The sequence below is a fragment of the Nicotiana tabacum genome, chromosome 3 (genome assembly GCF_000715075.1).
Source record: "Nicotiana tabacum cultivar K326 chromosome 3, ASM71507v2, whole genome shotgun sequence".
NCBI lineage: Eukaryota > Viridiplantae > Streptophyta > Magnoliopsida > Solanales > Solanaceae > Nicotiana > Nicotiana tabacum.
In genome coordinates, this window is record NC_134082.1 from 133656509 (window position 1) to 133800687 (window position 144179).

The 144179-nt window shown below is 38.3% G+C and overlaps 5 protein-coding genes and 2 long non-coding RNA genes across 10 annotated transcripts; 6 read left to right on the forward strand and 1 right to left on the reverse strand.

Moving 5' to 3' along the window:
- The first annotated feature begins 12981 nt into the window (after window positions 1-12981).
- LOC107801567 (uncharacterized) lies at window positions 12982-24134 on the forward strand. Its single transcript, XM_016624911.2, has 17 exons — window positions 12982-13179; window positions 13289-13380; window positions 13692-13730; window positions 13813-13866; window positions 14613-14687; window positions 15402-15467; window positions 15957-15999; window positions 17192-17237; window positions 19912-20005; window positions 20093-20145; window positions 21445-21529; window positions 21637-21739; window positions 21858-21950; window positions 22735-22801; window positions 23033-23099; window positions 23219-23272; window positions 23601-24134. The coding sequence occupies exons 1-17, from the start codon at window positions 13113-13115 to the stop codon at window positions 23736-23738; spliced, it is 1236 nt and encodes a 411-aa protein (XP_016480397.1). The 5' UTR covers window positions 12982-13112; the 3' UTR covers window positions 23739-24134.
- On the forward strand, window positions 16417-16840 carry LOC142179507 (uncharacterized). The gene is made up of 3 exons (XR_012707851.1): window positions 16417-16495; window positions 16579-16642; window positions 16773-16840. It is a non-coding gene; the product is annotated as an uncharacterized LOC142179507 (long non-coding RNA).
- A 1638-nt stretch (window positions 24135-25772) lies between the features above and the next one.
- LOC107801566 (peroxidase 72-like) lies at window positions 25773-27762 on the forward strand. Its single transcript, XM_016624910.2, has 4 exons — window positions 25773-26292; window positions 26564-26755; window positions 26845-27010; window positions 27109-27762. Exons 1-4 carry the CDS (start codon window positions 26068-26070, stop codon window positions 27516-27518), a joined length of 993 nt encoding a protein of 330 aa, XP_016480396.1. The 5' UTR covers window positions 25773-26067; the 3' UTR covers window positions 27519-27762.
- A 48786-nt stretch (window positions 27763-76548) lies between these two features.
- LOC107781447 (uncharacterized) lies at window positions 76549-100574 on the forward strand. Of its 2 annotated transcripts, XR_012707852.1 has the most exons (4): window positions 76549-77177; window positions 79804-93609; window positions 98740-99808; window positions 99972-100574. XR_012707852.1 is itself a non-coding variant. In XM_075249954.1 (2 exons), exon 2 carries the CDS (start codon window positions 83865-83867, stop codon window positions 84579-84581), a length of 717 nt encoding a protein of 238 aa, XP_075106055.1. In that variant the 5' UTR covers window positions 76549-77177; window positions 79804-83864; the 3' UTR covers window positions 84582-93777. The 2 variants fall into 2 exon arrangements, 1 of the variants encoding a protein (XP_075106055.1); XM_075249954.1 differs by lacking the exons at window positions 98740-99808; window positions 99972-100574 and having other exon boundaries at window positions 79804-93777.
- Window positions 100575-101948: 1374 nt separating this feature from the next.
- LOC107796338 (peroxidase 72) lies at window positions 101949-104209 on the forward strand. Its single transcript, XM_016619089.2, has 4 exons — window positions 101949-102265; window positions 102833-103024; window positions 103110-103275; window positions 103582-104209. Exons 1-4 carry the CDS (start codon window positions 102041-102043, stop codon window positions 103989-103991), a joined length of 993 nt encoding a protein of 330 aa, XP_016474575.1. The 5' UTR covers window positions 101949-102040; the 3' UTR covers window positions 103992-104209.
- On the reverse strand, window positions 103962-105640 carry LOC142179508 (uncharacterized). Its single transcript, XR_012707853.1, has 2 exons — window positions 104931-105640; window positions 103962-104299 (listed from the first exon to the last, which is right to left on the reverse strand). It is a non-coding gene; the product is annotated as an uncharacterized LOC142179508 (long non-coding RNA).
- Window positions 105641-114460: 8820 nt separating this feature from the next.
- On the forward strand, window positions 114461-117612 carry LOC107796339 (uncharacterized). 3 transcript variants are annotated; one of them, XR_001650377.2, is made up of 3 exons: window positions 114461-115271; window positions 116754-116822; window positions 116926-117612. XR_001650377.2 is itself a non-coding variant. In XM_016619090.2 (2 exons), the coding sequence occupies exon 1, from the start codon at window positions 114656-114658 to the stop codon at window positions 115268-115270; it is 615 nt and encodes a 204-aa protein (XP_016474576.1). In that variant the 5' UTR covers window positions 114461-114655; the 3' UTR covers window position 115271; window positions 116926-117612. The 3 variants fall into 3 exon arrangements, 2 of the variants coding, with proteins under 2 accessions (XP_016474576.1, XP_016474578.1); XM_016619090.2 differs by lacking the exon at window positions 116754-116822; XM_016619092.2 differs by lacking the exon at window positions 116754-116822 and having other exon boundaries at window positions 117011-117612.
- Window positions 117613-144179: the final 26567 nt, after the last annotated feature.

Sequence of the window (144179 nt, forward strand, 5' to 3'; positions counted from 1 at the left end):
TTATAATATCTGTGAGAGCTCCCAAATACTTAATGACCCATTTCTGACCATCTCTTCCTAATTTATACCACCACATCTGAAGCCGAAATAGAAACTCATCTACATCTGTGAACGGTGGATTTTGGATGGTGCTCATTTTGTACCTGTGAGTGATTTTAATTTTAAAAAAAAAATCAAGACTCATTTGAAAAAATCATCAATATTTCTAAAAAAAATTCATAAAAAACACTTCGATGAAGAAGATTTAAAGGCTGTGTTTGCTAACCGGCCAATTTTTTTAAAAAACAAAAATGACCAGAGGCGACTGTTCTTGCAAAAACAGCCTTCCGGCGCCCTTTTGGGGACATTCGGCATATTTTGGACAAGAATGGCATCGCCTTACTTATGACAACGACATTTATGTACCCACATTTTTATTTATTTATTATCTCTTTCTTTTTTTTTTTAAAATAGCTGGGCCCAATGTAGGTTGCCTACGTATCTCACATCCGGCGAGAATCAAACTTAGGTAGTTCGTAATAATAAAACTATTTTTAAAAGAAACACAAAATTTCCTTCTTTTGTTTTTCAAAATTTCGAAAGAATTTCAAAATATTTTGGAAATTGTTTTTTTTTTCAAAAAACAACCAATTTTCTTTCTCAGTCCTCACCTTGATTTTCCTTTTTTAACTTTTTCCTATAAGCTGGTCAACATGCAAATCCGAAACAAATGAATGCACAAGTAAGATGCATCAGGATGGTCTTTTCATTTCAGGGTACACCTGTCCTAGACAGACCCAACCCCTGTGTTGAGTCTCCGAAGTCAAATGCACATGATGCAAACAAACGTTCCTACTAGGGATCCGGCATGAAGCTGAGTTATTCTAAGTGTAAAACCTGGGGTATACTATTCTAGACTTGGCTTACCCAAGCGGACAGCTCGAGCCGAAGTGAGGGCAACGTACTGGGAGCACAAAAGTCTACCCGGCCTAGTTACTTGGCCCAACTTCGTTCTATTTGGTATGACTTCTAACAGAAAGGTGGGTCACGCACACATGTGCACCATAAATTTAAAAGACTCAGAAAGAAGAAGGGTTTCGTAACAGTTTATATATACAATTCAGATAATATCAAAGCGGTAAAAAGCAACATTTAGCACATTAGGCCCAAAAATGTAAAAATTAGATAATAATAAAGCCAAATATAACAGTTATTATAAGCTCGAATTCTTGAACCCTGAACCAGAGATTCTGTGTTCGTTCCCCAACAGAGTCGCCAGAGCTATCACACCTCATTTTTTACCTACACCCATCATAAGGGTGTAAGGGAGGTTTTCCAATTAAAGTGACATTATTCGAAATGGCATTATCTAATTAAAATTCAGAGTCTCCACTTAGGATAATTTATGATGTCCCAAGTCACCGGTTCAAATCCCGAATCGAGGAAAAATTGACTCCGTTTAACAGTCCGTGAATTAGAAATTCGGGTAAGGAATTCTGTTAACCCGAGAGAAGGTATTAGGCATTCCCGAGTTTCGTGGTTCTAGCACGGTTGCTCAACTATTATTATTGGCCTAATTATCTGATTTTTAAAACATTTTCAAACCTGTGTGCATTTTTCAACTATTAAAAACTTTTTAAATCACTTGATTTATTCGTAAATAAAGAATTGAGTTACGCGTACGTATACTCTTTCCCTTTGGCGCGTCAAAAATTATGTCACGCGAACGTGTCTACAATTAATAACGCTTTTGTTTATTTAAGAAAATTTTAGTTGAAGCTGCGCGAACGCATCCCTCGAGTCCCTTTTTTTTAGAGTTAAATTTGCAATTATGTTACGCGAGCGTATACATAATCACAATACTAATCTAAATCGGTTCTAAAGCAAACTACGATCGTTCAAATAACAAAAGAAATTTGCGGAGGCCATGAAAAATTCAATTGATGGCACACCCCGGTTTTAAAAGAGTTAGTATTAATTATCTGAGGGTCATACATTTTGGGATTTTATTTGGCATGGCGCACCTCGATTCTAATTTTCTAAAGGAAATTCAAACTACGCTTTTGAGGGCCATAACTACATCTTGCCTAATATGGCGCACTTTCAAGAGCCCAATTAATTAATTAAGGAAAGGCTTAAAGAAATTATAATTACTTTCGTCTAAAGTTTAAACTTAATTTGCTAATCAAAGAAAACATTACACGGAATCCGTTCTATTTTATTCCAAAGGTTGGCCTGGCCTGAAGCCCAATTGCCAATGGCCTATTACTTGACAAACATGAGCACCATTGGGCTCACAATGCCGCACAAATCGAGAACCGAAAATGCATAAAGGGGGAGGGGGAGTTTGGCGCAAAGGGACTGATGCTGATAACCCAATTTGATGCGTCAACCTTAACAAATGAGGGAACACTACATCTTTCATAAAATCTTTGAACCTGAACCAAATATTGACTCCCTTAATCACATGCAAAGTACACTTGGACACCACATTCATTCTATATTGAAATATACTCCTAGTGAAGTCACGGGCCTTATGCAAATTATGCATCATTTAACAACAAGGTTCAGATACCTAAATTCATGCAAAATTCCAACTTCAGACCAGCACTCTTAACAAAACTACATGGCTCAAGACTTTCTAAAGAAAACCAAATGCAAAGAGTTAAGCCAAATTCAAAGATTCTCAAGTCTGATTTCAAACTCAAATTCCATTTAAAATCCTTTTAAAATCTAAAGGGGCTATGCATGAACAGAGGCAATACTAAGTTACAAACTTCTGAAATCAATAAACTATACTTCAAGCTATATATATAGGCGAATCTGAACACATGATTGACGGGATAAATAGACTTAGCTCAGATTCATCAGTCAAAACATGAACGATTTAAACTGGCAAGTACATAACCCATACCTATGGAAACGACACTCAAAAACCAACCAACCTCACAATCAAGCTAAAGAATCAAAGTCCTCAGTTAATACATATTACGCAAAATCTAAGAGATTTCTGAATTGACTACATTCAAAACAAGACCCATATGTAATCTTAAGATAAACATGCAGTATTGATTACATGATTAACTACACATGGGAAAGCTTGGCTAGGAGAAAACATAAAACAAAATGCAACAAACTTGAAAAGAAACTGGTAACGCAACAGAGAAGTAACAATGGTCCATTTCTTCAACTGGAATTACATATCTTCACACAATAGCCTAAACAAACTTCATTTCCATTCATGTTTCGAAAGAGATACTTGGGAATAAAGGGAAAGCAAAAAGAAGTGAGGGATCAGTAGGCAGCAGCAGAATTGATTTAGCAAGGAAAAAACAGGCAGCAGAAGCAGTAAAGCCCAGATTCAACCAATTGAACAATGAAATCGATTTGTGAAATCCAATGGAATAGTAACCAGGCAACAGAACTTAACCCAGAACTTTCAAAAATCAGTTTAAAACCATTTCTTCGATACCAAAGAGAAATCAGAAACTGTTTCGAAATGCCAAAAACCTCCAGATTCAAAGGAAGATCAATGGAACAGTAGTTCCTTTGTAGTATACTGTATTTTCCGGGAATTTTTAACTCTCTGAAAATCTCTTCAATATTTCTTTTAGTATTTTTTTCAGAAAGTGTTCTTCTTCATTTCCAGTATTTCAGAATCTTTCGTGTCCTCTCTTCTCTATCTTTTACTATATATCTCCCTTTCTCAGAATGTTCTGCTTCTCTTTTTTTTTTGTTCTCTGATTTTCAGACTTTAAATAGGCATTCAATTAGTGTCATTCCCATTATCAATTCTACTTTTTATTTCTTAACTATCCACTAATTTAGTGCTTTTAATTAATTCAGTAATACCATTTCTACCCTACCACTATTGAGAAGCTTCCTAAGCTAGGTAAACAATCTCCTTTATTAAATAATTCTCAGACTACCCCTTAAGTTCCTAATTATTCAATTAGAATCTCTGAAAGTTCTAAACATTTACAGAATTGCTAGGCAACCAGAACCAAAGGGCATCAGTTTCTGAAACCTAAATAGGTTTAGCATTGAAACAAAGTCAACAATAACCCTTCATATGAACAATCTGAACTGACATTAGCAAGAAAAGAACAATAAATAGCCTATTTGAGATTCGACCTTTGACACATTTAACATAATCATTTTAACAAGGAATCAAAACATCACGAGGATACTAATATGCTGCCTATTAGAATAATATAAACATAAATTGAAAACTGGAAACCTACTGATTCAATGGCAAACTCATGAGCTTAAACAACTAAAACAGAAGCATGGATACAAACCTAAAACTAGACAGAACGGATAAACCAAAATTAGGGCACAATCCTTTTTTTTAGGAATTAAAATAAAAGCTAAAGATGGACAGAAATAAATGAACAAACAAATTAACCTAATAGGAAGATACTATTATAATTTCAATCCAAAGTCAGACAACTAAGATACACAAAGTAGAAAAGAAGAAGAGATAGAGATGAAACAAACACTAAACGAACAGAAATAATGAAGGGAACTTACCGGCTAAACTTGAAATTACACTCGATACTCTGATTCATCCGAAACTGATGTCAATCATTTGTTCTTTGTCAAGAACAAATGAGCAGCATCGATTTTGTAGTGAATCAATCCTTCTAATGACGAAGATTAGAGGTCTGGATCGATGCATGTTATTAGGTTCATGGGAAACCGATTTTAAACTTTTAGGGCTCAATCTTAGATTTGAGATTCGAGAGGTTCTGGAAAGATTCGAGGGAAACAGATCGAGGATTTGGAAAGAGGCGGTTGTGGTGGTTCTGGGGTGTAATTTTGGAGGTGAACGGAGCCGGCGCCGCCACCGGAAGGCGGTGGGGTATGGTGGCGGCTGGTCTTTAGGGTTTGGGTGAGGAAGATGAGCGATGAGATGGAGGGGTTATGAGGGGTTTTGGTATTATTAAAATGGGTGATTTAATTTGAGCCGTTGGATGACTGAAATCCAACGGCTCCGATCAAAGCTTTTAAACAAAACGGGATCGTTTTATTTGACTGGGGCTGGACTGGTTCAGGGGCGGGTAATGGGGAAGGTTTTGGACCGTTCGATCAGGTTGATTCAATGGTCCAGATTGAAACACCTGAAACGACGTCGTTTGGTTGAGGCTGGAGACGGATCAGGTTGAAGACGGGTCTGGGCTGGTTTGGGGTGGATTTGGACGTGTTTTGTTTGGGCTTGGGGACCTTTTGGCCAAATTGGCCCAAAACCAGATTTCTCTCTTATTTTCTTTTTTCTTTTCAATTTTCTTTCTAATTTCTTTTTCAAAAATTAAAACTTAAAAATCCTAAATTAAGCTATAAAAACCCAAAGTATCTAAAAATACTAATTATTTCTAAATAATAATTATCACACATAATTAATACCAAATTAAAAGAAAATCGCAAAATTTTGACATTAAACACTAAAATGCAAAATACGTTATTTTTTTTTTCATTTTTGTAAAACAACAATTCACTTAATTAATCTAAAAAATGTAAAATTAAATCCTAAATGCAGATACTATATTTTTGTATTTTCAATGCATTAAACATGTACACAAACATATGCAAACAATTAGGGAAATAGCATAATAATTCCTAAAAATAACACATAATTAAAGAAAAGACCTAATTTTGGGAATTCTTTTGGAGTAATTCATATGAGGCAAAAACCACGTGCTCATAAGTACAGATACAATATTTAATAAGCATTAAATACTAAAAAACGTTAGAGAATCTGTATTGAATTACAATGATTATGTAACGTAGCACATAATGCCTTTAAATGTCTATAATGGCCTTATTATGACAAAGGCAAAACGTATATCTTAAAGATAGTTATAAAAGGAAGAGAATGGATCATTTGTAAGGACGGGAAATTATTATCTGAATACACTGGTTTACTTTTTTTTCTTTTGCTTATCTGATTGTTAGCAAAATTACTTTCTTTTATTCAATTTTTGATTATCAGTAACTCGAGTTCTTCTAAATTAAAGCTTTGACCGAAATTCCATTTTTTGGTTAAACAGAAGTGTCATTATTCAAATCAGATTAGTACTTCAATAATATTACCTAATACCATATTTTAAATATTTAACTATAGTAATATTCTTATTCAATAAGAATTCCTTTTCAAATAGTAAAGGTAAAAAAAAAATCACGAATGACATGTTCCCGAAAAAAACAAATGAAAATACTTTGTAAATCTCAAATAATTAAAAATCACTATATACCATAAATAAATTTAAATCAAAATGCAAAGTCATAATTGTAGTCAAGAAACCTACTTATATTCAACTAAACTTAACCTCATTTAAAAATGCCAAAATATCTCATAAATTATTTTGTTAGAAAAATTGATAATATTTCATATAAATCAGAATGTATAAAAGTTTATAAAAAGACTTTGACCATCTCCGTTATTATCCTAAACCTCATACTTCCTATTGATCTTTTTAATTATTTTATTTATTTATTTTGTTTATAATCTATATATAGCTTAATGTAAGATTTTTATAAGGTAAAATTTTAATGATTTTAAAATTCTACATATAAGGACTTTCGATATAGTTCAAACAAGGAAAAATTTAATATGTAAGATTTTAGTTGATTTTAAATTCCTAAATACTTAGATAATTAATTGAATGATTGTTCCTAAATAGTAAAAAAAAATTACTATTTTTCTTAGGCAAACTGTATTTTTAAAGGGTAAAAAATGTGAAGAATATTTCACTATGGGACTTTTTGTTTTTAATATAGTATAGAATATTGGAAAATAACTATTTAAAAATAACATGAAATAATTTTCAAAGTGTATCTATATCATAAAATAAAAACTAACATACAATTATATGCTCCTAAAAATGATAAGTACTAATCATGGATAGGGAATTGTACCCACTTTAAAGGATCAACTAACTGACAAAATACGTCTCCTTTTATTTTTCTCGCAACGAAAATGCAAATTGTTCAATTTATTTAATCAATAAGAAATAATATAGAAATTATTTTTAACAGATTAGAAAAGAAGAAATCACTACTTTTGTCGTCTTGGAGAAAACTTTCTTTTCTTTGTCCAATTATATAACCATGTGTTTATTTTGGATGCATCCAAATGTTAATTTTTTATGGAGTAAGCGTCCATAGTTAAAATTAAATTACTTGTAGTTGAAGGACTATGTTAATACTATCCTAGAAGGTGTAAAAATATAAATTTCATGTTAAAATCAGAATAACAATTTATTTTTTTTCAACCAAATCTCATGAATTTAGTTTTAGTTTTTTTGTGTCTGTATAATCAGTTCTCATCTAAAATTGGGGCTTTTTAAAAGTAAGCCTGATTTAATTAAAAGAATCTTTTGATTTTTTTATATTATATAAAAACATTTTATGAGAAATAAGTTACAAAAATAATTTGCATGTTTATTTTCTAAAAATGTTTTTATATGAATTCCTTTTATTTTATTGATATGAGTTAGAATAACTAACCAATTTTTTGTAGGGAATGGAAGATCCAAACAATCTATATTATTATAAAAGCATGAATATAATATCGGTTTACAAAAATAACCTTATAATATTAAGCATAAAAACTTATAATAAAACAACATAAGCGAAATTCTAGATATTAGCCTTATAATCATATTAGTTGTAGGACATAATACTGCACATTATGACTACTAGAAAAACATGAAAAAGTAACACTTACCGTTAAAAGTTCATAAGCATTCTACAATTTAAACTTCAAAAGAGATGATGAAAATCAGAAGGACTTTTTCGTTGCCCGGCATATAATCACTATTCACATATTTATATTAGAAATTGTGCTATACATATATGTAATATCCAGATTTTGTGTAAATATCTTACTTTCGCCACCCCCAAAAATATGCACATGCATATATCATTGATTAATTTATCTATCTATATCTATATTATTATAAAAGCATGTATACAATGTCGGTTTACAAAATAACCTTATAATATTAAGCATAATAATGCATATTAAAAGGACATAATCGAAATTCTAGATATTAGCCTTATAATTCTATTAGTTTTAGGACATATACTATACGTTAGGAATCCTGCATGATTACCTTTAGGAATCTTATCCTAATACCTATAGGAACACGTTATGTTTCCTTTTAATATATTTACTTTCGGGGTAGAGACGTGTTTTTAGTCATATTATTCTATTACTTTTAGGATATACTTCTTAAAATTTTCTCTTACTAATTTAATTTGAAAACGTATTATAGTGTCCTATTACTAATTTAATTTGAGAATGTATTATATTGTCCAAATCAATTAAGAAAAAAGAGATCATGTATTATTATAAAAGCACAAATATAATATTAATAGACCAAAATAGCCTTAAAATATTAAATGAAAGAACTCATAGGAAAATGATATAACTGCAATAACCTATTTTTTGGACTAATTTGAGAATGTATTATATTGTCCAAATCGATTTAGAAAAAGGAAGCCTATATTATTATAAAGGCACAAATACATTATTAATAGACAAAAATAGCCCTAAAATATTAATGAAAGAACTCATAGGTAAAGGACATAACTACAATAATCTATTTCTTGGACTACAATACCTTCTATGCAAATTTTTAATATTTAATATTTTTTTTAAAAAAATTATCTATTAAATTCTTATTTAAAAATATTTAGGAAGGTTTAATAAAATCAATTTTTATAATAGTCCTCCATATTGGCTATACATTACCACTCCATAATGTCCAATACCAAGAAAAATAAAAGTAATATTGATTGGGCTGCATAAAGAGTTGAAATTGAGGAAAATAATATCCCCACGATGATATATTTTTATATTATATTTGAACTGTTTTCCTACTCAAATAACCATCACAAATATATATCAAAGTAGAGCAAATGTGCTAAATTTATAAGGAAAGCAAAATTGATAATATGGGATGAAACACTTATAACTAAGTGTCAAACGATCGAAACAATTGCCCGGAGTTTTAGAGATATATTGAATGTTAATGAACCATTTGGTGAAAAATTAATGGTTTGGAAGGTGATTTCTATCAAGTACTACCAGTAGTTCCAAAATCGACAAAAGCAGAGACTGTAAAATCTAGCTCGCCAAAGTTATACTTCTGGCCTCAAAGAAAAGATTCAACTGACAAGAATTATAAAGCAAGAACAGATCCAGTATTTAGTGTCTTCTTGCTTTATGTCGGAAACGAAATAGAGCATCCAATAAAAGATGATTTGATTCTTCTCGAATACTTGGTTACAAATCCCAATGCTAATAGTAGTGCATTTAATAAGAGAAATATTTCTATCATTAGATTAAAACACAATTTGCAAATCACATGATAGAATTAAAAAGTTATCATAACTAGCAGAAATGAATATGTTGATCAACTAAATAAAAGGTTGATTGCAAAATTTTATAGTAAAAATAAAATATTTTTTAGTTTTTGACTCAGCAGAGAATGATACCAATAATTACTACCAAGAAGAATACTTAAATACATTAATATCAAATGGCCTTCTACCTTACACATTTGTTGTCAAGTTTAATATTTCTTACGTATGTTAGTGTCACTGTATATATAATAGACTAAGTTAAAATTGATCTTCCATTGTATATAGGTTGTTTTTGAAAAAAAATATGCTCGTCATGCTACTGAAAAACTTAGATATACCGAATAGCTAATGTAATAGCACACATATGGTATATAGAAGTTGTGACAGTAATGTCATACATGCAAAATTATGATACTGGTCAATGTGCTTCTAAGTATATTCTTATCTCTAAATTCAACTTTGGTCTTTCAAAACTAAGGAATATTCTTTTAAATTTGTGTCAAAATAATTTTTAGCATGTTTATGTTTTTCAAATATAATAAATAAATCACAAGGACAAACATCCTAAATATTAGATTGTGTTTACCACAATATATTTTCTTGCACAAACAACTATATGTTGTACTTTCAAGAGGGATATCAAAATCGACAACAAGAGTTCTGGTTAAGGTAGAGTAACCAATTAGGAGGAAACGTACACACACTAAAATATCGCCCACAAAGAAGTGTTCGATAAGATACCATCATATTAAATACTTTTAAATTATACTTCCTCCGAACCACTTTAAGGTTAATATGGTCAATTATATTGTTAATTAATGATAAAAGGTGAATTCCTTAATATGTGTGAAAGCAACTAAAAAATCACTTAAAGTGGACCAGAGGAAGTACTAATACATTATTATCTAACTGAAAAAATTGATCATTTGTGTAATGATGTCCTTTTATTTTAAATTCATCTATTATGCTAAGGTAATAATATTTTTAGGTATTTAGATGACTATTATATATAAAATTTCTCTCATTAATTAAATTTTGTTGTTCCTTTATATAATTAAATGCTTAAACCATCACGTGTCATTATTAACGTACAACGTACGTTCATAGATACTAGTATGTATAAAATTTGTAAATATGTCATTTTAAACTAATAATCATACATGAGATATAGTAAAAAAAATCATAACTGACATCCTTTTAATTTGCAATTGTCTATCAAACATCCACATTATTAATTTGCTTATACTTTATTTAAACATAGAAAGTATTCCTAAGATAACCTGCATATCAATGGTATATTTTTTGTAACGTCAATTATAGTATAAACATAATCATTATCAAATAAAAAAGGTAATTTCTTTCTCCCCCGGAAAAATAAAGGAGAGGAGCATTCAAAGATTGTGATTTCAAGTTCACAAATATGACGTCCTTTTGTATTTAGATAGCTAAAAGAGACAATTTTTTCTCATGCGGGAAAAAAGGACTCCTAAATCTTAACAAAACTGTAAGTGGGCGAAATGTTTACATGTAATCAGTTAAAACAAAAAAAGGAATGCGTAAACAATTTAAACTATGAGAAAAAAAAGGACTTCAAAACCTAAAAGGAAAGGAATCATAAATATTAGGGAAGTAAATAATTATCTATTCCTAACCTTATCAAAAAAATTAATTATCTATTCCTAAATATAAAAAAAATAATTAAATATTTACTCCTAAATATTAGGAATTATTAAATGACTATTTCGCCTAATATGAAACCTAACGTTAAAGGGTAAAAAGGCGAACGACATTTCGCTAAGGACCTTCGTGCTTTTAATATAGTATAGATTATTGGCCATAAAGAGCCGTCATTGATTTATTCCTACTGTTAGTCACCCATCAATTACCCTTGATAGTTCCCAGTCGAGCTCCAGACTCGACCCTGAGACCCTCGAATAGGCAAGCCCGAGACCCCAATTATTAATCATTTTGTTTGGTTATCACCGTGCTTTCAAGCTCTTATCTCGTTTCTAAGTCTTTCACATAATATCAACTGCTTAACAACTAGCATAAAAATATATCACGTATTTTTAGAACCACTAAATCAAATATAATTATCATTATTATTTTCACGGTAAACAAGGTGCATCGTTAACGAAATGATATTCCAAATCAAATCAAGAACGGGGGTCATTGAAAGTTTAGGACGAAGAATTGGTATAGAGCAATTCATCTAAATCTGTACACCGACAAGTGCTAACAACAACGGCGGAGATTTTCAGGTGGTTTCCTTATTTCCGTTCCTGCGTACTGGCATTGCTTAATTGAGAAGCTCGTCTGCCACCTATGTGAAAGAAAGTTTCTATTAGTAAGGTCCAAGGCGGCTCCATGAAATTAGTGACCTAAAGCTAAATTTTAATAAGAAGTTTTATACTTTTTTTTATTAGTACATATACACACATATACAAAAAATAAAATAAAATAATCTTGCCATTTTTTTCATACTTATTGTTTATAGTATATATTCTTAAATGACATAAAGTCTTTAACTTCACATAGTAATATTATTATTTAAATTATAAAAAGAAATTTTAAATAAATAAGATATTAGACATGTATTTGCAATATGTTACCTTTGAAATTATTGTAAAAAATATATTTACTAATATGAAGATTTAAGTAGTTTAATTTAAAATTTTAAAAATATTTTTTACTATTAAAGAGTAGACACCTTCCTTTCTTTTCTTACAAATTATTTTGTAATTTTTTTCTACAAACGTTAATATTGTCTAATTTGAAATAAAATTATAAAATTTATTATTAAAAGGTTTGGGGGACCTAAATCAAGGCTTTACTTGTCTCTTACTAGAGTCACTTGTCCATCCCTGACATTCTTAATCAAATTTATAGTCTCATTTAAGATAAAGCGACAATGACAAGAACATTAAAGGCAATGAGTATGTCATTCAATTACCAAATGTGAATGAAGCTGGTTGAATAATATGTTCATAGTAGGGCAATAGTTTGTAAATAATTATTGATCGTCAATGAGGGGTGGCTCAATAAAGCTGGTGGCCTAAAACCAAAATATATTAAAAAGACTCCGAAACTTCTTTTATAAAATCTATATTAAATAATGAGACACAAAAAAACTTATATGACTTTGATATAGCGGTGAGAGCGCAACTCATGATGTATGAGTTAGGCACACGTCATATGGTATTGAATTCTTCCCTTAAGTGAAAATGGTAAAGGGTGAGCCCATTATCCATCGTGTTTTGAACCTTGCGACATTTGTCTCGGGGATTTTTAGTTAAAAAAGACAAGACACAAAAAAACTTACTTTTTGGTGTGTGGATCAAATAAATATGACAAAAAGGAATACTTAAAAGACAATTTGAGTTGAAATTGGTAAGTAAAATCGTGAGAACCATAAAAAAGACTATATATAATGAAAGAAAAATAAAATTAATAAGAAAGTAAATATATTATTTAATTTAGCGAGAAAAATATATCCAATTAACTCACTCAATCTTAGTCTATCAAGTGTTAAATATAAATTATGCACTATATATCATATAATAATATAGCAGTGCTTTTTTATTTTAACCCTTAATTACCCCTACACCCGCCCCTGGTAAGGTCCGAACTCCGAACTATCGACATAGCAAAATTGCTAGCAATTGCAGCAATAACCAATTAGTCAATATAGAGTAGTGATAAAATAAATTCTCATTTGCTTGCTTGAACTGTATTGGCAGGACCGCGGTGTGCTCGAGGAAATGCGGAGCCCAAAAAACTACTCTAGTGATAATGTGGCGTATCATTTGCTAATCACAGTAGTAGCAGGTGATGTGTATATATTCTACGAGGAAGAATTCTCTGGAACTACTTGATGTCCTTATACTGACGAATTTGGAAAATTCTGATCTAATCTGCAAATTCATATTTTCTTCAGCTGTATTGTTACAAGCAATTGAGGTTGTTTCAGTTGTTGCACCAAATACTGGTTGCTATGCACTGGATAACTCCAGCCACATTCACGATTTTGTATCCTTTGAAATTTTTGCTAGTCGATTTAGTGAGATGCGCACAGAAATGCTGAAATTGTTCCATTTTCAGTGGCGTAAAATACAGAAATTTAACCTTTATAATGTCATGCTGCTGAACTTTGCAATCTTCTTATATTTCTTATTCTGATAAAATAAATCTCGTTGTATTAAATCACCATGACGGTGCCACAATACTTGCAAACTTCTTATATGTTATTTTTGATCCTTCGAGATCTGAAATGATTAAACCTGGCCGTATTATTAGAGGTGCATTTTGAATAAAGTTGTGTTTCTTAACCTGTGTCTCAGAGTAGCTGGATTGGACATCCATTTGAGTATGAGGGGAAGGTGATGTCTAATTTGATGCTATGTCCACAAATGGTTTCGATTATATGCAAAATGCAATGCTCATTAGTGTCTTTTAATGTAGGAAGCTGACTTGGTGGTTCGATTTTGCAAAGATGTCGAGTCTAGATCACACACGGTAATGCATTTTAGGATGTTCTCATTTATTTTGTGATTTTGTCACTCGGTATATTACTAGATGCTTCTATCCTCTTTCCTTTCTGTTAGTACTTCTTTTTCGGAAAATGTTCTCTCCAACTGTTACAAACTTTGTCTTTTCTAGTAATCTTCAGCTAGCTCCTTCCCTACTTCTCATCTTTGCATCCCTATCCTGATGTGATGCACACAAAAACATCCTTCAGGGTTTCATACCTAATTAGATTAATAGCTGTTGAGCATACCAGTTGGTGCTGATAGTGGCTCTTCATAGTTACTTTAAAGCAAAATAAAGAAAGTTACCTTATTATTGTTCACCGCATAACAATCCCTATATTATTGTCTGTTGCTAAAATCTTTGTATTAAATCCTTGTATTAGACCATAAACAAAACAACCTGTTACTGTCAGATTTTTGGTTAGTTTTCTCTGTGGTTGTGATGAGTAATTTCTTAGGGGCTGGCACCTCTGAAGTACATAGGAGTAGAAATTAGCTGCCTATCAAGAACCGATGAATAAATAAAAGCTGGATTTGCTTGTGAGTGCCTAGTGAAAGTGGGGAAAATGATTCTTACTCAACTCCATGCATCTTTCATAATTCACTGTATCTTGTAGATTGTTAAAAATACCGAGCTGTTATACTAAGAGAATGTCTACTTGATTAACTAGTCCATTCTGTGCTCTTGTAACGCTGATGCCTTATGTAATAAAGAGTGAACCTGAATTACAGGGATATGTGGACTTTGGCAGATTTGATAAACTCTACTATTTTCATACTGGGTCTGGACATGTCAGCTTCATTCAGGTAAGCTTTTCAACTGTTGGTGAAATTTAATCTTATGCTGGAGAAAATTAAAGACTCCTGCATGTCTGTGCAAGACTGTGATGCCTATTGGTGCAATTGGGAAGTGAAATGTATTCTGTTTGTTCTATTGGCTGGCTGGGGCCCCCCCCCAAACCCAAAAAAAAAAACACTTCCTTGGGATTGACATAATTGTTGTTCTCTTTGCTGGCTGCATTATATGGCCCACGGTAATTGATAGGCTCTAGGCATGTGTGGCTTGTGTTCTATTTCTGCTCCGTGGCATATAAAACCGTACAGAGCTACGAGACTTTAGTGATTCATCTAAACAATTGTTTCTTGGTTCGCTGCAGCTGTTTACTACATAAACTGGAAATGACAGTTAATAAATTAGCTGAGAAAAGAGCGATTGACTTTAGGAAAAAATTTAATGCGGGGTTATACAGTGGGCTTATTTACTGATTTGTTAGCTGTAGGTGTATTAGTAGAGTTAGCAGACATGTTTATACATACTAGTAATTGGGATAAGCAAAACACTTGGATCACTTTGAGCTTCAACTTGTGAAGTATGTGCTTCAAGTCGCATCAACCTGCTCCCCAGATGCATTGCTCCCTTGCTTCATGTTGCTCTGTCACTTGAATTAACAAAGTGCCTTCTTTTCAATTCCGATTCCCTGCAAGTCTAATTTTAATTTACATTGTTTCTATTGTCCCCAGGAATATTTCAACGGTGACCTGATGAACTGCGAGCAGAGTTATGATAAGATGGGCCGAACAGCTCAGGTTTGAATGATCTCTCTCTCTCCAGCTATGTAACCTTTTTTTATGTGTTGTACTTTCAAGAAATCATATTATAGATCTTCCCAAAATATAAAAGTGAGTGGACAATTTGGAAAGAAAGGAACCTGAGATGCTTTGAAGATACAACCAGCTCTCTACAAAAGATTAAGATGAAGTGTATTCTTCTTTTGTTTTTGGTTTAAATCAGAATATGTAGAGGATCCTGATTTAATCCTAGAGGTTTTGAGTTCCTTGTAGGAAGAACAAGGACTATATTTTTGCTTTTCCATATTGTAATTGCCTATTTTGGCTTCCAGCACAAAGTTTGTACTGATGATTTTTTGAATATATTGGACACTTTACCTTCTAAAAAAAAAAGAAGAAGATAAAAGTGAGTAGTGGGCCCTATAGGAATATCACTTTCCAATATTTGGTTTACATGTACTGAACTCCAACACAATTGGATTGACTCTCTCACTTCTGGATTGATAGGTAAATATCATATGTGGAAACTGTCCTCAGGGACAATGCAAAGGTATGCAAACCCTTCATTTGACTAGTAAGATAGTTTGTTAATGCAAGATGCATGAAATAGCCTCAATAAATTACAAACTGTACGAGTTAGTGTTTTTGATTAATCTCTGAAATACCTCTGAAACAGTCGACTGATTCTGAAAATTTAGATCTACAATGGCATCATAAACATGAAGCCTGGGGGTCAGCTAGGAGATACATAATTTTGATATCACATATTAATGCACCAAAAGTTGCCAGCCGAAATGGTGTACAAAGTATTGCAAGTGTTAAATAACTTTGAACATGCCATTTTTGGTGGCTCATATTTGCGTGACTTATCCAGTGAATGTACAGTGAATTTTACTAAAGTTGCTAGTGAAATCATTATTAGCTGTTGACCATTGTGTAAATCTTATATACCTCTATTAGGTTTCGCCATGGCTCTTCATGTTGGGGTAGAATATTATGTCCCTCTGATTGGCAGTGTATCGTGGTTCCTGGAATTGAGTCACGAGGTTGATCTATATGCAACAAGTGCTAATTAGAAAATCTACCAGAAGTTATGTCATTTATTCGTGTATCCCTTGATGTGTATCAGGTTATATAAGGACAAAGCTAATCACCCGTGTAACTGAGATATGTACATGGCTCGATGAATTGATGTAAGACAGATGTCTTATTCTTGGTGCTTTGGTCCGTGTTTAGAAAATGTGATTTGTGTGGTTTAGTTTGTCTTATGATCCTGAATTAGGCGAAGACCAGCATACTGCTAAGTTTGGTTTTCGATTCCAGGGATGTGATAAAGGCAGTAGGTCTTTGCGTTGCTTAACGGTATGCGAGTTGCTGACAGAGTGACAGGTCACGGGCCTGAATTTCATCTTTAGTTTTGAAGTGTATTATTGGTCTAAATCTGTTAGTCATGTATTCTCTTTCTCCCTGGTTTCTGTGTCATATGTACCTCACTGTTAAAATTAAAAGCTAATTTTTTAATGGAATAACTTCTGCTGGTGGTATAGATAGTGATTTTTCGCAGAAAAGAGTGAAGTAGTAGAAGACGCTAGGTTCTTTAATCTTTGTCTGATTTGACTGAGGAATCCACTACTATCTCTTTGCTTAAGAATGACGTGGGATTTGGAATTTTGAGAGTCAGTTATAGTCTTATAGAATCTGTCTTTGTCTTGCTAATTATTTGGTTAAATTCAATTCCTCAGGTGGACTTGGATGCATCTGCAATGTTGAATATGATTCTACTTGTAGGTATTTTCCCATCATTCAGCTGATATTCAATGTGTTTTCACACCCTCCCCTGTGTCCCCTTTCCAACAAAAAAAGAAAAAAGAGAGAAGCTGCATGTTGGAGTGAGGTCTAAAAGATTGGGAAAGTTCACAGTCTCCTCATTCCATTTTATAACTGTATAGTATTGGGTTTGCAGTTTAAGATATAAATGTGACTTATATATTATATTAGTTATATTGGAAGAAAATATTAATCTAATGGTTGAAAAGTTGGTTTGACAGAGAAATCATCCCATTAAAATTTACAATTTCAATAATTTAAGATTTTCTACCTCTTGAAGTTGTGGAGAGAGTGCATATAAATTCAAATAGAGGGAGTATATATTTGGAGTTGTGGGTGCATTCCCTTTCCAGACCCTTGAAAAGGAAAGACTTAAGATTAACACTATTCTCATGTCTCCTTTAGTTGAATTACTTCATTAGATGCTTGCATTCCCTGACAACTGGAAGTGGGGTGAGCATGAGGTGGGTTCACAACTCTTATGGGGTATGCTGTAATTGTAGTGTGTTTCTCACAGGATGGCATATTTTCTTGTCCAAGTTTACTTTTGGCAGTTATTAACACTTCTCATCAATAATTCAATATATAAAGTTTGTAACTTGTACTACATTTCATTTTGTTTGTTAATCGTTATGTTTTATTTTCAATACAGTACGTAATCCATATCTGATCTGATTTTGAATTTAATCAAATTGACCTTTAACTATGATATGATTTTTTTTTTTTGGATAAGGTAAATTGTATTAATCAAAAGGGAGAGAACTCCCGTATACAGGAGGTATACCAAAAAGTAGAGAATTTACATCAGAACATGATTCTCTACAAAAGACGCCCAATCTTCTATACAAGTAGGAGCTATATGAGTGCACCAAAAAGCGATCAAAGATAAATGACTATTCTTAAGATGTGAAAACTCAATCCCCTCAAAAGCTCTCCTATTTCTCTCCCCCCCAAACTATCCATATGAGAGCTAACGGGGCGAACTTCCACGCCTTTTGCTTTCTTCTTCGACGGAAACCAGCCCGGCTATATAACATTTCATTTACAGTGCTTGGCATCATCCATTAAACACCAAAAAGATTCAGGATTGCCCTCCACAAACCCGAGGACACAGGGCAATGCAACAAAAGATGATCAACATCTTCCCCTGAGCTTTTACACATGTAGCACCAACTAACAAGTGTAATTCCTCTCTTTCGCAGATTTTCAGCAGTCAAAATCACTCCCCTCGCCACTAGCCATGCAAACAAGCACACTTTCGTGGGCGTCTTAGGAATCCAGATCGAGGAGTATGGAAAAGTGACCTCCTCTCTCACCAACATACTCTGATAAAAGGACCTTATGGTGAACAAATCATCGCCACGCAAACCCCATCTCCAAGAATCACAAGATGGCTGGGGCCTGTCTTGCCCATATAGCAGTGTCAACAAATCTTGGAGCTCCGCAATCTCCCAATCTTGCATGTTCCTTCTAAATAAGAGGTCCCATACTACCCTCCCTTCATGCTCCTTACGAATCTGTTGGACCATCCATTCTTTCTGGTTTGAAACTCTGAAGACGTGGGGGAAGGAGACCCTCGGAGTATCCTCTCCACACCATCTATGATTCCAAAAGCTGATTCTCCTTCCATCTCCCGCCCTGTAAGTGATGTTGCCACTGAAAGCTTCCCAATTCTTCATTATGCTCCTCCACATGCCACACCCGAAAGGTGCTGTGATTGCCTTGGTCCTCCAACCCCCTCCCGCGGAATCGTACTTTTCTACTATGACCTCCCTCCATAGAGCATGCTCTTCTACCCCGAATCTCCACAGCCACTTCCCCAACAAAGCTCTGTTGAATACCCTAAGATCTTTTACTCCAAGTCCACCCCACTTCTTTGGGGAAGTGACTGTCTGCCAATTCACTAGATGAAACTTTCTAGTTCCATTAGCGCATCCCAAAGAAAATTCTTTGAAGCCGCTCCAGTTTTTCTGTGATGCCACAGGAACTTGCAACAGGGACAAGTAATAGGTGGGCATACTCGATAAAGTGCTTTTAATAAGCATTACCTTACCGCCTTTTGACAAGTACCTTTTCTGCCAGCCTGCTAATCTTTTTTCAATCCTTTCGATCACTGGATTCCAACCGTAGTATCCTTATGCGAAGCGCCCAATGAGAGACTCAGGTAGGTAGTGGGAAGGGAGCCCACCTTACATCTGAGAACATAAGACAAAGCATCAATGTTAGCAATTTTGTTTAATCAAGCTAAGAGAACATCTCTTGCACTGCTTTAAATAGCTGCTGCTCAACTTACCCATTTACTCATTGCCATGACAGACCTCTTTTTGGACCTAGAAATGAGGGACATTTCTCAACCTGTACGGTGCAAAGAAATTGTGGAATTGTAATGCTTCATAAAACCGATATTATGAAGTATGAATTATTCTATATTATCTCTAAACTATGTATTGGTGACAAGATATGAGGGCAAAGTTGACCAGATTAACTAAAAGTTTTGATTATTGGGAAAGAGTTACATAAAATATTGTGGATTTTGTGACTTCTTCACTAAATGTGGGGGTTTTGAAACTGCATGAATTTGTACACTTCTACTTCAAACTTGTCTAGCTGTATGTCTGATATCACTTTTGGACAGAGCTGTCGTTGAACTTGCCATTCCATGTGAGAAACCAGGTCTGCGAGTCTTCGAAGGTTTCACAGTTGGTTTTCATCCAAGGTCATGGGAAATTGTAAGGGAACCGTTTTTTCTTTCACCCGGTACCTTCAAATTGTCTTACAGGCTTATGGTGTGGAGGCCCTTGCTTGTGAATTTACAGGTTTACAATGGGATGACTCAATTGGGCTATGAAGAAGCTCACAAGGAATTCAGGTAAAGGGGTTATCTCATTACTTACAAAGTATTATCTCTTCTTAGTTTATTACAACTACTCCCTATATCGGACATGGTTGTCTTACTTTACTCTTTTGGACTACCAGATAATTTATCTACCTTCTTTAAGTAGAAGCCTTCTTACATTTACTCGTTAATTGTTGAATACTGTACTGCTGCATACATCACATTGGACCCCATTTTTATTCTAATACTACTTCATATTCATAAAGTTAGCATATCTTTGGATCTGCGTCCACTTTGCTTTAAACAACTGCATTTTACAACTATAATCTTATACTCCATGTGCATTCAAGCTAAGATAATCAAAAGAAGACCGTGGATTTTTCTTGTTGCTCTTGTTTTTTTTAATTTTTTTTTCTTTTCTACTTATTTTTATCTTCTGCTGCTTATCTGTTCGAACAAATCTTTGTATCTTCATTTTTCTAGTCTGACATCTGCGTCCACCTAGGTATCTACCATTTTTTCGAACTGTGGAGGTATTATGGCTCGTCATATTGGTTCTAGCAAAGTTCTAATGGATACTACATTTGAAATTATGAGGGCGGAGAGAATTCAAACTGAGTCTTGATTGATGAATAGCAATATTCTTATGCCTTGACATAGAATATGTATGGGTTATGTAGTTTTCTATATGGTTACTTTTGCCTTTTATGTAGGACAGTAATTGTGTTTTATAGTTGAGTTCTATTTTGTAACAGGATAGATCCTGCCAATCATAAGATGTTGAATTGGATAGAAATACTGGCTCAAACTTAAGAAGTACACATTTGCTGACGTAGTCATCTGTCATCTGAAAACAGGGAACAGGGAAAAAATTGGAATAGAGATTTCTGGTTTTGGGTGGCCAAATTAGTCACCTTCCAAAATCTGCTTTTCCTTCAATATGAAGTTCGGCAACTCTTTTCAGTAAAACACAGTTTCCCTTCATGATTGCATAGAGATGCTTTGCATTTACATATGAATGTGCTTTTGTTCGGGTAACCAAGCACAATACCATAGAGATGACTAGTTGTAATCCTAGGTTTTTTTGCTGGTCAACTTTGCCAACAGTTTCCCACTGCCTATTTTTGTGTGCTTGTGAATGTCTTATGACTTCTAAGTTTGTTAGGTTCCAATACACATTTTGCCCACCCTATGTGCTTTTATACTCGATCAGTTCTTTTGGGGTTGAGACTTCCATGTTTTATCGTAAGCTGCATAGCTACAGCAGTCTTTATCATATCACTGTCTAAATTGCTTAAAGTAACTTCAATTGATTCTTCATTTATTTTGTAGCTTCAGCACTGCACAAACTCGTGTAGCCCTTTATATGACTGCTGTTGCTTCGGTTTCGGGTTGTGTGCAGAAACCATTAATAAAGGTGTTTAAGCTTTTTGTTATGCATTTATTCTTTTTGTGCTTGAATATTTTCACTTGGAAATCACTGTTTTTCCCTTCTTTCCCTGCCCCTCTCCATATACATGCCAGGTTGCTCCAGAGAAAGGGTTAAAGGTCACATTATCTGGTTCAGCAGCAACTGGTGGATCACCAACAACTTTGTCTCCAACAGTATTACTGATCGACTGGAGATGTATAATGACTCGACTGTTCCTCTTATTAGATTATTTGGGGAGATTTTTCTTGTTTTGCTATCATATAATCTTTTGCCTCTACCTTTTGTTCCTCTAAATTGCTGATTGTATTTTCAGGTGAAGTTGCTCGTGATTCCCCATATGAAGTTGAGGTCACCATCCCTGTAGAAAACTACGACCCCGTTCAGTTCACCCTCACAAAGATGTGTGGTAAGTGCAATCTGGCTTTTATTCGACTACACTTGTATGTACCATCTATATATGCTTCTCAAATAATGAGCATTCATTTCGCTCATTGAGCAATGCATGTTTGAGTCTTTGACAATGTGCGTCTACAATAACAGTTAACTAACTTTTGAGTAAACTTGAAATCCGGTTTTTCCTCTTATGTGCTTTTTTACCAAAATGTTTGTGAAGTCCTTTCTTCAGTCAAGTTTTAGCCTTCAGTTTGATCTGGTCTCTAAAATTGATTCAATTCAACTGCATTCCAATATTCTGAAGTAGACCATTGGTAATCTAACCCCACCACTAGCCAAATCAATGTAAGAGTACATGCAAGCATCCCATGTCAAATGTATAAAATGCGAACAATTGCAGAATGCGAAAGAAACAGAAAGATGGAAAGCAGTCTCATCTACAAAAATGATAACTAGAATAATAAAACAAAAGCAACAAAAACAAAAGGAAAAAGAAAAGAATGTGGTTCATTCTCTTAAGCTAACCATCTCCAGCCTCCCCTGCACTTATCCACCTTTCCCACCATAAGATTATCATTAGTAAAGATATTAGGGTAAGAATTGGGGGTTTGGGGGGAGAGGGGGGGGGGAGGGGGAATAGTAGTGTATCTGGGCAGAGGGAAGATCTGGATTGGTGATGTTTTCGCGTAATATGAATTATGTAGTCGTAACAATATTGTTTGTCCTTTCTAGCTGGCGCTCTACTATTCTGAGTGGCTGTCCATTTATATCATGATAATAGAATAAAATCTCTGCAGAATATCAGCAAAGCGAAGGCGGAGATGCTGCAAGAGGATGGGCCATATTTGGTGTACTCTCATGCATGTATGTCATGTTCCTTTTCAACCTCTTATTTCATGTTGAAATGTATGAGTGAATTCTTCCAGATCTTATACGGTTATACTTCATATGTTTTGCTGCTGCACAGTTGGTAGTCTTGGTTAGGAAGTTGTCGAGGCTGTAGCTGAGATTTATATTTTGAATACTGTTTCATATATAAAGATGCTTCTCTTGGTCATCTTGTGTATCATATAAATATGACATTTTGTGGTACAGATTATTGGTTGCCTCAACACTGTTCTGCTTTGGAGGGTTCATTTACAAGGCACGTGTGCAAAATCAGGTAGGTTTACTAGTTATGCTTTTTGCTGTCTTCTATGCTCTCTCTTTTAGTCCAGCTCTGTTTTCAATTGTATGATTCTCTTGCAACATTTAGTAATTCATTACAATTCATTTTCACAGCGCGGGCTTGATGCATTGCCTGGAATGACACTTTTATCCGCATGTTTGGAAACTGTAAGTCTACCTATTTGTGCAGCTTAACTTCTTGGGATGGTGTGGAAGGCTTTGGGTCAGCTGTCAATACATTTATTTTAGGAGGCCAAAAAAGTGAAGCATGTGAAGAGGTTACACTGCAAGGGGAGAGTGACAGATGAAGGTGTAAGTAGTGCAAGGGGTATGGTTGTTCAGGCCAGGGTAAGGGCGTATGGATGTTGTAGAAGGGTATACTAGGGGAAAACAGTATTTTGAGCATGCTGTGAAAATCATGCGCAATGAACTGGTGTACTGTGCTGAATTTACCTTCTTAGCTCGTCTAACCTGCACTATTGGAACTGAAACACAGGTAAGCGGGGGAGGCCATGGCTACTCACGACCTGAAGATGTCAACAATCGTTTTGTAAATCAAGCTTCATGGGAGCGTCAACCTGCTTCTGCTCAAGCAACACGGAGAACTAGTGAAGTTAGGTACGGGTCAATCTAAGTCATGTTTGTTTCTAGATGGAAGAGCCTTGCCCACATCCCAGGCCAGTGTTTCAAGTTAGAAATGTGCACAAGACGGGTCACTCTTTAGAAGCAACTGATATTTGGTGCTCTGCTTCTGCATATAAAACATTGCCTCATCCTCTCGCATTCTTGCTAACTGACGAACTAAGAAATGTTTTGAGAGCTACTGTTTGCATGACTAGAATGAAGCTCTGAAATAGACCAGATTACCAATTTCTTACTCCTATTAGTTCCCTAGGCCACCTCCCGTTAATTACTGGCTGTCAAGCAGCCACTTGCTTATTCAAAATGAGGCGAAAATGCTGTGAATTCGAATGTTTATTGGTTATCTTGTTCATGGTATATAGATTTATGGAACACTGGCTTTTGACATTCTTATTGAATTGATATGGTACTATGGTAGACGGTAATTTTGAAATCCAATAACCTATAGGAGAATTAAGATTCCTGTAGCAAAAACCATGCCGTCAGTATCAACAGATAATAGCGCTGGTTCTAGACTAGTGTGGTTGCTGCGTCTTTGCAGGTTCTACAATGTTTGGTTCCGACAAGTCTCCTATATTTATCAAATCAGCAAAATTTCGTAAAAACGGGTCAATTTTATTGTCTCGAGTGAAATCAAAGACAACCCTTAAACAGGATGAAAAACAACTGTTCAACCTCAATGTTTAACATTATCTGATTTTTGGGGTGGGCTGGGGACTCTCATTCCTCGTGATGCATGCAAAGAGCGAAGACTGTAAGAGCAAATTTGGGCTTTTCAAAACTTAGGATTCACGTTTGCTTAAGTTGCTGAGGAAGGTACTTCCTTGCACCTATTTCAGAGAGGATATAGTACAGTTCATTACTAATGAGAAAATTTAGATCGCCAATCTGCTTCAACCACATTGCCCTCATTCTAATAAAGAATTATTTTGGCATAAATGTCCAATAAAGATTATTCTGTTCATGTTTGAAAAAGTAGAGGAGCAGTTCTCCTAACATTTTTTTCCTGTTATTTTTATGATATATAGATTGGACCAATCAGATACACCTAATATTCGCTTACCCATTCGTAGGTCACCTTCCTCACTTCTGTAACGCATGAGAGCAGACATACACCAAGTTACACTAGTACTAGTATTTTAATAAACGGGGATTGCCATTTCGATTTTCCTGAGAAAGAAATTGTCAATTGCGTAGCTCATAGTATACAAGAAAAGCATAATCAATATTTTATTTGTTTGACCACCTTGATGAAGATGAATTCCCAACTTCTATACATCTACGAACTAATACAGTTTATTTGAATGCAATAAAATTTAGCGGAAAAGTTGAATATTTCATATAGTAGTAAATAGTATTCAAAATAAATAAGTAAATTATAAGCGTTAAATTATAGTAGTAGTTGTTTACTTCCAGTTATTAATGAATTGAAGTTCAGCAGTGCTTTCACATGAAACTGAAAGGAGGAAAAACAAAAGGTTAAGCTTCATATGCTGATAAATAAAACAAAAAAGAAAAACAAGATAAGGAAGAAAGGCTTGTGTAATAGGAGATGAAGAAATTCGGTCAAATAAAATTAATATTATGGAGGTCTTCTTTTGTCAACAAAGCAGGTGATTTCTGTCCCCACTTTTATCAACTCTTATGTTTCATGAATGTTTGTCATCTCTGCACCCCTCATACCAAAAGAAATCAAGGTATGTGCGGGGTTGACCAGATCAAGTCTTTCTCTCATGTTTAATTTTATACTTTCATTAAAGATTTTCTAGAACTAATTAATCTGGATTTTGGGTAGGAGAGGACGAAGCCATTCATCCATACTAATATCAAATCGATTTTACAGATGAACTTTGACAATTGTGTCCCAAGAATCATTTGTTTAAGAAGCCGATTAATTGTTTTATTCCCTTAAAGTTGGACCGCATCAACTTTACAAAATCTCGAAAATGTAGCTAAGTCAACAATTAGTAAGATTAAGAGTCATAATCAACTTTTTGTCATGCATTACAATTGAGTGGATGCTGGAAATTAACATTTACGTAGCTGGTGAATGTCCTCTAATTTTACAATCATGGACCAGATCAATCATTTACTTGTAGAACACAAGTTTAATTTGCTTCACTTGGTCAATCAAGCAGAAACATACTAATCCTAACAAAAAAGCTACCAACTCCATATGTTATTTGTGTGCCCTTTGTACCTCTTCTTTCATTGGACACACTATATACTGGTGAAACTCTATTTCAATTTCATCACAGCAAAGTTGCCTTCTTTAATATTCAAACTTCTTCAATACCAAATCTTTAAAACTTAGCTTCAAGATGGCTCAGTCCATGAGCTTCTTTTTTCTCATAGGTCTCCTTGCTTTTGCACCGCTTTGTTTCTCTGCTAAGACAAGTGGTGGTTCGCTATACCCACAATATTATTACCGATCATGCCCAAAAGCGCAAGAAATTGTCAAGTCTGTTGTTGCCAAGTCTGTTGCCAAAGAAGCTCGAATGGCTGCTTCGTTACTGAGGCTCCATTTCCATGACTGCTTTGTCAAGGTAAAACATAGCTTTGCTACTGAACCCGTTCCTAACAAACTACATCTGCCCCTGTTAACATAACAAAGTGTAACATGACCATTCGACATGGCAAAGTTCAGAATTTGGAAAAGATTTGATACGAAGTTGGAAACTTGCAGCACACTAGCATGCAAGAACGCACCTACTAAAAGTTACTTGCTATGAACAAAATACAGGCTGCTTTTTCTTTCCAATATTGATATGTATTATAAAGTTGATGGCTAATTATTTGTTTTACTATGCCATGTAGGGTTGCGATGCGTCTTTGCTTCTGGACAGCAGCAGAGGTATAGTAACAGAAAAAAGATCAAACCCCAACAGGAATTCAGCTCGTGGATTTGAAGTCATTGATGAGATTAAATCTGCACTGGAGAAGGAATGCCCTCAAACTGTATCTTGCGCTGATATCTTGGCACTTGCTGCAAGGGATTCTACTGTTTTAGTAAGTAGAGCCACTTAAAATTGATCATACAACTTTACTAGGAGGCCTAATAAAACAGAGCTAACTTTTATTTTCTTTATACAATACAGGCTGGTGGACCAAACTGGGAGGTTCCATTGGGAAGAAGAGACTCCAGAAGTGCCAGTTTAAGTGGCTCCAACAATGACATTCCTTCTCCAAACAACACATTTAATACCATTCTCACTAAATTCAAGAGACAAGGTCTTGGTCTTGTTGACCTTGTCGCTTTATCTGGTAAAAACTCCTACTCTTAGACATTGCTTAATTTTTAGACAGACTAGTTTTCTCACGTGAAACCAATAGTTAATACCAATAAATCACTATCTATGCAGGGAGCCACACAATTGGAAATTCAAGATGTACCAGCTTCAGACAAAGGCTCTACAACCAATCAGGAAACAGTCAGCCAGACTCTACTCTGGATCAATCATATGCTGCTCAATTGCACAACAGGTGCCCAAGATCTGGAGGTGATCAGAACCTATTTTTCTTGGACTTTGTTTCCCCCACAAAATTTGACAACAGCTACTTCAAGAACTTGTTGGCTTCAAAGGGCCTTTTGAATTCAGACCAAGTTCTTATAACTAAGAGTCAAGCATCATTAGCCTTGGTGAAACAATATGCAGAGAACAATGCGCTTTTCTTCGAGCACTTTGCCAAGTCTATGGTTAAGATGGGGAACATTTCACCTTTGACAGGTTCCACGGGAGAGATCAGGAAAAATTGCAGGAAGATGAACTGATCTTAAAAGAGCTAGCACAACTTCCATTGCCAAAACAAAGTCAATAATTGTCCCTTTATTGATATGTTGTTATGTATCTTTCTCTTGTTCATTTGTTTTACATTCTTCTAGTTTATTCAATATTCGTCCTTGAGGATCGCATTGCTTGTGCCATCCTCATAGACAGTTATTGTTGTTCGAGGGGTACTTTAGGTTGCTTTTGTCAAAAGTGTGCTAAACAGAAATTAATGCATGGGTTCATACACATTATCTGAAACACATGGCCATCTGTTTGGAAATTGCTAATCATGAATCTATACCACTCATAGTCTTAGGGGTCGTTTGGTTGGAATAGGGCTTATGCCGGTATAAGTTATGTTGGGATAAGTTATGCTGAGATTAGTTATGCTGGGATTGTTGTTTATTCACTCATTGGTATGTTATATTGAATGACAATAGTATAATTTCTAAGAAGAAGGTATAAGTTATATCGGTGCTAATTACCCCACCCCCTATAAGGTATAAGTTATTCCGGCGTTAAAATTAACACCGAGATAACTTATACCTGGTTTGCTAACCAAACAGAATATTAAGGTGGTATTAAATTTTTATACCACCCCTATACCTTCTTATACCTCATACCAAACAACCCCTTAAAGTTTTAGCAGCCATCTCACTTTATTTTAACAGTGGAGCAATCGAATTGAACAAATAAAAGAAGCTGCAGATGCATATACTATATCAGCAGACAAACATAAATTGGTATAGAGATGAAAAAGGATACTATATACTGTGATAATCTGAAAGCATTCAACGACCAAAGAAAGAGGAGGGAGTAAATTCACTTAAATCGTTATATTTGCAGCTTCTTTTCATTTAATAGTATGCAGCTGTCGTGTTGAGAGCACAGGCCCAAGGAAAAAAAAAGGAATCAATGTAAGCAGTCTGTTTCTACTGGATCACTACTGAAAAACATGGGAATTGGATGTGAGTGGCTGAAAGATTCAACAAGAGAAAAAAAAACTCAACTCACTATATACCGTGGATCAAGATAGTGGTAGAATTTTTTATGGACTTGCACATATATGGTATTAAAAAGTGATCTGCTAAGATTTTAAAGGTAAATGGATCTATTAAATACCTTGTAAAGTATGAGGTATTATGTGTAGATATCCGAATGTAGTTTCTAATTTGATGATGAGCTAAATTAGAAAACCTTGTGCACCTAGAAACAGAAAAAGAAAGAGATGAAAAATATTAGGAATAAAAGAATCACACTCCTTTTTCTTTTTGTTGAACGAGAAACTAGAGTCAAACCTAGTAAAGATAAGAAGAAAAGACGGAGAGGCGGCTTGGCATGGAAGGAATGGGAAATCATCAAGGATGACTTCTTTGTTGGTGGAACAAAGGGCTAAATAGCGAGAGTGATTCTCTGAGCCGTCTGGATTTCCAACGCCTCGAGTAACTGATCGAGATAGAGCAAGCAGTAAACGCGGATTGCCATTTCTATTAATTGAGAAGAAACTGTGCATTAGCATAGCTCAAAGTACACTGGAAAAGCATAATTAATTTTTGTCTTGTTTGACTAAACTTCTCCAACTTTCATTTATAGGTTTACAAAACTCAATCAGTGGATTGCAATAATAAAAATTAGCGGAAGAGGTTAATATTTCTTAGTGATAGGTTATATGTGTATCCTTGTTATATTTGATGATCTAACAAACTTATTGTTAAGAATCAGATAAAGAACCTGTTACACATCCTCATGTACTTAAGATCAACAAGTCTTCAGTCGGGGATGCGGTTTAACTCTTCAGAGTCAAAGGAACAACAGAGGGAATATATAGCTACTAATTCCCGTGGTGACGGTACAAGTTAACCCTCCATAGCTATAAAGTTGCTGCCTACACACGCAACAGTGCAAAAACAGTGCAACAATTAACTTTATGGGGAATGCCCTTTACCTAACTTGCTTGTATCATTCAAGTGATGTCACAAATGAAGTATTAACATCAAGCAAAGGAAAAACAAAACACTTGCACATTCAAGAATAATCAAGCACTCTCTCAAGTGATCAATCAATCTGGTAAGTGACTCTCAAGGGCATCAAGAATAAAGAACAACATAACAATGAACAGTTCCCTGTATCGAGTTATTGCATGTCCTTAGTTGTGTACTTTACTTGTAATTCCTACTTAGCTTAGTGAGAAGCACTGTGTAGAAAACCTTTGTAAATCATAAACCTTTGTGTTTATGTCTTGGCTAGAGTTAGTCGAATTGTAAAACCTTTGTAATAGAGTTATTAAAGTGACTTGTAATAGAGTTATTACAAGTTAGTGAGAGATTAAGAGGTTAATTTCTAGGTTACAATAGGTTGTAATTTGAATTTTGCTCAATAGTGAAGTTGAAATCCTATAAGGGTAGGTCGTGGTTTTTAATCCCCTGAGTTGGGAGTTTTCCACGTAAAACTCCATTGTGTCATTTATTTACTACAGTGTGCGTATGTTCTGTGGGAATTAATAAAGAACTTGGTTCTCTATATAGTTTGGTGGACCCTTAGCTTTATCAATTGGTATCAGAGCAAGTTCTTTCTATCAGGCTAACACCTAGAAAGGATCCTCATGGCTGCTCCGCCAAACTTCGAAGAAGGTCAATCTACCTACAAACCACCAAAATTCAACAGCCAATACTATGAATGGTGAAAGAAAAGGATGCATGACTTCATCATAGCTGAAGCAGGGGCGGATCTGCGTAGAGGAGACGAGGTGGTACGCCACCCTGACGCTAGGGTAGAATTTCTTATATATACTGGTATTTCACGAAAAAATGATTATTATGCAAAGAGTGGCACCCGGAATCACAAAGTGACCTTAGGTACCACGGTAAGATAGCCGCTTTCCATACAAGACCCGCGATCGAAGCTGTTGATAGGCAATGGATTTTTACTTTTCCCTCTCGGCCTTACTCGTTCCCTTTTTCCATTTGTTAATCTTTCTTCTCTTTTTCTTATATTCTTGTAATTTTGTTCATCTTTGTATTTCCTCTCAGTGTACAACTCCATTTTTACTATATATTAAACATTTGCTTCTTTTTGCTTTTTCTAGATCTACAATATTTTTCATTTGAATATAATTTTAATTATTTTCTTCTATTATCCATATACTGTTGTTTTCCCTTTGATTTTGAATAAAAGGACCAAACTTTTTTAGTTTGGTTATCATGTATTTTATAAAGTAAATCGAATTAATTCAAAATAAAATTGAATAAAAAATAGAAAATTAGCAAAATATACAGCCTAATTCAATCTCCTTGACTAATGGTAAATTTTAATTAAATATAATGGCACCCGTAGTCATCGAATCCTGGATCCGCCTCTAGGCTGAAGACTCAGAGCTCTGGGATATCATCAGCGATAGATCCATCGTTCCTACAAAAACCATTCGAGACCCAGCAGTGACAGTTCCTAAAGCAAGAAAGGAATACAACGATGTTGACCGCAAGGCTATAGAAAAGAACTTTCGAGCCAAGAAAATCCTCGTCTGTGGTATTGGACCAGATGAGTACAATAGAATTTCAGCATGTCAATATGCTAAGGAGATCTGGGAAGCTCTCCATACAGCTCATGAAGGGACAACACAAGTAAAGCAGTCGAAGATTGACATGCTACCCACAGAGTATGAGCTTTTCAGGATGAAGAACGATGAGTCTATTCAGGATATGCACAGTCGCTTCACATCTATCATCAATGAGCTTCACTCTCTAGGAGAGATCATCCCCAGGAAAAAACTTGTCAGGAAGATACTTAGTGTATTACCTGGTTCCTGGGAAAGCAAAGTAAATGCTATCACAGAGGCAAAGGATCTGTAGAAGCTGACCATTGATGAACTTGTTGGCAATCTGAAGACTTATGAATTGAAGAAGAAGAAGGATAATGATAGAAGAGATCCCAAAAGGGAGAAGAACCCAGTCCTCAAGACGGACAACAATGATTCAGGTGGTGAGGATGCTGATATGGCCTACCTGACAAAAAAGTTTCAGAAAATGGTTCGCAGAAATGGAGGTATTCCAAAAAGGGGCAGCTCCAGCAAGCCAAAAGGGTATGACCTATGTTATAAGTGCGGTAAGACAGGACATTTTATCAAGGATTTCCCTCTCTTCAAGTAAGATCAGTACAAACACAACACTAACAAAGCATCTAAGAGGAACTCGATTCCTGACAAACGATTCAAGAGAAAAGATGTCGCTGACAATGTTGTGAAACAAGCTCTTGCTACATGGGGAAACTCTTCCAGCGAATCTGAAGAAGATGATGATCAAGGTGACAACTCCATGATGGCAGTGGAAAGTGAAGCAGCTGAGTATGACTCAATCTTTGCCCTGATAGCAAAATCTAATGATGATGATGAAGGTGACGACGATGATGATGAGGTAAACTTTCTAGATTTTCAAAGAAATCTGAAGTCTTATTCTCCGAAAAAACTTGTGTCTTTGGCAATGTGTTAATTGATGCTTATCATAGTCTTATAAATGATAAAAATGCATTAACTGTGGAACTAGGAGAAGCAGAACATGAGAGAGATGATCTAGTAGTCATTGTAGTAGATTTAAATGAAACCATTGAGAGTTTAAAAGGGAAAAAGATGCCTTAACTGAAAAAATTGCAAACATAGAACATGAGAGAGATGATCTAGTGGTTGTTGTGGTCGATCTAAAAGATACCATTGAGTATGATAAAAAAGGAGAAAAAAGTTTTTACTGAGAAGGTTGCTAACATTGAGCATGAGAGAGATGACCTATTAGTAGTGGTTGTAGACCTAAAGAAAATAATTGAGGAACTAAGAAGGGAAAGTACGCTTGAGAACACTCAAAAAGGAAATGAAGTTGTAAGTGAGGCACACCTTAGGCTTGAGAATGAGTTAAAATCAATGAAATCTAGTTAGTGTGCTGAGCTTGAGAAAAATAGACAACTTCAAGAAGATCTAGGCAAAGTGAAGAGTGACCTAGAAAAATCTCTTAAGTGGACCTGGTCCTTTGATGCAATCACTGCTATGTATACAAACAGTGGGGGAAGCAAGTAGGGAAACAGGTTCCAAAGGGAAAAGACTCCCTACAACCCTCATAGCAAGTACGTTCTGTAACTGATAACTGGTTCTGCACTTACTGTGCTAACACTAAGCACTTTAAGGAAACCTGTAAGTCCAGGTTTCAGTCTCAACAAAAAAATAAGGGTTTTGCTGAAAAATTAACTACTGCAAGGGAACCTGGACCCTCATATAAAAACTTGTGATGCCTGCTTGAACCAAAAGAGCCCTCATTCACCCATTTCCTCATTACAAGGGACTCAAACTTGTTTGGGTTCCTAAGTCTAACTCTTGATTTTCTTGTGTAGGGAACAGTGAAAGGGAGCAGCCAACAATGGTACATGGATAGTGGCTGCTCGAAGCACATGAATGGAAGTACAAATGATTTCCTTTCACTGAAGGCCCTATAGGTAGGGGGAGTGTATCCTTTGGAAATGGCAAGAATGGATACATTTTGGGACTTGGAAGGATTGGGAAATCTCTCTCTTACTCAATGGAAAATGTGTACTATGTGAACGGGTTGAAGTACAACTTCCTGAGTGTTTCTCAAATATGTGACAAGGGAAACAAAGTGGAATTTGTATCAAAGATATGCACAGTCACTAATCTTGTGACTGGTTAGTGGTGTTAGTGGCCAAAGGATACAAAAATATCTATGTTGCTGACTTTGAATCCTTGCAAAATGGGGATCTCAGTTGTCTGACTGTTGTTGATGATGATGTTGAACTATGGCATAGAAGGCTGAGTCATGCAAGCTTTACGTTGCTACACAAATTAGTTAAGAAGGACCTGGTTCGTGGTCTGCCAAAGTCAAGCTTCAAGGATCACAAGGTGTGTGATGCATGTGTAAAATAAAAGCAAGTCAGATCCTCTTTCAAGCCCAAAAAGGAATTTAGTACCTCAAGGCCACTTAATCTCCTCCATATGGATCTATGTGGAAAAATGAGGGTGTCAAGTAGAGGAGGAAAGAAGTACATCTTCGTTATAGTGGGAGACTATTCCAGATTCACCTAGACTCTATTTCTCAGAACCAAGGATGAAACCTTTCAAGTGTTAATGGTCTTTGTGAAGAAGATCCAGGTAAAGATGAGCTATAATGTAGTATGTATCAGGTCTGACCATGGGACAAAATTTGACAATGCCAAATTCGACAAATTCTGTACTGAAAATGGCATCACTCACAATTTTTCAGCTCCAAAAACACCTCAACAAAATGATGTTGTGGAGAGGGAAAATAGAACACTTGAAGACATGGCAAGAACAATGTTGATTGACAGTAGCATTGCATAAGGTTCATGGGCAGAAGCCGTCAATACCGCATGCTACTTGGTGAACAGGTGCATGATCAGGTCCCTTCTGAACAAAACACCATATGAACTGCTGAACGGAAGGGAGCCCAAGCTGACACATTTAAGGACATTTGGCTGTAATTGTTTTGTTCTCAATAATGGTAATGAAGCACTTGGAAAATTCGATGCCAAAAGCGATGAAGGAATTTTTTTAGGCTATTCACCACAGAGCAAAGCCTACAAAGTATACAACAAAAGAACTCAATGTGTTGAGGAACACATACATGTGATCTTCAATGAATCTTATTACTCATGTGGAAAGGATTCAAATGATAAAATTGATCAAGACGGAGAACAGTCAACTGTCCCTGGTGAAGTAGTTGACATGGCAAATGGAAAGGCTGATATGATGAGCCACGTCGAGGAATCAAATGAGGATGGTGAAACCATATATCTAATTGGTGGAGAGGAACCTGGTCCCTCAATCACAACAACTGAGGCTGAGAACAGAGTTGTCAATGCTGTCCAAGGCACCCCATATGCTGAGATGAGAAGCAACCAAGAATCACAGTCAGAAATACCTGAAAGTTCTCACAATGAGATTCCGGTGTCTAACTTGAAGCACAAAAGTTCACACCCCCTTGAAAACATAATCACTCCTCTTGATTTGGGAATTTAAACCAGATCAAAGACAAGAAACTCACTTGCCTTCTCAGCCTTTTTTCTCTCAAATTGAGCACAAAAATATCAAGGAAGCATTGAAAGATGCAGACTGTATTACATCTTTGCAAACAGAACTCCATCAATTTGGGAGAAATAATGTATGGAACCTGGTTCCACGACCTACTGACCGAACCGTTATGGAACCAGGTGGGTATACAGAAATAAACTTGATGAGTTTGGAAACACAACAAGAAACAAGGCAAGGCTAGTAGTTCAAGGCTACAATCAGGAAGAAGGGATTGACTATGAGGAAACTTTTGCACTAGTTGCTCGAATGGAGGCCATCAGAATCCTTGTTGCCTTTGCATCTCATATGGAATTCAAATTGTATCAAATGGATGTCAAAAGTGCATTTCTGAATGGTTTTCTAAAGGAAGAAGTCTTCGTCAAGCAACCACCTAGATTTGATAATCATGAGCATCCCGAGCATGTCTTTAAACTTGACAAGACTTTATATGGGCTAAAGCAGGCTCCTCGCGCTTAGCATGAAAGGTTGTCAAAATTTCTTTTAGAAAATGGCTTTACTAGAGGAAAAATTAACAACACCCTTTTTCTGAAGAAATGAGGGAGGAACCTACTCATTGTGCAAGTCTATGTTGATGATATTATTTTTGGAGCAACAAATGATTCTCTGTGTGAGGAATTTGCAAAACTCATGGGGAGTGAGTTTGAAATGAGCATGATGGGGGAATTGAATTTCTTCTTGGGCTTACAAGTAAAGCAAACTCCTAAGGGGACAATGATTAGTCAGCACAAGTACATCAAAGAGATGCTGAAGAGATTTGACATGGAAGGATAAAAAATCATTGATGCTCCCATTGCCACAACCACTCGTCTGGAATTGGATGAACCTGGTTCCTCTATGAATGAGACCATGTATAGAGGTATCATAGGGTCACTCCTGTACCTCATAGCAAGCAGACCAAATATTGTTTTTAGTGTGGAACTTTATGCCAGGTTTCAATCTAATCCAAAGGAATATCATTTGAAGGCAGCCAAGATAATCTTGAGATATCTCAAAGGAACACAGGACCTGGTTCTCTACTATCCCTCAGGAGACAATTTTGATTTAATTGTGTATGCTGATACTGATTACACTGGCTATCTGGTGGATAGGAAAAACACTTCTTGCATGACACATTTTCTGGGTTCATGTCTGATTTCATGGGGTACAAGAAAACAAAACTCAGTGGCCCTCTTAACTACAAAAGCTGAATATATGGCGGCTGCCTCTTACTGTGCTCAACTGCTATGGATTAAATAGTAGCTGGAAGATTTTGGTATATTTTCCGATTGCATGCCCTTACTATGTGACAATACCAATGCTCTCAACATGGCCAAGAATCCAGTTCAACATAAGAGAACAAAGTAAATTGATGTGCGACATCATTTTCTCAGAGACAATGTTGGAAAAGGGCTCATCTTCATGAAATTTTGCAGCACAGAAGATCAAATTGCAGACATCTTCACTAAAGTGCTGAGTAGAGAGCACTTTGAAAAGAATCGCTTGACACTAGGGTTGATGAAATCAAGATAAAGATCTGGTCCCTTGATGGTTGGCTACGAAAGAAATGTACATGTAAAATAGCTAAAAAGGTGTTTTCTGGCAAAGTCTAACTTATCTCTATACAGTTACAGGTAAACACGCATGATGATTACAGAGCAAATGAGTAGCAAATCCATTGCACGTTGTACAAAGGATGGGGCTTATATTTGCAAAATCTGTTAGGGAACCTGGTTCCCTTGACACAAGTTAGTAGTTCCTCTGTACTCTCATGCACAACTTTTAAACGGCTAAAATGGTGTCACGTCATTAAAATTGCCAGTTTCTCTCTTTCCCGCTTTTTGAACACAAGTGTCTCACCCTCATAAGCGACCCGACTACCCAAAATTGATACCCAATCCTAACCTGTTACCCACCCCTCTTAAATACATCCACTCATTTTCACTCTCATAACTGTTAACATCAAGAGCCAAAAATTCCCTTTTCTTTTTCCTAAACACTCTCTTCTTCTAACGAATCTCACTATACTCCACCATGTCGGAAAATCAAGAAACCTGGACTACTCCAAACATTGTCCCCACCGTGTCTTAATCCATTGAAGTACTAGTGTAGAGCCCACACTCCCTACTCCGACTAGTCCAAACCCTAACCTAGAGTCACAAGCACCCTCTATTTCCTCTCCAACCCAATCGAGTACTGGTTCTCATCAGAGTCGCAAAACTTCGACACCTGATAACTAGGGATTTTAATGCATTTTATACTCCTTTTTGCTTATCCTTTGATTAAAAATTCATACAAAATAGTCCCAAAAGGCTCACAAGTTGTGCTTGATTGCAGGTTTGATCAACAAAGTGACAAAATATTAAAGATCAGCTCAAAAAGGAGTGAAACTTGCACAAGTCCTAAGACAAGACAAAGCTCAGGCAAAACAAGCCCAGTGCGGCCGTACACCATTCTGGGTGGTCTGCACTAGGGGATTCAGAGAGGTTGACATTCAGGCACAAAGACAATACGGTTGCACTAGGTTTTGTGCGGTCCACACTGAAGTTAATGCGGCCACACTCGACTTAGTGCGGTCCGCAGACCCAAGAATTAGAGAGATGCCAGTTTTGAAGTTTCAAGCCAATGCAGTCCGGAGTCCATTCTGTGCGGACCGCACTAGAAGCCTCCGCGGCTGCAGTCCATTCTGTGCGGTCCGCATTGCCCAAGTTCAGAGAGCTGTATTTTCAAGTTTAGAGCCTTAGTGCGGCCGCACACTATTTTGTGCGGTCCGCACTAACCTCGCAGGGGCATTTTTGTCTAGAATTTTCAGCTTAGTATAAATAGCTTCTTTTTCCATTTTTAGGTATCAGATATTGTAATTAAGTAGCTGCACTCGTGGGTTCGAGATTCTTAGCTATTTTGGGCAATTTTATCTACTTTTTGTCATTGAATCTTGTTATTTAGCTTAGCAATTAATTAATATGAGTTGTTCTTCATCTATTTCTTGTTTTTCTTCTTCAATTATGAGTAGCTAGACCCATAAGCTAGGGTTGTGGCTCAACTCTAGTATGGGTAATTGATGAGTCTTGTATTTTAGGGCTAAATTGACTATGGTTATTTGATATTTGGGCCAATTTCATGGTTAATTGTTGAATTAGTGGTTGCAAACACTAGTTTGTATTTAGTTAACTTGGGCTCTCCTTGAGAAAGAGAGCCTAAGTCTCCGAAATTGGTCCAACAAGAAATTAGGGCGTACTCAAGAGATTAATAGTCCCAATTAAAGGGTTAAACCTCGAGAAAGTAATACCCGACTTGAACCTTAGTTGCTTGTGCAAATTTGCATACCCAATTGGTCTTGAGAAAGTCAATTCGGGTAAAATCATTCGAACCACCGAGAGATGTAGAGTGGGTAAATTCGCTCAACGGTTATATCATACTCCCCAACTATGTCAATTGTGCCTTCGATTCAAGTACCCGTCAATTAACCACCTAGGCGAAAGTCACTACCCTAGTGCCTTTTAAACCATTTGAACAACCCATAGCATTAACTTTTAGCTTAATCTAGTTGCATTTACCATTTGTAGTTTGATAATAATAGAAGTAAAACGAAAACCCCAAAAAATGATTAGAAGTGTAATTTGGAACACATATGTGATCCTCTAGATAGATACTCGATTCCAAATTCTAGCTCTCTATAGAAATTGATCCTGACCCTAAATCGGGTAAAAGATGCTCCGACCCTCTCTCGCTACTCAATAGTAGTGCGGAGTAGGCCGCAATTACTTTTTGGCGCCATTGCCGGGGAGCTAACTGTTTTGGCTATCTATTTAGTTAGTTTTGTGTATTGTTCTTCTTTCCTTCTTTGTTACTAACTTGTTTGTCTCACAACTCAGGTACTAAATGGCAACGAACAACGCTAATGACCCTCTTGGAAATGTGATTGCGGGGGAGGAGGTAGATGATGTCGGAGAAGATGAGGTGCCTCTTGTACCTCAAGGACAACGTAGAGGCCGTCAGGCTAATGCTAATGTGAATGACAATATTCCAGACTCTCCTCCGCACCCTCCAAGAGTGGCTCCCAGAGTACTTCCGAACCAGGGCTATGCGAGTGCTATTGTCCCACCCCGAATCTGGGCGGGCAGTTTTCAGATAACCAATATGATGTTGACCTTACTTGAGCAGCGTGGGTATTTCACGGCGCTGCAAATCAAAATTCCTACAAACATCTCAAGGGTTCATGCATACATGTTGGGGGAGCAAGCAGGCGAATGTGTCCGAGGATGCTCTTAGGTTGAGGCTTTTCCCATTCTCATTTCGAGGGAAAGCATTGGATTGGCTCGAGTGACTTCCCAACCATTCCATCACATCTTGGGATGAGTTGGCGGATAAGTTCATTGCTAAATTTTCTCACCAAGGCATATGGCGACATTGCGTGACGAGATATTGGCTTTCAAGCAAGAGCCCCCGGAACCTTTGCATGAGATTTGGGAGCGCTATAGAACAATGGTGAAGGAATGCCTCAACAATGATATGACCGAGGCTATGATACAACAAACCTTCTACCGGGGCATCAATACAACAAATCAATGTATAGTGAACCAACTTGCTGGGGGAAACTTTATGAAGCTGTCGTATGATGAGGCATGTGATATACTTGATGAGATGGCTGACACTTCTTCTGCATAGCAAAGTAGAGCCAATGTGCCTTAGGGTGACCCCACGGTTATTCATTTGCACAAGGAATTACATGATCATGGTCAGGCTATAGTGGAGTTGACAACTACTATGAACCAATAGGCAAAGACACAGTTACAACAAGTCCAAAATCCTCGCCAAATGAATGCCATGGAGGGTGTCAATATGCTTGTCAACAAAAGAAGGCAACAAAACCAAGGGAGTTCTGAGCAATTTGATGATGACTGTGATGAATTTCAAAATGATGGTTATGATGACCAAAGTGAAGAGGTTCAATATGTAAATAACTATCAAGGCCAACGGGGCAACTCTTCCAACCAACAACAGTGGAGACCTCAAGGCAATTGGGGAAACCAACAACAAAACAGTGGCAGTTGGGGCAACCAACAACAAAATAGTGGTAATTGGGGGAACAACAACCAAAATAACAACTGGGGAAATCAGAACAACAATCAAGGCAACCAAAGGAGTTGGAATGGTAATAACAACAATTGGGGTGGCAATAACAATCAAGGTGGATGGAACAATGGAAACCAAGGAAATCGGGGGCAAGGCTTTCAAAGGCCCCTAATGTACCAACAACCGAACAATCCATCCCCATTTCCATCTCAAGGTCCTAGTTCTTCTGGAAATGATATGAGTAGAATTGAAATGATGTTTGAACAGATGATGAAGAAGAATGCGGATTCGGATGCACAGTTGGCTTCCCACAATACCTATATCAGAAATTTGGAGGTACAGTTAGGCCAAATCTCACTGTCTTTAAATACTCGCCCTAAGGGTGCTCTACCAAGTGATATGGTAGTGAACCCGAAGGGTAGAAACAATTATGTCATGGAGGTAACAACGAGAAGTAGGAGAGGCGGTGATGTGAATGCCTCCAAACAAAACAAATCTTGGATGATGATATTGAGTTGCAAGAAGATGAAGTCCCTTTGGTAGTTGAAGATGTGGTTGAAGAAAATGTGAACAACGAAGTGAGGATTGATATTCAAGATGTCGAGATGGAAACTAAAATGATGTGAACCCATCTAGGGAACATATAATAGACATGCCGGAGCCGGTTGTGCCTAAAGCCAAGGCTCCTTTGCCAAGCCCACCTCCACCTTATCCTTAAAGGCTCACGAAGCAAAAGAATGATAATCAGTTTAAGAAGTTCATTGACACGATGAAGAGCTTGTCCATTAATGTCCCTCTGGTGGAGGCTCTTGAACAAATGCCGTGCTATACAAAATTCATGCAAGACTTGGTCACAAAGAAGCATTCGATGGATTGTAAAACTATAAACATGACTTACCAAGTTAGTGCTATAGTGCATTCAATGGCCTCGAAGCTTGAAGATCCTGGTGCTTTCACGATTCCTTGCACCATTAGGAGTGCGGATTTTGCCAAGGCTCTATGTGATTTGGGAGCTAGTATCAATTTGATGCCCTACTCAGTTTTCAAAACTTTGGGTATTAGGTAACCTAGGCCAACTTCCATGAGGTTACAAATGGTGGATAGATCGATGAAGAGACCCTTGGGTATTATTGATGATGTGCTTGTCCGGGTGGACAATTTATCTTGCCAGCTTGTGATCTTGGACTGCGAGGTGGACTACAAAGTTCCTATCATACTGGGCGGACCTTTCCTAGCTACAGGGAAGGCATTGGTAGATGTGGAAGTAGGGAAACTCACCTTCCGGGTGGGTGATGAAAAGGTGGTCTTTTATGTGTGCAAATCTATGAAGCAGCCCAACAGTACAGAGGTGTGCTCTTTTGTTGACCTCGTCACAACAGTGATAATTGATGACACCAGTGCAATGATCAATGTGGAGGACCCATTGGAGGCCGTATTGTTGAATCTTGATGTCAATGAGGATGCAAGCCGAGTGGAGTGCGTGAATGCTTTACATGAAATGGGCTCTTATTCTTATGAGCCTAGGAAATTGTCTCTGGATCTCGAGAATAGAAAGACTCCACCAACTAAACCTTCAATTGAGGAGCCTCTAGTGTTGGAGTTGAAACCACTGCCTCCACACCTCAGGTATGAGTTTTTAGGCTCAAATTCTACTATGCTAGGTATTCTTTCTTCTTGCCTTACAAAAATGCAGGTTGATGCCACATTGGCGGTGCTTCAAAAGTAGAAAAAGGAAATTAGATGGACTCTAGCTAATATTCGGGGAATAAGCCCCGCATTCTGTATGCACAAAATTATCTTGGAGGATGATGCAAATCCTTTCTTGGAGCATCAAAGAAGATTGAATGAAGCAATTCAAGAAGTTGTGAAAAAAGAGGTGATCAAGTGGTTGGATGCCGGGGTTGTATACCCCATCTCTGATAGCTCTTGGACTTCACTGGTGCAATGTGTACCGAAGAAGGGTAGCATGACCGTCGTTACAAATTCTCAAATGAGTTGATTCCTACAAGAACAGTCACTAGTTGGAGGGTATGCATGGACTACCGTAAGTTAAATAAAGTGACCTGCAAGGATCAGTTTCCTTTGTCATTTCTGGATCAAATGTTGGACCGACTTGCTGGACGTGCCTTCTATTGCTTCTTGGATGGGTATTCTGGGTACAACCAAATCTTGATTGCTCCGGAAGATCAGGAGAAGACCACATTCACTTGTCCATATGACACTTTTGCCTTCTCTAGGATGCCTTTTGGGTTGTGTACTGCACCGGCTACATTTCAGCGGTGTATGATGGCCATTTTCACCGATATGGTGGAAGACATTATGGAAGTGTTCATGGACGATTTTAGTGTTGTGGGGGATTCATTTGATGAGTGCTTGAAGAATCTTGATAGGGTGTTGGACCGTTATGAAGAAACCAATCTTGTCCTCATATGGGAGAAATGCCACTTTATGGTGGAAGAAGGAATAGTTCTTGGGCATAAAATTTCGAAGCATGGTATTGAGCTAGATAAATCAAAGATCGATGTAATTTCAAGGCTCCCTCCCCTACATCCGTCAAGGGAGTCCGAAGTTTTCTTGGGCATACGGGGTTCTACCGGAGATTTGTCAAAGACTTTTCGAAGGTAGTGAATCCTTTGTGCAAGTTGTTGGAAAAAGATGCTAAGTTCGTGTTTGATGACAAATGTATGCAATCCTTTGAACTTCTCAAGCATAAGTTGACCACCACTCCTATCATTACCGTGCCTAATTGGAGCTTGCCTTTTGAGCTCATGTGTGATGCGAGCGATATTGCGGTTGGGGCGGTTTTGGGTCAAAGAGTGAACAAAATGTTTCACCCGATGTACTATGCGAGCAAGATAATGAATGATGCTTAAGCAAACTACACAGTGACCGAGAAAGAACTTTTGGCTATTGTGTTTTCTATGGAAAAATTTCGGCCGTATCTTATGGGTTCTAAGGTTATTATTCATACCGACCATGCCGCACTATGGTACTTGATGACGAAGAAGGACTCCAAAGCTAGACTGATGTGATAGGTCTTGTTACTTCAAGAGTTTGATTTGGAGATTGTGGACCATAAGGGTAGTGAGAACCAAGTGGCAGACCACTTGTCCCACTTGGAGGAGGAGGGGAGGCCTCGTGATGGCCTAAAGATCAATGGTTCATTTCCTGACGAACAATTCCTTTCGGTGTCGATGAATGATATGCCATGGTTTGCCGATATTGCTAATTTCTTTGTGACCGGTATAATCCCGTGTGATCTCTCTTCTACCCAAAGGAATAAGCTCAAACGGGATAGTTTGGACTTCTATTGGGATGATCCATACTTGTTCAAGATTTGCACGGATGGTGTGATCCGAAGGTGTGTCCCGGAGGAGGAGAAATTGAGTATCTTGGAGGCTTGTCATTCCTCTCCCTATGGTGGCCATCATGGCAGGGCTAGGACGACTTCTAAAGTTATTAGTTGTGGGTTTTATTGGCCAACTTTGTTCAAAGATTCGGGTGATTTGGTGAAGAGATGCGACGAATGCCAAAGAGCGGGTGGAATTTCGAAGAAAGATGAGATGCCTCTCAATACCATCCTTGAGGTTGATATTTTTGATGTATGGGGCATTGATTTCATGGGCCCATTTGTTAGCTCTTGTGGGAACACTTACATTCTTATGGCGGTAGACTATATTTCAAAGTGGGTTGAAACCGTGGCTTTGCCCAACAATGAGGCCCGAAGTGTTGTTGCATTTCACAAAAAGATCATTTTTACAAGGTTTGGTACTCATCGTGCAATCATAAGTGATGGGGGGGGTCTCATTTTTGCAATAGAGCTTTCGACACTTTGCTTTCAAAGTATGGTGTCAATCACAAAGTTTCTACTCCCTATCATCCTCAAGCAAGTGGTCAAGTTGAAGTCTCCAACAAGGAAATCAAAAGCATATTGTCAAAGACGGTCAATGCAAATAGGACCGATTGGTCAAAGAAGTTGGATGCCGCTCTATGTGCTTATAAGACTGCTTACAAGACTCCGATTGGTATGTCTCTGTATCGGTTGGTGTTTGGGAAAGCTTGCCATCTACAGGTTGAGTTAGAGCACAAGGCCATGTGGTATTTGAGGAAGCTAAATCTTGAGTGGGATGTTGCAGCTAATCTTCGTGTGGAGCAGCTCAATGAACTTGATGAATTTAGATACCACGCCTACTCCAGTTCGTCCTTGTATAAGGACAAGATGAAGTACCTTCATGATAAATATGCTCGTGGAAAGGAGTTCAAAGTAGGTGATTTGGTTCTCTTGTTCAACTCTCGGTTACGTTTGTTTCCGAGAAAGCTCAAGTCAAAATAGAGTGGACCTTTTGAAGTGGTGTGTGTGACCCGTTTGGTGCTCTTGATTTAAAGAACAAAAATGGTGAAGTTTTAAGAGTTAATGGGCACCGGGTTAAGCATTACCTTGGAAAAATTGATGACAGCCACGTGGTGGCACTTCTTCATTTCAAATGATGTGATGGTAACCTGCGTCGTGTCGCGATATTAAATCAGGCACTTCTTGGGAGGCAACCCATATATTTTTCTTCTTGTTTTTATTTGATTTTCATTGTAGAGTAGGATTGATGTTTGGGGCTAACTGGTTGTGAGATGTTACAGGGTTGTGTTGATGTAGTACAAGACATAGTGGAAAAAAGTGCTAGGTCTCTGAAGTTGTTAATGCGGTCGCACTACATTTAGTGCGGAACGCACTGGTGAGGGTGAAATGTAGACCTCTCTGAAGTTTGCCGCTGCGGCTGCACTACATTTTGTGCGGTCCGTGGTGTACCACTGCGGCCGCAGTCCATTTTGTGCGGACCGCAGTGTGTTGCCTCCTCAAGCTTGAATTAGGCTATGCTGTGTGGACCGCGGTCGATTTTGTGCGGTCCACACTGGTTGGTGAGACTATGCCCCAGGTTCTTTTCTATAAATAGGGCTTAAAGCCCTCCTGTTCAAATTTTTCGAACTATTGACTCTCAGAACCTTCAAAACACTGTTCATCATCTCGTTTATTTACAATTAACTGCTTGAGCTAATTCATTTCCATTGCTTCTCACATCTGGTAACCCCCATCTTCTTTATATTGTTTTAATTTTGTTGTTCTTCTTTTACTTTTTATTTTTCTTGCTTATATTCATGTTCTCCCCGTATTTCTTTAGTTTTGTTAGGTTAGGGGTAGTTAATTCCTTAATTAAAGTAGGATTATGTAGTTACAATCAATGGGCAATCACTTAGGGACTTACTTAGATGCAAAAATTGGACTAAAAATCAAAATCTCGTATAATCTAATTTAGTGCCACAGTTGGGCACTCAGTGCGGACCGCAATCACTTCTGTGCGGTCCGCGGTGCCTCTGTGCGGTCCACAGTACCATTTTGTGTGGACCACACTGCTTATTGTTCTGAAAAATGAGTCTCAGGGAATGCGACCGCACTACATTATGTGTGGACCGCATTGCCCCTTGTGCGGCCGCACTACATTTTATGTGGTCTGCACTGCCTGGATACAGAGAGTGGGTAGTCTGAACCCCACCTCTATGCGGACCGCATGGCCATTTTGTGCGGTCCGCATTGACCCCTGTGCGGCCGCACACCACTTTGTGCGGTCCGTACTGCGTGACTTCTGCAACATGTCTGCAATTTGTTTTCTCCTATTCTGCAACTCTTTCTACAACACTGCTTTTCAGTGTCTACTGATTCTAACAAGTTTACTTGATTATGGTTGCATACAATGGTGAAACAACGGGGTAAAGGATCTAAATAACCTGCTAGAGGTGGATCCTCTCGGGGAGGGAAGCAGGAAATGATAAGACTCACTCCCCAAGCTAGGCAAAACATCAAAAAAATAAGGAATATGATAAAAGTTGCTGATAGAGCCATTGACATGTCGGGGAGTAAGTACGAGCCCTCCTAGGAGATTTCTTTAGACTCCGTGCCAGAATACATCCATGACTGGCCGAAGAGGAACAAGCTCAGGGACATACCTCCAGCATCCCCCACTGCCCAAGCGTCAGTGAATATATCTTCTAGGTCGTCTGAGGGCTCAGCAACAGGTAGTGGAGATGAATATTCCACCTCTCCCACAACTTCATTATCCGGAGAGGGTGCAGTAGGAGATGATGAGGAAGTAGGAGGAGAAAAAGTAGTTGAAGAAGGTGGTGACCTCAGGTGGGGGGTATTGCTAGAACTAGGAAGCCGGAGGTTTGGCAAGACCATTTCGTTATTGAAGTAGCATACCATAAATTCTGGGAATGGTGGCCGGTGAGGAAGTTAATCCTGGAGCAGAGTTTTATTGTTAGAGACTTGCTACCTCACAACCCCAATGTGAGGAGGCAGTTTAGGACAAGAGTAGGCTGGGAACATTTTCTAGATGAGTGTGTGGATGCCAACGAACACTTGGTCAAGGAATTTTACAGCAACGTAGCCCACATAAAAAAGGGCTCCAAAGTGACCAAGGTTCGAAATCTGAAAGTGTTGTTCGACGGGAAGACAATCAATGACTATCTTGGGTTTAATGAGGAAGATGAAACCATATACATGGCAAAGATGGAAATGGGCGAGAAGGTCCGCCCATGGTTGGCACAGTATCTGGCAATCCCAGGTACCACCCCTGACTGGTTGACTGCGGGCGTCAAGATTCTGAGACGTAGTTTGAATTTTGAGGCACGGGGGTGGGAGACCTTTGTATGTAGCAGGTTGGACCCTACAACGCATGACAACTCTCTCCCTCTCCACCGGACTGTGTTAGTGGCTTCGAAAATGGCGGGGTACCCAATCAATATGGGGAATGTGATGTCGCAGATTATTACTATTGTGGGTGCCGAGCATGACAGAAACTACCCGCTCCCCAGTTTTCTCACTATGTACTTCTGAGATTTGAAGGTGGAAAAGAGGCCCTTCGACATCAGAGTCAAAGCGAAGGCCCCTTTTTCCTAGTACATCATGCAGGGGGATGACAACCCCAAGAGCAAGAACTTCAAGAGTACAATTACTGCTCCAACTGGCCAGTCTAAAGTGCTAGTTGTGGTAGTGACTCCTGCCGAGTTTGCCTCTACTTCCACTGCTATCCCTCTTGGTCCATCCATCTCAGCAGACCCGGAGATTCCATCTTCCTGGGCCCATCCTATTATTGCCCACCGACTGAGCCAGGCACTTCTTAGTATCAACAACTAGATGCAAACTGCCTCATCCAAGTTGTCCATCCTGACTACCATGGTAGAGGCTCAATCGGAACCTCCACCCCCACAGGTTCCCCAGTCGATAGAGGATGCTCTCAAAGAGATTTTAGACAACAAGAAGAAAATCCTCGACAGTCAGAAGGTACTGACTGAGGCAGTTGATTCACATAGCAAGGCTCTCAAGGAGCTTGCTCGGGAGCACAAGAAGCTGAGGAAGACACGGGCATCCAAGGAGTCCGTGAAGGTGTTAAGAGCTGATGTTGACAGACTGAAGGCAGATCGGCTACCTTTAGACTTACTGCTCTAGGACCTAGTACCCGCAGCTCATTCCCAGCTAGATCAGTCATAGAGGCCTCCTAAGAGGAACAGGATGATTCCTAGAGCAGATGATGCAGTCATCCAGTTGGCCGACCCACCGGACGCTTCCTCCAGTCAGCCTTAGGATGCACTTCAGGAGCCTGTCCAGGTCCCGGCCCTGGTCCTAGTAGCAGCAGAGTAGCAGGCCCCTGGGAACCAGTCTGAGGTTCCCGAGCACAGTGAGGACCCTGGGACCACTCGGGAGTCTATGCAGACAGACAGGCCATATGGAGTCCCTATATCCTTTTTCCTTTCTCTTTTGATGCTTTACTTGGTTTAGTTGGCATTGGGTACAATGCCAGCTTTCATTTGAGGGGGTAGGCCCTACATTCGAATGATTGTATATATTTGACATTTACATTTTTTATGCTTTCTTTATCTTTTCATCTTTGGGTTGTATATAATTTAACATTTCGTTACATTTATTGCACTTTTACTTTACTTTGGGTCTGTATATAAAGTTATGCTATATTGTACATATTCATCCCATCTATTGTATATTCAAATCCCCTCTTGTATATATTCATTCTACTTTTCGCAAATTTTTCATTCTTAGCTTCTTATTTGTGCTTCGTAGCTTCTTGTTTTGAAAGTTTGCAATAATCCTTTGGTTTTCTTAATGCCACGGTTCTTTCCAAAGGTGGTGTTTTGTGTGAACCAGGTGGCTCTTCCCAATGATGGATGGTGTGACAACCTTCTTAATTGTTTGAGTCCATTTTTCTTTTTGTTTTTAGTAGTTAGTAGTTAAGGGTGCCTCAAGCAAAGCTTCACTTGGGCCTAGTACATTTGCCTTCGATCTTATGGTCAAAAACAAAGTGTTGTGTTTAGGATGGTGAAAGTAGTGACCTTGAGACTCTTGTGTTGATCGATAATCATCAAGTGGTTTTTCGGGACCGTTGTGTGCTCAAATCTTATCTAAGGTTGTTGTGGGCCTCCGAATCTGCATCTAGCAATCCCATAGCTTGTGTGGTGAGTAATCGCATTGCAAGTCCAAGTCCCGAGCCATTAGTCTAGAACTTGCCCTGAATGTTTTGTGAGGCGAAATCCTAAGTGAATTCTGACTTGAGACATGATTATAGGCTCTCCTTGGTCCAAATGATAGTTGAACACACCCATAACCTACTAATGATAAGATTCCTAGTTAACCCTTTTGGGCCTTAGACCTCTTTCCTTCAAGAACCATGATACAAGCCTATACCTGTTCTGAAAGATACCCTCTCTTGGTACCCGATCTTTCCTTTAGCACATGGAAAAAGTATAAGTTTGGGGGGAGAGACGAGGATTGCAAAAAAGTGGTAAAAAGCACAAAAAAGGAGAAAAGGAAAGGCAATGAAAAGAAAGAAAAGCAAAAAGACAAAAAAAATGTTCAATGTGAAAAAGAATAAAAAGGGATTCAAGAAAAGCAAAGAATGAAAGGTATGGAAAGTTGAAAAAGGAGAAAAGGTTTGAAATGCATAAGAAAGAGTGACAGCGTGTCTCTCTAACCCCTTAGAAAGAAGTGAAATGACTCAAAGAGTCAAGTGAATGGATGCCAAATGAATCAAAAGAAGTGCTTAAGGGAAGATGGAACCTACTTAGACCAAAACATTTCCTACCCTGAACCAAAAGCCTTCACAATGTCTCCACAAAAGCCCTATATGATCTTGAGTTGAATGAAGCTTACATTAGTGGATACTCACATAAGGGGCAAGCATATGGTACCTAGAGCCGGACTTGTGACTTTTTCTTGAGAGAGATGAGTGAACTTCCATTAACCTCATTTTGAGTGCCACTATTCTAAATGTGAGGTTTGCTTAGGGAGAGTTGAGGATGTGTAAGTTTGGGTTCCACAATGACCGAAGTAATAGAAAAGAGTTCTTTGATGTGTTGAGTCAATTCTTGATGCTCTTGTGTCACACTTAATCCATGGTGTTTCAAGGAGTAAAAGTTGTTCATGATTCATTTGTATTGAGGGCAATAGTTAGTCCCAACTGATGCTAGATGAGGTTACTTTAGGTCAGCTAAAAATTTCTTAGATTTTCCCTTAAGGGGTGGGTCTTATTTTGTTTGCTTGAGGACAAGCAAAAACTTAAGTTTGGGGGAGTTGATAACTAGGGATTTTACCGCATTTTATACTCCTTCTTGCTTATGCTTTGATTAGAAATTCATACAAAATAGTCCCAAAAGGCTCACAAGTTGTGCTTGATTGCAGGTTTGATCAACAAAGTGACAATATGTCAAAGATCAGCTCAAAAAGGAGTGAAACTTGCACAAGTCCCAATACAAGACAAAGCTCAGGCAAAAGACGCCCAGTGCGGCCGCACACCATTCTATGCGGTCCGCACTAGGGGATTCAAAGAGGTTGACATTCAGGCACAAAGGCAATGCGACCGCACTAGGTTTTGTGCGGTCCGCACTGAAGGCAATGCGACCGCACTAGGTTTTGTGCGGTCCGCAGACCTAAGAATCAGAGAGATGCCAGTTTTGAAGTTTCAAGCTAATGCAGTCCGCAGTCCATTCTGTGCGGACCGCACTAGAAGCCTCTGTGGCCACAGTCTATTCTGTGCGGTCCGCATTGCCCGAGTTCAGAGAGCTGTATTTTCAAGTTTAGAGCCTTAGTGCGACCGCACACATTTTGTGCGGTCCGCACTAACCCCGCAGGGGCATTTTTGTCCAAAATTTTTAGCTTAGTATAAATAGCTTCTTTTTTCATTTTTAGGGTATCAGATATTGTAATTAAGCACCTGCGCCTGTGGGTTCGAGATTCTTAGATATTTTGGGTAATTTTATCTACTTTTCATCATTGAATCTTGTTATTTAGCTTAGCAATTAATTAATATGAGTTGTTCTTCATCTATTTCTTGTTTTTCTTCTTCAATTATGAGTAGCTAGACCCATAAGCTAGGGTTGTGGCTCAACCCTAGTGTGGGTAATTGATGAGTCTTGTATTTTAGGGCTAAATTGACTATGAGTGTTTGATATTTGGGCCAATTTCATGGTTAATTGTTGAATTAGTGGTTGCAAACACTAGTTTGTATTTAGTTGACTTGGGCTCTTCTTGAGAAAGAGAGCCTAAGTCTCCGAAATTGGTCCAACAAGGAATTGAGGCGTATTCAAGAGATTGATAGCCTCAATTAAAGGGTTAAACCTCGAGAGAGTAATACCCGACTTGAACCTTAGTTGTTTGTGCAAATTTGCATACCCAATTGGTCTTGAGAAAGTCAATTCGGGAAAAATCACTCGAGCCACCGAGAGGTGTAGAGTGGGTAAAGTCGCGCAACGGTTATATCATACTCCTCAACTATGTCAATTGTGCCTTAGATTCAAGTACCTTCAATTGACCACCTAGGCAAAAGTCACTACCCTAGTGCCTTTTAAACCATTTGAACAACCCGTAGCATTAACTCTTAGCTTAATCTAGTTGTATTTACCATTTGTAGTTTGATAATAGTAGAAGTAAAACGAAAACGCCAAAAATGATTGGAAGTGTAATTTCGAACACATACGCAATCCTAAACTATATAGATACTTGATTCCAAATTCTAGCTCTCTGTGGAAATCGATCCCGACCTTAAATCGGTAAAAGCTGCTCCGACCCTCTCTCGCTACTCAATAGTAGTGTGGAGTAGGCCGCGATCAATGCCCCAAAAATTTATGGTTACGACCTCTCCTCCTGCCTCACTAGAAAAAAATGGTCGAAGAAGTTACAGTGGAAGAAGTAGAAAATCAAGAAGTTTCTAGCCTACCAGTGGAGGAAAGATTTGAGAAAGAATAGGGTGTGGGTCATACCAGTGATGAATCAACAATGACAGCCCCGGGCCTTGTTTCTACAGGTAATACTCCTCTTATGCCTTCTGAAGTTACTTTAGAGTTACAAGAATCTGAGTCTCAGTGGGAAGATAATGGTGTAGAGGTCGAGGGTAGGAAACTGGTGTTGCGCCCCCTTTTTCTCATGAAATCGGGTTTATGAAATTTGGGAGGACAACTCGTTCCCTTTTGGGAATTGGGTTTTGAATTGAAGAGTCGCCACCTAATGATTTAAGTGCATCAGGACACTAAGAAAGGTTTGATTTGAGTAACCAGAGATTGGGTAAGAGCTTGAAATTATCCCTAGGGAAAGGTGTTAGGCACCCCTCAGGATCTACTAGTGTGGTTCCCGGCCAAACTATTGTTGTGACTTAAGTGCAAATAACACATAGGCAAATAAAGGCTTCAAATAAGAGGGGATTTTCACGTAATGGTTACAAATCAACAAAATTAAGAAAAAGGAAAAAAGATTTGATTTTCTTAAAAGAAATGGTTTGAAAAAGATTTAAAAGAAACAAAGAAAACAAAGGGAAGGGAAAGGGGGGTCCTAGGTTTATTAATAATATGGATCACCCCACACAACATCCGGTAATCACTCCTCAGTGAGGGGCTACACGTGATGTTATCGCGTGGTCATCATATCCATATCTACCCTTTCCCACCCCGTTAAGGTATTAAAGCGCAGAATGGTCTCGTTTACTTATTGCATGCTATTACCCACCCCAATCCTATCAGCCCCGGAGGCACTTGGGACTACTAATCCTAAAGGGAGGAGGTATTGGGCTTATTTGTAGTTTCAGAAGGTAAAATACTAAGGCGACAAACAAAACACATATAGCAAGTTTGGGGAAGCATATAAACAAATAAAAGGCCTCAAACAGACCCCCTTTAAACCAAAGAAAGCACATAATGTAGCATGACTTGCATGTACTATTTAGGGTCTGATTAAAACTAAAAAAGTTGAGGCATATTGATTTATTACATAGTTCAGATAAGAAGCCCAAATCAGGCCTGCCTGCTGGTTGTAAAAAGTCTGATTCAGTTTATAAGTTTACCCTATGGATGCCTAAGTGTTGGACGAAAATCCTATATGCATGATATCTACAGACTTCAGAAACAAGGATATGAGCTGATTACAAACTGATTTAAGAAAAGTTGTCAATTATTAAAGGAGGTCGAGTTTTAGCAAAAGATCATAAGTTCTTCAACTGGTAATGCATTATTATTGCTGGTTTAGACTCATAAGCGAGTGAGGCGATTCAGATTTGATTAAAGCTCCTATAGGCATACTTTCTATGCGTTTGTCGACTTTAGAACACTTTTATAGACATAGAGAAATGCAGAATCCTACAAACATGATATCTAGCTGTTGTATTTTATATGAACATGATATCTAATTGCAGTTGGTTATTTAAGACCTATAAACATGTTTGCCTAATGAAAAGTGGATATGCAAGATTAGAAAGACCTATAGGCATATTTTCTATATGCATATGTAGAATTCAGATTTCGAGTAATTATAGACATGATATCTATATGAGAGGATGTGGGATTCCTATAGACATGATATCTATATGAGAGTGCAGAAATTCAAAAAACTCCTATGGACAGGATATCTATACATGAGAATGCAGGATTCCTATAGACATGGTATCTACACATGAGAATGCAGAAATTCTTAGAGACATGGTATCTATATGAGAATGTGAGATTCCTATAGACATGGTATTTATATAAGAATGCAGGAATTCATAAACCCCTATAGGCAGGTTATCTACCCCTTTTGCATACATGGTTACCCCTCCTTTTTTCACTAGCCATCCCCGAGAGTCTTATTACAAAGTTATTACAGCCCAGAAAAGTAAAGTAAAAAATATATCGGAAATTAAAAAGTACAACCAAAGAGAGCCTGATTCAGACTTTCTGTCTGAAGTATGAAGTAAACCAACTCCAAGAGGTCATATTTCAAAGCCTTTCTTCCATTTGGATGTGTCAGAGTTCCCTAAGAGTTTCATAAGAACTCCGGGCAGTGCTTACACCCAAATGTATCACCAAATTAAGCCATAGTGCAGTGTGGAAGGGCCAGCCCTCAGGTGTCCAAGTTTAGAGGGAACTCAAGGTCCCAAGGCAAGGCTCACAAGAGGGGGGCAAAACTTAGGAACTAAGAGGGAGTGCAAGTGCGAAAGTAAAATTCTGAAAGGGAAGGGAAAATGGGAATAACTTAAAATAAGTACACATAAGGGTGTAGGGGAATGGGGGAATTTTCAAGAGCAAAAGAAAAGCAGGCTGAAGGGCACACCCAACAATGGGAGATGCTGGCACACCCTCCAGCTTGTTTGCTTAGAGGTTAAGACCCCATTGGTTCAAACTTAATTCATGGGCAACAACTCACTTAGCCATGCCTTAAGTCACAACTCTTAAACACATAGGGGTAATGGGGATAGGGAGAAAGGATTCACAGTAGAAACAAGCAGAAAGACATGAGCATACTAACTTAAATATTGAACTTTACAGAAACAGTAAAGTAGATATGGATATAAAAGCTGTAAATGAACACATTGTGATGATGTTGAAGCTTAAATTAGGACATACCAGTTTCAAAGAAACAAATAGAGAAAATGCAGTAGTCTTGTAAAAGCCACAGTGCAGACAAGAAGAGAGAATACTATTATGTGTAAGTAAGAGTTCAGAAGGATTGTGAAAGTGTGTTGTTGTTTGTGAAGAGGGTCGTGCCTTTTATAGTGTAAAATCAGGCAGAAATAAGGTAAGAAAATAGTTGAGGAACTGATTGTCAATCAATTACACAAGACTTCCCTTAATTAAGGGATTCAGATTCAAACGGGTAAAAACCATTTAAGGAAAGAAATTGAGTAAGCACTTTGTGCACAACATGCAATTAGGGGCAAATACATAAAAGGTTATTTTAAGGTCAGGGTTTTGCAGTACACGGTTGTACAAATAAGGTAAGAAAATCAATTAACAGCCAGTAAATCAAAGGTCAGGGATTTTTGTATGAATGAACCAAGTCAAGAAAAGATGAAGAAGGGCTTTAACTTAGGCCGAGTCACAGACAAAATCAGCAAACAATGGAAAGAAATCAATCAAGCCATATTCAGAAGGAAGTTTGAACTAATTACAAATTTGAAAACCATTTTAGAGGAAAATTCATCATATATAAGGAGCATACGAACATGTTAAGCATGAAAAATACTGTGATGTCATTGTAAAATTAGTAGAAGATCCAGTGCAACAGAGTTTAGCAAGAGCTGGAATCATATGAAGAACAAATGTTTTGAAACTCATTTTAGATATTCAAAATAGGTTCAGAGGTCTCAGAAAGAACTGAAACCTCTACCATGTTCCTCTCAGCAACTGAAACTCGTAAGAAACATGATAGAAAAGTAACATACAGAGCATAGCTGAAGAATTCAAAGAAAATAGAGTAGAAGAAGCTAACACGAAACGTAATGGAAAAGACTGATAAGATAAGTAGCAGAAACATGCTGAGAAGTTTTTAGAAGAAAATTAAACAGAACTTAGTAGAAGGAAAATAGTAAAACACTTAAGAACATAGTAGAAAAATATAGTAGGAGAAACATATCAGAACATGGTGGAAGAAAGTACCAAAACACAACAGAAAAGCATACGAGAACATAGTATAGAAAAACATAGTAGGAGATGCATACAAGAATAGAATATAGAAAATACAGTAGAACGAGCATACAAGAACATGGTAGAAGAAAAAATATAAGAACATAGTAGAGGCAGATTTACACAAAATAAAAAAGGAAGAAAGTCAGAAGAACACTTAAATATTTTTCCAGAAAACCCTAGATCGGAAAAGAAATGGTTCTGAAAGTAATTTTGAAAGAAAAGCCAGAGAAATCATTTGAAAACTTAGGGAAAACATAGATACACAATAGATCTAAAAGAATCGGAGAAAACCTCGAAGGGTTAGGGTTTCAGAAGAACCCCAGAGTGAGAAAGGCTTTGAAGAGTCACCGATCTAAGCCGGAGAGGTCAAAATCAGGCTCAAACAACCATGGTACGCCGGAGCAAAGCCGGAGATGACCATGAAACTTCGAATCAATAGAGGTCTTGCTACGACCCTTTATGGTCAGGCCTTGAATCTTCAGAAATCAGGCACGTGGGAGTCATAGGAGGCTGGTTTAGGACTCTCATAGCCTTGGAAGCCATAGATTCCGGTGGCTTTCAGGGCGGAGATGGTATAAGGCGGCTAGGGTTTGAGAAGGTTCGAGAGTGTTTGAGAGAATGGAGGGTTCAGAGGCGGCTGATAGGTGAGAAATGAGATGGTTAGGGTGGTCATTTGGATTAAAAAAAGGTAAGAGTGAATAGGGGCCGTTGATCTCAGATATCAACGGCCATGATGAGAGGGGTCTGGGTCGGGTAGGATTTAATTGGGTCAGGGGAGGGTTTAAATTAAAATTGGGTCGGGGAATTGAGATTGGGAATTAGGTTCAATTGGGGCTGATTTAAGGCTATAATCGAAATAGTTGGGGCTAGTATTTAATAGCCACTTTTTCCCTTATTTAGTTTAAAAATAGTAAAATAATTTCCGAAAACAAATTAAAAGTACTAAATCAACTAATAATATGGATATATTAAATTAAAAAATACTGGAATCAATTTTGTAATTATAAACGTAATTAAATCTTAAATAGGCTAATATTGCAATTATATGCAGTTTAGCTTTAAAATACTAAATAAATTTGTAAAAAAATGTACGAAATTTACCTTAGCTATATTTTGGTACAAACAAGAGAATCCAATAAATGTTTTACCAAAATGCCAATTTTGGAACACTTATTGGTTTTTTTTTTGATAAAATAGGGCAATAAAATTGATTTAAAAATCTTTAAAAAAAATTGAGAAAAATAATAGTACCTTGGGGTATGCTTATATATGCCTATATATGTTGTTTTAAAAGGTATTTTACATATGAAAATATATAGGAAAAAATTGGGTATCAACAACTGGTGCATGTCGAAACTTTGGCACCTGACATTACTACTGGGGAACCAATTGAGGGACCTGATCCCTTCGCCCAAAAGGAGCCCTCTGGTTCTAATTGGGATAAGACCCCTGATAGTAGGCTATATAGTTGATATTTACACCTTAATATGACCATACTTCGTTGTTGTTTTATAGATAAATTGCCAACGAAAATGCTCTGAATAGTGTTCTTTTGTTTCGCAGGGAATATTATATGAGAGGAAGCAACATGGAGTGTTTTGGAGGCAATAATGTGAAGAAAACGCCCACTCGAGAAGTACCCGAGCACTAAGAAGCAGAAAATGGCCTGGGCAAGAAGTCAACCGCGATCGCGGTGGAACCGCGATGAACCGCGATAGATTAAACTCGTGAGGCAGAAAGGTTAGCTCTCACCACGGTCGACCACGGTTGGCCGCGACCGCGGTGCACTATTCACGCTTCTGGAAGTTTGAGGACCAAAGTGTAATTTCGGGAAAACTTTTGTAAACCCTTATAAGCTTTAGAAACTCGCCCAAGATTGTTTGGAGTTTTTCTAAAACTGCTTTTGGAGGCAAGAACAAGTGTGAGAAGATCAACCAAACATTAGAGTTTTTCTATCTCCTTTTAATTTTTGCAATTTTACATTATGAACAATTTAGTAATTCTCTCTTATTTTGTTATGAGTAGCTAAACACTTATCTAGGGTTGATGGAACCAATTGTTGGTTGATGTTTTGACTCAAGTTGTTATAATCAAGCCGGATTTATGATATGATTGTTCAACTACGTTTTGTATGGTGATTAATTAAATGGGCCCTCGATTAATCGTATCTAATTACCTTATATTGCTTGAGAAAGAGTATTAGGTTAGACAACTGTTGAACAACACCACTTTTGGATAATTGAAGAGATTCATTACTTGAACTTAAAAGTGGGTTTAGAGATAACGGAACTTTGGTGGGATAATTTAGAGTTGCACACATATTGTCAGCTAGAGTAGTTCGAGAGAATGCTCTAGTAAATTATTATAGTTGATCGAGAGATATAATTACAATAACTCATAACTCTTAATCATCATAGATTATTACGGTGAGATTATAGTGGAAGAGTCGAAACCTAAACTAGCAATTGGGGAAATCATTGCCCTAGACCTTTTTATCATTAAATTATCTTTGTTTTAGCTTACTGTTGTTTTTCATAGTATTTGAAGTAGTAAACAAAAACCCAATCTTAATTGAGCAAAAATCTTGCATCTAGAGATTGATTGAGTTGATAATAACATTGCCGAAGAGTGTAATAGATAGGTTAGTTCCCTGAGGATTCGATTCTGGACTTAAAACCAGATTATATTTGCAGCGACCGCTTTGTCTTTTAAAAGGCATAGTTGGGCGTTATCAAATTTTGGCGTCGTTGCCGGGGAACTAACGGTGTTATTTATTACAACTTAGAAGTAGTGTTAAAATTATTAGTTCAAATCAATTTCCAAAGGTGTTAAATAATTTTTATTGAAATTCTAACGTTTGAACTCTTGTGGAATTCAGGTGTATGCCTAGAGATTCTTCGAGGACTGGAGAACTGCTTGAAGGACTTTCAGACCCCTGAGAAAACATTCAGTGCATTGAACCGTGCCAACAAGAGGATCCAACAATCACAACAACCACACCAGCTTGAAATTGGCATAGGTGACATAGAGAACATCAACGGAAACATCAGGGATGAACCAGCTGACCCAAACATCAGAGTGGTGGCACCTCTTGTGCCAGAAGCTGCACTTTATGATTAGGCTCAACCCACAGTTGACAACTTGGTAACTGCCATAGCTGTGCCCGCAATTCAAGCGGAGACATTTCAAATCACCAACAACATGATGCATCTGCTGCAGAATAAAGGATTGTTCTCCGGGTCACACATTGAAGACCCTCAGCAACATTTGAAATTTTTTTTGTCAATTTGTGTGACTCAAAGGCAGCCAAATGTGACCCTAGAAGCTATCAAGCTATTATTGTTCCCGTTCTCTGTGACTGGGGAAGCTCAGACTTGGCTGAATTTGCTCCCAAAAAATTCCATTGTCACCTAGGAGGAATTAGTAAAGCTGTTCCTGAATAAGTTCTACCCTCCCAACAAGACTGCAAGGCAGATTGATGAAATATTGCAGTACAAGCAGCAGCCGACTGAGACCTTGCAAGAAACTTGGGAAAGATTTAAAGGGATGTTGGTGAAGTGTCCTCACCATGGCATTCCAGACCAGATGCTTGGCCAGAAGTTCTACATGGGGTTAGCTGACAATCTAAAGGCCAATGTGGATGCTTAAGCTAGAGGTGCATTTTTGAGTAAGACATTCACCGAGTACAAAGTCCTTCTTGACAAGATGTCCCAGAATTCGGGATGGATGACTAGAGGTACAACACCGACACCTATATTGCATTCAGTTCCTCTTGACCCAAATAATTCGCATGCAGAGAACATGGCCACACTCATGACTCAGATGAGTATTTTGACAAAGAAGATAGATGAGATGGGTACCAAACAGGTGCATATTGTTGACATGACAAATGGAGGATTGTGTATACCCTGTGTTAATCAGTCTTATGTGTGTTCATGGAGCGGAGAAGGTGAAAATCAAGGGGAAAGGGAAGATATGAATTATGTTAACAACTTTGGGGGTCAGACACAAGGAGGACAACAATGGAGACCAGCACCAAATCAGCAATACAGACCCAACATGCCTCAGCCTGGGGGCATGCAAGCTCAAGGCCAAATGGTGCCATACCACCAGAGACAACAGGGCTACCCACAATAGAACCAGCAACAGTTGACATATCAGCCACCTCCTCAGCAACAAGATAACAATATGGTAGAGATCAGGGGGATGCTCCAGCAACTCATTGGGACAAATGGTAAGATGCAAGAAAAGTTGGCAGTACATGATTCAGCTATAAAGAACATTGAAACTCAGTTGGGGCAGTTGTCTATGGCTTTAAACAACCGCCCCCAGGGAACATTGCCAGCGGATACAAATATTAACCCCAAGGAGCAAAACATGAATCAGCTGATAACAGTAAGTCTCTGGAATGGGAGAGATTTAGACAAAGAGCAGGAGGTTGCGCAAGCCAGCAAAGAGACTACGCCAGCCACTCCAATTCCACTAGAGGTAGATGAACCAACAAATTTGACTAAAGTTGTGGTTGAATAGGGTCAAGATGAAAAGGGTAAGGCTAGGGTAAATGAACAAGCTGCAGAACAAGTGGTGCCTCTTGTGCCACAGAATCCCAATAGAAAGAAGCCAGCAAGCAGTGCACAAAGGGTGATACCTGCACTATTCCCTCAGAGACTAGTAAAACAAAAGAAGGAAGATCAATACAAGAAATTCATGGAGATGCTGCGTCAAATTCAGTTGAATATTCCTTTGATGGATGCCTTGAGGGAGATGACAGGTTATGCGAAGATGATGAAAGACCTAATGTCACAGAAGTTTGATTTTCAGGACCTATCCACAGTGACTCTGACGCAGCGCTGCAACGCAGTAGTGACCAAACCGATGGCTCAAAAGATGTCAAACCCAGGTAGCTTTACTATTCCATGCACGATTGGGAGTTATGCCTTTGTAAAGGTATTATGTGATTTGGGAGCCAGCATAAATTTGATGCCTCTAGCTGTATACACTAAACTGGGCATTGGCAGAGCTAGACTGACTTTGATGCTGCTGCAGATGGCTGACCGCGTAGTAAAAAGGCCTACTGGGATTCTTGATGATGTGTTGGTGCAAGTGAGGAAGTTCGTGTTCCCTGCAGACTTTGTTATTCTGGACTGTCAGGTAGATGAGGAGATACCTATCATTTTAGGTAGGCCATTTTTGGCCACTAGGAGAGCACTGATCGATTATGAGACTGGGGAATTAAAAATGAGACTGAACGATGAAGAAGTCATATTCAATGTTCAGCAATCTATGAGGAAACGCAGTGAATATGCTAATTGCTCTCTAGTGGAGGCAGTGGATGTGATCCTGCAAGAAGATGATGTGACCCTGAATGCTAAAGATCCATTGGAGACATGTCTGGCAAATTTAGAAGAGATGTATGGTGAAGGGTTAGTTGAGTGGGTCATGGCACTTGAAGGCCAAGTATTCTGGAAAAGGGAACCTCAGTTCGAGTCCCTTGAATTAGAAAAAAAGGCTACACCTCCGGCAAAGCCATCAGTAGAGGAACCACCCAAGCTGGAGATGAAGCCGCTCCCAGCTCACCTTAGGTACGTTTTCTTAGGCCCCGATTCTACTTTGCCTGTTATTATATCATCCGGTTTGCTAGATGTACAGGTAGAACAGCTCTTACAGGTACTGCAGGAAAGCAAGACTGCCATTGGTTGGACCATGGCAGACATAAAGGCTATCAGCCCAGCCTTCTGTATGCACAAGATTCTCTTGGAAGAAGGGCACAAACCTTCCAGAGAACATCAACTAAGGCTGAACCTAAACATGAAAGAGGTAGTAAAGAAGGAAGTGATCAAATGGTTAGATGCGGGAATCATTTTCCCCATCTCTGATAGCAATTGGGTCAGCCCTGTCCAATATGTGCCGAAAAAGGGGGGAATGACTGTTGTGCAAAATGAGAACAATGAGTTGATCTCAACTCGTACAGACAGGGGATGGTAGATTTGCATGGATTACCGAAAATTGAACACAACCACCCGGAAGGACCACTTCCCCTTGCCTTTCATTGACCAAATGTTGGACAGGCTAGCCGGGCGATCGCACTTCTGTTTCTTGGATGGATATTCGGGGTACAATCAGATATCAATAGCCCCCGAAGATAGAGATAAAACATCCTTCACTTGTCCGTATGGCATCTTTGCCTTTCTTAGAATGCCTTTTGGGTTTTGCAATGCACCGACGACATTCAACGGTGCATGTTAACCATTTTCACAGACATGGTGGAGGATATTATGGAGGTCTTTATGGATGATTTCTCTGTGGTGGGAGATTCATTCGAGGATTGTTTTCACAACTTAAGAAGAGTGCTCAAAAGATGTGTGGAGACAAATTTAGTGTTGAACTAGGAAAAGTGCCATTTTATGGTACAAGAAGGGATAGTCCTAGGACATCGAGTGTCCAGTAAAGGAATTGAGGTCGACCATGCTAAGGTCGACGTGATTGAAAAACTACCACCGCCCACTTCAGTCAAGGCGGTGAGATGTTTCCTTGGGCAAGCCGGGTTCTACAGGCGATTCATAAAAGATTTCTCCAAAATTGCTAACCCATTATGCAAACTCCTTGAAAAGGATCACCCCTTTGTGTTTTCTAATAATTGTAGGTTGGCATTTGAGGAGCTGAAGAAGAGATTGGTGACTACACCAATCATTGTTGCACCCAACTGGGAGCAACCATTTGAGCTCATGTGCGACGCAAGTGACTATGCCATAGGAGCAGTCTTGGGGCAGCGAAAGGGTAAATTGATGCACCCGATTTATTATGCAAGCAGAACGCTAAGCGGTGCACAACGCAATTACACTGTGATGGAAAAGGAGATGTTGGTTGTTGTTTTTGCATTCGACAAATTCAGGTCATACTTGATTGGCTCGAAAGTTATTGCTTACACTAACCATGCAGCAATTAGGTACCTAATAGAAAAGAAGGAGTCAGAGCCATGCTTGATTCGCTGGGTTCTTCTGTTATAAGAATTCGATCTTGAAATACGTGACCGAAAAGAGACAGAGAACTAAGTAGCTGACCACCTCTCAAGGTTGGAAGGAGCTAAAAAGAAGGTAGAAGTTGAGGATATAACAGAGACATTCTCGGATGAACAGTTACTGGCAATGACAATGGAGGAGGCACCTTGATATGCTGATATTGCTAATTATTTAGCAAGTGGTATTGTACCTTATGAACTCTCCTCAATTCAAAAGAAAAAGTTCTTTCATGATTGTCGATATTATTATTGGGATGAACCTCTATTATTAAAAATATGTGTAGATAACATAATCCGGCGGTGTATCCCCGAGAAAGATCAACATTTTGTTTTGCAGGCTTGCCATACTTCACCATATGGTGGACACTTTGGAGGAATTCGCACAGCAGCTAAGGTGTTGGAGTCAGGCTTTACTGGCCTACTCTATTCAAAGATGCCCATGCTTGGGTTAAAAGCTGCGATGATTGCCAAAGGACTGGCAACATATCTCGTAGACACGAGATGCCAATGACCACAATTCAAGTGGTAGAGATCTTTGACATGTGGGGGATTGACTTCATGGGACCATTCGTCAGCTCGTATGGTAACAAGTACATATTGGTAGCAGTTGACTATGTCTCCAAGTGGGTCGAAGCAGTAGCTCTCCCGACCAATGATGCTAAAGGGGTACTAGGCTTTCTAAAGAAGAACATTTTCACACGTTTTGGTACCCCGAGAGCTATACTCAGTGATGGCGGAACCCATTTCTGCAATAGAGCATTCACACAACTGTTGAAAAAAATTCGTCATAAGTGACCACCCCGTACCACCCACAATCGAGCGGGCAAGTTGAAGTGTCCAACGGGGAGATTAAAAGGGTCCTCACAAAAACAGTGAATGCAACAAGGACTGACTGGGCAAAGAAATTGGATGATGCATTGTGGGCGTACCGCACAGCCTTTAAAACCCCAATTGGTATGTCACCGTACAAGTTGGTGTTTGGCAAGGCATGCCACCTCCCAGTTGAGCTAGAGCATAAAGCACTTCGGGCATTGCGGCAGTTAAACTTAGACATGGAGACAGCAAGTACTAACAGAATCACTGGGTTATATGAGCTCGAGGAATTCAGGTTCTAGGCCTTTGAGAGTGCTAGATTATACAAAGAAAGGATTAAATTAATGCATGATAAGCACATCTTGGATCGAAACTTCAAACTCGGAGATCTAGTGTTATTATACAACTCGAGGTTGAGATTGTTTCCGGGTAAGTTAAAGTCCCGATGGTCAGGAACCTTCAGAGTGGTGCAAATGTACTTAAGTGGAGATGTAGAGATTGAATCAGAAGATGAGACAAACAAGTTCACAGTAAATGGGCAAAGGTTGAAACATTACCTTGGAATGGCTGAAGAAAAAGGGGATAGAGTGGTAATCCATTTGGCAGAGCCCCAGTACGCGAATGAGGAGTGATGATCAAATGCTTGCGTCGTGCCGCGACATTAAATCAGGCTCTGCGTGGGAGGCAACCCATGAGTGTGTTGTTAGTGTGTTCATGTAACTTCATATATATAAAAAACGCCAGCACCGCGACCGCGGTGAACCACGGTGAAAGGCAAACATTCTGCTACAGATTTTTCATCCCACCGCGACGAACCGCGGTGAGGCATGAACATTCTACCTCAAATTTTTTAAACCCACCGCGGCCATAGTGGAACGCGGTTGACCGCAGGGGTACCAGGTATTTTGATTTTGTTTTTCATTTTTTTCTCTTTTCTCTTTTCTTCTTCTTTTAATTTTAAAACCCAAATCCCCCATTACAATACCCCCCCCCCCCCCCCACATTGTCAATCTCTCTCTCTCTCTCTAAACCCTAACCCCCTAATACTCTCTTCTTCTTCTTCACTCACACTACCCCCATCTCCATTCCTCTCCTCTTTCCTCCTTTAAGGTATGATTCTAACCCTCCCTTCTCTTTTATTTTTGTATTTTGTTGTTGTTTATGATAGTTTGAGGTTGATATGGTGTTGTAATTGTAGTAGATTTTTTTGTAGTTTCTTCTCCTTGTTTTTTCTATTTTAATTTCGTTTATGAGAATGTTTGGTGAAGGGGTTGTGTAATTAATGTTTGGAACGGTGTTTGTTGGTGGGTGATTGAATGACACAAGTGTGGAGTGTGTTGGTGTAGTTGTTTACTTGATTTGGGTGGAGTTTTGATAGACTCATGAGGGCTAAATGTGTTTGGATAATGCCCCGCCCACAAGGTGTTTGGGAAATTGCCCCAATGGAGATATAAGAAGCTATTGTGACATGGTTATGGTGAAGTCTGAGTAACCATCCATAGTCACATTTTTTGCGCACTGACTAATAGGCGTGTCGTTATTTGACACCGAGCAAGACAAGCGATGCTCCGAAAATTCCCTCCACTAGTGGACCGGGAGGCTCCTCACGAGCTAGGAGCCAAGCCAGTGCACCTCAGTTCGATAGCACTCGGTTTGTATCCAGATCAACGGAGGATAGGTACAACCAGAAAGCAGCTAAGAAGTTACAACATGAGGTGCACATTGATCGCACGGCTTTGTAGGTGGAATGCCCCAATATGTTTAATGAGTTGAGGCGGTGTCAGCTGGACATCTTCTTCGAGGTACCGGAGGAGGCTAATGTTCAACTAGTAAGGGAGTTCTATGCGAACTTGCCATTACATGAGAATAGGGTTGTGACGGTGCGCAATACCCCAATAAACGCATCCCTCGACACCATCCGCAGGGTATACAGGCTGCCAGTGTTTCGGTGTGAATTTTATCCTTATTGGACTTTTAGTGGTACACGGGCCTTGTAGGGAACTCTTCTTGATACTATCTGTGTGCCGGACGGAGAACACCTATGGATCAAGCACAGGATTACTCCCAATTCCCACTGTCTGAATTGGGAGGCTAAGTGTTGGCTCACCATTGTCAATAGTCGATTGTTGCCATCCAGCAACACGACAGATGTTAATCTACCACGGGCGTCCGCAATCCACTATTTCATATCCCACAGTGATTTTGATGTGGCCCGGCTCATCCATGAAAAGATGTTCATTAGATCACTTAAGCTAACCAAGGGCCACTACTTCCCTTCGCTGATCACCCGACTGTGCTGTATTGCTAGAGTCCCTAAAGACCCTCGAGTTGATGGGATATTGCCACTAAAAGCCTCGTTCCGGGAAAAAAAATTGAATTGGACGAGAGCCGGTAGTGAATATTGATGACTCTGATAATGATGATGATGAAGATGATGATGCTGAGGTAGCTGCGGTTCCTCCTCCTCTGAGAGTTGATATGGCAGGCCCATCACAGACACGTCGGAGCACCCGTATGACAGCTTTGGAGTAGGATATGGCTGGGTTGCGTACCTCAGTCACTGATTCGGGTGCCCGTGTTGATGCGGTGGCTGAGAGGCAAGCGAAGTCGGGGAAGAAATTCTTAGGCTGGTTGAAAGCGCTGGGACGTGCGTGCAACGTGAACCCAGACACTGTCTCCGATCAGGAGTGAGCCTTCAGGGAAGTTCCTTAACCTCACTGTTCTTTAAATTTTTATGCCATGGGGACATGTCTTCATTTTAAGTCTGGGGTGGGGAATACTTCATTGTATGTTTGTAATTGTAACAATTGACTGTTTGATTTTGCTTGTTTTGTCTTGCTTTGATTGTTTTGATGTTGAGTAATAGTTCATTAGGAAAGCTAAAATAGTAAGTGACTTGTCCCGACGACGGATCTCTTTCGGCGGGGTTCTTGAGGGACTAAGTCGGAAAAAAAATTGGAATATGGAGACTCTTCCTGATGACGGATCCTTTAGACAATTTTCTTGAGGGAAGTTAGTCTAGAGAAAAGACCAAAAAGATTTTTATTTTTTTTATTTTTAGGTAGTGTAGTAACTCCCCTTTGGTTTTTCTTTGGGCCATGGTTCTTTTCCAAGGGTTTAGCTTGAACCGGGTATAGGTAGTTTTTGTTTAATTTTGTTCTTTATAGTTTTTAAATTAGGACTAATAGGCTATGAGCTAAATTCGAAGAAAAACCCTTAGCGTTGATACACCTGAGCACAATAGACACTAGAGTATAACGCCTAGCTTCATTGGTTGAATCCTGTTAGAGTGCCTTAAAATTGTACATTTGTATCTAACTTGAAAACTCAAAAAAGAATCTTTAAAAAAAAGTAAGAGAAATTAGAAATCAAAACTCAATTCCCAAAGAAAAGGAAAACCAATGTCTTATAAATAGATATGCAATCCACTAGAAAAAAACGCAAGAACTGAGAAGAATCTTTATTCAAGTTTTACTGGTACGTTACTTCTTCTCTTCTTCTTTCTTCTTCATCCTTCTTCTTCATCCTTCTTGGTCTTGATAAACCAATCCGGAGTGAGTCATGTGCCATGTGTGTGTGAGTTTTACTGTGTTCCATTTTTCATATTTGATGCCTAGAACTTGCCTTGTGTGTTTGCAAAGCGAAATAGTAGTTTCTTTCAGTTTTAGAAGTGATATAGGCATTTCTTTGTTGAGCCAGACATATAAAGTAAACCCACCTTAATGAAATACATCTTAGTTAACCCCGTTGAGCGTATAAGCCTATTTCTTTGGCAACCACATTGCGAACCTTACCCAATTGTTTGAATAGCTTGCCGTTTGAACCCTTTTACCTCCTAATACGCACTTGAATGGTAGTGGAAATATGCAAAAGCAAAAGTGAAGGGTGGTGGTTTGATTTTTGAGTGGAACCATTGAGATAGAGAAAATGTGTGGAATTTTAAAGCATAAAAGAAAAAGCACCACGAAAAAAAAAGTAAAAAATATGGGTTATAAATAATTATAATGGTTGATAAGTGGTGGCTTGTACAAATTGCACCTAATGGATGGGGATGTTTTAAACAAATGAGGTGGAGTGTTTGGTTGGCACAACTATGATCTTTAAGTTTAATGTAATTGTATTAAAAGTGCTTAGGGAGGTTAGTCACTATATCTAAATATATCCTACCCGTCCCTTAGCCTACATTACAACCAAGTAAAGTCCTATTGATCTTAGACTGAATGGGCTCAATTAGTAAAGTATTACACTACGGGCAAGCCTATGGTGCACCTTTGTGGCATGTGAACGTTCTTTTTGAGAGTGGGCGAATTTTGTCTATCTTAGTTCCTACTTGTTCTAATTATCATTATATGTGGAACTACTCTCTTGTGTGATGTGAGGGCATGTGATTCACAAAGGAAAGGTAAGTATTGACTCTTGTATAGAGTAGTTTGAGTAAGTGCAAATGTTGCATGGTACAAAAGGTTTGACTCTTGATGTAAAGGTTGTTCACTACTAGGTGCAACTTTTGTAAAATGTTCATGGTGTTAGTCGTTAAGGGAAAGCTTAGGGAAGGAATTTTGATGGAGTGTGGTGGATTGCTCGAGGACTAGCAATAATTTAAGTGTGAGGTGTTGATAGTAGGCTATATAGTTGATATTTACACCTTAATATGACCATACTTCGTTGTTGTTTTATAGATAAATTGCCAACAAAAATGCTCTAAATAGTGTTCTTTTGTTTTGCAGGGAATATTATATGAGAGGAAGCAACATGGAGTGTTTTGGAGACAATAATGTGAAGAAAACGCCCACTCGAGAAGTACCCGAGCACTAAGAAGCAGAAAATGGCCTTGGCAAGAAGTCCACCGCGACCGCGGTGGAACCGCGATGAACCGCGATAGATTAAACTCGTGAGGCAGAAAGGTCAGCTCTCACTGCGGTCGATCGTGGTGCACTATTCACACTGCTGGAAGTTTGAGGACCAAAGTGTAATTTCGGGAAAACTTTTGTAAACCCTTATAAGCTTTAGAAACTCGCCCAAGATTGTTCGAAGTTTTTCTAAAATTGCTTTTGGAGGCAAGAACAAGTGTGAAAAGATCAACCAAACATTAGAGTTTTTCTATCTCCTTTTAATTCTTGCAATTTTACATTATGAACAATTTAGTAGTTCTCTCTTATTTTGTTATGAATAGCTAAACACTTATCTAGGGTTGATGGAACCAATTGTTGGTTGAAGTTTTGACTCAAGTTGTTATAATCAAGTCGGATTTATGATATGATTGTTCAACTACGTTTTGTATGGTGATTAATTGAATGGGCCCTTGATTAACCATGTCTAATTACCTTATATTGTTGGAGAAAGAGTATTAGGTTAGACAGCTGTTGAACAACACCACTTTTGGGTAATTGAAGAGATTCATTACTTGAACTTAAAAGTGGGTTTAGAGATAACGGAACTTTGGTGGGATAATTTAGAGTTGCACACATATTGTCAGCTAGAGTAGTTCGAGAGAATGCTCTAGTAAATTATTATAGTTGATCGAGAGATAATTACGATAACCCATAACTCTTAATCCTCATAGAGTATTAGGGCGAGATTATAGCGGAAGAGTCAAGACCTAAACTAGCAATTGGGGAAATCACTGCCCTAGACCCTTTTACCATTGAATTATCTTTGTTTTAGCTTACTGTTGTTTTTCATAGTATTTGAAGTAGTTAAACAAAAACCCAATCTTAATTGAGCAAAAATCTTGCATCTAGAGATTGATTGAGTTGATAATAACATTGCCGAAGAGTGTAATAGATAGGTTAGTTCCCTGAGGATTCGATTCTGGACTTAAAACCGGATTATATTTGCAGCGACCGCTTTGTCTTTTAAAAGGCATAGTTAGGCGTTATCAACCCCCAATTCTTTAAAAGAATCCCAGGTCAGTACTGAACCCACCCTCTCTCCTCATTTCTATGCTGAGCCATTATCAATTGTAGTTCCTGAGATGCGACCTCAGTCTGAGGAGGAGAATGAGGGTAGTGAAGAAGAAGATTATGATAATGTGGCTCTGGCAAGCTTTATCAGTGCTAGGAGTAGAAAGGCACCTCCCTAGGGGTCAACTTCTAAAAGACCTATCACGAGGTTGCAGAAGAAGGAAGAACTTGAGTCAATTCTAAGGAAAAGCAAAAAGGAAAAGAAGAAGAGGAGATTGGTCAAGAAGATGGAAAGGTTGTCCATGTGAAGGTAGTGCCTTATGTGCTAGTCGTTAATATTGATGATGAGGTAGAAGAGGAACCTAGTTCCTTAGTTCGTAAGTCCTCAAAGAACCTTACTGTTCCAAAGTCCAAAAGGGAGTCATATGTGAGTGAAAATGAGTTGAGGAAGGTTGAGGGTGAAAAATCTGGTGAGAAAGAGAGTGAGAAAGTGGTTGAGCAGTCCTGTGAAAAAGTTGCTGAGGAGTCTGCTGAGAAGATCTCCAGGAAATCTGCAGACAAAGGAAAGAGTGTAAGAAAATTAGTGAAGCGAAAGGCTGGTGCTAGTGAATAAACTGGTCCCTCCAAAAGGGCTAGAGTGAATATGGATAGGGATGACGTAAAGGAGAATTTGAGAAATCATAAGGTGCTTCGGGGCCGCACATTTGCCCCTAATATTCTTGATATGTCAGAATGTGCTAACTGGCTGATATCTGCGAGTACCAACAGTGGACACATCTATTCACTGGTGACGGTCCCAAGGTTTTTTTGTCATGCCCCGAACCTGGGGGCGAGACCGGCACTTGGTGCCTCACCTATCCTTGCGTACCAACTTACGACTAAGGAACTCTGAACATATGATGATATACTTTGGCCATGGGCCACATTGCAAGACAACTGCGAATGCTGACTAAATATCAATGTAAAGCTGGGCCGACAAGGCCGTCATAACTACTACAGTTGACAAACCAACCAAATATACATAAAAGGCCTACAAACCAACCATACTGCACTAACTGACATGATATGTCTACAAGCCTCTATTGGTGGATATACTGTAAAAGGAACAACTCCCCAACCTACTCATAATATATATACATATATACACAAGATGTACATTAAGCTCTAGACCCGGCAACTCTGAAAGGCTTGGAGCTTACCGATCAAGCTGAACTCGAGCAACACTTAATGAGGATATCTTCCCGTCTATATATATAAACCTGCACGCATGAATGCAGCGCCCCTAGAAAAGGGACGTCACTACGAAATAATGTACTGAGTATGTAAGGCAATATACTGAAAACTGAAATTGAACTAATAATATAATAATTGAAAGTAACTGGAAGTCAATGATAATTAGAAGATATGCTTACCTGCTGCTACTGACTCAACTCTCTCAATATAGTAAGTAAAATAGTTGTCCGTCCTTATAAGGCTCGGTATATATATAACTGCTCTGCCGTAGTTGCTCTGCCGTAGTAGGGTCGCTCATAGGCGCTCAACCATACTAAGATATGTATCTCAACCAACTGGGCTCGCTCATAGGCGCTCAACCACAGTAGGCTCGGTATATGACTTACCATCTAATCAGGGGTTGCCCAATAGGGGTCTGCCCATCGATTATAGCTCGATGGTAATGAAAATACTATAATACTGTATACATAGACTCTCTACTCTCTTGACTGGAAGAAGGAAATACTCAATTGAATATTGTACTTACAAGACTAGGAAAAATATACGTAAATTTCGGGACATGAATTTTTCTTTATGTCTCGTTATCAAACTCATGTAATTATGAGATCATGCAAAATGAAGGAAGAGCTTAGCCTTAACGTACTTGGAGTAGGGAAAAATCCATATGATATTCTTGGAAAAGGTTTACACCGTACTCCCTTAAAATTGTAAAACCTCTGTTCGATCTATTAAAGATCCGCACCATTCTTTGTTAACATCAATTTGTGTTTTTTTGGGCTTTTGATTTCTTTTCTTGGTGGCTTCAGATTGTCTCTTCTAGAGCTCCTTTCTATATCATTAAATGTTAGATAAAATGAATCCTTAAATTTTCTAAAGCTTATGACTCCTTTTTGAATTTCAAGACTACTATCCTAACTAGTTGCCACCTAACCAACATGACTAATGAGTCATTTGGTTTGGGTGGTGGCTTGCTACCACATGGGGTGGGGGATGGGATTTTAATCTTATCCAATAATTAATTAATTAATTAGGTAATATCCCGCTATCCGGTAATTAAACAATTACCCACATAATTAAGAATTATCTCAAATTACTTAAAATACTACTTATCTACCCTTATACATCATACTATTATGGTCATATGGTAACTTGTATGCCACTAGTCCATAAATACAGGATATTATAACTTGGACCGTATTTTATCCCAAATTGCTAAATTTTGACGAAACTCATTTTCTTCTATTTGCTTACCTTTGCTCCTTCACGAATTTACTCATCACGTGTTTGAAATAGTATAATGCTTATAATCACAAAATAATCTCATTCCCGAACTTACATCGATTAACTTACGTCAAAACTTTAGCATACTAAAATGCGGGATGTAAAATCTCATTCCCGAGTTTTCATCAATTCACTTATAGAATATTTTCACGTATATGGGGTATAATATTTATGAAGCAGAAGTGCGGAGTTTTTACGCTGACTTCTTCATAATTGAAGATGATAATATTTGTCTTAAAGTGAATGGTGTTAATTTCGTGATGGATACTGCTCTTCTGGGAACTAGTTTGGGTGTGCCTACTGATGGTATGTCTTATGTTGAGGTAACCTACTCTTATAACTTTAGAAATGCTATCGTGAAGGACAAGGCCATACAACATAGGGAACGGGTACATAAGAAGGCCCTCCTTCCAGTGTACCAACTGCTGTTTGAATTGGTGAACAAAGTTCTGCTCCCACGCACAGAGAGGAGGTCAATAACTTCACGAGCAGACCTGGTTCTCTTGGAAGCACTGGATGATTACACTACTATAAATCTATCTGGTTTTATGATAGAACACATGAAGAAGGTGGCAGAGTTCAATGGTAATCATAGGCTGCCTTATGGGTTCCTTGTCACTAAGGTTTTTGAATTTTTTAAAGTCTCTTTAGGAAAAGCTAAGGCGAGAACTTGCAAACAAACCTTCTCCAAGACTATCCTAGAAGAGTGTGAGTCCATTGATAGAAGTGGAGGGGTTGGCAACACTTCTACTATCTCTCAGTTGATCAACGCTCAGAACAGTGCCACCGAAGAGATAAGGAAGCTAAAAGCAAGGAATGCTATTCCCGAAGGTCAGCTAAGTCAGGTTCATGAGGCACCTGGTTCCAGCAACTCTTAAAGCACAGAGGTTGTCCGTCTGACAAAGGAGAATGATGACCTCAGGAAACAAGTTGAGGACCTGAAGGAGAGGCTGCTCAGCGAGCATGTATCAGCTAATGCTCGAATGGACATCCTTCTTCGAACCCTTGCCTCTTCATCTGGGACTTCCCCTTCCACTGCTCCCTAAAAAGTGTCCCCTTCCCAGTGTCAAGATTCCTAGTGTATGTCCTCTGTTTAGTCCTAATGATGATTATGACCGGTACCTTTTTTTGTTGTTTTATTTTGTGAATGTGTTGGTAATAATAGAACTGCTCCCTACTTAATTATCCATAATTAATGAAAGTTTCGTCCTTTTGCTGTATATTCCTTGCTCTTTAGCTCTGTTTTTAGTCATGATTGTGTGCACACATATGGCATGAGTTAATTAAGCTAGACTTCTTTTTGCTTATTTCTTGCTACTGATATTTTTATAATGCCAAAAGGGGAAAAAATAATTGAGGGGGAACAAGATTGGGAACAGGTTCAGGGGGAATACATGAAATGTGAATGTCATTCTGGTTCTTAGGGGAACTTAAATTATAAGTTTGTCATCATCAAAAAGCGAACAATTGATAGGTTATATGTGTATCCCTATTATATTTTGATGATCTAACAAACTTATTGTTAAGAACCAATTAAAGAACCTGTTACACATCCTCAAGTATTTAAGATCAACAAGTTTTCAGTCGAGGATGCGGTTCAACTCTTCAAAATCAAAGGAACAACAGAGGGAACAGATAACTACCAGTTCCCGTGGTGACTGTACAAGTCAACCCTCCATAACTGTAAAGTTGCTTCCTGCACATGCAACAGTACAAAAATAGTGCAGTAGTGAACTTTATGGGGAATGCCCTTTACCTAACTTGCTTGCATCATTCAAGTGATGTCACAAATGAAGTAACATCAAGCAAAGGAAAAATAAAGCACTTGCACATTCAAGAATAATCGAGCACTCTCTCAAGTGATCAATCAATCTGGCAAGTGACTCTTAAGGGCATCAAAAATAAAGAACAACATAACAACGGACCAGTTACCTGTATCGAGTTATTACATGCCCTTAGTTGTGTTGCACCCTTGTTAAAGTACTTTACTTATAATTCCTACTTAGCTTAGTTAGAAGCATTGTGTAGGAAACCTTTATAAATCATAAACCTTTGTGTTTGTGTCTTGGCTATAGTTAGTCGAGCTGTAAAACCTTTGTAATAGATGTTGATACCCAATTTTATCCTCACATTTTTTCAAATAGTATGTATATTTTTTATCATTATTGTATCATTATTTGATTTACAAGATTTATATAAGTATTTTCTATAATTTTTCACAATTTTTGGAGTTATAAAATTAATTTTCATGCATTTAAATTACTTAAACATTTATTAATTACCCATTTATTTATTTATTGTGATGATTTAATTACCCAAAGTTATTATTTGCATCAACATATATGTTCTAGAATAGGTTTACTCTATTTTTGTATAAACATATTTATATTTTTAAGTTATTTACATAATTTTGCAAAAATGGCCTACATTCTACAAATAATTGCGTTTATTACATTACTCATGCCAAAGTAGCATTTTTATATTTTTGTAATATTTAGTCATTATTCTTAAGTAGTTTATAGCATAAAACTATTTTTTACCATTTATTAGACATTTTAATAATTTATTTTATTAATTTTAAAAGGGTTTCAAGAGCTGGCCCAAAATAGGCTAATATTCGGACCAAATTTAGCCCAAACCATTAGCCCAACACCCCAATAATCCCCCATCCCAATGCCAGTGACCCACTACCCTATACTTATCCATTTAACCCGATTCACCTCCCCTTAAAATCCTGGTCGTTGATCTTGGGAGATCAACGACCCATATGCCATATCCTCTTTTAATTAACCCAACCCCAAACCCTAATCCTCATTCCCTCTTATCAGTCGCCCTCAAAACCTCTCAACCCCTTTCCTCTTTCGAGAAACCCTAACGTCCGCCTCCTAATTTCTCTCTGATTCCAACCCAAAAATGGAATCAATCCACGATTTCCTTACCTTATACATTCTGTCATCTTATTATTTACACATTTTTGGCATCACTTAGTACTTGCCTATTTTTAAAGTGCCAGGCCCTGAGTTATGATCAATCGTCATCAATCTTCGAGACTTAGACGATATTTCGTCTGTATACACTCACCACCGGGTTATATGGGTCCGATTTACTAAGATCCTCGGCCAATCTTTGATTTTTCATCAAACTAGGGTTTAAAATTTCAATTCTTTTCTTTACCAGTTCTATTATCGATTGCATGTGATTTTCTTTCCTTATTTTGTATTTGATTAATTGTTTTCCATGTTTGTTATTTTAATTTCTGCTACTATATAAACCCTTCCCCTAATCCCCTTTGAACAGAGCTCGAATCGCTTAACCACTATTACTATTCTCTCACTTTTACCTCACATATTATAACTCTTTCTTGATTGTGGCCAACTGAAAGCCAAGGCCACTGGAATCTTCTATATTTTTCCTCCCTAGTGCAAGCACTGCTCAGGGCTCACTGAAGCTCTTGTGAACTCTGACGCACTAGGACCTGAGGTTCTCATTGTTGTCTTTACTTTGCTATCACTACTGAGATTCTAAGTTACTCACTCTTTGCTCAATTATCTTTGCAACTATTTAGCATTCTTGACCCTTTACAGCCTTAAATATTATCCCTCTACTTGTTCATGTATGTGTATTATGTATGCCAACACTTTTTGAACTTTTAGACAAGTATGCCTTAAAGCTTCTTCGTTATTTGTGAACTCTCAGCATTATATTGTTGTATGCTTTCTATAATTCTATTGTTTCCATGGTGTTCTACAGTTTCATGTTCTCTATTATCGAATTTTATAGGTTTGAACGTGTGCAATAGACCTTCACTCTACATATTTGATCCAAGTAGTTTCTGCCCTCTTGAGTTTGCCTCAATGGTCATGCTCATGTTAGACTTAATGTCATGTCCTTTGCTTATTATGAGTTCACATTCATGCCTTGGATTTCTGGGATCCTTGTAGAAATTGTTTGCTCAAAATATGCTTTAATGAATCTCCTCCTGCTAATCTACTATTTCCTGCAAAGTAATTCTTAACTCTCCCATGTTATAGCATTTTTTTAATATATAGTCAAGCATGTTTGTCTGTAATTTGTAACTCTGCTGATTGGGTCCCTTGACCTGTCAATCTTGCACTCTTTAGTATTGCCTAAAACTTGTAATAAATTTCAATATACATAACTTCTTTTATTATGCATAGTCAACTGGCATAAACCCTGGAGTGTGCATGTTCTATTAACCTTAAGTTGATATGCTTTCCTACCATGAGTTCTTTGGATTTTGGAATCTTTGTATTATACTCAGCATGTTAAGCTACTTGTTGACTATTGTAGATCATGCCTACTATCCTATTTTCTATGTGTATTAAGATCTTATGTGAAAATTGTTATTCCCCTGACTATGACTCTATTTAGACTATCATAATTAAGAATCTCAGGTCTAAAGTCCCCTTTAGACAAATTCTGGATCATGTTTTACTGTGGAATTGTTTTTTGGAAAACTGAGCGTGCTTATCTTATATGTCTTGTATGCTTATCCTGTTGATCCAAGTGACATGCCTCCTCAACTCTCCTAATTTGTGTTTATGCTCAGCATGCTATACTCTTTTCCCTGTTGAATAAATCATGAACCTATATTGTTAGTTTTATATGTCAAACTCACCATGTTAAAGAGCTCTACTGATTCTCCTAGTTTTCATATTCAAAGCCCATTGTTTCTAAAATGCAAGTTCCAATATGTCTTATGCTAGTCTTGTCAATATGTTTTATGATTCTGTATCTATGTCCTAGTGAGAACTGTTGTTAGTAGGCTCCAGAGTTGTTTAATCAGTTGTCATGCGTAGCTCGTTAATTTGTATGGTTAAGTTGTTCATCTGCAATTGTTGGGTGAGTAGGTCTTCCCTTTGGACCTAGTGTGGGTCCCTGTGTGAGTTTGAGCTGAGCAATTGATACACTCTAATGTTTGGAGTGTATTTGGATCTGGGTTTGCTATTTGTGTGAAGAACGAGCCTGCTGAAGGCCCAGGCTTTACTGGTTCTTTTGGGTCTGCTCTGTTAAATGGGCCTATAATTGTCTTTTTATGTAAATATTCATGTTTGATTACTTCATTTAGGCTGTAATAACTTGTAAATTGAATAATTGGGAATTTAGTGAAATTGAAGAAGGAAGGGTATATTAATACTTACACAAACGGGTAGAAGCATGCCTATAAGATCTACGTGGTTTATTCGCTATTTGTTTTGTAGACATGTGATTTTTGACCCTCCCCAAGATTTTTTATATTTTAGCATGTAAATATTTAATTTAGGCCTAATATTGCTATTTCAATTTATTTTGACTCTTTTACTTTATTTTCTCACAAAAAAACAAAAATTACAAAAAAAAAATAGTTTCATTAAGGTTTTGTAGTCATTTTTAATCTTGAAAAAATACCAAAAAATAGTTTGTTTTAATGGGCAGTCTTATTTTAATAATTATTTTGACTTAAGTAGGGCTAATTAATATTTTTAATAATATTTTTATATGGATATATTTTTAGTTAATTAGGCTAATTTTAAGCAAAGCTAGTCATAAAGGCCCAAGTTTCTAGCCCATTCCTTGAGCCCAATACCCTTAAACCCTAATAATAACCTAGACTTAACCTATTAACATACACAATAGCCTTCAGCCGTTGGACCCTTCTTCGGAATAAAAAGAACACCAAGAAAAAGAAGCCTACGACACTCCTGATTTTGGATGTCTTTTGTCTCAATTGGAAGAAGACTACAACACAACCCTCTCACCCTTTGGAATTCAGCTGCCCAACGACCAAAAAAAAAAGGAAACCCAATTAAAGCTCCTCTCACTCTCTGCAACAAAGATAGAAATCCAAAAAGGAATCCTAAAATGGAAAAGTTGAACACAACAGCTTCCTCTTTTGGGTAATGGGAATTTGTATATTTGGATTCTATGAGCAAAGAAAGGCCACCAGCCCTCTTGATTTCTCCATTCGGATTGTTTAGTTCAACTCAATATACAATGCTGAAATTTCAAAAGCCCTTCAAAGGAAATACGTAAATAGTGTAAAAGGAGAATACAGTCCAAAAAAAAGCTAGAAAATCAGTGCCATTTATCTCTTCGGTTTAGCTGAAATTTCGAATTTGATTGAATTCTTGTTTGGTTTCAAATTTTTCGATGCCGATTTGAGATTCCGTCTGGGTTCGTGTCTGAGATTTCTGTCGATTTGAGTTCCAATTGTGTTCTGTTCCTGTCTGTATAATTGTTAGACGTCTTCATCAAGTGGAAATCCCAGTTTCAGGTTCAACTCTTTCCCTCTTACCTTATCTAATAGTATTGATTTCTCGTTTTAGGATGTTTAAATACTAGTAATGAATTTTGATGTTATTTTCCATTCTTGGAATATTCTGTACTGCTGAGTTTCCTCCGTGACTTTGATTTAACGGGTGAATTCAAACCATTGTTGGGATTTTGCACTTGAAAATGCTTGGGTTTAGTATCATTTAATAGTAAACTATTTAAGTAACATGTTAGGCAGAAACTTTGAAAATAGGTTGTTCAAATTGATCTCGCCAATTTTGTCTGTGTTTATCACTATTTGCATGCTTTTGTTGAATAAACATGGGTTACAAGAATAAAGAGGCTAAAGCTCATTAGTAATCAATTTTCTTTCATGTTATGGACTCCAAGCTTAGTGAAATTTTCAAACTGAAAAGTTAAAATATGAGCATGATTAAGAATTTTCTTCTATTTAGTTCTTTCATTTGCTTTATTTTATTACGTTATTCGCTAGGAGAATGTTTAGGCCGACCACACATGGGTAGGCAAGCCTTAGGATTTTGTTAGTTTCGAGGCGAGAGGTCGTTCCCTTAGTTAAATTTATCAGGGGAATGCCCTGAGGAGTTTGTATATATTTTATTCGGGGTATGCCCCGTAGTATCATGTATTTGGAGACCATGACGAACTTCGTGGAAAAGTATAGTATATATATTAGTATTTAGGATTTTACCTTTATTTTATTCTTTTATTTTCTTTTGGTTAGATGGGGACGACCTTGAGCCTCTAGTGTGTTTATTTTTCTTTTCTGTGTTTATATCTCAATTTGAATATTTTAAAGCCAACTTGATCGAGTACGCCACCGTACCAGTTACGGGACTTGGGGAGTACCTAACACCTTCTCCCCGAGTCAAATGAACCCCCTTTACCCGAATCTCTGGTGCACACTTAGTTTTGAAGTCCAAGTGTTTTAAAAGAAAAATTTATTTTTTAGAAAAATGGTGACCTGACACACCGAAATCAAATGTCAAGTGGCGTCTCTGAGTTAATCCTTTTGAACACGAATTTTTGTCACTTTCTAATTGAAAACTCGTTTGAGCCTCATAAAATCTTTTTATTTATTTAAGAGGATTAGTGAGTTTGTAAAAAAGGGAGTGTGACATCTTTGGCGACTCTGCTGGGGAGTTGCAGGTTCGATCTAGTACTTGATCTTGTTGTTTTTTAGGATATTCAGTTGAGGTTTTTATGTGTTTCGTTTGCTTTTTATTTTGTTTATGTCGTTTTTATTTGCTATATTTGTTTACAATTTTTCCTTTATGTGTTACTAATTTATAAATTGTCATCATTTGCTTAACCATGAGTCTTCTTTCTGCAACAAGTCTTCCGGGGTACGTTTGAGCGTACACGGCCTTTTTGTGAGTCACCCGTGTCTTTAGGGGAGTGGCGTGGGAGAGTGGAGTGGGCGGACAGCTAGAGCAGCCGTCATCGACCACGTGCCGCCCCGAATTGCCTTGTCTAGTGAACCCCAACCGTAGGTCAGCCTTTAGGTCATACTTATGTGCATCATATCATTCAAACCTAGCCGGGTTCGGTCCCAAGCACCGTGTCCCGTTGTAGGAGGCCTACCCAAATTATGTCAAAATGGGCTCATGGCCCAAAAAAACATTTAATCATCCCTATGTGCTACATGTTGCATCTCTTTAGGGGTAAAAGGGTCATTTGGAGGACCAAGGATATTTGAGGGTGAAATATAAAATGAAGTAGGTGATTTTATACTTTCCCATTATTTTCCAAAAAATGAAAAAGAAAATTCAAAAAAGATTTTACACTTTTCCATTATTTTCCAAAAAAGACAAAAAATTGAAAATAGAAAATCCAAAAGATTTTATACTTTTCCATTAAAAAAATTGAAAATAAAAATCCAAAAGATTTTACACTTTTCCATTATTTTCCAAAAACAATTCAAAAAAAGGGAGAAAAAGAAAATCCCAAATAGATTTTACATCTTTTATCATTTTTCCAAAAATTCAAAAAAAAATCCAAAAATATTTTACATTTTCCATCATTTCTCAAAAGACAAAAAAATGGTTTTCCAAATTAGTTGCATTTTTTTTGAAAGCTTTATCCCATGTCCAATCTTCCCGAACTACGCGTACCTGATTTTCGTCTTTCGAGACGTGATACGTAGGCAACCCACATAGGGTCCGGTCTTCCTAGTGTCTTAGGTTCTTGGCTTTGCGGGGTCTTAGCCATATCTTGCGTTTCTAGCCACTTTCGGCCACATCGGCCATTCTTGCAAATTGGGATCATTTCCGCAAAGGTGGTTCAATAACCCATGTCTTAGGATCTTGAGTCCACAACTAGGTGTCATATTATTTTAAGGTTCGTCCTTTTCAAGTTTGCATCTTTAGCCACTTCTGGCCATATTGGCCGTTTTTGCAAAATGAGTCATTTCTGCAAATTAATTTTGGGCCATGATTATTAAGAGTTGGAATTCATATAAGCTTTAGTGAGGTATTCTCATGTCTTTGAGGTCACCTTTCTTGAGTTTGCATTTTTAGCCACTTTTTCCCCTCATGCCAATCGTCCCCTAGAAAATGTCGTGGTGTCACATAATGTCTTGAGTCATTAACCATGTTTTTCCCATTCAGGTGTGGATCCACTCACCAATGTTAGAGTATAAATGGTGGTCAAAGTCCCTAGAAGGCTAGTAAAATGGTGGAACATGTTCACATTACTTGAGCAACATGATTTGATGGGTAAATTAGGGACTCTTATTTCTTTGATGGACATCACTCCCCGTCCCGACCTTGTAGAAGCAATGTTGATATTTTGGGACCCACAGGGAATGGTATTCAAGTTTGGGGATCTTGAGATGACACCCACCTTAGCTGAGATATTTGGGTTAACCCGCCAGCCATACCCAGACAAGGATTTAATTTACACAAGGGCTCATTCAAGCACCAAGTTCCTTAAGATCATAGGGATGGATTTGGAAACTCACATGGGATGTCTAGATCAATCTTGGGTACCTTTGGAATTTTTATTCGAGAGGTTTGCTCGTCCTACGGGATATGAGACCTTCGTAGATGAATTTTCCGTATCATATGATTCTTGGAAGAAGAGGCGTCCTATGGTCTTCGCTATTGCATTGTTGGGTCTCCTGGTATTTCCTTTGGAGGGTAGACATATTAGAACGCGTCTGGGGTCCATACCTTTGCACTCTTTCATGATAAACACAGCAGTAAGGTCACCGTGGTTCCGACAATTTTGGCAGAGATCTATTATGCTTTGATAAGGATTCGAGAAGGTGGGAGGTTCTTTGAGGGAAGCAACTTGTTGCTACGACTGTGGAGGATGGAACACTTACATCCTGCCACCATGTTTGATAAAGATGTGATTGACCTTTGTCTGAGAGATTGAGTGAAGTGCATCGAGCATAGGATGGCGTTCGATAAGTTTGCCTTACCACTCGGAGTTCAGGATTGGGTTGATTATTTAGGATCCTTGACTGAAGAGAAGATTTTGTGGTCATACCTATGGATTGATTTGGACGTGATCTTAGCAGGGTCTCGCGTGCAAGACTTCTTGGTACTGATCGGACTTTGGTGTACTAGACCATATACCCCTGCTAAAGTGATGCGTCAGTTAGGGAGGCGGCAAGAAGTCCCCTACATTCCTGATTCTCGTGACTTCATTAGGGAATTTGACACTATGCCGCATAGGGAGGTCGACATCCAGACCTATTGGCGTCATGCAATGAAGATGGGTAGGGATACTTTAGCTGCTGACCCACATTCACCTGGGTATACCCATGAGTACTTCATATGGCTACAGTCTACTCAGCGGGGGGTTAGCAGGCCATTGCCCCGACGAGTTAGAGGAGTATTTGACGAGGAGGCAACCTCACGGATATTGCTTAGACAGTTGATGGATCGATTTACCTAGGCAGAGGAGGCCTATGCAGCAGAAAGGGATGGGGTTCGAGCTACACTTCAGTTACTGAGATCACAGTTGGTAGGGTTGGTAGAGAACATGGGACAACACCGTGAGTACCTTACTAGAGTCAGCCTTCCAGATGCAGGCGCGCATTCCAGGATTCTCATTCCCAGCTTCAAGGTGTCCTTGCAAGGTGTAATACAGAGCTTAGATTCGACAGGATTGACGGGGCCATCCGGATCTTCATCGGACCGGTCCCAGCCAGGATCGTCGCATTCAGGAGAAGTTTGAGGAGTCATTCTATTTAGACGTTTTGAGATTGTCTTATGTTGTCCTTTACTTTCTTGTCTTGTCTAGGAGTACCGAGTCCTTTAAGTAGTGTCAGAGTCTATCATAGTGTAGTCGAGTCTGTCATGTTTTTCGTTATCGTAATTCCCATTGTATTTTAATATCGAAATGTTTTTAAATGAAAAATCTCAAAAAAGATTTTATTTTTAGTTTATTTTCCATCACTCTTCCAGAACTACGCTCGGTCTGATTCATGAGGGACATGATACGTAGGCAACCTACATCGGGTTCGATCAAATCATTTTTGGTTCAAAATAAAAAGAGAAAGAAAAAGAAAAGAGTGATAAGAGGTGTTAGAAAAGAAAGAGAAGGAAGGATCGAAATGAGCAAATCGGGATGATGCCCTATGACCCTATGACCCTAAAAGCCATTTTAGAACTATTAATTGTTGCTAGGTGCATTGCACGTAATGTGATATTATTATTTGATAAATGCCCTAACGCTAACATGGTGGTTTTGTGTTGTTGTCCTCTGTTATCTTTATTTAATAAAAGGAAGGTGGTTAGTTTGTTGGCATCCTGGCAAGTCATCCATACAACACCCGATCAAAGCATCAAACAGTCATGGCTAGCAAGGAAACAGACACTGGAGTTGTAGACCCACCAAGAGAGATTGTTGAGTCGGAATCGGAATTGCAAGAGGAGGTCCGAAGGTTGAAGCACCAGATGGCGGAAATGTATCAGGCCTGGATTAAGGGACACCCTCCACCCTCATTCCCTACCAACTACACAGAAAACCCTGCTTCCATTCCACCACTCTCTCAATCCCAGATGCCCAATACCATTGATCTTTCCCCACAACACGCACCTGGCTTTACCCCTTACCACAACTACCCCAGCACTTCAGCCCAAACTGTTCATGCTCCGCCAGCCAAAACAACCTCGTACCCTGCTCCAACATCTGTTCCTATTTTTATACCCCCTCCACAAGCTACCCTTCATCGATCCTCTAGTGAGCCCGCATTCCCGCTCCAGATACCTACTACTATGCACCGGAGCCCACCTTCAAAGTCCCAGATCCTTACTCTTACACTCCCCAATTTGAGCCTCATGTTGAAACTGACAAAGCACCCAAGAACGCAGAGCAAGAAGAGATGTTTAGGAAGGTACAAAGTCTGGAGCAATTATTGAGAAATATGCAAGGGTTGGGAAACCAGGTGAGTGTGGCCTATAAGGATTTGTGTTTGTTCCCCGATGTCCAACTGCCTGTCGGGTTCCAAATGCCCAAGTTTGACTTGTATGATGGCCATGGGGATCCTGTAGCTCATCTAAGGGGTTATAGCAGTAAAATGAGAGGCGTCGTAGGAAAAGACGAATTACTAATGGCATACTTCAGCCAAAGTATGAGTGGGGCAGCTTTAGAATGGTACACCCGCCAGGACACTAGCATGTGGTACACCTGGGACGATATGGCTCAGGCCTTTGCCCAGCACTTTCAGTACAATATAGACATTGTTCCAGACCGCCTATATTTGACCAAGGTGGAAAAGAAACCCAGTGAAAGCTTTAGAGAATATGGTTTCTGATGGAGGGAGCAAGCTGCACGAGTCAATCCTCTGATGGAAGAGTATGAGATGGTTAAATACTTTCTTCAAGCCCTAGAGCCCACTTACTATGGCCACTTGATCTCAGCCATTGGTAAGTCTTTCAATGATGTGGTGAAGATGGGAGAAATGGTGGAAAAGGGGCTCAAGTCGAGTAAGATCATGATCTATTCTGCTATAAAAGCAACCACCCAGGCAATCCAGAGTGGTACCAGAAGTTTGCTAGGCAAGAAGAAGAAGGAAGATGTCGCTATGGTTGTCTCCGGATCATGGCATGGCCAGAGGGGTTCACCTCATCAATACACCCATCCTCGACCCCGACCTCAAACCTATACCCAAGCTCCATATAATCCACCTCAACATTACTTTTCCCCGCAAAACCCCCAATACTCAGCCAGACCATCCCAATACCTTGTTCACCTTGCACAGGCATATGCTCAACCCCCTCCTTACCCACAATGGCGTGCTCCAGCTCCGCATAATATCTAACCAGCTCCACAAAATACCTATCCACCCCCACAACCCTATCAAAACCCCACTGGTTCAAATTTTCGATCAAGGCCAGAGTATAGGAGAGAGAGGCAGCAACGGAAATAAACTTTTACCCCGCTTGGAGAGTCCTATGCTAGTCTGTTTCAAAGGTTAAGGTAGTTGGACGTCTTGAGGCCGATTGAGTCACAGATACCAAATACTCCTCCAAAGAACCTCGATTATTCCCTGAGGTGCGCCTATTGTTCTGATGCTTCAGGGCATGATATAGAGAAGTGTTGGCATTTGAAAAGGGCGATCCAGGAGCTCATTGATACAAACCAAATTGTAGTCTAAAGCTCAGATGCGCCAAACATCAACCAAAACCCTTTGCCAGCCTATGAAGAGACACATATGATTGAAATAGTTCACAAGGATGGGGAGCCCAAGAAGTCTTCTAAGTCCGTCATGATGATTCGGGCCAGTGAAAGTAATTTCGTTAAAGCTCCAGACTCTACTAAAGCAAAGCCCTTGACAGTTGAAGGGGCGACAGAAAATCCAAGCTCGCTGAATTTGAAGCCATCGGTGTTGGTCGTGAAAGGTCCTTCAAAAGATATTGGGGCAAGTCCGGAAAGTTCAAAGGTAGTAGTGTCAGGGATTCCAAGTAAGCCTATCATAGTTGTAAAGGGGGCTCCTATCACCCCTATCATCATTAAACCAGTAACACAACTGGCAGTGGTGGATGCCAAGGCTGTTCCATGGAATTATAACCAAGTGATAGTGACATACAAAGGAAAAGAAATAGAGGAAGAAGTTAATGAAACTGGAGGATTGACTCGTTCTGGGAGATGTTTCACCCCAGAAGAATTAAGGAAAGCCAAGCCATTCAAGGATAGCCAAATGCCAATAAAGAAATCGGTCACCGAGGAAGAGGCTGAGGAGTTCCTGAAAAAGATGAAAGTGCAGGATTATTCCATTGTGGAGCAGTTAAGGAAAACACCAGCTCAGATTTCTCTTTTGTCTTTGTTGATACATTCAGATGAATATCGCATGGTCTTGATGAAGATTTTGAATGAGGCACATGTTCCTGATAAGATCACAGTGAACCACTTGGAAAAGATAGCTGGCTAGACCTTCGAAGCAAATAGGATCACTTTCTTAGACGATGAACTTCCTATGGAGGGTACAGAACACAACCGAGCTCTTTATCTCACGGTGAAGTGTGAAGATTCTGTTGTCTTAAGGGTTTTGGTTTATAATGGCTCTAGTGCGAATATTTGTCCCCTGTCTACTCTGCAAAAAATGAAGATCGGCACCGAAAGAATCCACTTGAACAGTGTGTGTGTTCGAGGCTTTGATGGGGAAGGTAAAGATTCTGTTGGAGATATAATGCTCGAATTGTCGATAGGGCCTGTTGAGTTTACCATAGAATTCCAAGTGTTAGATGTGGTTCTCTTACAATCTGCTAAGGTAGTCCCGTCTTCTCTGCACCAAATGGTGAAGTTTGAATGGGATAGGCAGGAAATAGTTGTGCACCGTGACAAGGACTTGTCAGCTTATAATGATACAATTGTTTTGTTCATCGAAACTGAAGATGATAAGGGACCTTAGGTCTATCAGACTTTCGAAATAGTGTCTGTTGAGAAAATTCCTGAAGAAAAATGCATTACGGGTCCTAAGCTATCCTCCGAGTCTGTCATGGTTGCGAATGAAATGTTGAATAATGGTTTTGTGCCGGGCAAGGGTTTAGGCTCATATCTGTAGGGTATTGTGCATCCAGTGCATCCCAGTGGGAATCCTGGTATGTTTGGTTTGGGATTCATGCCCACAGAGAAGGATGTGAAAAGGGTTAAAAATCTGAAACAGAAGGTATGGTCGCTCCCCAAGCCCGTCCCACACATCTCTAAGTCTTTTGTCAAGCTAGGGGTCGAAAAACCTCCAACCTCCTCAATCCCAAAACCTGTGGTCGATGTTGATGAAGAGCTGATCAAGAGGTTCCAAAGTCTGTTCGAAGAGGTCAATATGGTAGAAGTTGGTGAAGGCCCTAGCAAAGCAGATGTGCAGCTCGTTGGCCCAAACGTGAAGCTTAGCAATTGGGAAGCTACTCTTCTCCCTACCAGGAAGGAGTTTTGGTAGTTTGCTTTGTTTTCCTTTCTGTTATCTAGGTTATTCCAGGGTTGTAATCCAGACTTTTAGTTTTGCTTGTTTTGATGTTCAAACCCTTCTATCTTTTTATTTTTCAATGAAATGCAATTTCCCGTTTTTCGTTATTCTTAATAGTGTTTTATTTTGTCCTTTTTTCTTTTGTACAATTCCTTTTATACTGGTTGCAGTGACATGACATGCATGAAAAAATTTCAGTCGAATCTTAAAAACAAATCTAATCCTGAAATAACAATCCAAGAAGTAGAATATGATGATGAAATAGAATATGACGAAGAAGCAGCATTTGAGGAAATCAGTAAAGAGCTAAAACAATTTGAAGAAAAACCAAAGCCTAATTTGAGTGAAACTGAAGCAATCAATTTAGGGGACCAGGATGATGTTAGGGAAACCAAGATAAGTGTGCATTTAGAACCGCAAGTTAAGGATGAAATAATCAAAACATTGTTTGAGTACAAAGATGGATTTGCATAGTCATATGACGATATGCCGGGCCTGAGCACTGATCTGGTAGTTCATAAATTACCAACTGATCCAACATTCCTTCATGTTAAGCAAAAGTTGCGAAAGTTCTAGACTGATATGAGTGTGAAGATCAAAGAAGAAATCACAAAGCATCTTACTGCAAAGGTCATTCGGGTCACTTGATATCCCACTTGGTTAGCCAATGTTGTGCCAGTACCAAAGAAAGATGGTAAGACCAGGGTATGTGTTGATTACCGTGATCTTAACAAAGCAAGCCCAAAAGAAGATTTTCCATTGTCGAACATTCACATTCTGATCGATAATTGTGCCAAGCATGAGATTGGGTCTTTTGTAGATTGTTACGTGGGATATCACCAGATCTTGATGGATGAGGAAGATGCAGAAAAGACAGCGTTTATCACGCCATGGAGGACATATTGCTACCAGGTAATGCCATTCGGTCTGAAGAATGCTGGGGCAACATATATGAGGGCGATGACTACCATATTTCACGACATGATACACAAGGAGATTGAGGTTTATGTATTTGATATGATCATAAAGTCAAAGAAGCAGTCTGACCATGTCAGGGACTTGAGGAAGTTTTTCTAAAGGCTCCGCAGGTACAACCTCAAGCTCAATCCAACAAAATGTGCATTTGGTGTCCCCTATGGGAAATTGCTGGGATTTGTGGTCAGTAAACGTGGTATTGAGTTGGATCCGTCGAAGATCAAAGCCATTCAAGAGTTACCGCCGCCAAAGAACAAAATAGAGGTGATGAGCCTACTTGGAAGGTTAAATTACTTCAGCAGGTTTATTGCTCAACTCGCGATAACCTATGAGCCTATCTTTAAGCTGCTGAAGAAGAATGTTGCAGTCAAGTGGATTGACGAGTGTCAAAAAGCATTTGATAAGATCAAGATGTACCTGTCGAATTCACCTGTGCTGGTCCCACTAGAGCTTGGAAGACCTTTAATTCTCTATTTGACAGTCTTGGATAATTTTTTTGGATGTGTATTGGGTCAACATGATGTCACGGGAAAGAAGGAGCAAGCAATCTATTATCTCGGTAAGAAGTTCACTCCCTATGAGGTTAAGTACACTCTACTTGAGAGGACATGTTGCGCCCGAACTTGGGTGGCGCAAAAGTTGAAGCATTATCTGTCGTCCTACACTACTTACCTCATTTATCGCATAGATCCTCTAAAGTATATCTTTTAGAAGCCTATGCCCAAGGGAAGACTTGCAAAGTGGCAGATTTTACTTACAAAGTTTGACATCATCTATGTGACTCGGACCGCGATGAAAGCCCAAGCCTTGGCCGACCACTTGGTCGAGAATCCGATGGATGATGAATATGAGCCACTGAAGACTTATTTTCCTGATGAAGAGGTCATGTGTGTTGACGAGGTTGACCATGATGAAAATCCAGGTTGGAAACTCTTTTTTGATGGAGCTGCTAACATGAAAGGGGTCGGAATAGGGGTTGTACTTATCTCTGAAACAGGGCAACACTACCCTGTAACACCCCAGCTTCGATTTTAGTGTACCAACAACATGGCTGAGTACGAAGCATGAATTCTGGGTTTGAGGTTAGCTATAGACATGGGAGTCCAGGAAATACTTGTTTTGGGAGATTCAGATTTGTTGGTTCACCAGATTTAAGGAGAATGGAAGACTCGAGATTTGAAGCTCATACCGTACCGACAATGCCTGCATGATCTTTGTCAACGATTCAAGTCAGTTGAATTTAGACATATTCCCAGGATTCATAATGAGATTGCTTATGCCTTGGCCACTCTGGCGTCAATGTTACACCATCCGGACAAGGCTTATATCGACCCCATGCATATCCAAGTTCATGATCAACATGCTTATTGTAATGTGGTGCAAGAGGAAATCGATGGCGAACCTTGGTTCCACGATATCAAGGAATATATCAGGTCGGGGGTATATCCAGTACATGCTACAGGAGACCAAAAGATAACTATTCGATGTCTGGCTAGTGGATTTTTCTTGAGTGGAGGAATCTTGTACAAGAGGACTCTGAATTTAGGACTATTGAGGTGCATAGATGCTAAAGAAGCTTCAACTATCATGGCCGAAGTGCATTCTGGAGTTTGCGGGCCGCATATGAACGGGTATGTCTTGGCAAAGAGGATACTTCGAGTAGGTTATTATTGGCTCACCATGGAACGGGATTGTATCAGTTTTGTTCGCAAGTGTCATCAATGCCAGGTACACGGTGATTTGATTCACTCTCCCCCATCTGAGTTACACATAATGTCTGCACCTTGGCCCTTTGTTGCTTGGGGCATGGATGTTATTGGACCAATTGAGCTGGCAGCGTCAAATGGGCATAGGTTTATTCTGGTGGCCATTGATTACTTTACCAAGTGGGTTGAAGTTGTAACGTTACCAAGAAGGCAATGGTGGATTTTGTTCATTCAAATATTATTTGTCGATTCGGAATTCCCAAGGTGATCATCACAGACAATGCTACTAATCTCAACAGCCATTTGATGAAAGAGGTATGCCAACAGTTCAAGATCATGCATCGGAACTCCACTCCATATCGCCCCAAGGCAAATGGAGTTGTTGAGGCTGTTAACAAGAACATAAAGAAGATACTTCGTAAGATGGTGCAAGGTTCTAAGCAATGGCATGAAAAGTTGCCTTTTGCCTTACTGGGTTATCGCACTACTATTCGCACTTCAGTAGGTGCAACTCCTTATTTGCCGGTATATGGAACTGAGGTAGTTATACCTGCAGAAGTTGAGATTCCATCCCTTCGGATCGTTGTAGAAGCTGAAATTAATGATGATAAGTGGGTCAAAACCCGGCTCGAGCAGTTGAGTTTGATTGATGAGAAAAGATTGGCTGCAGTATGTCATGGTCAATTGTATCAGAAGAGAATGACAAGAGCATACAATAAAAAGGTGCATCCCCAAAAATTTGAAGTAGGCCAGATGGTATTGAAGCGCATCCTTCCTCATCAGGCGGAAGCCAAAGGCTTCGCCCCAAACTGGCAGGGGCCACTCGTTGTGACAAGAGTGTTGCCCAATGGTGCTTTGTATTTAACAGACATAGAAGGCAAATGTGTAGATATGGCTATCAATTCTGATTCAGTTAAGAGGTACTATGTATGATTTCTTTGCTTACCTTCAGTTGTATTTTGTACTTGGCATGTTCAAAGTTGAAATGACGAAGACATTTTGTTTCGCTACCCAAACACTTTCATCCTTTGTTACCCCTTTTGAGCTTTATTTATTTTCTTTCATACCCCTCTTTTGGAACCATTAGTAGAAGTAGAGAATGAAAAAAATGATGATGAATGAGTGAAAATAAGAAAAACGAAGGAAAAGAAGGAGAAGAAAAAAGAAGAAGAAGAAAAAAAGAAAGAAAAAAAAGAAAAGAAAAAGGGAAACAAAAACAAACAACTTTCTTTTGAACTACGTTCGACCTAATTCCTTTTAAGGATACGTAGGCAGTCTCACGGTTCGGTCCCATCAAAATAAAAATTAAAATTCCCCAGACCCAAAGAAACTGGGGCTGAAGTTTTGGTTTTGAAAAGATTTGATTCCAAAAGTTGTAATTTTGAACCCTTTTCATCTTAAGTTAGTTTGAGCCTTCATGCCACACTTTCTTTCTAACCCTGTCCAAAAGTCTACATTACGGTCCAAAGAAAGACCTTCCGATCAATCTTTGAGATTGCCAGATCAAGCAAGATAGAGGTATGATTTACATTATGGGTAACACTTTGTTCATGGGCGCAAGAGAGAAAATTTAAAATGAGAGTCTTATTGGTGAAAACCCTCACGGGCACCATAAGGCGATGGTGAGCTGAGAGAAAATTTAAAATGAGAGAGTATTATTGGTGAAAACCCTCGTGGGCACCGTAAGGTGATGGTGAGTTGAGAGATGAACAAATGAGAGAGGCTTGTTGGTGAAAACCCTTCAGGGCACTACAAGTCGAATGAGGCTCATGACTTTATAGAGAAATTGGATCGGTGAAAGCCCGATTTTAAAGTATGAAGACATGACATGAACTGAAAATATGATTAGTTGGACGAAATTAGGCTGATCAGTCCGAAATGCATGTCATGATCGTTGGAGCTGCCTGCTTCCCTCAAATAAGTCTTCTTTTTCTCATTCTTCGTCATATAGTCATCTGTGTTCAAAATTTTCCTTTGTTCCTTTTGTCAAAAATCATTTCACTTTGCTCTTTGAGTCTATCTTTATGGGTCTCTTTCGAGTCAGCCCTTGTTGAACAAGCAAGAAAGGATTTCAAAGCCTACTACCAGCTTCTAAGTTGCACAAAGTGGAGTCCGGTCAGGAACATCACAATTGAATTGATTTAGAATAAGCAGTATGGTGATAACTAAGGTTCAGGCAATCAAGTGAATCTTGAATTTTGAGAAAATACAAGGATTCAGCAACTTTCAAAATGAAAACGCAATGCAACGAGTGAGTGTGAGATATTCACGTCATGCAGAGGTTTGGTGGCCCAGTTCCAATCAAAAGGTCAAACAACTCCTTGCTAGCCCGAAGCAGCTAATCAGAATAAAGCATGGCAATGGCAGAAGCAGACGCTCAACAATGATGCCACAAACTAACCACCACGTTTTCAAACTAACAAGATTTTATTTGTCTGAAATAGGGGCAAGAAAATTTGTTAATCCACAGGGACCCTCCTACGAAGAAGGCGTGGTTCAGGGGAAAGATATTTTGTTCAGAATCCTCTAAGAAGAGAGCATGGTTCAGGTAAGTTTATTTTCGACTTTTCAGGACCCTCCTGGATAATGAGATTTAATTTTAAAAACTCTCAGGACCCTCCTAGATAATGAGATTTAATTTAAAATTTTCAGGATCCTCCTGGATAAGGGGATTTAATTTTAAAAGTTTTCAGGACCCTTCTGGATAATGGTATTTAATTTAAAAGTTTTCAGGACTCTCCTGGATAATGAGATTAATTTTAAAAGTTCTCAGGACCCTCCTGGATAATGTGATTTGATTTAAAATTTTCAGGAATCTCCTGGATAATGAGATTTAGTTTAAATTTTCAGGACCCTCCTGAATAATAGGATTTAATTTTAAGTTTTAGCATAAGTTCTCCCTTTAGAAAATATAATTTAGCTTTAAAGTTATCACTCTTAAGATGAGATTTAATTTGAAGTTTTCAGGGCCCTCCTAGATAATGTGATTTAACTTTTAAATTCTTAGAGCTCTGTAGGTAACATGATCCGATTAACACTCACAAATATTCCCAGATCCCAAACTGGGGCAGAACATTTTCTTTTGTTTTGTCTGTTTTGTTGCAATATCAGGCGCCCACCTGGATAATGAGGGAATATAGTTTCAAGTTTTAGTAATCAGGCGCCCACATGGATAACGAGGGAATACAGTTTCAAGTTTTAGCAATCAGGCGCCCACCTGGATAATGAGGGAATACAGTTTCAAGTTTTAGCAATCAGGCGCCCACGTAGATAATGAGGGAATACAGTTTCTGGCAATCAGGCACCCACCTAGATAACGAGGAAAAATTCAAGTTGTTGGTAATCAGGCACCCACCTGGATAACGAGGGAATACAATTCAAGTTTCTGGCAATCAGGCGCCCACCTGAATAACGAGGGAATACAATTCAAGTTTTTGGTAATCAGGCACCCATTTGGATAACTAGGGAATACAATTCAAGTTTTTGGTAGTCAGGCGCCCACCTGGATAACGAGGGAATACAGTTTCAAGTTTTAGCAATCAGGCGCCCACCTGGATAACGAGGGAATACAATTTAAGTTTCTGGCAATCAGGCGCCCACCTGGATAACGAGGGAATACAATTCAAGTTTTTGGCAATCAGGCACCCACCTGGATAATGAGGGAATACAGTTCAAGTTTTGGTAATCAGGCACCCACCTGGAAAACGAGGGGATACAATTCCAATTGTTGGTAATCAGGCGCCCACCTGGATAACGAGGGAATACATGTCAAGTTTTGGAAATCAGGCACCCACCTAGAGAACGAGGGAATTCATTTCAGAGTTACTTCAATTCGCAAATTCAAGAAGCATCGGGAGCCTGCCTGAAGAACAGGGTCCATTTTTTCAGTTCCATGTTGAAGATCAAGTAGAGATTCACGGAAGATTCAAGACAAGAAGTAGATAGGATCTTGTATTTTCCTTTTACTTTTGCTGTAATTTTTCCTTTTATTTTTTATGTAATAGCAGGAACCGTGGACCGGAACCTCAACGGCACTTCACTCGACTCTCCACCTCGGTACTCCATCGTCTTATTCACTTTTGAACTACACATGGCATGATTCCTTTATAGCCAAGGATATGTAGGAAACTCAGATACCAAAGCTCGGTCACATTCTCCTCTCTCTTAGCTTTCGATCTCTCTAAATAAGGGTCGGGTCAAAAACCTGTCTAGTCGTTCTTTCTCTGAAAACTCTTCGCTTTTCCAGTCAAAGAGGGGCAGCTGTAGACATGTGATTTTTGACCCTCCCCAAGATTTTTTATATTTTAGCATGTAAATATTTAATTTAGGCCTAATATCGCTATTTCTTTTAATTTTGACTCTTTACTTTATTTTCTCACAAAAAACAAAAATTACAAAAAAATAGTTTCATTAAGGTTTTGTAGTCATTTTTAATCTTGAAAAAATACCAAAACAAATAGTTTGTTTTAATGGGCAGTCTTATTTTAATAATTATTTTGACTTAAGTAGGGCTAGTTAATATTTTTAATAATATTTTTATATGGATATATTTTTAGTTAATTAGGCTAATTTTAAGCAAAGCTAGTCATAAAGGCCCAAGTTTCTAGCCCATTCCTTGAGCCCAATACCCTTGAACCCTAATAATAACCTAGACCTAACCTATTAATATACACAATAGCCTTCAGCCGTTGGACCCTTCTTCGAAATAAAAAGAACACCAAGAAAAAGAAGCCGACGACACCCCCTGATTTTGGATTTCTTTTGTCTCAATTGGAAGAAGACTACAACACAAACCTCTCACCCTTTGGAATTCAGCTGCCCAACGACCAAAAAAAAGGAAACCCAATTAAAGCTCCTCTCACTCTCTGCAACAAATATAGAAAACCAAAAAGGAATCCTAAAATGGAAAAGTTGAACACAACAACTTCCTCTTTTAGGTAATGGGAATTTGTATATTTGGATTCTATGAGCAAAGAAAGGCCACCAGAGCCTCTTGATTTCTCCATTCGGATTGTTTAGTTCATCTCAATATACAATGCTGAAATTTCAAAAGCCCTTCAAAGGAAATACGCAGATAGTGTAAAAGGAGAATACGGTCCAAAATAGAGATAGAAAATCAGTGCCATTTATCTCTTCGGTTTAGCTGAAATTTCGAATTTGATTGAATTCGTGTTTGATTTCAAATTTTTCGATGCCGATTTGAGATTCCGTCCGGGTTTGTGTCTGAGATTTCTATCGATTTGAGTTCCGATTGTGTTCTGTTCCTGTTTGTATAATTGTTAGACGTCTTCATCAAGTGGAAATTCTAGTTGCAGGTTCAACTCTTTCCCTCTTACCTTATCTAATAGTATTGATTTCTCGTTTTAGGATGTTTAAATACTGGTAATGAATTTTGATGTTATTTTCCATTCTTAGAATATTCTGTACTGCTGAGTTTCCTCTATGACTTTGATTTAATGTGTGAATTCAAACCATTGTTGGGATTTTGCACTTGAAAATGCTTAGGTTTAGTATCACTTAATAGTAAACTATTTAAGTAACATGCTAGGCAGAAACTTTGAAAATAGGTCGTTCAAATTGATCTCGCTAATTTTGTCTGTGTTTATCAATATTGGCATGATTTTGTTGAATAAACATGGGTTACAAGAATAAAGAGGCTAAAGCTCGTTAGTAATCAATTTTCTTTCATGTTATGGACTCCAAGCTTAGTCAAATTTTCAAAATGAAAAGTTAAAATATGAGCATGATTTAGAATTTTCTTCTATTTAGTTCTTTCATTTGCTTTATTTTATTACATTATTCGCTAGGAGAATGTTTAGGCCGACCACACACGAGTAGGCAAGCCTTAGGATTCTGTTACTTTCAAGGCGAGAGGTCGTTCCCTTAGTTAAATTTATCAAGGTAATGCCCCGAGAAGTTTGTATATATTTTATTCGGGATATGTCCCGTAGTATCATGTATTTGGAGGCCATGACGAACTTCGTGGAAAAGTATAGTATATATATATATTAGTATTTAGGATTTTAGATTTATTTTCTTATTTTATTTTCTTTTGGTTAGATGGGGACGACTTCGATCCTCTAGTGTGTTTATTTTTCTTTTCTGCGTTTATACCTCAATTTGAATATTTTAAAAGCCAACTTGATTGAGTACGTCACCGTACTAGTTACGGGACTTGGGGAGTGCCTAACACCTTCTCCCCGAGCCAAATGAACCCCCTTTACCCGAATCTCTGGTGCAGACTTAGTTTTGAAGTCCAAGTGTTTTAAAAGAAAAATTTATTTTTAGAAAAAACGGTGACCTGACACACCGAAATCAAATGTCAAGTGGCGACTCTGAGTTAATCCTTTTGAACACGAATTTTTGTCACTTTCTAATTGAAAACCCGTTTGAGCCTCACAAAATCTTTTTATTTATTTAAGAGGATTAGTGAGTTTGTAAAAAAGGGGGTGTGACATGTTTTACATGATTTTGATGCCATGAAAAGAAAGCATGCCTATACACACACATCATCTAAACATATGCTCTTTCAAGTATTTACCGTGCTTGTTTCAACTACTGTGTTTCTTAGATAACATGTCTTAGGACGCTGTAATGTAATATAATGTTTTACTCACCTAGATGTCATGCCTATAGTATTTCGAATAATAAGTTTATCAAATGCTTCAATTTCTTTTAGTGTACTGCTTGTTTAGACATCATGACTATAGTGTTCAAATATTCCAACCAACTATTCCTCTTATTTTTCGATTACACTGTCGTCCGTTTGAGATGAACCAACATTAGTAATTCAGAGTTATGACTGTTTGCACTAACTTTTTACGTGAAACAATTAGAAATCATGACTATAGGACTTGCAATATTTTGACCTGCCTATACGCTGCTTATATGATACTGGAAATCAGAATCACATAGAAATCCTATAGGACTTAACGATTAACATCATGTACTACCCAATCTAAAATATGTGTTTGATCACATGCTTTTGTACTTATATGTGAAGGCTAACTTGAGCCATTCATTCCTATTATGTGTAATCCTACCTGTTTTGAATGTCGCTTAGTTTTATCATTTTGAGCAGCCTAAGTAAGTATAGAACCACCCAAATTGAGGTCCAAAACCTCCTGGACCATAGGCACGGGACGAGTAATGCACGCATAGGACGCGACTAGAATTGGATTAGAATGCTTTAGGTAAATAACTTCAATATAGTAATCGAGTAGCAGGAGATAATAGTTTATGCCCGCTGAATAATATGAGCAACTCCTATCTAAAAGGAGTTGCTAAGTATTATTTATGTTGCACGGGGTGATCCTTTAGGCTAAAAAATTTAGGTCCCTCCCTCCTTTATATACTTGTTATTCACACTTAGTCATTTAATGTAGACCATTGTAGTCGCATCCTTGTAATCATTACTGATTTGTACTAATTCTTACTGTGCTATAATGAGATTCTTTGACTTTTATATTTCTTTGTTTTTCTGATCACCTAGCCTAATTACATAATCCACATAGTCTTAAATTTGGTCGAGACCCACAGTTGTGGACCTCGAAGAGTGCCTAACACCTTCTCTTTGAGGTAATTTGGGCTCTTACCCGATCTTTGGTGGCGTTGACTAGTCAAACAGAGTTATTTACAAATAGGTGCCCTAACGCACCTAAAAACCCATTAGGTGGCGACTTTTCTCTTTTAATACCTCCTCCTTTAAAAGAGTTGCCACCATCGAAACCCGCTTTTGCGAGAAAATGAGGCACGACAATAGAGTTATTACAAAGTGGCTTATAATATAGTTGTTACAAGTTAGTGGGGGATTAAGAGGTTAATTCCTAGGTTACAATAGGTTGTAATATGAAGTTTCTCAGTAGTGAAGTTGAAATCCTACAAGGGTAGGCCGTGGTTTTTAATCCCGTGAGCTAGGAGTTTTTCCCGTAAAACTCCATTGTATCATTTACTTATTACAACGTGCGTGTGTTCTGTGGGAACTAATAGAGAACCTGATTCTCTATATAATTTGGTGGACACTTAATTTCTATCGCTTAGTGTAACAACAACAACAACAACAACAACGACCCAGTATAATCCCACAAGTGGGGTCTGGGGAGGGTAATATATACGCAGACCTTACCCCTACCCCGAAGGGTAGAGAGGCTGTTTCCAGGAGACCCTCAGCTCAAAAAGCAACATGAGCCGATATATTAGTACCATAAAAATGCATAATAAAATAACAGCAATACAAGAGATATGAAATACAGAATACGAAATACGAAAAAGATGGCTGGTATAGTAAAACTAGCATGTAAGGCCCTGTATCAATAGACGACCAATGACATTCTTAGTCTAACTCCTAAATGGCTAGTCTCACTCTATTGTGCTGTAGAAATATTCACAACTCTCCCCTAACCTACAACTTTAATACTCAACCTCCATAATTCCCTGTCAAGGGCCATGTCCTCAGTAATCCTAAGTCGCGTCATGTCCTGTCAGATCACCTCTACCCAATACTTCTTAGGTCGTCCTCTACCTCTCCGCGTGCCCACTACAGCCAGTCGCTCACACCTCCTCACCGGTGCATCAGTGCTCCTCCTCTGAATGTGCCCGAACCATCTGAGTCTTACTTCCCGCATCTTGTCCTCCATGGGGGCCACGCCCACCTTCTCTCGAATATCTTCATTCCTAATCTTATTCATCCTTGTATGCCCGCACATCCACCTCAACATCCTCATCTCTGCTACTTTCATCTTCTGGATGTGTGAGTTCTTTACCGGCCAACATTCAGTTCCATATAACATGGTAGGCCTAACCACTGCTCTATAAAACTTACCTTTTAGTAATGGTGGCACTTTCTTGTCACACAAGACTCCCGATGCTAACCTCCACTTCATCCACCCGACCCCTATACGGTGTGTGACATCCTCGTCAATCTCCCCGATCCCCTGAATAACCGATCCAAGGTACTTGAAACTACCCCTCTTGGGAATGACTTGAGAGTCAAGCCTCACTTCAACTCCCGCTTCCGTCGGCTCAACTCCAAATTTGCACTCGAGGTATTCCGTCTTCGTCCTGCTCAACTTGAAACCTTTAGACTCAAGAGCATGTCTCCAAATCTCTAGCCTCTCGTTGACGTCGCCTCGTGTCTCGTCAATTAGAATAATGTCATCAGCAAATAGCATGCACCATGACACCTCCCCTTGAATATGATGAGTCAGTGCATCCATCACCAGGGCAAATAGGAATGGGCTGAGCGCAGACCCTTGGTGCAACCCCGTAATAACTGAAAAATGTTCAGAGTCACCTCCTACTGTCCTAACCCGAGTCTTAGCTCCATCATACATGTCTTTAATCACCCTAAGATAGTCAATCGGGACCCTTTTATCATCTAAGCAGCTCCATAAGACCTCCCTAGGAACTCTAATGTACGCTTTCTCCAGATCAATAAACACCATATGAAGATCCTTCTTCCTATCCCTGTACTGTTCCACCATCCTCCTAATAAGGTGGATAGCTTCTGTGGTAGATCGCCCCGACATGAACCCAAACTGGTTGTCTGAAATAGACACCGTCCTTCGCACTCTCATTTCTACCACTATCGCTTAGTGTAAGTGTTATTCAAATTAATTACGTAAATCATAAACCTTATGTTACTTAGTTGTGTAAAGTTATTCTATGTATAAAGAACAAGAAAGGCTTGTGTATAGAGGACATAGAGTAATCAGGTCAAATAATGTTGAGGTCCTCTATTGTCAACAAAGCAGTTGCGGCTAATATCAACTCTTATGTTAACTTTTTTTATTTTATATTTCATGCCTTGACTCTTGAGCAATCAAGGCGTGTGGGGCTGACCAGATCAAGTCATTCTCTTATGCTTAATTTTTATTACTTTCACCAAAGATTTCCCATATAGCATGATATATAGCTACAATTAATTATGTATGATATTATAACCTTGTACAATTAATTATTTTCACCAAAGATTTCCCACGTGATATGTTTCAAAGATAAATCCATAAAGCGCAATTAAAAGCGGTAAAGGTAAAATATATATATATATATATATATATATATATATATATATATATATATATATATATATATATATATATATATAGGTTATAAGTCGATGAATCAAATTACAAGTGTATCAATACCTAAAATCACGAGATTCGGAAATTTCTAACACCTTCTCCGAGATTAGCAGAATTCCTTACCTGGTCTTTTGTGTTTCGCGGACTTAAACAGAGTCAAAACTTTTCTTGAATCGAGATTTAAAATAAATTGGCGACTTGGGATGCCGTAAATAATTATTCCAAGTGGCGACTCTTTAAATTAAATAAATATTCCCTTTTCAATATCACTTTAATTGAAAAAACTCCTTTCTTTCTCTATCCTTCGGGAAAAAGGAGGTGTGACAAGAATAACTCACGTTTACTTCAGTTGCTCTCTTGCAGGTATGTCAGTGGACATAAGACGGTTCGTTAAGGATGATATGACTGAGATATATAGCCAATCATTGTCAATAGGAGTGACAAACGGGCGAGTCGGGTTGGATATGGTTCAGGTCAAAAACGGATAATAAAAAAATGGATAAATTATCCGATCTGACCCATATTTAATAAGGATAAAAAAATGGGTTAACTGACGGATAATATGTGTAACTATATTATTCATGACTTCTTGAATATGATCATTTTTGGAAGAACTCCTAGTCTCTCAAACTTGAGGAGAACCCCCAATTTGAGTCTTTACAAATATAAAACTTAAATCCATTAGTTATCTATTACTTATCCATTTTTTAAAAGGATAATATGGTTCTTATCCATATTTGACTCATTTTAAAAAGTCCATTATCCAACCAATTTTTTAGTGGATACTATGGGTGGTTAACTATTTTCTTTTAACCATTTTGTCACCCCTAATTGTCAATAGCAGGCGAAACTAGGGAAGGGGAAGGGGATTCATCCAAGCACCTTTTGCCGGAAAATCACAATATATATACAAGGCCAAAACTCCTTTTTATGTATATATAATAATAGATGTTGAACCCATTGCTGAAAATTCTGTCTCAGCCGCTCTCTTCAACCCACATTGTCCTCATTCTTACTAAAAAAGCATTTTTCTATACAGGAAGCATTAAGGTTAGTAGTCTGTTCTGTTTGAAAATGCAGAAGAGCAGTTCTCCTAACCCTTTTACCTGAATATTTTTTGTCATTCATTGGACCAATATCACATTTAATTACCTAATATTGGCTTATCCTTTTGTAGCTTCTCTAAAGCATGAGAGCAGACATGTACACTAAATTATAGTAGAATTAGCTAGTAGTAAACGCGGATTGCCATTTCTATTAAGTATATTTGAGAAAAAATTGTGCCATAGCGAAGCTCAAAGTACCCTGGAAAAGCATAATTAATTTTTGTCTTGTTTGACTAAACTTCTCCAACTTTCATTTATAGGTTTACAAAACTCAGTCAGTGGATTGCAATAATAAAATTTAGCGGAAGAGTTTAATATTTCTTAGAGTAAGTGTTATCCAAATTAACTACGTAAATCATAAACCTTATTGATGGTAGACTATAATCTCGTATTTTAGTCGTTTATTTCACTCTAATTTACTGCACTTTTATTGTGTTTGAGCTTTAATCGCTAGTGTTTTGCACTTATTATGTGTTTTATATCTTGTAGGAGCGATTCTGAGTTATGTAGATATTGTGGACTAATTCGAGCTATTTGGAGCTTTGAAATCTGAGTAAAAGCCCAAGGGATTAAGTCGGGATCGTGTTCGGGGGTCGAGGATCAATTCTGAATGTCAAAATTCAAGGAAGAAGCAACTGCTGAAGAAATGCACTAGTGTGAGGCACTATGTGAGGCACTGTGAAGCATTAGTGCAAATTTTTGCCAGAAATTTCCAAAGTTCAGAGACTGGATTTTTTGTGGTCTGACAGGAAAAAGCATTAGTACGACGCATTGGGCGACACACAGTGCGACGCATGGAAAGTATTAAGTTCGCATGTTTTCCTATTTCGGCTAGGAAAGGGAGATTCCGTCTAGGTTCGACCCTACTTGGTATAAATACATGGAAAAACGTTATTTTCTGGACTTTTGACATACTTTAGACCTGAGGGGAAAACACACCTCGCTTGGAGGAGGCTTCTAACTAGTTTTTCTTCTCTTCTCTTCCTTCAATTTCATAGTTTATTAGTTCTAGAGTTTTGGGTGCTACATGAACGTTGTAGTTTGAAGCTCGAATTGTTCTTACTATTTTATCATATTGGTTTATTTATTCAATCTTGCGCTTTATTTGATTGCTTGATCACCAATTGAATACTATCTATGAATCTAGGATTGAACTCGGGAGCGGGAATTCTAGATTGCATATAAAATTGAATAGAGCAAGATCTTGAACTCGAGCACCGGGAATGGATTTGCGGTTAGGATATGGATATACCTAATCGCCTTGCTTGGTTACTATACAGGAATTATTAATGCATTCTTGTTAATCCTAATTCCATAGGAATGTAGGCATTAGGTTAGCTTGAATATGCGAGTAGTACTTCGGGAGAAGGCTACGAGAATATTGTTAGCCAACCCATAGCTCTAGAATATTGTCTCTCATTGAATTTGTGTCTAATTTTGCCAATTTGTTCCTTTAATCTCTTAATTTGTTATTCTAGATTAATTTTAGTTAAATATTCATACTTTAGGATTCGCTTGAATTGACTAATTGTTTGGTTTAATTTAGTTGATAGTTAATCACAAGTCCCGATGGGTACGATACTTGGACTTACAATCCTATATTAGTCGATCACGTAAGCTAGCTAAATAGGATTAACATTCATTATTTTTAGGACCTTGCATTTTTTTTCTATAATTTTTTTAATAACTCATACACATTGGTTAATATAGATATGCAATATTTAAAAGATATATATTCGTGATTACCCTAAAACTAGTGTTACTTAATTGTGTAGAGCTGTTTATGTCTAAAGAACATGAAAGGCTTGTGTATATAGGACATAGAGTAATCAGGTCAAATAATGTTGAGGTCCTCTATTGTCAACATAGCAGTTGCGGCTTATATCAACTCTTGTGTTAACTTCTTTTTTATATATATTTCATGGCTTGACTCTTGAGCAATCAAGGCGTGTGGGGCTGAACAGATCAAGTCATTCTCTCATGTTTAATTTTTATTACTTAAACCAAAAAATATTTTCCCTTATAGCATGATAGCTACAATTAATTAAGTCTATTTTGGTTAGGGGAAGACTATATGCCGATTTATGCATATTGTTATCCAATCGATTAACTAATAGATGAATTTTGACAATTGTCTCCCAAGAATTATTTGCTTAGTAAGCCTTGATTCTTTTCATTTCAATTTCCCTTTGATTTGTTCTTCAGAAGTGGACTTTATCAACTTCACAAAGGTTCGAAAATAACTAAGTCAACAAGTAGTAAGATAAAGAGTCGTAATCAACCTCCTGTCTTGCATAACAAATGAGTTAATGTTGAAAAAAATTTACGTAACACAAGTTTTCTTCGCTTGGCAAATTAAAATTATGAGAATTGTAGTAATCCTAACTAAAAAGCTACCAACTCCATTTATTTGGTTATCCTTTGTAACGCTTTCTTTCATTGAACACGCTATATATACTAGTGATTCCATCTCAATTTCATCACAGCAAATTAACTAGCCTTCTTCAATATTCAAATTAAGCCTTTTCTACACCGTGTGCTTAGAACTTAATTTTAAAATGGCTTGGTCCATGAGCTTCTTCATTTTCATAGCTCTCCTTGCTTTTGCACCAATTTGTTTCTCTTTTAAGAGTAACAATGATTACCTATACCCACAATATTATTACCGATCATGCCCAAAAGCACAAGAAATTGTCAAGTCTGTTGTTGCCAAGGCTGTTGCTAAAGAAGCCCGAATGGCTGCTTCGTTGCTGAGGCTCCATTTCCACGACTGTTTTGTCAAGGTAAAACATATTTCCTGTGACTAGATATTTATGCTACTAGTTATAGCAATGCTGAACTTCTCATATTCATGTGAATCCTTTGATGGTAACATTTGAACAAGGCTCCAACTCCTTTGGTTGAGTCTGTTGTCTAAATCCTGTTAAATGTACATGTACATAAATATTGTGGCATAACAACTCTACATGGCAGAAATTTACATGTTGGAAAAACTCTGAATAAGAAGTGCAGTAGCATATTAGCATGCAAAAATAGACTTGCTAAAAGTTACAGTACTAATTTTGCACTGAGAGTATATACCAAAAAAAAAAAAAAACCCTTCTTTCTTTTGGCTTTTGCGGCTTTGAACTTCTTAATTACAGTCAAACCTCTCTATAATATATAGAAAACATATACTATAATATAACATGAAAATTAGCTCCAAAGAAATTTGGCCGGCGAAGTGTTGTTATAGAGGATGACTGTAATAGAGAAGTTGGACGGAATAGCTTATCAGGAAGGTAAGTGTGTGTATGCTGATAGAGATGTATAAACTTATGCCAGAGTGATTATTTCACCATGTCCTGTAGGGATGTGATGCATCTCTGCTTCTGGATAGCAGCAGAGGTATTGTAACAGAAAAAGGATCAAACGCCAACAGGAATTCAGCTCGCGGATTTGAAGTCCTTGATGAGATTAAATCTGCACTGGAGAAGGAATGTCCTCAAACTGTCTCTTGTGCTGATATATTGGCGCTTGCTGCAAGGGATTCTACTGTATTAGTAAGTATAGCCACTTAAAGTACTTTACTAGGAGGCCTAAAAAGAATAAAACAGAGCTAACTTTTATTTTCTTTATACAATACAGGCTGGTGGACCAAACTGGGAGGTTCCATTGGGAAGAAGAGACTCCAGAAGTGCCAGTTTGAGTGGTTCCAACAACAACATTCCTGCTCCAAACAATACATTTGATACCATTCTCTCAAAGTTCAAGAGACAAGGACTTGATCTTGTTGACCTTGTAGCTTTATCCGGTAAAAGTTACTCTTTTTCTTTTTGTGCTTGCTAATTTCTTTTTTATCCAGACAAGTAATCACACGTGAGAAAGGGAGCCTTGGCATAACTGGTAAAGCTGTTGCCAAGTGACCAGGAGGTCACGGGGTTCGAGCCGTGGAAACAACCTCTTGCAGAAATGCAGGGTAAGGCTGTGTACTGTAGACCCTTGTGGTCCGACCCTTTACTGGACTCTGTGCATAGCGGGAGCTTAATGCATCAGGCTGTCTTTTTACAAGTAATCACACGTGAAACCATATAGTTAATACCAATAATTTGTTATGCAGGGAGCCACACAATTGGAAACTCGAGATGTACCAGCTTCAGGCAAAGGCTCTACAACCAGTCAGGAAACAATCAACCAGACTCTACGCTGGATCAATCATATGCTGCCCAATTGCGCAATAGGTGCCCAAAATCTGGAGGTGATCAGAACCTATTTTTCTTGGACTTTGTCTCTCCCACAAAATTTGATAACAGCTACTTCAAGAACTTGTTGGCTTCAAAGGGCCTCCTGAACTCAGATCAAGTTCTTGCTACCAAGAGTCAAGCATCATTAGCTTTGGTGAAACAATATGCAGAGAACAATGCGCTTTTCTTCGAGCACTTTGCCAAGTCTATGGTTAAGATGGGGAACATCTCGCCTTTGACAGGTTCCAGGGGAGAGATCAGGAAGAATTGCAGGAAGATGAACTGATCTTAGAGCGCACATAACCTTCATTGCAGCAGCAGATATCAATAATTGTGCCTCTATCGTTGAACTGTTATGTATTTTCTATTTGTGTTCTTTTTTACAGCATTTTTCTTGGCTTTTTCGTCCTTGAGGATTTCACTGCTTGTGTCCATCCTCAAGGACCCCCTTTTGTTCGAGGAGTATTTGGAGTTGCTTTATTAAAAGTGTGCTAAAACTGTCAACCATGAGTCTGTAACATCTGCATATCTTATTTTCTTGCACCATCATACTTCATCTTAACATCGGACCAAGTGATATCAAACCAGCTGAAGCTACAAACATATTTATAGTAAATCAGTTCGAAAAACATAACTTAGTAAAGATCTGAGGTCAAAAGGAAACAGTAATAAGGGAAGAATAGCCATAATATAAATGCCTCCAATTACCAACTAACTCTTGATTAAGAATTACTCCCTCCGTTCCAATTTATGTGAACCTGTTTGATTGGGCACGGAGTTTAAGAATAAAATGAAGACTTTTGGAATTTGTGTTCCTAAACAAGTCCAAATGGGGCCCAGAGTATTTGTGTGGTTATAAAAGTTTCTCATTAAGGGTAGAGTTGTAATTTAAGCTAAATTGCTACCAAATTTAGAAAAGGTTTATTCTTTTTGGAACGAACTAAAAAGTAAATAAGTTCACATAAACTGGACTAGAAAGCTTTGCGTAAGGCATAAACCGCTCAAACAATGAGAAAGAACCTCCATAGACTAAGAAACTAGCTGATGAATTTGAGTAGATACCTCATTTTGTGGATGGAGCATAAAAAACAACAATTCATCATGATTTCCTATCCATTCAGCGAAAAAAGATTACTGATTATATCTTAGGAGATTTTAAGCTACACACTTCATTTGAAAAAATTGCAAAAGCAGCCAGACAGAAAATGATAAAGTAGGTTATAACCTCGCTTTGTTGTAGTTGTACTGCTGACTTCGTAATATATCATTTTAGTCACAGCCTTCAAGTGGAAGATATTTGCTGTGGCAAAACTTGTATATCTTCCTAACAGAATTGCAAATCTTTCTCCTGTTCAATAGCCTTTGGCTACTTGTTTTAACTTTTCTCATGGCAGTGGACTCTTTGACAGTCAACGAGCATATCATAGATCTAAATATCTATCAACCCTCCAATGAAGCCCTCTAGCACTAAAGCTCACAAGTTCTAAATCTAAAAGAAGGCCAAGCGTTTAAGTTTTAAATATGAGATATCTTTCAACTATATTCTTCCAGATTTGAATAGCTTTTGCATAATCTCAAGGAATGGCAAACCTGATTAGGAAACTTCAAAATGGTTTCACTTGCAATAATTCCAAGTTTCATGTAACTGCTCGAGGTTCCACTGCTTCCCTCACTTGATATCATTGTCGCCAAGGCAAGGCCAATTGCAAAAACCTCTTGAGGATCAAACAAGTTAACATCGAACACTTTAGCAATCCCTGCAAGATTAACACTGACTCATATGCTTAACTGGTCTTATACTTGTAACATATGCTTTTCGCTTCTGATTCTGAATAAGCCTCAATTACTTCCTGATAGTTGGTAACTGTACTCCTAGTTGATATGTGGAGTAGTTTTTGGGTTTTGGATGTAACGTTTCAAGGCGGAATTAGGAAAGTGGAGATAGGGTATTGCTATAATGGGGTGTAGAAGCTTCTATATATAGGGATGTCAATGGATATTCGAAAAATGACTAAACCGACCGAACCGTACCGCACCGAACCGATTTTTAGATTTCTTTTTAAGAAACCGTAGATTTTTATATAAATCTATAACCGCACCGATAATTAGGGTAGGTTTTTTATTTTATAAAAATAAACCGAAAAAATACCGAACCGTGAATAAATTTTACATGTGGAAAATATATTTATTTAGTAAGTTTAAAAATAATAATGCATTAAATTTTCTTTGGGCCTTGGAATTATGAAAATTATTACAAGGTAACAAGTAATTAAACTCAAATACTAATTCCTAAAACCTATTATGCTACTTCTACTTAAACTAAGTTATTTCAAGTGTCTTTATTAGCAAGACACAAAGTATTCTAGCGATTATGAGTAGCAAACTACAATGTATTGAATATGTTTCCTTTCATATAATTTAGATTTATCTTTTTGAATATTTAATCTTCTATAGACTTTATTCTTGAGTCCTAACTTGGTATATCGTTCCTCTCGTGTGATTTATATTTTCTTGCCTTTGTTTGATTTCTTTTACGTTGTTGTAGAATAGTTGATGGATCTATACTCTTGCCATCTTTTTTTTTTAAAATTCATCACCCTTTAAACAGTAAAAATGTCTAGAGAGTTTTGCTAAGTCCTATAAAAGAACGTATGTTATCGCATTCTACTTCTACTGGTGAATTTTACATGATATTAAAAAAATACCGAAAATTAACCGAACCGTACCGATACCAAAGAGAAGCCGACATGATTGGAACGGTTTCGAAAAGTCTAATTTTGGTTATACATAATAGAATAACCGAAAAATTGGTATGGTACAAATTTTATAAAATAACCGGCCGAACCGAACCATTGACACCCCTACTTCTATAGGCTACATCTTTGGGCCAGTATAAATGAAGACACATTGGGCCAAATTAATAAGAAAGACGATGGCCCACTTGTAGCAGCCCAACCAACATTAACAAACAATAAATACACAGTTGGAAGAGGGAAGCATCAATCAATTTCCGGTAATTCCATTACTTCCTAACAAACTCCTTCTCTTTTCTCTCTCACTTCTCTCTCTTCTCTCTCTATCCGAACCTCCTTTTCTCTTCTTAATTCTCAGGTCATTTCCATGGAGTATCTAGCTAGGTTTACTGTAATTAGCTAGATATGTGTAAAATTCCATTGACGAACAGTGCTTCCTTGATCAATAAAGCTTTCTTCCTTCTATTTTTGTCTCAATTACTATAATCCATACTAGTTCACAGATTTGGTATCAGAGCAAGTCCTGGCACCATGACAATACCAGAAACTAGGGCTAAAGCTACATAAGAAAACATAAAGAAATTGGAGAATCAATTACAGAATTACATGTCAGAGACGAATAAAAAGCTGGAGTCCAATGACTCAAAAATGGATGATTTGCATCGCAAGTTTGACATAATGATGGATAAAATCTTCGTTAGTAAAGATGGAATTTTGGGAAGTGCCTTCAGGAAATCTTCAGGTGGAAGGTTCTGGAAGCAGCGCAAGAATGGTGGAGCCTCATGAGCAGCCTATGGGGAGATACCACTCGAGCAGCTCTGCTTCAAAGGTAGACTGTCCATACTTTGAAGATGGTGATCCTAGGTCATGGTTGAGGAAATGTGAAAGGTACTTCCATTATAATCACATCTCTAATCCTCAGCATAAACTTGAAACTACTGTTCTTCATTTAAATGGAAAGGCTGAGTCATGGTACTTTTCATACCAAGTTAGTAGAGGTATGGTGAGATGGCCCGACTTTGTGGAGGAAATCTGCAAAAGATTTAATGATTCAGACAATAGTAATCTTAACTTGCAAGGCAGATTTAAAATAATTGAACAAGTGGGGAGTGTGACAGAATACCTAGAAAAATTTGAAGACCTTAAGACTTAGGTATTGATTAAGCACCCTACCATTCCTGAGGAGTTCTTTCTAGGGTTCTTCATTGAAGGGCTTAAAGAAGAAATTCGACACACAATTAAGATGTTGGACCCTTTTTCTTTAAGCCAGGCAGTTGAGAAAGTTAGACACAAAGAAGTGTTATTAGAAGCAGTAAGCAGAAAGAATAAAGGAAGTGTGGGAAGGGGCACTAGTCAGTATAGTATGACTCATGGTACTTCAGGGAGTAGAACTTCTAATTTTATCCCAAAGGAAGGCAATACTAACTCAGCCATCTCAGGGAATAAATTGTTTGAAGCTAGAAAAGCTAAGGGAGAATGCTACAGGTGTGGGGAAAAGTACTTTCCAGGTCACAAATGTAAGGATAGATAGTTGAATGCATTATATGGGACAAATGAACAAGAAGAAGTAGAAGAAGAACCTAGAGTGGAGGAAATAGAGAGAGCACTAGAGGTTCCTGAAGAAGTAATTGATGAAGCAATCAGTTTAAATGCATTATCTGGCACTATTACTTCTAACACTATCAAGTTGAAGGGGATGTATGGGAAGCAAGGACTGATTATACTAGCTGACAGTGGTAGTACTCATAGTTTTGTTGCCAGTAACACTGCTAAACAACTAGGTTGTGCAACCCAAGAGGATGCTCCTATGAGAATAACAGCTGCTAATAGGAGTCATTTGATGAGCTACTATTCATGTCCTCAGTTTAAGTGGAAGATACATGGCATTGAGTTTGAACATAAACTCAGATTGTTGGATGTGGGTGGTTGTGATATGGTGCTAGGTGGAGATTGGATGAGAAGACACAACCTAGTAATCTTTGATTTTATTGAGTACAGGCTATAGGTTAGTTTCAAGGGAAAAAAGGTGGATCTAAAAGGGTTCTCTGAAGAAGGGAAACTGCAAGCTATGACAACCTCTGGGGTTAAATAACTTTTGAAGAAAGGGCAAGTGATATGGGCACATTTATTTACAATAACAGTTACAGAAATGAAGGAAGCTACAACCATAGTTGCAGAGATCAAATTTGTATTGGAGGAGTTTCCAGGAGTATTTGCAGAACCCAAGACATTGCCACCAAGTAGGGAGCATGACCGTTTCATTCCATTGAAACCTGATGCAAAGCCAATTAGCATCAGACCATACAGGTACAACTATTTCCAGAAAAATGAAATAGAAAAGCAAGTTAATGAAATGCTCACTAATGGAATCATACAGCCAAGTCATTCACCATTCTCATCCCCAGTTCTCCTTGTCAAAAAGAAGGATGGGAGTTGGAGATTTTATATTGACTATAGGGAACTTAACAAAATGACTGTTAAGGATAAACTTCCTATCCCCTTAGTAGATGATCTAATGGATGAGCTTAAAAGATCTTGTATCTACTCTAAGATTGACCTTAGAGCTGGTTACCATCAAATAAGAATGGAAAAGGGTGATATTTTCAAAACTGCATTTAGAACTCATTTAGGGCATTATGAGTTCAAGGTCATGCCCTTTGGCTTGACTAATGCACCTGCTACCTTCCAAAGTCTTATGAACCATGTTTTCAAGCCTTACTTGAGGAAATTTGTGCTAGTATTTTTTGATGATATTTTAGTTTATAGTTCTTCTGTGGCAACTCATGCATTACATCTCAAAAAAGTAATGGAAGTATTGCAGAAAGAGCAGTTATATGCCAAGTTGTCCAAATGTTCTTTTGGACAAGATAAGGTGGAATACTTAGGGCACATAATATCTGGGAAGGGGGTATCAACTGACCCTTCTAAGATTGAAGTCATGGTGTCCTGGCCTGTTCCCAAGAATGTCAAAGCTCTTAGGGGTTTCCTAGGGCATACTGGTTACTACAGGAGGTTTGTCAAATCCTATGGTATCATTAGTTCACCACTGGCTAATCTGTTGAAGAAGAACTCGTTCCAATGGAATGCAGAAGCAGAAGTGGCTTTTCAGCAATTGAAAGAAGTCATGGCATCAGTACCAGTATTGGCTTTAGCTGACTTCACCAAGCCATTCATTGTGGAGACAGATGCATGCTCTACTGGCATGGAAGTTGTGTTGATGCAAGAGGGCAGGCCTATAGTCTATTTCAGTAAGGCTTTAGCTCCCAAAAATAGGGGTCTCTCTACATATGAGAAGGAATATATGGCAGTGTTAGCTGCAGTAGACAAATGAAGACATTATCTCCAAGGTGGACACTTTATTGTCAAGACAGATCATCAGAGTTTGAAATATCTCTTGGAACAAAAAGTAACTACAACATTGCAACAGAAAGGTCTAACCAAGTTGATGAGGTTAGACTATGAAGTACAATATAAGAAGGGAACAGAAAACAGAGTAGTTGATGCTCTTTCAAGAAGACAAGATGAAGAAAGTACCCTACTGGCTATGTCTACAACTCAAGCTACTTGGTTACAGGAAGTGAGTCTAAGCTATGAATCTGACCCTGTGTCCTTACAACTGTTGAGGGAATTGGCCATTGCCCCTGATAGTAATGTAGACTATTCTTTACATCAGGGAATTATTAGGTATAAACAAAAGATCTATATTGGGAAGAGTACTGAGTTAAGGCATAAGATACTGGAAGCACTACATCAGTCACCTTTAGGTGGTCATTCAGGGCAACAAGGGACCTACAGAAGAGTGCAATCTATATTCTACTGGCCTAACATGAAAACAGAAGTATGCAAATGGGTTAGTGAGTGTGATGTGTGTCAAAGGGTGAAGTTAGAACATGTTCACCCTCTAGGATTACTACTGCCCTTACCCATACCCAACCAAGCCTGGGAAGACATTTCCCTAGATTTTGTAGAAGGGTTACCTTAGTCAGGCCATAAAAATGCAGTCTTGGTGGTAGTTGACAGATTAACCAAGTATGGGCATTTCCTACCTCTTAAGCATCCATTCACAGCTCAAGATGTAGCAGAACTATTTCTTAGGGAGATCTATAGACTACATAGGCTTTCTAAGACTATTGTATCTGATAGAGATGCCATTCTCACTAGCCACTTCTGGTAGCATCTCTTCAAGACCTTGGGTACTAAGCTCAATATGAGTTCAGCTTACCATCCTCAATCAGATGGTCAGACTGAGAGGCTCAACAGATGCATGGAGACCTATTTGAGGGCTATGGTTTTCAACAATCCTAAGGAATGGGTTAAATGGCTCCATTTGGCAGAATAGTGGTACAACACCAACTACCATAGCTCCCTTAAAACTACTCCTTTTCAGGCCCTATATGGTTATCCCCCGACTTAGTTACCATTAGGCTCCTTGCTGAACACTGGTCGACATCCATCTGGAGTATGCTTAGCACAGAGACAACATTTATTATATACACTCAAAGACAATCTGACTCAAGCTCAGTCAAGAATGAAGTTTTATGCAGATAGACTCAGAACTGAGAGAGCCCTTGAGGTTAGAGATTTGGTTTATCTCAAATTACAACCTTATCGACAGGCTTCTATCGTTGTACGTAGGAATGTGAAGTTGTGTGCTCGCTATTATGGGCCCTATAAAGTCTTACAAAGAGTGGGTTCAGTGGCTTACCGTTTGGAGTTGCCAGCAGATTCACAGCTACATCTAGTCTTCCACATCTCTAGCTGAAGAAAAGGGTTGGACCAGCTATCGATCCTCAGCCAGAACCTCCGATTTGTGACGATGCAGGTCAAGTCTTGATTCAGCCTATGGCTATCTTGCAGCGAAAAATGACTAAAGTGGATAATGGGGTTCATGTGAAAGTCTTGGTTCACTGGACTAATTTGAGTGAAGAAGAAGCCACATGGGAAGATTGGGGTTACATTAAAGGCAGATTTCCAGAGTTCGTGGCTCAGCAAAGACCTTGAGGACAAGGTCATTCTTTGAAGGGGAAGGGATTGTAACGTTTGAAGGCGGAATTAGGAAAGTGGAGATATGGTATTGCTATAATGGGGTGTAGAAGCTTCTATAGGCTACTTCTTTGGGCCAGTATAAATGAAGACACATTGGGCCAAATTAATCAGAAAGACGATGACCCACTTATAGCAGCCCAACCAACATTAATAAACAATAAATACACAGCTAGGAGAGGGAAGCATCAATCAAGTTCTGGTAATTCCGTTACTTCCTAACAAACTCCTTCTCTTTTCTCTCTCATTTCTCTCTCTTCTCTCTAGATCCTAACCTCCTTTTCTCTTCTTAATTCTCAGGTCATTTCCATGGAGTTAGCTAGATCTGTGTAAAATTCCATTGACGAACAGTGCTTCCTTGATCAATAAAGCTTTCTTCCTTCTATTTTTGTCTCAATTACTATAATCTATACTAGTTCATTACATTGGATGAAGTCCGAACAGTTTTCTCAAAGGGCCTCACACTCAACAGTTTTCTCGTGCTCATGTAGTGAGTGAGAAGGGATATTTTAAGCAATGTTTTTCAAGGTCCATCTCATCTTTACTATTTAACGCACCGTATCTAATGCCTCTAAGACAGAGCTAGAGACATCATATGAGTTTTCTACTCTTTTTGTTTTTTCAACTTGTGTATATCTGATTGGGATTGCATGTGGGCTTGAGTGCCATGATCAGGCAGCAGGAGAAATTAAAACCTATAAATTGCGACGTAAAGATGTTTAGCAAGTACAACTCGATATATGCTCACTGCCAATCTTAAAGTTTCTTGCTGAGAAAATAAAGCTTCACACAACATGATATCACACTGAGAATGAATTGAAAGCTCAAACATGTGGAGAATGAACAACCAACTATTTATTGTCGCTAACTACAAACTAGAACAGCTTTACAGCAATTTCAACAGGCTACCTCTTCTTTACCCAGTGGATTTTTCTGCTTGCGAGCTTTGATTTTCTATACCATCCTAGTGCTTATAATCATCCGTCAACTTGAAATTGGCTTGCTATTTCGCAATTCTGAACATCTAAGGGATAATGAGGGTGGGTACACAATTGAATGATGAGTTGGATATCTTGTGTTTCAACCCCAAATTTAAAATTGTTGAATTAGGACTCGTTTTTAATTTGATAGGTCGAATACGGAATAATTCATTAAATTATTGATATTCCAATATTTTGGACGCAGTATTTTTGATAAGTTCCGAATATTTCTTATTTTTAAGCAGCATTGGAAATAGACAACTATGAAAAATAAAAATAAAAAGAACTTTGATAATCTATCTACAAAATTTCAAGAACATCTCAAATTGTCCTTATGGTATTATTTATTGGGTGTTAAGTTCCATGTCTTTCTTATTTCTAAGCAACATTGAAAATAAACAATTACTCACTTTGGTCCACTTTAATTAATTTTTTTGACATTTATCTTATGGTCCACGATATTTGATTTTTTCAAATATTAAAAAGGAATTAACTTCTTTTTTCTAAAGTTTTCCTTGAAATAAAGAGCCTAGGAGTATTTATTATATTTCATATGAACAAATTAAAGTTAAAATTATTATTATAATTGTTAATTAATAATAAAAGGTAAATTCTTTAATATATGAGAAAATAATCAAAAAATCAATTAAAGTGGTCCGGAGTAAGTACACAACAAACAACAGAAATTTATAGGTGTAATGGCTTCCTGGCCACTTAAACTTGTAGGGCTTTTGAAAGCCGATACACGAACTTTGGATTTTCCCATTTGAATACTCCAACTTGACAAAATGGGTAATAATAAACACATCCATCAGAGCGTGTATATCAATTGGGCTGACATGTACATCACATCATGCTAAGCTATTTATTACTTGCATGTGTTATTTGTGGGTCCCATTTTTAAATATAAAATCAGAAGAAAAAAAAGTTACAAATACAAAAAGGAAAAAAAACACATGAAACATAGTTTGACAATTCCAACGTGGGAATCGTCCCCTCCGACGAGCAGCAGAACTCCGGCGAGGCAAAAATGAATGCGCAAGGTGTTCCAGGTATCCAAATTGGAAAAGAAAGGTACCAAAATGTTCGCCTTGATGAGGAGAATGCTCCTACACTTCCAATTTCATATGGGTACCAACCAATTCCTCCAATTTTACAATCCAAAAGCTCAGGCAGTCCGGTTGAGCAAGGTGTTCGACGAAATGCCCCTATCAATTCTGGACCAATTGGAGACCAATTTCCAATTGGAATCCATTTCTACTACACCCATGGATCCTCTATGCAAAGATTCAGCTCAATCCATTCAAGAAATCAACCATCACCACCAAGTTGAAAACTCAAAACTTCACCAGTTGGTCGGGCAAGGTGATCAGGCAAACCAAAGGACTCAAAACCAATGCCAAACTACTCCTGCTCCTCAGGAGAATGTTTCCAAACCTTCAAACCAGACCTTACATGGGCCAAATCTTTCGAATATCCAAAATGGTCATTCTGCACACTGTTCATATAACAGCGTTCGACCAAATGCCAACGCACCCTCCAGTTCTGCTCAACCTCTTTCACTAGGATTCTGAACTTACATGCTCCGGCATGGTCTGGTGAAGTTCGTAGCATCACTTAATCCATGTCCACTATGGGAAGATGAAAAAATTGGAAAAGTCTTTTTTTTCTTTTTCATGTTTCTTTTTTATTTATATTTTATTCTAATTCTAATTTTTTTAAGTAAAAACAATACTATTCACGCGTCTTGGGAGCGTGATTTGCACACAGTTTAGCCATGTCAGTTGTAGTGCTTCCACATAGGCATGATCAACGGTCAAATGTATTTATTGTTACCCATTTTGTCAAGTTGGAGTGTTCAAATGGAAAAATCCAAAGTTAGTCTATCGGCTTTCAAAAACCTTACAAATTTAAGTGGCCAGGAACTCATTACGCCAAATTTATAATCTGGAAACTCTCAAACTTTTAAGGCAGAAATAATATTTCCATAACCTAAGGGGGCCAGGTTAATACTCTGTATGCTAGTAGTCCTAAAACCTCCCCTCCCCAACCTTCGTACTTCCCCCAGACCCCTTAAACCCATATTTGTGTCGCCGCCGTAATCACCGTTTCCGGCACTCTTACAAAGTCCAATTCTCTAAATAGCTCTTATGCAATATTAAGACTCTGTAATCATGAGGTGCTTCAATCGATTTATCTCTCATTCTCTATCTCGCCGTTCCAGAACCATTTCCACATTTCATCAAACACGTAATGTGCATTCTCTCTATAGACGACTCCCTCAGTCCAAGATTCAAAATTTCTCCCAAACCCATTTCTATAGTTCAAATTTCACTACGTCAGCTCAGGAATCAAAGCCGGCCCCACCAGAGAGAGTATCAGCGATAGTCGATGAGATTTCGGGTCTAACGTTGCTGGAAGTATCGGATTTAGGTGAGGTTTTGAGGAAGAAAATGGGTATTGAAGAGATGCCTGTAATGGCAATGATGATGCCCGGAATGGGATTTAGTGCTGGAGGGATGAAAGGAAAGGGCGGGGCAGCTGCGGGGAAGGCAGAGGAGAAGGCGGAGAAGACTGTGTTTGAATTGAAACTTGAAGGAGGATTTGATGCCGGGTCAAAAATCAAGATTATTAAGGAAGTAAGATCTTTTACTGATCTGGGACTCAAAGAGGCTAAGGATTTGGTGGAAAAGGCTCCGACTGTGTTGAAGAAAGGTGTTACGAAAGAGGAGGCTGAGAAAATCATTGAGAAGATGAAAGGGGTTGGAGCTAAAGTCACTATGGAGTGAGGTAATTGTTCATGTCATTCTAAATTAAAAAGCTGCTTATGAATTTGAATCAGTGGAATGCAATTATTAATAATAGGGAATGAGCCAAGCTGGATAGATGCACAATATTTCTCACTGTTTTGTGTTGCTGTGATATAGAGACTATGAAATCAAAGATTTTCGGTTATCCTACAATTATAGGAACGCATGATAATTGTTTTGCAAAAAGTATGATATTGTTCTGTTTCCTGCTTTCATATGCTACATAATTCTGTTTTCTAACTATTTGGTCAGATGATATTTTCTTTTTCTTATTAACAATTTTGAAGCATGTCTATTCAATATCTTAATATCGGTCCATGAGCAAAATATAGTGAGCAGGGGAGCCCACTAAGTGGATTGCCTGTACTTTTAGCAATCTTTAGAATTTAATGAATTAGTTTAAACTTCTGGCTAAAACCTGTGTGGAAGCATAAGTTGGTTTGTACTAATGCTGAATCTTTGTTTACGATATGATACCTCGGTTTAGGTACAATATTTATTGTTATAAGGTTGGAGAAAGTTGAGTTTACTAGAGTTGTGATCTTCTTTTCTTTTTAGTACGTTATGCATGAAGTGTGGATGTCCTTGGCATGATATGCTGCCTGATGGAGGATTGTTGGATTTTCTGTGGGCTCTCTCAAAGTCTAAAAGGCTGATTACAAATCTTGGGTGGTTTGAAGCTCGTTTTAACTAAATGTGTAGTCTGGTGCACTGAACTTCTACAATGCATATGGGGAAAGATAGGAGCACATTGGGGTTATTTTAGGCTTCCTTTAACTTGCATTTCTACAAGTGTGTTGTTTCCGCAGCTTGTACCCTTGACCTCCTTCTCACATGGCAACAACTCTTACCATTGAGCCATTGCTCCCCTTTGGTCTAAAGCTCTATTGCATGTTCCTCAAGCTTATCTTGAAGGCAATGCAAAGTCTTTCATTACCTAGGGATTCTCTAATTAGTTCTAGGGGAAAATAGTTGAATGGGACTGGCAGAACAAAAGTGAATGGGGGAAATATTCTCAGAGTTCCAAGTGGAAGAATTTAAGTGGGTAATCACTTCACCGTGCATCTTCCGTTGTTTGATATTTTGGAACCAAAGGAAATTCTACTTCCCATTCCATTAGTTTTACTCATGTGTGTAGCTGATCTTTACTATTGGATCATCAATATCTATCTAATTTGATTTGATCAAAGATGGTCATATTTATCTTTTCTTTTGAAGAACACACTGTTGAAGGTTTTCGTAACAATTACATCATATAATTAGTCATGTAGATATCTACTTGCTGTGAATAACATCTACTAACCTGCATGCATTAGATACTTACAACTAAAATATAGTCTTTTGGAGGTTTAACCTTCATCTATCAAACTGTTTGAGATTGGATTTGTGTAACCTTCTTCCCTATGTGTGGAGATGAGATAACACAGATTTTTTTTCTTTTTTTGCTTTTGTTCTGGGACAGAGGAAGGGATGCACTTTTTGTTGCATTTGTAGATGCCTTTTGGTATATTGCAACCTGATTCATTGGCTGGTGACTTTTTTTTGTATCATTCATTTCCTTTATGAGTTTAAAGATGAAATGACTTGGAAGCACTAATGGCTAGTGCTTACATTTTCTTTATGTGCGTGTACAGATTCCTTGATTGTATGTTTGCGACAAGGTTTGGGAGCTTAAAGGTCATGATTTTGTAACAGAATCTACATTTGGTGATGCATCAGGTTGGGAGGTTCATGGTTACTAAGCAAGCACTAACAGCCCAGAGGCTATCTTTTCTAGTTCGAATAAAGGAGACCTTGAGATTCCTAGGACCTTCTAGAGCTATTTGGTTGAACTGACATCTTAAGATTGATGCACAATGTTATATAGATTTGATAGGTTATGAGCTGAAAAGGCGATCGTATATTTGTGACCATGGGTTAGTTTTCCATCCAGTAAGACCAATTTGCACTTTTTATTTAAATTATTTAGGCTCCAGTTGGTTTGAGATTATCATGACAAGGTTCACACAGTGACAGAAAGCTTCTATTCACATTTCAAGTCAAAGAATTTAGGAGTGATGATGTTTTCTTGGTTGGACCCTTTGCGATTATGCATGAGGAAATTTTGAGTATGTCATATTTTTGTTTATGATGACTATCTGTTTAACTCAAGTAGATAGCGCATAAGCTATATTCGCTATCATCTTGTGGTTGAGATTCTCTAGCTGCCAACGCCATGCTAACAATGTATTCCAACTCAGTGTATCAACAATCTGCAGCTGAGCAGCTCCCACATTATATCGAAGCAATTAAGAACGACGGGTTGTCCGGATTTTCAACTATATTATGAGCACCAAATAGAAATTATTGGTTTGTTTAATTTGATTAGATGGTCGAAATGGTTCGCAAGGTTTACTACCAAAATGCAAGATGGTGCGGCGTAGTGGAGGATAGGGGCATGCTACTGAAAATTTTAAAGGGTAATCATTACAACAGCACGAACACTATCTTGTTTTTGCCTAATTGTCATAATGGCAAAACTAATAGATACCGGAATAAGAACATTTCACCACACGCATATTGAAAGTGTGATCTTGAAACTATAAACTTAAATTTGCTCCCGTTTGGTCATAGATTTTGGCTTTATATTTTAAAAAATAAATAAATACACTATTTGTTTATGAAATATGATCATGTTTTGGAAAAGAAAAAATCAAAAAATTTCAAGCTCCCAAAAACTGGTTTAGGGCAGGTTTTGGGGGGAAATTTTTCCTCCACTTACGAAACTTTAACTTTTCTTCAAATAAAATACATTTCCAAACACAACTTCAACTTTCAAAAATTATATTTTAAGATAACTTCAAAAACTATTTTTTCAAGTTTTAATCAAATCTATATTCAAACACTAGCTTTGATTTGGAACAAATGAGTCGAGCTTTTGGATGATGTTACTCTCGCCTTCTAATCATACGAGTTTCGGCCAAACATTAACAAAGATAAAGTTGTTACTTGTTCTGGTAATATCAGGGTTAAACATGCTAAGGTGATAATTTGAAGGGCAATAAGACATTTAAAAAAGGTTTAGGGACCATATTGTGCCTTTTCCTACTGGATCATATGGTACAAAAGTCTAGGGCCTCTAGGCTATTAAATTCGTCTTTAGGCGTTCGACCATTTTCTTTGTTGCTGGTTATTGCATTTGGTTAAAATTTGTATTATTTTATGTGAGATAAAATAGGAAGTAAAATATATGAATTAAAATAATTAAATAATAAAAATAATCATCCATACAGTAATAAACATTTTACTTTATTAAAAAATAAATATATTTTAAACAGATAATTGTAGAGACATCCTTCAGGTTTTGCTTTTTTACACGGACCTTCCATGTGATTTATGATATTTACCTCCCTTACTTTGATTTTCTTTTAATTTTTTTATTTTTTAATTACTAATGTAAAAAAGTTAAAATATTGCTACTGTACCCTTCTAATATTAAACTTTTTCATTTAACAAAAAATACTGAACTCTTTTAATTAATTAATTGTATGAATATCTTATGAAATGGAACTTCTTAAGAATAAAAAACCCAATCCAATACTCGTTCCTAGATTATTTCTCTTCCGCGTTCACCGACAAGCCAGCTTCTCTGTAAAAGAAATCAATTTAGGTACTTTCCTACATATTTATGTTTCTTTGTCTCTCGTTCAAGGTTTAATTAAAAGTATAATAAGCAACTGTTTTATAAAAGCATTAAGGTTTATGCGGTTTACCCTTAAAATTGGATAACAATTAAACTTATAAGTGGATTTAAGGATATGTCATTTCAGTTGGCACAAACTAATAAATATACAAATTAATGTTAGAAATTAACTGTAAAATAAAGCCAAACAAATACAATGAGCAGTTATGGTCTTCGAGCTAGATCGCCCTCGAAGCAACAGAATATGCTAACAAATGAGTATGAACTGAACAACAGAGCTTAAGAGAGAAAATGTGATATATTGCTTTGTTATGCGTGAATCCCATGTTTACAAAATGATTAGAACCCTCTTTATATAATAGAGGGATTCTACTTATGGTACAATTCTAAATACAGAAGGCAATCCATGATTGGCTAAATGTCTGGTCTTGACTTGATATATGCCGAGATTTCTGCCACGATCCTTGCCCAGTCACGGATATCTCGGCTTTCTGTTATTCGATTTAGCAGGCTCTCTTCGATCATGCTCGGTCCCAATCTCGCTTTGGTCTCGATCATGGCTGGTCTCGATCTTGATCGATTATCGACGCACAAGCTTAGCGATCCATCTCCATGCCATGCTCTAATGCAATGTGAGGTCGGGCCTAGGCCTGCCACCCCGGTTTCGATTAGTCATACGAAGTTAGATAGGCCTGATTTTGACCGTATACAGATAGTCCCCTTGTTTTTTGGAATATAATGACAAGAAACAAATTGATCCTTCGAACTTCCCCTCGATTTACCATGACGTAAGCATCGTGACGCAAGCGGCCGAAGTGATCGAAACGTCCCGTCGGTTCAGTTTCCTAGGTATTTAATGCACGTCAGTCGACGGTCTGCCACTACCAATATTGAACCGTCGTTGCGAAACTAATAAATAGCCACCTTCTTCATTCTTTCAAACTTTACTTTCAATTACCTTCATCCTAATCTCCACAGTTCTTTGCTTTCTCCAAATCTTTGTGTTTTCAATTTTCTGGGTTTCTTTACTTGTTTCTTCGCAAAACATTCAAGCGTTCCTTCTCCGTTTTGTTCTTCTCCATCTACAACATGGCTAAGACCTCAAAAACTGTCCCACACAAGGAGAGCGCTTCCTCATCAAAGCCGATGTCGAGGTATACATGTACGATTACGGAAGATCTCCTCGAGAAGGTGAAAGAGGAGTGCAGCTGGGTGGGCAAAGATGTGGTAGTTCCTACCCCCGAGGAATCCATCACAATTCACGTGAAGAGGTATCTAAGTGTCTATACTTACCCCTTCACAATAGGTCACGTAGACTGTATCATCGTTGCAGTTTGCAAGAGGGACGATGTCATTCTTAGCCAAATCCATCCATCGTTCTGGAGGATCGTGATCCTTCTCCGGTTCTTTACAAGCAAGACCGAGGGGCATCCTTTTACCCTCGATCACCTTATGCATCTCTACATTCCCCGGCTTTATCGTGGAGGCATGATTAAGCTTTACTGCCGAGCCACCAAACCCCCATTCTCGAGCATAGACGAGACCCGAGATCGAGGTTGGATGGGCAGATTTGTCCGAGTAAAGACTTCGGACCTAATCCCTGCCGAAGACATGTCGTTCCTAGAAAAATGGAACATGAATCGTAAATATTGCTTCGCCTTGAATATCTAACTTTGCCTTTTTGCTTCTTATCTTCCTTCCTAATCCGCGCCTTTGTTTTGTAGCTGTGGCCGTTGTTCCGGAGGTGATTCCCGATCTCGAGCAATGGGTCAGGGGCCTGGTGTCACAGAGGTCATACTCCGAGCGTGCTTGGATGGAAATATCGAATGGCCAATGGGAGGCACGTAACCATGGTAATTTTTTCTTCTTAGAACAGTTTCCATTTGGACTTTGTATTGTATTTATTCATCTTTTTCCCCTTTGTAAGGATGTACCAATGAGACCCCCCTCTACTGAAGAAGAGGCGCTTTTCCCTCCACCTGCTCTAAAGCAGACCAAGGAGAAGAAGAGAAAAGGGGCTCCGAGCTCTCCGGGCCCGGAAAAGAAAAAACTGGCAAGGAGGCCCCGTAAACCCAAGAGAAACTTCATCCGCCTAACCATGGAGTCAGTCAAACAGCTGAGGGATGAGTCTAAAGAGGATGAAGAAGAAGAAGACTCTGGGCTAGTGACCCGTGCGTGAACTGGCACCGAAACTCAAAGGACTGTCAAGCCGGCGGGAGCTGAAACTGCTTTTCCTCGTCTTGACGAAGTCCCCGAATCAGAAAAAGTGGAAGGCGCTTCACCTCGAGGTGAGAAGGCTACCTAGGAAGCGGTCGAGGTCGGTGTAGAAACCGTGCTCGATGCTTCCCGTGACGAAGTCGGAGTCCCAAAAGATTCACTTGGGGCAATGGAGATTGGAGATGTCTCCTCGTTGCCTTGTTCTCTGATACGATGATCAAGGATGCTCAGGCATGAAGCAGAAGACCTTTTCAGTGGCTATTTTGCTGAAGTGGAAGATGTCACCGGTCTGGGTGACTTGGATGTACTGAGGAAGAGCTTGAATGAGGCTTCCTCGAGCTTTAAACTAACCAACCAATTCCCAGCCCCCGACATTGATCCCGGGCATACGCAGCCACTTATCTTCTCGGTCCCGGAGGATGCTCAAGTTTTCTCTCCCCCGTAAGGGTGGCTATCTATCTCCGATGCTTGGTTACTGAAGAAGACCAAGCCAAGATGTATGAAGTGGAAGTTGCTTGCTTGTTCAACGAGGCCCAGCATATTCTGAATCGGGTAAGTTCAAGGGCCATTGCATTATCTCTTTATGACTTTGAATTATGGATATCTCTAACATTTTCTTCCTTTCTCGTAGGCTTCGGTGTTGCATCATGAGGCCTTTCTTTGAATCCGAGAGGAACGCAAGGCCGAGGTCCAGGGTCTCACTGAGAAATGCGATACTTACAAGCTTCTTAGTGAGAAGCTTCAGGTAGACTTGGTGGCGGCTCTAGATGAGCATACTGAGATGGCTGAGCAGGTATTCTAAGTTATTTATGATAGTGAGGATGAATCGGAGATAACAACTAACGATCCAATTCTGCAGGTTCGATAGAGGCTCGAACAGATCAAGGGCCTCCAAGGGCAAATAGATAAAGTACGAGCCGAGGCTGAAGAGTTCAAGGGTGTATGGACATTTTGGCTGCACAAAAGGAGGTCATTCAAGGAGAGATGGATTTGGCTGAGTCTCAGGTTCGGTTTGTAAGAGAGATTTCCTCGGTTCAGGCAAAGAAAGTCGAGGAGCTCGAGAGGTAGCTAGATCTGAGGCGGTCGCAGCCAATATTAAGGCCCAGGCTGGTGTGACACAATACAAGGCCGATACTGAATCCACCCTAGCGCAAGCCAAGAGCATGGTGAATCATGCAAAGTGACAAGCTCGAAAGGAGGCCCTTGAGGGGGCCCGCAATCAAAGCTTTGATATATCTACTAAAATCAAGGTTGCAGGGTAGAGGAAACGAAGGCTCGGAAGCTGGCCTTTCCTAAGGAGGAAAAGTTTGAGTGGATATGGTAAAGAAGACTTTGAGGGCGAAAATGCTTCCTCCGACAAGGATTGTGCTACTTAAGCTTTTCGATAGTTTTTCGAATTTTTGTTGAGGTCGTTCCGGCCTTTATAAAGAATTCCAATCGGGCTGTGTTGGCTTTGTAAAAAGTTTTTAATGAATATAAAAATTCTTCCTTTTCATAGCTTATGAATCTGTTGTCTTTTTTTGTTATTTCATTTAAGGGTCAAAATGCCTTAGCATAAGATCATGAAGTTGTGTTCGTTGGTCTAAGGTTTGGGGAAGGTCAGGGCCGATAATAAGCCTCACCTTCGACTTTTTCTCATTGATGGACCCCAAATGATAACTCAAATTTGAGTTTACGTAGCCCTTAATTTTAATGATCGAGTGAGGACATGCTCGAACTCGGAATTAGGTAGCCCTTAGGCTTTCTAGTCAAGTGAAAAGGATCTTTCGAATTTGAAGTGAAAGTAGCCCTTAGGCCTTTTGTAAATTTTGTATTTGGATGATCTGGCCTTAGTAAAACGATCGTTTAATCATATATATATATATATAAGGCTTTTTCTACCCTTTTTGGCTTTCAAAGTTTTCCCTTTCTTTATCATTCGTGTTCACAAAGGTTGTGATGTCTTAGCATGAAATAAGGAATTGTTCGAGAGTTCGAACAATTTTGTACTCTTTAGAGTTTTCAAGGCTTGATATTATCGAAGCCTTTTAAGATTTAACTGGGAGTAGCCCTTTTAAACGGTTTCTGAAATAATTCGAAGGCCTGTTTTATTACGGAATTCGAACGTCTGCGAGCCGTGTTAATTTGGTCATAGCCTTTTTAGTTCGGAATTTGCCCCTTGGGCTTATTTCCTATTTTACTTCAGGCTTGCCCGAAGTGTCAGTCCCCGAGTGGGGTGACCGTGGCCTATAAAAATCGAGAGTTGCCTAAAAGGTTTAATGATCTCAAAGTTTTAACAATTCGATCTTGTTTATTATTCGAACAGTCAGTCCTGGATCGTGGGGGTAATTGTCCGAACTATGGTTATGATCGGTCCTTAAGCCTGTTTACACAATAGATTGAGATTATGAAATTGTAAAGTAGAAGAAATTTTTTAAGGCATGAGATATTGGCAAGAAAAAATACTTTTCTTTATAATTGATTTTACATGCGTACATGTTATGTGCTAGGGCTCGAGCAACTACACGGGCATGACTCATTTGATTGTTTGGCCCTTACAAATTTTCCTATCGAGACCCCGATGTCATGCAGTAATTTCCTCACAACAAAATTGACATTTGTAGGGTAATGTCCCATAGTATTCGAGGTTGATTGTAAAAAAGCCTTGGATACTATTGAATTGTTCTAAGTTAGCACGATAAATGGTTGCCTCATTAAAAACCTCGCTGGAAAACTCATTTGGGACAAAACCGGTCTAAAGAAAAAAGAGTGCAATGCGTATTTTAGATCTAAAGACTTCGTGTCGAGAAGTCCTGTTACACCCCATGTTTTCATACATAAAAATACGATTTAAGTAAATTAATGGAAGCTCGAAAATGAGATGTTACATCCCGCATTTTCGTACATTAAAGTTTCGTCGTAAGTTAATCGACATAAGTTCAGGAATGAGATTATAAGCATTAAGCTATTTCAAACAAGTGAAAAGTAAATTCATGAAAGTGAGAGGGTAAGCAAATCGAAGAAAATAAATTTCGTCGAAGTTTGTCAATTTGGAATAAAAAATGGTCCGAGTTATGATACCCGGTATTTATGGGTAATTCCATACAAGGTACTACATGACCATAATAGTGAGTACTATTTTAAGTAATTTGAGATAATTCTTAATTATGTGGATAGTTGATTAATTGTGGGGATAATTATGATTAAGTCGATAAAGATCTTTTCAGAGCTGCCACTTGGCATCAATCTAAGCCAAAGTGGCACTAATAGGCATGATAAGTCATAAGGAATAAGATGCCTTGTTTACACATACAAAATTCTTGGATTGATAAGCTAAGCTAAGCCATTCTTGGTCTCTTTATTGATAAGATAACTTGGAGAATATTAATGGAGTTATGGCATGCTTTCCACTTTAGGTTATAGACCAGCAACATTGGGTCAGTAAGTTTAACGGTTATTCATCATTGCAAGTGTTATCGTTCAATGGAGTGGATATTAGTCGGATAAGAAATAACGTGCTATGATATCAAGAATATCATACAAATTTTTTCCTACTTCAATCACCCATTACGTGTTGTCGCAATTGACATGTATTAGAGGTATTGTCAAGAGAATCGGCTTAGGTATGTTAAGGCTATCCCTTCTTTCCTTTTGGCATGATCCATATGAGATAAACGAAACGAGAAAATGCACCACTTTCATAAATAACTCTATTCATAGAAATGCTAGAAATGTTTATGTTTTGATTCCCCATGTGTCCTATTATTCTATCATCTGTTCATGGGTCTCAGAAAAATACGTAAGTTGAAAAAAGTTTACTTCATGATATTACTCTAAGGCATAATGGTCTTATGACATTCCAAGATATTGTATTGACGTACTTCTCATGCATTGCATTCATTTATACATGTACATTGACCCATGAACAGATGGCGTTATGTATGCGTATATATGTATATTATATGTATATGGGATATGGAAAAAGGTTACAATATTATATACGCACCACCACCTGATTGCTGGTATACGTTGATGATTTTGCCCACAATGACTGAGATGATTTGATGGGATGCCCTCAAAGGCTTGATGATGTTATGAACATATGTACCTATGCACGACATGATATTCATACGCATATGCATGACACTATAAGTATTTCATGATTTACAGAATTATTCAGACTTACAGGTTGAGTCATTTACTCTATATTTCTTCCATGTCTTTTATGTACTTATTTTTGTACCTTGCATACTCGGTACATTATTCGTACTGACGTCCCTTTTGTTTGGGGATACTGTGTTTCATGCATGCAGGTCCCGATAGACTGGTCGAAAGTTCTCCAAGTAGGCTATCAGCTCAGCGGAAGATGTTGGTGCGCTCCATTTGCTCCAGAGTTGCTTGTTTGGTTAGTATGATTTAGACGCATATTGTTTGGTATGGCGGGGCCCTGTCCTGACCTTTATGTTATGTATGTACTCTTAGAGGTTTGTAGACAGATGCTATGTATACGGATGCTTGTATGGCCTTGCCGGCCTATGTTTTGAATTTACAAATGATCATGTTGGCCTTCTAGGCTCGTATATCACATATATAAGTTTTTATATCATGTTGGGTCGTCTTATATTGAGTTAGCCCATGACGGCCCGTTTGGCCCATTTGCCAATGAAAGTACAATAAGAAAGATATATTATGTTGGTACTCGGTTAAGTAAGGTACCAAGTGCCCGTTATGGCCCATAGGTTTGGGTAGTGATAAATGTGGTATCAGAGCAGTTCTATCCTTGAGAGTCTACAAGTCGTGTCTAGTAGAGTCTTGTTTATGTGTGTGTTGTGCACCGCACTTATAAGTAGGAGGCTACATGCATTTAGGACTCTCACTCTTTTTTCTTACTCTAGATCGTGTGGTAGAGCTTAGTAGTACTCAATTTCCTAAACTCTATTTTATTCATAATAAGACGATACCTACGTCCAAAAGACAACTGGTAAGAGATTGAATGTGGCTGTGGAAGAGTTGAGTTAGAGGAACTCGCTTTTGCATCATGCTTATGATGAATAAATGTGAGGTCTTCGGCAGAACATGTGTGTACTAAGACGTGTAAGCTTCTTGATAAGGAGCCTTGAGGAAAGAATATCTATCCACTCGTATGGTAAAAAGGAATAAGAGAATCGGAAGATTGACACAAGTTTTAGCAAGTAAAAGAAGCAAGGTAAGAAAGGGTACGAGGTACCCAGTTAATGAAGATTAACAATATTTACAATTCAAGCAGAGGAATATAAGCAATCCGAGTTACTTTCAACAGTAACGGAGATATATACAATTAGCTACACCCATCTCAATTATGCCCTATGGGAGCTAACAGATATGGCTTAAGAGAGGGATGTGGTATCAGGATATGGTTGGGGTTAGAGTAACCCAAAATGGTGGATGGATTGTTACTGTTAGTTGACATTTCCGAAGGATAATGCAAACGTGGTAATGGATCTCCTTGTGAGACACCTAGATGGTGCACTTTAAAATAGTACAACTAGATATGAGTACTACAAAGATAGGTACTAGAAGCCTGGAAGAGATAAATATTATCTTAGTATGGCTTCGCCCTAGTAGAGAGATAATGTTAGGCAACCCGAGGAGCCAATGGATAGAGCAAGGGGAGCTAAAAGTAAAAGAACATCTTGTTTGAGTTTTCAGAATAAAGTGATAGACATAAATACTAGTAGGGAAATAAGGAGATAATGAAGCATTATGAGTAAGATGTGATACATGGATGATAATGGTAGATCAAAAAGATGACAGTATTACAGAATCTATAGTCAAGTGAAGGAAAAGATGAGAGGTGACAGGCCTTGAGACAACAAAGGAGTATAGGCTATAAAGTCATATCCTCATTTCGACAAATAAGTTTGTGACTCCAATGCGACTACCAAAGGGAGAGTTAAACCCCAGAGTAATAGAAATCAGTATGGACTGGTGAACAAGATAAACTAAACAAGAATTAGGGACTGAGTGATTTGATAATAGCCAATATCATGAGAATTTCATATTGCGTTCCGACGATAATAGAATGAACAATAGAAGAAGATTCATGAGAAATTCAGAGAATGGTCATTCAGGAAAACGCTTCCCTAAAGCTAGCAATATGAACAAAGTTAAGCTTAAGGGACTATATGTGCCAGTTGCACTAAGTGTCACCATCACGAGTAAGGAATTTTATTATCCTTGGTACAGAAGGATTACCGCAAGGCAAGTAAGGGTCATCGATGATGTGAAAAGATACCAAAGATGAAGAGGTAAAACATCTATAGGTAGATCATCGTAGTGCTTAATCTTAGTACTCCCCTAAAGGGGGAAATATGGAGTAATGTGGCATTAAGTCAGAATTAAGTGGTTCTAGTAATTATGGAATGGTAAAGAAAAATGCGATAAAAATAAGAAAGGGATGAGATTGCACTTATTCAAATCCTACAGATATGCTATAATTCCATAACATTATGCAAATACGACGTCAAGAAAAGGAAGTAAGGCTTCCTGCCCGGGAATATTATTGATAAATAAGGAGCCAATGCGAAAGGTAAGTCAAGACAAAGGAAATAACCCAAGAAAGATTATGTGGAATATTGCTATGAGAATGTGATAATGATTAGTTGGTAGTTAATTTAGAAAGAGCCTAGTTATAGCGAGACAAGAGGTTATAGACGAATCAGCAGATCGTGCAAGGTAAATATAGTAAAATCCAATATAGTGAATTCAGCCTCGCAGTAATATCATTGTTATACTTAAGAAATATTCGGATAGGATTTAGGGTAGTTAAAGGCACCATATGAAATTTACAGAAATAAAAGAGAGTGCTACTGGGAAGACAATCAAAATATCAGTTCAGAAGCAACCCTCAAACACAAGGGCGTGGAGGTAAGTAACTACGGATAATTATAGGCAAGGAAGGACATCAAAAGGTATATCGAGTATATAATGTAATAAGCTCACAGCTTTACAAGAATTAGAGGGTCCTCCCTAAGTACTACAATGAAAGACTAGCTGAGAAAGTAAGGAAGAAGGCTTCAACCTAAGCTCAGTGACCTAAAGAGGGAATGATCTTATAATAACAGTCTCATAACAACATTGTATACACTCCACAAGAAAGTGGCACCTACTGTGGCTAATAAACGAGGAGTAAAATAAGAAGTGATATTCAAGATCATATGGGTTGTACAGAATTCCTATATGTGTGGGTACTAAGGTAAGCTAAGTATACACACAACAAGGGTATAGGAAGACCAGGAAAAGTAATTGCTTACGTTTAAAGAATGCTGAGAAGGAACGAAAAGAATTATTCGATTAATGATCCAGAGTTAGTTACGTTATGAACGCACTTAAGAGTTTAGAGTTTTATACATGCACCATATATGTTGACAATCATACAGCCGGAAGATTTCGGTATAAGTTAAAAGAAAGAATTGAGTCGAGGTCATAGACAAAGGATTGAATTGTTAAAGGATTGTATCATGGATATTCCATAGCACCCATGAAAGGATAAAAGTAATAACTAATACCATGAGCCGCAGATCGGAAGATAGCTTAAGCCTACATAAAGGTTGATCAGAGGGAAGAGGAAACTAAAGAGTTACATCAACTAAGTAAATCAGGAGTCTGATTATTGGACCTAGAAAATTATAGAAATCGTGATTGAGAATATTGTATAATTAGTCTTAATATTTGAGGTACAAGAGAGATAATACAATAACCATATTCTATAACAGCTCTACAACAAATCCAGTTAGAAGAGTACCAGCCTAATAAGAAGGCAGTATGAAGCTCTCACCAAATCATGTAAAGAGGCGCAAGTATTATAATAGAAGTTCAAGTTGTGGATGTGAATTATACCTAGGCGAAAGGGAGGTCATGAAAGAGATAGAAGATATGATGCGAGACATTAAAGCTAGTAAGGTAAAGGTGAACAACGTACAAGATACTCAAATGCAAAAGGTTGTGAATAGTCCATACTTCAGATAGAAGGCTAGAAGCGTGGGGATTCAATATCCAGGAATGATAGAGGCATCGTCAGTGGTATATCTTCCAACCTATGGTTTATACGTATTGAAAGATATAGTTAAGAGAGTAAATAAGAGTTAGAGACGATGTGATGTCTCGCTTGATGTTCCAGAATAACACAAGGAAATCTATGGTGCAAGCAAGTTGAAGGAAGGTTGCGAGTAGTATAAATGGATATGTGTAGGTCGCAAGCTAAAGTTGGTAGAGCGACAAGGTTTTAGGAAGACAGGAGTAAGGATAAGAAAAAGTGAGTGAGAAGGTGACGAGTATGGATAAGTCCTCAAGATTAAGCCCATGAAAACTAGAAGAGCTGATGGTTTCTCTAAGTTATAGAAAGCTCAGTATAGCCTGAATGAACTCAAAGGAGTCTAAGACTAGTAGCATTTAGAAGATATGGAATGATGCCCTGGTAGTAGAATAAAGGTGTAATTGTGATAGATAAAGGATGACGTTTGAGCCTTCGATTGAGTAATGATTTGAAGAAAAAAAGAGGGATTTCATGAATTGTATAGGATAAAAATACCCACGTAAGGTGAATCACACTGGGATGCTATAAAATACGGTTATGGAAGCATGGTATCGCCCCAAGTAGATCAATCTAATCATTTCAGATGTTCCCCCATGATACGTGAGCCCTAGAAGCAGTGTTACATAAGAGGTCAAGTTATCAGTGGTAGATTATAGATTAACATTAAGGTGAATCAACAATAGATGGATAAAAGTTCAACAGATGAGATGAGATCGGGCTGTCATTCTTAAGATGAACAGTAATGAGAAAGCATTAAAGGACTTATATTTATACATATATGATAAGCAATGAAAGTGTATCCTGGAATTGAGTAGCAGACCTCAATAATAATAAAACTAATGTAAGAGTTATGGTATAGTATGATCTACCTAGATGCAGTAAAGTCATACAGATGAATAATCAGGTTTATGAAACAAGATATAGCAATAGTCGTAAGTTCAACAAAGTACCGAGAAAGACTTTCAGTACACCTATAGATGCCCAGAGGGACATCTTGTCAAGTTCTGTATATGTTCCCAAAGTGAAGCCTAGAGATAAGCTAAAAGCTGAAGGGAAGAGTCACATAGGCGCACATACAAGTAAAAAATCATACATACTGCATGACAGAAGGTAGTAAGAGTTTTGAGATTGGAAGAATCAGGCCGTGGTGTGAGAAAGAGACCTATAGATGGGAATACCCTGGACTTTGGATTTATTTACAAAACAATTGCCTAGATGGCAAGGAGAGTATTAAAGTATTCACAAGAGCCATAGGTTATGAAGATGATAAGTGCATCAGTCAACATTCGAGGACGAATGTTCCAAAGGGGGAAACGATGTTACACCCCATGTTTTCATACGTAAAAATATGCCTTAAGTAAATTGATGGAAGCTCGGAAATGAGATGTTACCTACCGCATTTTCGTTTTTTAAAGTTTCGTTGTAAGTTAATCGACATAGGTTCGGGAATGAGATTATTTTGAGATTATAAATATTATGCTATTTCAAACAAGTGGTAAGTAAATTCGTGAAGGTGAGAGGATAAGCAAATCGATGAAAATGAATTTCGTCGAAGTTTGTCAATTTGGGATAAAATACATTCTGAGCTATGATACCCAGTATTTATGGACTAATGCTATACAAGGTACCACATGGCCATGATAATGAGTACTATTTTAAGTAATTTGAAATAATTCTTAATTACGTAGATAATTAACTAATTGTGGAGATAATTATGATTAAGTGCATAAAGATCTTTTTAGGACTGCCACTTGGCATCAATCTAAGCCAAAGTGGCACTAATAGGCATGATGAGTCATAAGTCATAAGATGACTTGTTTACACATACAGAATTCTTGGATTGATAAGCTAACCTAAGCTATTATTGGTCTCTTTATTGATAAGATAACTTGGAGAATATGAATGGAGTTATGGCATGCTTGCCACTTTAGATTATAGACCAGCAACATTGGGTGAGTAAGTTTAACGGTTATTCATCATTGCAAGTGTTATCGTTCAATGGAGTGGATATTAGTCGAATAAGAAATAACGTGCTATGATATTAAGAATATCATACAAATTTTTTCCTACTTCGATTCGTCATTACGTGCTGTCGCAATTGACATGTATTAGAGGAATTGTCAAGAGAATCAGCTCGGGTATGTTAAGGTTATCCCTTCTTTTCTTTTGGCATGATTCATATGAGACAAACAAAACGAGAAAGTGCACAACTTTCATAAATGATTCTATTCATAGAAATGCTAGAAATGTTTATGTTTTTTATTCCCCATGTGTCCTATTATTCTATCATCTGTTCATGGGCCTCAGAAAAATACATAAGTTGAAATTATTTTACTTCATGATATTACTCTAAGTCATAATGGTCTTATGACATTCCAAGAGATTTATTGACGTACTTCTCATGCATTTCATGCATTTATACATGTACATTGACCCATGACCAGATGTCATTATATACGCATATATATGTATATTATATGTATATGGGATATGGGAAAAGGTTACAATATTATATATGCACCACCACCTGATCAGCTGGTATACGTTGATGATTTTGCCCACAGTGGCTGAGATGATTTGATGGGATGCCCTCAAAGGCTTGATGATGTTATGAATATATGTACCTATGCATGACATAACATTCATACGCATATGCATGACACTATAAGTATTTCATGATTTACAGAGTTATCCAGACTTACAGGTTGAGTCATTTACTCTATATTTCTTCCATGTCTTTTATGTACTTATTTTTGTGCCTTACATACTCAGTACATTATTCGTACTGACGTCCCTTTTACCTGGGGACACTGTGTTTCATGCCTGCAGGTCCCGATAGATAGGTCGAGAGTTCTCCAAGTAGGTTATCAACTCAGCAGAAGATGTTGGTGCGCTCCATTTGCTCCGGAGTTGCTTGTTTGGTCAGTATGATTTAGACGTATATTGTTTGGTATGGCGGGGCCCTGTCCCGACCTTTATGTTAAGTATGTACTCTGAGAGGCTTGTAGACAGATGTCATATATACGTATGCTTGTATGGCCTTGCCGGCCTATGTTTTGAGTTTACAAATAGTCATGTTGGCCTTATAGGCCCGCACATCACATGTATAAGTTTTTTATTAGGTTGGGTCGTCTTATATTGAGTATTCTCCTATGTTTATTCTGGTTAGCCCATGAAGGCCCGTTTGGCCTATTTGCCAATGAAAGTACAATAAGAAAGATATGTTATGTTGGTACTCGGTTAAGTAAGGTACCGGTGCCCGTTGCGGCCCATAGGTTTGGGTCGTGACAAGTCTATTGTTGTTTCTAATCGAACACCTACAAGAGTTAGTTTAAAATATAAATGAAAATGGAATGGGTCGTACTTTAGCAGTAGTATCATTTCAGGTGTGATACGTTCCAATTGTTTGGTAATTGTTCGTCGTTCATCGTGTCGAGCTTGTAGGATCCCTTTCCTATGATTTCGAGAACCTGGTACTGTCCCAATTCAGACCTAGCTTCCCTTTATTCGGATTTCGGGTGTTGAGGGTAACTTTTCTAAGCACCAAGTCCCCGATGTTAAAATGTCGAAGATTGGCTCTTCGATTGTAGTACCTCTCGACCTGCTATATTTGGGCAGCTAATCGGATGAGGGAGCCTTCGCGTCTTTCGTCCAACAATTTTAGGCTCATATTCATAGCCCCGTTATTTGACCCCTCTATTGCATATCAAAATCTGATGCTAGGTTTTCCGGCTTCGACTAGGATCAGGGCTTTGGTGCCATAAACTAACGAGAAAGGTGTTGCTCCTGTACTGGATTTCGATGTTGTGTGTTATGCCCATAGAAACTTGGGTAGTACCTCTCTCCATTTCCCTTTGGTGTCGGTCAATCTCTTCTTAAGGTTCTGACTAATGGTTTTATTGGTCGATTCGGCTTGTCCATTCCCGCTGAGATGATAAGGCATCGATAAGATTCTTTTGATCTTATGATCCTCGAGAAATTTAGTCACTTTGCTGCCAATGGATTGCTTTCTATTATCACATACGATCTCGGAGGGTATCCTGAATTGGCATATGATGTGGTCCAAAATGAAGTCTATGACTTCTTTTTCTCTGACTTTCTCGAAAGCCTATGCTTCAACCCACTTAGAAAAATAATCAGTCATAATTAAAATAAACTGAGCTTTACCTGGGGCTGATGAAAGAGGGATGACGATGTCCATTCCCTATTTCATGAACGGCCATGGGGATAAGATCAAATGGAGCTGCCCTCCGAGTTGATAAATCATCGGATCATGCCTTTGATATTTATCATATTTTTGTACAAACTCATTTGCATCTTTTTCCATATCAATTCAGTAATAGCTGGCTCTTATTACCTTTCGAACCAGAGATTCGGCGCCTGAGTGGTTAAGTGCCTTCGTGAACTTCCCATAGGACGTAATTAGTATCTCCCGGTCCCAAACACATTGCCAACGATCCATCGAACATCCTTCTAAACAACGTTCCATCTTCGGATAAAGTAAATCGTGTTGCCTTTATGTGCAGAGCTCTCGACTCCTTTGGGTCTGATGGAATCTTGCCATTCTTTAAGTACTCTATGTACTTGTTTCTCCAATCCCAAGTCACAATCGTGGAGTTATTTCGGCGTGGCCTTCTTTGACCACTGACCTCATGAGTTGTACAATAGTTCCCGAGTTGAGTACATTATCTTCGACTGACGAACCTAGATTGGCAAGAGCGTCGGCTTCAATGTTATGTTCTCGAGGTACATGTTGCAAGGTCCATTCCTTAAATCAATGTAGAGTCATTTGTAGTTTATCCAAGTACCTCTACATTCGGTCCTCTCGGACTTCAAAAGTCATGTTAACTTGGTTTATCACGAGGAGGGAATCACACTTGGCCTCTATGACCTCCGCTCCCAAAATTTTAGCTAGTTCGAGACCTGCAATCATGGCCTTATATTCGGCCTCATTATTAGTCAATTTTATAGTTCTGATAGACTGTCTAACTATATTACTCGCGGGTAATTTTAGCATGATGCCTAGTCCGGACCCCTTCACGTTCGAAGCACCATCCGTAAAGAGGGTCCAGATCCCCGAAGATGTACCTGATTTCATCAGTAGTTCTTTTTTAACCTCAGGTACGAGGGTTGGCGCGATGTAAAACTGCCAAAATATAAGACTTGATGGCAGTTCGAGGTCGATACACAATATCGTACCCACTAATTTTGACGGCCCATTTGGCCAATCGACCCGAAAGCTCGGGTTTGTGCAAAATGCTTCGAAAAGGGTAAGTTGTCACGACACATATTGGATTGAATTGGAAATATGGTTTTAGTTTCCTAGAGGCGCTTATTAAAGCAAGCTCTAATTTTTCTAAGTACGGATATCTAGTTTCAGCCTCACCTAAGGTCTGACTAGCATAATAGACAGATAATTGCGTACCTTGTTCTTCTCGGACCAGGACTCCACTTACCGCTATCTCCGAGACTACCAAGTACAAGTAAATTTATTCGTGCACTTTTGAGGTATAGAGTAGCGGCAGGCTCGATAAGTACCATTTTAGATCCCCCAAAGCATGTTGGCATTCAGGGTCCATGCAAAGTTGCTCTTCTTCTTCAGCAGTGAGAAGTCGGTGACTTCTATCTGAGGATATTGAAATGGAGTGCCCTAGGGAGCTATGTGCCCCATTAGCATCTGTATGACCTTTTACATTATCTATAACCGTGATGTCCTCGATAGATTTGATCTTGTCGGGGTTGATCTCGATTCTTCAATTGGATGCTATGAAGCCGGGAAACTTGCCCGAGCCAACCCCGAACGCGCACTTTTCTGGGTTGAGTTTCACATTGTACTTCCTCAATATATAGAAAATTTCCTTCAAATGCTTTAAATGGTCCTTTGCTCGTAGGGACTTAACTAGCATGTCATCAATATAAACCTCCATAGATTTCCCTATTTGTTGTTCGAACATTCGATTTACTAGGCGTTGATAGGTTGCACCAGCATTTTTTAGTCCGAATGGCATTACATTATAATAGTAGGTGCCATACTTAGTGATAAACGAAGTCTTTTCGAGATCCTCCAGGTTCATTTGTATTTGGTTGTACCCAAAGTAAGCATCGAGAAAACTAAGAATCTCATGGCTCACCGTGGCATCGATCATATGATCGATGTTAGGCAAAGGAAAAGAATCCTTGGGGCATGCTTTATTCAGGTCATTATAATCTACACATATTCTAAGTTTGTTTCTATTCTTAAGGACTACCACTACATTCGCTAACCATTCGGGATACTTTACTTTCCGAATGGATAATATTTTCAAAAGTTTAGTTACCTCATCTTTGATGAAAACATGTTTGACCTCTGACTGAGGCCTCCTTTTTTGCTTCACCAGGCGAAACTTTGGGTCTAAGCTTAGTTTATGAGCAGTGATCTCCAGTGGGATCCCTGTCATTTCGAGATGGGACCAGGCAAAACAATCCATATTAGCTTTAAGAAATTGAATAAGCTTTTCCCTGAGCTCGGGAGTTAACCCCGTGCCCAGGTATACTTTTCGATCGAGCAGATGCTCGATCAGTATGATTTGTTCTAGTTCTTCGACCGTTGATTTTATGACGTCAGAATCATCGAGGATTATAAAGGATCGAGGTATCATATAATCATCATCCTCGTAAGTTCCCTGCTCCTCCGGTTGGGTCAAGGCTGGTGACTGTGGTTGCTATTTGGCCTCCAGTTTTCCCTTTGACTCTGATCCCTTCACTGATGAAAATACCGATACTAGTATCACTTCGTCAACTGCAAACATCTCTCTGGCGGCAGATTGTTCTTCGTACACTATTGACTCTCTCCGATGTTGGAAACTTCAAAACTTGTTGAAGGTTCGAAGGTACTGCCCTCATGTTATGGATCCAAGATCTTCCGAGTAGTGTGTTGTACCTCATCTCAGCCTCGATCACATGGAACTTTGTTTCTTGGATGGTCCGGGCCACATTTACTAGCAAAATAATTTCACCTTTGGTGGTTTCACTTGCCATGTTGAAGCCATTAAGTGCTCAGGCTGCAAGCACAATTTGATCTTGTAGGCCGAGCTGCTCGACCCTGGATCGAATAATGTTGGCCGAGTTGCTCGACCTTGGATCGAATAATGTTGGCCGAGCTACTTGACCCTGGATCGAATAATGTTGGCCGAGCTACCTGGATTAATCAAAACACGTTTAACTTGAATTTTACTCATAAGGAAATATAATACTAGTGCGTCATTGTGAGGTTGTTCGATCCCTTCTGCACTCTCGTTACCGAAAGACAAGGTCGCTTCCGGTAAGTAGTTTCGAGTTCGCTTTTCCCTTATGATTGTCACCTAGGTGCGCTTAAATACCGGTCCTTGGGGAATATCGACCCCACCAACGATCATGTAAATCACATGCTATGGCTCTTCTTGCTCGTTTTTTATGTTTGAATCAATGTTTTTGAAGTGATTTTTGGCCTGATCACTTAAGAATTCCTGAAGGTGCCCCTCATTGAACAATCGGGCTACTTCCTCCCTTAGCTATCTACAATCTTCCGTTTTATGACCATGGGTGCCATGATACTTGCATATTTGATTGGGGTTTTCCTGGGCCGGATCGGTCTGCAGAGGCCGAGGCAATTTAGTATCCTTGATACGTCCGATGGCTGAAACGATGGCTGATGCATCTACACTGAAGTTACATTCCAAAAATCGTGGAGCTTCTTTGGGCCTGGCATCCCTATCAAAACCATTTTTTCTCATGAGACCTCGTGAACTTTAACCTCGATCATTTCTTCTCTCATTCCGTGCAAAGTTTCATCTAGAACTGTTGCTTCTACGGTCCCTGTTGTACGGTTGATATTGATCTCTATTTGACCTTGGTTATCGATCGATATCCCTCTTGATCCTATCTACGGGCATGTTAGAATAAACGAACCCTAAAGGAGTCCCTAATTGATCATCCCCGACCCTGATATTCGACTGATATCGATTATGTACATCGACCCAAGTGACGGCTGGATACTCGATCAAATTTTGCTTCAACTGCTGCGAAGATGGAACTTCGAATGTTGAGGCCCTGAGTGAAAGCTTGAACAACCCAATCGTCGGTGACAGGTGGCAAATCCATTCTCTCTGTTTGAAACTGAGAAGTACGAATTCCCTGAGCATCTCGTTATATTTCTGCCTTACTTTGAAAATGTCTGACTTTCTCGTTGCAACCTTAATGGTTCCGGCGTGCGCCTTCACAAAAGAATCTGCAAGCATAGCAAATGAATTAATAGAATTGGGCGGTAGATTATGATACCATATCATGACACCCTTCGATAGAGTCTTTCCAAATTCCTTCAGCAATACAGATTCAATTTTGTCATCTTCCAAGTCATTTCCTTTGATGGCGCACGTGTATGAGGTTACGTGTTCATTTGGATCAGTCATCCTATTATACTTAGGGATCTCGGGCATACGGAACTTCTTGGGAATTGATTTCGGAGCTGCACTTAGGTGAAAAGGTTTTTGTATAAACTTTTTAGAATCCAGTCCTTTCAATATCGGAGGTGCCCCCGGGATTTGGTCGATCCTAGAGTTATACATTTCCACTTTATTATCTTTTTCCTCGATCTTCTTTTCTTTTATCTCGATTCGCTTCGTCAACTCTTTGAGCATTTTTAGGATAGCGGTATTTGTCTCCAATTCCTTCTCATTCAATTTTCTCGAAGTGGATTCGATCCTGTGTACAACTTCTTGGGACGGCTCGAGTTCGATTATGCTCGATCTATGGTTCTGATTTTGGAGCCGAGCTATTTTTGCCTGCTAGGCCTACAATATTTCGAAGATTACCCGAAGGCTAATCTCGCCATCTTCACCACCATGCGCATTCTGAGTAGTTGATCGGGTACCCCCTCGAACGCTGCTTTCGGGATCGACGGCCACATTTCCATTGATGGCTACATGTAAAGTAACATCGATTGGGTTAGCAGCCGGAACTCCGCCGAGGCCAGTAGGGGTACAACGTTTCCTGGTGCAATGTTCTCATTCTCACCGTGTTGGCTGATATCATTATCAATGTGTTGAGGTGCTGACTGAGAGTTTGACATCTTTCAATTCTATAATCAAAGAAACTTCAAAGAACAAGCATAAAATAGTGTGTGGTACAAAAATTTGTACCAGGAAATCACTATTATCCTTAGCCCCACTGTGGGCGCCAAATTATTTACCCTTAAAATTGGATAACAATTAAACTTATAAGTGGTTTTAAGATATGTGATTTCACTTGGCACAAACTGCGAAATATACGAATTAATGTTAGAAATTAACTGTAAAATAAAGCAAACCAATACAATGAGCAGTTATAGTCTTCGAGATAGATCACCCTCGAACCAATAGAATATGCTAACAAATGAGTATGAACTGAACAACAGAGCTTAAGAGAGAAAATGTGATATATTGTTTCGTCATGCGTGAATTTGATATTTACAAAATGATTAGAAATCCCTTTATATAATTGAGGAATTCTACTTATGGTACAATTCTAGAAAAGGAAATCTCATGATTGGCTAAATGTCCGGTCTTGACTTGATACGTGCCGAGATTTCCGCCATGATCCTTGCCGGATCACGGATATCTCGGCTTTTTGTTATTTGGTTTAGTAGGTTTTCTTCGATCATGCTCGGTCCCTATCTCACTTTGGTCTCGATCACGACTGCTCTCGATCTTGATCGATCATCAACGCACGAGCTTAGCGATCCATCTCCATGCCATGGTCTAATGAAATATATATGAGGTCGGACCTAGGTATGCTACCCCAGTTTCGATTAGCCATACAAAGTTAGAGAGGCCCGATTTTGACCGTAGACATATGCATAGATGGAAAAATCAATCTACCAATTGAAATACCAAACTTAGGGAAATATCAAGTCCTTCAGAATGCGATATGTTGCCGGAAAATATGGTATCACCGGAAAATATGGTGTTACAACGAAGCCCTTGTCATTTTCTGAAATATCTGAATTGATTTTTTTCTACTATGCATTACTGAAAGAAGTGTATTGATAAAAATGAATGGGAAAGGTCTTCAAACACATGCATCCTAGGTGAGACGTACTTATGATTTACATTATAATTGTTTTATATTTATATGTGGCAAAATACATCGACAACCGCTTAAAGTTATTATCATTTTTCACTTTGACACTTTATTTTAAGTTTGTTTCATTTGAACACTTTAACCGGGGCTTCACTGTGTCATTTAGACATAAAATTTGATAGGCAGCCAAACCCAAAATATGCATGCACTTCACACGCTAAAGTGACAAATACGACGAAGATACGTGGATAACTTAAATAAAAAAAACTTTTGAAAAAAAATATAAAAGAAGAATAAGAACCCCATGCACCCCTTCTTCATCTTCCCAAGCGACTCCTTTCTTTATCATCCTACTACTCTTTAATCTTTCTTAAAATCCCCCGTCGGCAACCCTGTTACTCTCTTCCGTTGGCGACCTCTTACGACCCACTTTCTTCCGTCATCTTCCCAGCGACCCTCTCCTTTATTTCACCATCTTTAGCAAAAATTCAAATTTTTTAATTTACAATCCCCACAAAAAAATTACTTTGCAGAAATTTACAATCCTTGAGCTCTAAATACATCAATAAAGGGTACTTTTCTTTCTGTAATTACAATGATTATGTATATTTTAATAATTGAATAGACTTTTAATTTGTGTAATTTTTTGTGTAAAATAGAGAAGAATGTGTGTGTGTTAATAATTTTTTTATATGTATTAAATAAGAAAATAGAGGGGTCAAAGGCAAAATCGAAATTGAAGCGGAAGTGCTATAGTCGTGCATATCGGGAAAAAATTGATTTCTGTCAATCCAGTTGGCATATTAAGCTTATGTTTCCCTCTTTATCCTTCCCTTTAATGTTCTTTTTCTCTGGTGGTGAAGCTTGTTTTTTTGTTGGTAAACTGGTGAATAAATGATGTGAGGAGGAGCTATTTTAGAGGCTATTTTGGGGTTAGTTCAGCTGAGTTTAATGGCTAGTTTTAATGGTGTGTGTTACTGATTTTTTGAAGAAAAAATAAGGTGTATCTAACTGCGGTTTTCATAGTGTTTCATGGAGGAGTTTCGGTAGTTTTATGGTACAATACAACTGGGATTTTAGTTTTTTTAAAATTTTTTGTGGTTTTAGGTGAGGTGGTGGGTATGGTGATGAAAGTTGGCGGCACAGTTGTGGTAGTATCTCAGCGAGAGGATGAACAAGAGAAAGAGGTTTTTAAAAAAAAAAAATAATGTGCTGTTTTCTTTTGTTGTCACCTGTACTTCGGGCCCATATCAATGGCCTTATATATGCAGTTCACGCTCTTAAAAGAGGTGTGAGATATGCTTAATGACACGTAAGCTTTTTGTGTCTAAATGACACAGTAAAGACCTTGTTAAAGTGTTCAAACAAAACAAACTTAAGATAAAGTGTCAAAGTGAAAAGTGAGGACCACTTTGAAACATACTTAAGGTAAAGTGCCAAAGTGAAAAATGAGGATAACTTTGAGACAAACTTAAGATAAAATGTCAAAGTGAAAAATGAGGACAACTTTAAGGGGATATCGATGTATTTTGCCTTTATATGTTGATTTCTAAAAGGTTTTGCTTTTTAGCTAATTAATAGTGGACTATATTAGCAAGGGTAAAGTTGTCATTTTTTTATTTTTTAACTTTAATAATTAATAAGTAAAAGAATTATTTAAATAATTAAAATGATGTGGGTATGGTGTAATATTATGAACCACATGGGAGGTCAATATGATAAAGCAAAACTTGAAGGGAGGTCTCTGAAATTATCCGTATTTAAAATATGCATAGTATGATAAATTTTTATGCAAATCCAGTAACAATTAATCCATACTCCTTCCGGTCCATTTTAATTAATTTTTTGTGGTCCATAATATTTGATTTTTTCAGATATTAATAAGGAATTTTTTTTTAAAGTTGTCTTTGGAGTAAAGAGTCTAGAAGTATTTGCTATATTTCCAATCAAATTAAGGTTAATATGGTCAATTTTATTTTTAATTAATATTAAAAGATGGTGTAGACAATAAATTGCACCAAGAAAATAAAATCAAGATCGAAAAATATTGCAACTATCGTAGTATTTTATTTCCAATATTTGAGTGTTACAATCTCTATGAATCCTCTGATTCTGCTCTTCAAATATAAATTCAAGGACCTTTGAGCTTGATCTTGAATTTTAATTTGATTTATCCGTCACGAACACTTTGATTGTTGCCACGAATTTTATCATGAACAAGTAGCCTTGATCTTGAACGCCTTGTATTTGATTTGACTTCGTTCTTGATCTTGAATACTTGAATTGTTCTTCATTCTTGAACTTGAACTTGATTGCTTGAAGCCCGAAACTTGTAGAAAAATTTACGGCGTTTGATCCACGAGCTCTCTCTTACTTCTTTTTATAACTTCTGGTGTCTTTTCTGGGTTACAAAGACCTCTATTTATAGTTGTGGGAGGGAAGAGTTATGATAAGAACAAACTCTTTCTGACCAATCAAATTAAAGTGTGACAAGGCCGCATTTGATTGGCCGAAACATGTCACTTGAACATGTGGCGCGATTTCATTGGCCTTTTAGTGTGACTTGGCATGCCTTGTCATTTTGACACGTGGCATGATCCTATTGGCTCTTCCGTTTGACTTGGAGCGCCACATCATTTGATACGTGGCACCAAACTGGGTCTCTAAGAAGATGACATCTTGGGCTTAATGAAGTATGCTCATCACTTTAGCCCAATTAAACGGGCTAGCTCAATGGATTAAGACTTATTTATTTAATCCATATATATTTAATTTATATAATTAATCCAATTATATTAACCTATAATATTTATTTGGATTAATATATTAAAATATAGTTCATAGGAGTATTATTTTACAGATTTTATTTCGATAAAATTTATATGCCCATAAATGCCCCGTACTTCAAGACTTATTGAAGTATAGACTTGTCGTAACCGAAAACGAAGCCTGAAGTATTGTCTGACTATCATATTTGTCGCATGCCAAATTAGAATGCAAAAGTATCACCCATGCAATTTGTTACGTGTATAGCCAATCAATTACTTGAACAATATAATAACCATTTACCTTTGAACATTGAAAAAGACACAACCATGCCAACTATCATTTTAATATAAATTATAACCATCAGTGAAATCTATATTGCCTATTAAGAAGTGAATTCCCTCTTATCATAATTATTAGGTACATTTCACGTGAAGTTCCTAATTCCAATAACAATTGGAGTTGCTTTAGCATTCCTGTGTTGCCGCCGAGACGAGACCTATCCTTATTCGAAAAAAACAATGCAGTAGTCGAATTCTATGTGGAAAATGATTGTAAAACATATGATCCCACATCGAAAGTTACTCTTTTAAGTCGTCTCTGACATGCCTATATACACCCATATGCTCGTATTTGCTGAGCATCAATTCGCAGTATTTGTAAGCCATTTGAGTTTAATTTTGTGGACTCGAAAATATTGACGCGAAGGTATTTTCTTATTCTTCTCTTGTGCTTTCTTCTTTTTGTACTCTGTTGTCTCTTTTTTCCCTTCTTAGAAGCAACTTCATCAAACTACGAAGTGCTTTAAAAGTTCGAGACAAAGATCTTTAAAAGTTCATGATAAAGACCTTTAAAAGTTCTTGATGAAGATCTTTAAAATTTGTGGCGAAGACCCATAAAAGTTCGCGCAAAGATCCTTAAAAACTCGTGGCCTCGATCTTTAAACGTTCATAGTGAAAACCTTTAAAGGTTTGCGGTGGAGACCTATAAAAGCACGCGATAAAGACCTAAAAAATTTGTGGCGAAGACCCATAAGAGTTCTCATAAAGATCCTTAAAAGCTCGTGGTCAAGATTTCTAAAAGTTCACGGTGAAGACCCTTAAAAGCTCATGGCTAAGATTTTTAAAAGTTCACGATGAAGACCTTTAAATTTGTGGCTGAAATCTTAAAACGTCGGTAGTGGGGACTCTTTAAAGTTTGTCACGAGCACCTTCACAAGCACCTTTAAAAGTTCGAAGCATACGCCTTTTAAAAGTTCGAAACGAAAATCTTAAAAAATCCGAATGCCTTTAAAAGTTCGAGACAAACACCTAGTTTGCAACAAAAACCTTTAAAAATCCGGATGCATTTAAAAGTTCGAGAAGAACACCTTTAAAAGTTCGCAACAAAAATCGTTAAAAAATTTGGATGCCTTTAAAACTTCGAGACGAACACCTTTAAAAGTTCCGTTTAAAAAAGTCTGATACAGACATCCCCTTTTTTTTTTTACATCTGAGGCAATTTTTTTATTTTTCTTACTTATTTATTCTCTCTTTCAAGATTGTTATTCTCTTCCCTTTTGACTTAGGTACTAACCATTTTTTATGCAGCTTGAATATGGTTTACTTCAGAGACTCAACATCCTATTCCTCCACGTCCAAGTATCTTGTAATTTTAGAGCACAAGGATAGTAAAATGGAGACCAGATTATTAGTTGATACAACACTGACCGGCTTATATGTAGCTTCATGGCCATTTTTGCAAAATCCATTTCTTTTGGTAGATTGGACCTTTGAAAACACCAAACGTAAATTCAAGACATGGACTCTCCGTTCCCATAATCAAAAAGTTAAGAATGTGGCAAATTCTCTCCCATGCTTAGGACGACGAATCCTCAAAGGAGAAGTATACTGGAGTGATTCCTTAACTTTTGGTGGTGAATTTCATTATATTCCCGGCTATTAGGAGTGGACCGAAGATATCCTTAGTAGGAACCATCGAGCATTGAGAGCCATTAATATTTACGATGCTGTCTATGCCTCATTGTTTACTTATGACCATTCTACAAGTATCATGCAAGCCTTTTGTAAGGCTTGGTGTCCTCTTACAAACACGTT

Excerpts from the sequence above, each read along its gene's own strand:
- LOC107796339 (XM_016619090.2), top strand. The coding sequence starts at position 114,656 with ATGAGGTGCTTCAATCGATTTATCTCTCATTCTCTATCTCGCCGTTCC.
- LOC107801567 (XM_016624911.2), top strand. The coding sequence starts at position 13,113 with ATGCGGAGCCCAAAAAACTACTCTAGTGATAATGTGGCGTATCATTTG. Across the intron at positions 13,381-13,691 it reads CCAGCCACATTCACGATTTT|AGTAGCTGGATTGGACATCC; the intron begins GTATCCTTTGAA and ends CCTGTGTCTCAG. Across the intron at positions 21,740-21,857 it reads ATTACTGATCGACTGGAGAT|GTGAAGTTGCTCGTGATTCC; the intron begins GTATAATGACTC and ends TTGTATTTTCAG.
- LOC107781447 (XM_075249954.1), top strand. The coding sequence starts at position 83,865 with ATGATTGAAATAGTTCACAAGGATGGGGAGCCCAAGAAGTCTTCTAAG.
- LOC107801566 (XM_016624910.2), top strand. The coding sequence starts at position 26,068 with ATGGCTCAGTCCATGAGCTTCTTTTTTCTCATAGGTCTCCTTGCTTTT. Across the intron at positions 26,293-26,563 it reads TCCATGACTGCTTTGTCAAG|GGTTGCGATGCGTCTTTGCT; the intron begins GTAAAACATAGC and ends TATGCCATGTAG. Across the intron at positions 26,756-26,844 it reads CAAGGGATTCTACTGTTTTA|GCTGGTGGACCAAACTGGGA; the intron begins GTAAGTAGAGCC and ends TATACAATACAG.
- LOC107796338 (XM_016619089.2), top strand. The coding sequence starts at position 102,041 with ATGGCTTGGTCCATGAGCTTCTTCATTTTCATAGCTCTCCTTGCTTTT. Across the intron at positions 102,266-102,832 it reads TCCACGACTGTTTTGTCAAG|GGATGTGATGCATCTCTGCT; the intron begins GTAAAACATATT and ends CATGTCCTGTAG. Across the intron at positions 103,025-103,109 it reads CAAGGGATTCTACTGTATTA|GCTGGTGGACCAAACTGGGA; the intron begins GTAAGTATAGCC and ends TATACAATACAG.